Raw genomic sequence first — 113,560 nt, 5'->3', positions numbered from 1 at the left:
TTAGGTATATGAATATCAAGTAGTTCAAAGCTGTGCCTAGGTGATAGATAATCGCTAGGTATAGCCTGATTTAATATTGACTCCGTCATTGTCCCAGTTCATTGGGTCGCAGGACACACCTAGCAGCTTCTTCCTCTACAAATAAACCTAAAGGTTTCAAATTGAGTAGGGTGTCCAGTGCGGATTGGGGTGTGTTCCTAAACGCGCCTGTAATTAGTAGCGATGCAACTCTTTGGACTTTATCAATGCTTTTACTGAATGTGGGTTTCCCTAAGGAGTGCCACCAAACAAGCCCCCCATAGGTTAGAATTGGTCGGACAACTGACTCATATAACCATTTGATTATGTAAGGCTTGAATCATCAGCTTTTTCCTATGCAGTTTTTGCAGGAATAAAGGCAATTAAGTCCTTCTTCGCTCGCTCCTGGATGTTCCTCTTCCAGCTTAGTTTCTGATCTAGGAGATATTTTGCTTCCGAAGAAAGCTTTAACATAACACCATCAAGTATTGTTAGCGAAAAGACTGGGATTTTCCGCTACCTTGTGAAGAGTACGAGCTCAGTTTTTGATGGGTTCAAGCCAAGTCCATTGCGGCGTGCCCATCTGGAGAGTTTAACTAGAGCTCCCTCCATAAGATCTGAAACAGTTTGCGGGAATTTTCTAGCAATCAGCAACGACGATTAGAATTTCATTTATTACCAAAAGCCAGGGTAGAGGTGACAGAATCCCTCCTTGCTCGCCTAGCAACCATTGATATTTGCTGATCTATACTTTCGAGTCAGTTGCAAACGTTTTACTGTGTTCGTCCTATTTACACTATGCAAAAATTTTCCGGTTGCAATCTGGAGTGTGGAGGGAAATCGCAAGTAGATATGATAATATTCAAAAGTAGAAACGGGGTGAGTTCTCAGAGTTTGGGGCGTCAAAATTTCTGGGAGAAAGTTGTATTATTAGTTCAGAGAGCGAAACTCCGAAGGGGGTTTGTGTTCCCTGAACAAAATTTTTATTTTACGGTCTTTTATAAAAATAATGGTTAAGGATATATAAAATTTACTGGCTGAGAATCAATATCCAGACGAAACGGAGTCTTGAAATTTTGCACGAGTGTCAGTCCTGGTGTGTAGGCATTTGATAAGGCTGTGTTTGTGGTAATTTGTACTAAAAATTCTGAAATTTGGAATTTGGCCACGTGAGAGTAGACGTACCAAAGATTTTTTGGAAATTCAAACATTAAGGCTATGTAAATTTCTAAAACCATTTGGAGTTATGTGAAAGGATAGAGCTAAAATCTGAAATTTGGTTTGAGAATCAAGGTTGGAAAGTAAGATGTATATATGAAGGTGGAAAATGTGTAATAAGTGTGTGAATGGTACCAAAGTTGGACAGGGTGAACGGATGAAGCAGGAATTTTGAAAATTTTTTTATTCGTGTCTCTAGTTGGTTTGTGATAAAAAGGGGTGGTTTTGGAAATGGGTACTACAGGTGCACGAAAAGTACTAACTAGTACTAAAGTTGGTACAAGTTGGTATTGATAGTTCATGTGTAGCCTGGGCAATACTGGGCATACTATAATTGTAGGAAAATTACTAAATAGTACTAAATTTGGTATTGGTTGAAAAAATACGGCTGGAATCCTGAAATTTGAAGCCGGAATGTTGTGAGAAAAAGCTGGGTTTGGAAATGCTTATTATTGTTCGAAAAACACTAAGTGGTACTAAATTGAGTATTGGGGAATGTATAGAGCTGGAATCCCGAAATTTGATATTGAGGTCTCTGTTGGTATCTGGTGTTGAGATATGAAGCTGGTTTTTGTACTATAATTGTAGAAAAAATACAATATTTAGTATTGGGTGAAGGAATAGAGTTGAAATCCTGAAATTGGATATTCAGGCCATTGTTGATATCTGAGGTTGAGCTATGGAGATTGTTTTGAAAATGCGTACTATAATTGTTCGAAAAGTACTAAGAGTACTAAATTTTGTACAATTTGGCATTGGGTGAACAGATAGTGCTTGAAATCTGACATTTGGTATTAGAGTCGCTGATCATATTTAGCCTTGACATAAGTAGGCGCGTAATTGTACAATAAGTAATAAATGGTACAATTTGGTATTAGGTAAAGGAATAGAGGTGAAATCCTTACATTTGATATACTATAATTTTTCGAAAAATACTAAGTGGTACTAAATTTGGTATTGGGTGAAGTGATAGAGGTACAATTCTAAGTTTTGATATGAATGTCACCCTTGGTATCTGGAATAGATATGTGGAGGTTGTTTTGGAAATGCGTACTATTATTGATCGAAAAGTACAAAATTGAAATAAATGCTACTAAATTTAGTATTGAGTGAAGGGATAGGCTGAACCGGGAAATTTTATATTGCGATAGCTTTTGGTGTATAGGATTAAGATATGAAATGGTTTTGCAAATGAGTACTAAAATTATACGAAAAGTACTAAATTTAATATTCAGTGGATGTATACGGTTGAAATCCCGAAATGAATTGAGGTCTCTCTTGGTATCTCGTGTTGAGATGAAATCCCGAAATTTGATATTGAGGTCTAAGTGGTACTAAATTTGGTATTGGGTGAAGGGATAGAGCTGAACCGTGAAATTTTATGTGAAGTCACTGTTGGTGTCTGTAATTGAGGGAAATGAAAATCGTATTATTAACGTACCAAAAGTGCAAAATGTAAAAAAGAATACCCTCCACCATTTGGAACGATTTTGGAAATTTTCCAAGAAATAAGATCCGTTAAAAATTCTGTAAAAATTTTAAAATTGCTAAATATAGGGAGTTACCGTTATATTAGGGTCTATACGAAGACGTAAACCTGCATAGGAAATTTTTGCCATAGGCCATTGCAATGTTCAAATACGAAATTTTAAATAATTCCGGTGAATAATGTCGCTAAAATCATGAAAATACCGGGATGTACCGTTATATAAGGGCTATACGAAGACGTGGACCTGCACAGACAATTTTCTGTCTTAGCCTGTAGTATCCATTACGAACTTCAAATACAAAAATTGAAAGATTTCCGGTGAATAATGTCGCTTAAGTCATCAAAATACCGAATATCGGGAGGTACCTTCATATGACGAAGACGTGAACCTGCATAGGCAGTTTTCTGTCACAGGCTGTAGTACCCATTAGGAACTTTAAATACGAAATTTGAAACAATTCCTGCGAAGAATGTCGCTGAAATACGAAGATGTGAACCTGCACAGACAATTTTCTCTCTTAGGCTGTAGTAACCGTTATGAAATTCAAATACGAAATTTGAAAAAAATCCGGTGAAAATTTTTACTATAATATTCAGAATACAGAATATAGAGAGTTACCGTTATATGGTGGACCTATATAGCCCGAAAGTCCTGCAGAACAAATACACATATGAGTAAAATGCTATCGACCTACTTCAATTCAATTTCCACAGACGGACAAACGGTCGGACGGACATCGATACATCGACATAGCATTTTAGCTGATCATGAATATATATACTTTGGGTCTAAAATATTTATTTCTAGGTCTTACAAAGGGAATGACAAACTTAATATGTATATTATATATATGTGCTGTTGGCTGTTGGGATAAGCTGAAATTTGATATTGAGGTCACTGTTGGTTTCTAGCGTTTGCATATGGACAGAAATATTGGATGTGGATCCATTGTCTAACGAATTTTATTGACCTCCTGGTCAAACTTCAAAATAAAAAAAATATAATTGCTTTTAAATGAAAGCAAAAAATGTCGGAAATAGCACCACATTTTAGAATAAGTTTAGATTTGTTCGAATTGGTGATCTTTGGCACGAATTATGGCCTTCAAACTGCATATGAAACCGACACACGCTGCCCGAATATTGCTCTGCGGTATTTTGGACCATTCCCGGTGAAGCGTCGAAGGTGTTCGACACTTTGGTATTCTTTATTGCCAACATTGCTTTCCAAAATATTCCACAATAGTCCAACGGATTGGTATCCGGAGATTTTGGTGGCCATTGTGCGCTGGAAATGAAGCGAGGAACCTAATTTTGTAACCATTCTTGGGTGGCACGTGGTGAGTGCGATAAATCTGAGTCTGTTGGAATGTCCAAGGTCTGCGGCCAAAATGTTTACGTGCCCAAAGCTTTAATACACCCTCCACAATATTTTCGCGATGATATTCGGCAGTTTTTCTGATGCCACGGTCTATTAATACGAGCGGAGAGCGGCTGTTGGCTGTTATGGCGGCCCACATCATCACTATGGCCGGCGCTTGAGTTCTGTTGGCCAACCGAAGGTGCACCTCTTTGGCAAGTAAGCACGTTCATTTTGTTTGTTTACAAATTGCTGGACAATGAATGTTTTCTCATCGGTGAAAACCAAAGTTCGTTAAGTTCGTTAATGGGCCATGTAGGTCCAAGTTTTCATATAGCCCCCATATAACGGTACCTCCCGATATTCGGTATTTTGAGGATTTTAGCGACATTATTAACCGGAAATGTTTCAAGTTTGGTATTTAAAGTTCGTAGTGGATACTACAGCCCATGACAGAAACTTGTCTATGCAGGTCCAGGTCTTCGCACAGTTCCGTTATAACGGTACCTCCCTATATACGACATTTTGATGATTTTAGCTACATTATTTACCGTTTAATATGGTAATGACTTATGACAAACAATGCCTATGTAGGTCCACGTCGTATAGACCCCAATATAACGGCTATATTCGGCATTTTTAAAAATTTAACAAATGGTGGAGGGTATTCAAAGTAAGGCCGACCGAATTTTCTGTTTTTTAACTTGTTTTTTCTGTTGCGGTGTAAGTTCTTGCACTTTTTGGAATTTCAATGGCTCTACCCCGAGCTCATTTTTCAATATTTGCCGAATGGAATATTGCGATATATTCAGCTCACGAGCCATTTTTCCCACTGCGACGCGGGTTTCGATCAAGTCGCTTCTTTACTTTTCGAAGCATTTCTGGTCCTTGCCTCTGGTTACGCTACCAGTATCACGGTAACGAGCGAAGGTAAGAGATACAAAAGATTTATTCACATTTAAATGCTGGAGTGCTCTAACGATAGCCACTTGTGGTTTTCCAGCCAAATATCACTTTTGAATTCCATCACGAATAACTTTTTTTCTGGAAAATTCTCACTAAAATGCTTTTGTAGGCTTGTAAATAATATAATGAGCTGTCACTGGAATAATTTTAACAGCTGTCGGACGAGTGGCTTAGAAGTGACAGGAGTCCAAATTTGGTTGCCGTTTTTTCATCTCACCCTCTATTTGCATAGTATCTACAGAACTTTGTAAAGTGATATCTCATTATGGGCGCCATCATATTCATGCGAGATAGGTTATTAATTTATTAACTTCTGTATTCCGATACTCTAACTAGTTAACGACAGAATTTGGTGAGAATAGAGATGAGGAGAAGAGTTAAAAAAGAAAAGAAACATTTTAGAGAACCCAATCATTGGCCTCTGTTCATGCGAATATTGCTGAATTGGAGCGTGGGATTTCACCGGCTAATTTCAGAGACCGTGTAATGGAGAGCCAAAACAAGAAGCCAATATATGTATGTATATTTGATCTCGTAGCTCGCACAAATTGATGTAGGAGATCCCAATGAAAGAAATAAATCACATGGAGCACAAGAAAAATAAAAATAATAAAGTGATAGGATACTTAAAGTTGGAGAGTATCTTTATTATTTTGGATGCCTTAAAATTTATTACTCACTGAACAGGTGTGGTATCTTCCAAAGTTAGCAAAAGACAAGACAGATAAAAAAGGAAATTGTCTCTTCAACATGGCCGGTACACTCGCTGTCACTGATTACTTTAGTAGAAGTATCTTGCCGTTATTACACTAGAATAGCCTTGGCATTTTATAAAGATATTGCTTAAAAAAAGAATGGGGAAATGTAGAGATGTATATTTGGCGTAAACAGTCTATTAGATGTACATTTGGCGTAAACAGTCTATTTAAAATTAGATCCCTCATATATTCTTAGAAAAAAAAAACGAAATATGTTATAAATATGTGTTTTATTGTTTAAAGTCAAAAACGGTACATCAAATAAGCTGTAAGCATACAAACATACATGTACATTTATATGTCTGGAATATATGATTGATTGATTGAAAAGGTTTAACTTATAAACTATAAACAAAAAATTTGTGTAATTATTTATAAACTAAAAGGAAAGAAAATAAAGAGTTCAATACAGGTGTCCATAGTATTTACAATTAAGAGAAGTTGAGGCCAATTATAATAGGAAAAAAAGAACAAAAAATATTCAATTTTAATTACTGTACAACATTTGATTATAATTAAATTTAACAAAGGATATAGGCTTAAGAAAAAAAATGTATTATTGTTGTGATTATTTCGTGTTTTATTTTTAACAAAATATATATTAATTGTTGTTTAATCAAAATTATTATGCGCTTTCTTACTTTAATAAACTTAATTAACGCCACTATAGCACCAAGCGGATAAATATCATATATTTCCTTTTTTTAGTTTTTGTCATTCATTTAAACTATGTTTATGCGTTTTAGATTTATATTTTTCCATCTATATTTGTGTATTTATAAATATGTTCATATTTTGTTTTTATAATTTTATTTATTTCCTTTTTTTCATAAAGATTAAATAATTGCTTTAAAATATAAGGTATTGTGAACAACTTGAAAGTTTTTTGTTTTTAAATATTTATATATATACTAATTATTATGAAAATATTTAACAATTAATAATAAGCACTTAATTTATATTTATAAAAAAAACATACATAGATTTAAAAACAAATTTACAAATTAACATGATTTCAATTATAGGGGGTTAGAGCGTAGGCAAACCATACATGTACTGTACACACAAATGTGTAATGGTTTGAGTGTTGGGTGTCTGACAATGTTGCCACTTGGCAAAATTTCCCAAAAGCCAAAATCGTCCAATTTCAAAATTTTTATAAAAACCCACATTAAAAAGTCTGTCGGGGCCGACTATATGACACCACCACTATGCGTATTTTGTAGAGTTCCCGTAACAAAGAAGTTTATATTGGGTATTTATGAATTATATTAACAAATATTTATTGGAGCAATATATATATATACCGGACCGAGTTTCAAAAAATTGAACGATTCGGTTAAGTATGAAAAAATCTATCCAAATTGGGCTGATATTGCATATATGGTGAAGAATAACTGTAAAATCTATATATAGCTATATATATGAACAGATCTCGATAAAATTTGGCAGAGGTATTTTCAACCTGTAAAGATATATTTGGCAGCTATAGCTATATCTGAACCGACCTTGATAAAATTTAAGCTCTTATTTCTGAGCTGTATTTGATATACCTGCTTCTATGCTGAATTCCGTCGGAAATGCTAAAATGCCGGTCATTTGGACTGAAATTAACCATTTGGTGTACAATTAACCCGAAATCAATTGAACATATACATGGGAGCTATATCTAAATTTGACCCAATTCTCACCAATTTCAAAAAAATTTCATCTAAATCGGATAATAAATGTGACCTGTATTTTGTTCACAAAAAATACATGGACAGACGGCCGGCCGGACTGACATGCATAAATCGACTCAGAAAGTGATTCTATGAAGATCCTAAAAAGAAAGTATGGGTCTATCTCGCTTTCTTCTTCTTGTAACATGCACAAAGACATAATGACCTTATCGCTATGTGGTGTAGGGTATAATGAATATGTTTGAATACGAACGATTCGAGTAAAGTTTTTTTTATAAAAAGAGGCTGTTGATGGACTTTAAAAAACCGCCCAAAACAGAGAGCCAAATGGCAAGCCTGCCTCACAAATTAATTCCAGATTTCTAAATTGTCCCAACGTTGAATTTATGAATTCTATTTGAAATGAATGGAATTATTTCTCCCTATTTGGGCGCCATTGTTTATATACCTCTACCCCCCAAACACATATGTACGTTACTATGTCTGCACTGATTGAAAAAGGATTTGAATTGAAATACATGCATGCATACATACATACATTACATTGAACTGACAGATTGGAATATTAGTTACGTTTCGATGAATTAATTAAATATTTACAACAATGTGTCAACAAATGTTTTTCCGTCGACGATGACGAATTGTTGTGATGACTGCTGTGATGGGGCGGAGCACCCAACTCACGGGTATAGATATCCAAACCGTATTGTCCTTCCTCGGGGAAGCTAAAATGAAATGGAAGAAATTAAGAAAATTTAAAATCAAATGATTTTTTCTGCCAGGTTTGTCTATTATTTGGCCTCTCCTTCAGACTTACTTTATAATAAACGTCACAATATCATCCAATATACTGTGCGTAACATATTTGGAGAGTTTCTTTTCTTCGATGCCGTTTTTGTGCAGCGTTGCCATGAAATCTGTTAGCGGCCGAGACATACGGAATTGCAAATCTAAACTGCGGCCGGCAAATATAAGAGGATCCTGAAAAAATATTTTTTTGATTGGAAATAAAAAAATGGAATCTGAATATGTTAAAAAGTTTGGTTATACCTGATGCGTAATGGGTATCAGACCAAAGAGACGTGTTGCTTTTGTTGGACCCCATTCACCGCTGGCACAATCCGGCAATGGGACCATAACTGTTTGTAATTCTTCACAACAAATCTGAAAATATAAAGTTGTGTTTACCAATTAAAAAATATACATAGATTTTTTCTCTAAAGAAAAAGTAATTTCTTTCGAATTGAGCGTATTTTTCTATAGAAAAATATCTCTCAAGATTACCCTAATTCGCTGCAATGTTTAAGGAAATGGTAGACAAAAGCTGGTAGTTATGAAAACACATTATACTTAAACCAAAAGAATTAAAGCATACTTTCAGGCGTCATTGATTAAAAATCATTTAAACCCTTTGAAATCATGAGTATGGTGATAATTCGATTTGACTTACCTTAAATTTGCACACCGATTTGAATTTCATTGGTTCACCGGTTAAATATTCCTGCGGCGTTACTGCATTGGCAAATATATCCAACAGAAATGCACCCGAACAGGGAGCATGCACCCGGAATGCCACAATATTACCAATCACCGATTGCATAACGAAACGTTTCAACGATACACCATCGTACGAATCCTCATCACTGTCGTAGAATTTCAAATTGTAATGGAATATCAGGCAACTTTGCATGTCCGTGGGCATGGCAATACGAACAGTGGCGGCACCTGGTGATATATTGCAAGTGATACATTTCTATATTAAAAGGATTTTGTAATTCATCCGACATGAGAAAAGATTTTTTCCTCAGAACTGAGGACAGATTTTTCTCTATAAAAAAATCTTCATATCTGAGGACTGATTTTTTCTATAGAAAAAAAATCCTCAGACCTGAGAACAGATTTTTTTTTCTATAGAAAAAAATCCTCAAACCTGAGGACAGATTTTTTTTCTATAAAAAAAATTCTCAGACCTGAGGACAATTTTTTTTTCTATAAAAAAATTCTCAGACCTGAGGACAGATTTTTTTCTATAAAAAAAATTCTCAGACCTGAGGACAGATTTTTTTTTCTATAAAAAAAATTCTCAGACCTGAGCACAATTTTTTTTCTATAAAAAAATCCTCAGACTTGAGGACAATTTTTTTTCTATAAAAAAATCCTCAGACTTGAGGACCGATTTTTTTCTATAGAAGAAAAAATCCTCAGACCTGAGGACAGATTTTTTTCTATAGAAAACCTCCCGGTGAGGACAGATTTTTTTCTATAGAAAAAAATCCTCAGACATAAGGACAGATTTTTTTTCTTTAGAAAAAATTCGTCAGGTCTGAGGACAGATTTTTTTCTATAGAAAAAAATTCCTCAGTTCTTAGGACAGATTTTTTTCTATAGAAAAAAATTCCTCAGTTCTGAGGACAGATTTTTTTCTATAGAAAAAAATTCCTCAGTTCTGAGGACAGATTTTTTCTATAGAAAAAAAAATCCTCAGACCTGAGAACAGATTTTTTTTTCTATAGAAAAAAATCCTCAAACCTGAGGACAGATTTTTTTTCTATAAAAAAAATTCTCAGACCTGAGGACAATTTTTTTTTCTATAAAAAAATTCTCAGACCTGAGGACAGATTTTTTTTTTCTATAAAAAAAAATTATCAGACCTGAGGACAGATTTTTTTTCTATAAAAAAAATTCTCAGACCTGAGCACAATTTTTTTTCTATAAAAAAATCCTCAGACTTGAGGACAATTTTTTTTCTATAAAAAAATCCTCAGACTTGAGGACCGATTTTTTTCTATAGAAGAAAAAATCTTCAGTTCTGAGGACAGATTTTTTTCTATAGAAAAAATCTTCAGTTCTGAGGACAGATTTTTTTCTATAGAAAAAATCTTCAGTTCTGAGGACAGATTTTTTTCTATAGAAAAAAAATCTTCAGTTCTGAGGACAGATTTTTTTCTATAGAAAAAATTCCTCAGTTCTGAGGACAGATTTTTTTCTATAGAAAAAAATTCCTCAGTTCTGAGGACAGATTTTTTCTATAGAAAAAAATTCCTCAGTTCTGAGGACAGATTTTTTTCTATAGAAAAAAATTCCTCATTTCTGAGGACAGATTTTTTTCTATAGAAAAAAATTCCTCAGTTCTGAGGACAGATTTTTTTCTATAGAAAAAAAATCCTCAGTTCTGAGGACAGATTTTTTTCTATAGAAAAAAATTCCTCAGTTCTGAGGACAGATTTTTTTCTATAGAAAAAAATTCCTCAGTTCTGAGGACAGATTCCTCAGTTCTGAGGACAGATTTTTTTCTATAGAAAAAAATTCCTCAGTTCTGAGGACAGATTCCTCAGTTCTGAGGACAGATTTTTTTCTATAGAAAAAAATTCCTCAGTTCTGAGGACAGATTTTTTTCTATAGAAAAAAATTCCTCAGTTCTGAGGACAGATTTTTTTCTATAGAAAAAAATTCCTCAGTTCTGAGGACAGATTTTTTTCTATAGAAAAAAATTCCTCAGTTCTGAGGACAGATTTTTTTCTATAAAAAAAATTCCTTAGGTCTGAGAACAGATTCCTATAGAATACAAAACCTCAGACCTGAAGACAGTTTTTTTTTGCCATAGAAAAAAGTCCATAGAAAAAAGTAAAAAATCCTCAAGTGTTATTTTCAATAATGAACAAACTTTTTCTATAGAAAACATTTTGTTCTGTAGAAAAAATATATCCCACGAACTCTCTTTTTTCTCTCACCAGTATCGTCCGTAAAGACCACTGCTCCATAACCCTCATCGGCAAAATGCAAGCCATAGCGGAAGAATAATGAACGCACAAATGGTAGATTCTCAAATTCTCGCAGAGTAATGGGACGCTTGAGCAGCTGCCATTCTTCTTGCAGGGGGAAGAATTCATAAATGAATTCTCTGGGATCGGTCAGGAAGTAATGGTCATCATATTCATATCTAGAAAATAAAAATACAATCAATGAAATAAATCTCAAAAAAAATCCTCCCACCCTCTCACCTCAAACTATCGTTTTTACCCCTTCCCGTCTTGGGTACCTCCTTGGCATTGACCAAATGTCTAGCACCCCAATTACATTGTACAAAACGCCATGCGCCAGCAACGAAGACAGCATTCCACGAATTGCGGAAACGAGAATCTTGAAACTTCACTCCTGGCTGGTAGCCGGCACTTTTCGAGTAACCCTTAATGACAACGCAATGAAGACCGGCATAACTGCAGAGACGCTTGAAGAGCACATGATAACTCTCAGTGCCAAATTTGATACCCCGCAGCAGCCCCATGGGTGAGTCTCCGCGCAAGTCATCATCAAAGTGCATATTATTCAAATTCTTGACGGTAATCCAACGGAATATTGTTCGGGCCTTTTCGATATCGGTTGTGCAACGACCCACCAACTGCCTCACTAGATCCGTAAATGTTTTCTGATCCTCCTGGGCCACCGATATGGCTATGCGATCCACGTCTTCAAACTCAATGGGGTCGGTGTAGATTTGGAATTTACTAACTGTGGGCGGTGCAGGCAATGGTGGCAAATTGGGATATTCTATGGGTGTGGTACCCTCACTGAACTCATCGTCCAGGAAAATGCTCTCGTTCATCATGTACTCGGAACGACGGGCACTGATCAACTCCAACATTTCACTGGACTGACGATCGACTAGAGCTGCCGTCTCATAACGTTCGTGTTCGAGCATTTTTCGTGTTATGCTCTCCTTCTTTTTGCTGCGTCTCAGGGTCATGTTCTTTTCCAAGTCCTCCTTTTGTTGTTCGAGGCGTTTGGTGAGAATGTTCTGCTCCTCACGATTGCGCCGCGATGTGGTCAATTCTTTTTCAAATTTGTGCGTCAGCCGCTGCAGTTCACGTTCCCATTCGGTTTGGAATTCGGATTGAATTTTACGATCTTCCTCTTCACGTTTACGTGCAAATTTGCGATACAGGTCATCTTCCTCCTGGCGATGTTTCATTTCGAGGCGAGCTTGTTCTTCGCGGCCCTGAAAGGGGAAGTAGAGGGGGAATTAATGGATGTTTTCCTGGAAGTCTTATAAGAATCAAATGGATTTGTTTGAAATGTCATAAGAAGTGAGAATTAATATCTAAGGTCCTGAGAATATACGTTTCCTAAATAATAGAATAATAGGAGAATATTTATAAGGCACTGAGGTGGGATATTTTTTCTATAGAATAAACGTACCTCAGTGACTGAGGACGAATGTTACTTTTGAAAATCCTCAAAGAATCACTTGCTGATTCGATTTATGCATGTCAGTCCGTCTGTCCATGAATTCTTGTGAACAAAAAGCTGGTCTTATCCGATTGAGATGAAATTTTCTAAACAATATTTGTTTGGCCCAAGGACGAACCCTATTGAAATTGGTGAGAATCGGTTCAAATTTAGATATAGCTCCCGATTTCGGGTTAATTGTGCACCAAATGGTCAATATCAGTGCAAATGACCTGAAAAGGAAATACATCAAATTTGGAGAAAATCGGTTCAGATATAGCTATAGCTCCCATATACACGTTTCATCGGATTTGGGGTTTTAAGTGCCTCACATGCGTAATATGCACTACAGCTCGATTCAGATTTGGATATAGCTCCCATATATATCTTTATTCGAATTCAGATTTTTTGTGCACCAAATGACCAATATCAGCCCAAATGGAGTGAATTGTGGCACTTCCTAACGAATTCATCCTAAAAATAAGTACTTCAAATTTGGTGAAAATCAGTTAAGATATAGCTATAGCTGCAATATATATGTTTCATCCGATTTGGTTTTAGAGTCTCTCACATGCGTAATATGCACTCTACAACAATGATATTTGATGACGGACCTCAGATGCTACTCGAAAATACCTCTGCCAAAATTCATCGAGATCGGGTTAGATTTTTATATAGCTTCAATATACATCTTCATCCGATTTTACGCTTATTGTCCACCATACATGTATCCAAATTGGATAGATTTTTTCATAATCTACCGAATTTTTCCTATTGGTGAAACTCGGTCCGGTATATCTATTGCTCCAATAAATATTTTTTAATATAATTCTTATCGAAGTCATACCATGCAATATTATTTAGTACTAGAGGTACAAAAGTCTCCGTCAAAATTGTTGAAAGTCGATTCAGAGTTGGATATAGTTCCAAAATTGTGACTAGTCTATAGCCATGATACTCATTCAAATAAGGTTCATAGTTGATATGATCTACTTCACATAAATTTAAACTTTTTTTGATATGGGAGTTCTGCTAAATACGCATAGTGGGGTAGGGTATCAGATAGTCGGCCTCGCCAAACTTTTGACTTTTTCTTACTGGTTTTATATTAGTTTTTCAAAGTACATTATTGTTAATTTATGCCAACAGAATTACATTACATACATTCAATCCAATTCTATTGCACTTTATACGCCCAGCTCTCTCAATCTCGCCCTAATTGATGAGGTGTGCATTTGATGGAGTTTGTGTTGAAGTTTGGTTTTCGAAATAAATCAGTCAAGTGCAGTCCAGTGAAACAGCAATGATTATTGTAATTAAACTGGCCATCAACAAAGCATAACGTAAATAATAATAATAACAATCAACCACAACAACAACAACAGCAGCAGCAACGGCAACAACATCAAAGTCTAAAACTGCAACATTCAACGGCAATAACAACATTTGAAGTGCAGCACATTTCTATGAAATGCGTCTGAGAGAGAGGCCTCGGTCGTTCATTTATTGAACAAACAAAAAACACACACATCAACATCAGATTTGAATTGGTAAAATGCATTTGGTTAGTTGGGAGGAAATATTGGATTGCTATTAAATTCAACATTGTTCGAAGAGTAGGTGCATTGGAGTTTGAGTTGTTTTTTTTTTTTTATAAAGAATTAAAGTTCGATTTATTGTCAATGAGTTGGAACGCGTTAGAAAATGTGTGTCCGCTTGGGGGTCGTCATCAATCACTTTCGATTTTAAGACCGACAATCGTAGAGTTATTAATCATACTTGACGGGAGAAATTATGTGCATAAGTTATTCGACATTTCGAGGGAATTCAAAGGACGAAATATGACACTTTTGAAGTGAAATGTGCAATTAAATTAAATTAAATTAATTAAATTAAATTAAATTACAAAAAATTTTGTATGAAGGTCCAAGTCTTTGTATAGCTCCATATAACGTTAGATCCCGATATTCGGTATTTTGATGATTCTAGCAACATTATTCACCGGAATCGTTTCAAATTTCGTACTGGAAGATCCAAATGGGTACTACAACCTATGACAAAAATTTTGTATGCAGGTTCAGATCTTCGTATAGCCACCGTATAACTGTACCTCCCGATATTCGGTATTTTCATGATTTTAGCGACATTATTTGCCGGATTTATTTAAAATTTCGTATTTGAAGTTCGTAATGGGTGCTACAGCCTATGACAAAAAATTTTCGTATGGTCCCCATGTAGCGGTTTTCAATTAATTTTTTTTTTTTTGAAAATTTTCAAGTTTCTTTAAAATGGCCCGGCCGAACTTAACTACTTTTTTACTTGTTTAGTACTCAAAATGCACAATTTATTCAGTTCGACAATTTTTTTAATCAAAAATTAATACATCTTACAAAATTTTAAAACTTTCTTTTATTATTTAAATTTTTTTTTCGGAAAGAAAGTGTTTACCTTTTAACCCAAGAAGTCTTAAAAATCTTTTATTTTTAAGTTCACCGAGGATAATATTAGTATTTTGCAATGGTTTGTAAAATGGTCCAACATCCAAATTATTCTCAGCGTCTCTATCCCTTTAATACTTTTCGGTTAATTACTTTTCGTAAATTCCAAAAACACCTCTAGATCTCAATCCCAGGAACCTAACAACAGGAACCTCAACAGCAAATTTCAAGATTTCAGCTCTTTTCCTTCCCCCAACGCCCAATGTAGTACCACTTAGTATTTTTTGGAACAACTGTAGTACGCATTTGCCAGATCTCAACACGAGATATCAACAGAGACCTCAATATAAAATTTCGGGATTGAAGCCATATACATCCACTAAATATCACATTTAGTAATATTTAATAATTTTCGTATAATTTTAGGACTCATTTGCAAAACCTTTCCATATCTCAATTCTAGACTTCAATAGTTATCGCAATATAAAATGCCAATACCAAAGTTAGTAGCATCTATTTCAATTTTGTACTTTTCGAACAATTATAGTACGCTTTTTCAAAACCACCTCGATATTTCAATTCCAGAATTGTACCTTCCATTTAGTACTTATTTTCGTACAATTGTATTACACACTTACAAAACCACCTCCATATCTCAATTCTAGATACCAATTCAGCCTTTAAATCAAATTTGAGGATTCCAGCTCTATTTCTTCACGCAATACCAAATTTAGTACCATTTAGAACTTTTCGAACAAATATAGTACGCATTTCCAAATTCACCTTCAAATCTCAACTTTAAATACCAACAGTCATCTAAATATCAAATTTCAGAAATTTATCTCCATCCCATCACCTAGTACTAAATATAGTACCATTAAGGTCTCAATAAGGTCTTGAAGACGCTGAGGCAAAACATACATATTGTAATAATATATATTTGAAATAATAAATAATAAATAAAAAAAAAAGTACTTTCCGTACAATTATTTTATACATTTCCGAAATCATCTCCATATGTCCAGGCTTCACATAATCACTGACCCTGAAACCAAATTTCGCATTTGAAGTACTATCTGTTCACCCAATACCAATTTGTATAAAATATGTAGTACTTTTCGAGCACTTGTAGGACACATTACCACAACCACCTCTTTCTCACAAATCTACAACCAACAGGGATCCCACTACAAACATTTCGAAATTCCAGCTCCATCCGTTTAGCCTTAACAAAACTATTATAAATTAGGTAATATTTTGTATATTTTACACATTTGGTATACATTTCCAATCGGAAATATATCAGTCTTACTTTCTTACTTTTATGCTCATACAAAATTTCAAGATGATAACTCTATCCGTTCACATAATACCAAATGGTACCATTTTAAAACTTTTTCTAGCCTTATGCTACGAATTGTAAAAAGCCCTTTGGTATCCATCAATGGAACTCAAAAGCCCTTTATCCTGCACTCCATCAATGGCTCTCAGTCCAAATTTCTGCTTATTCCATTTGTCAAAAACAAAGTATTCAAATTTCAGTCCATTTTAGAATATTTCGTACCCATTTAGTTCAAAATATCACACACCTACGTACCAAGACTGACCCTGGTGCAAAATTTCTAGATTCTAGCTTCAGTCGTTTCTTGTAAGCATCCTACAAAGGCCAAATAATGGGAAATAGTATTGCATTTTATGAGGTTTAAATTTTGACCATTTGTGTGAAAGGTACCAGAGGGAATGTTCTGATATATATCCAATTTTCTGTTATATCGAGTTATGATATGCACGGACAGGTGATCAGCTAGATTCTATGTTTCCTAAAAGTGGCATTGTGTACAAAACCGACGAAAATAAAAATATACATCAAAATTATATACATATTCTTTCAATTGAAGGTCATGTAGAGCAATTGGCATGATTAAATAAATTACCTTATTCGTGTTTTCATCAAATAATAATATATAGCTAATCTTTGATCAGCATTTTGTTTGGACATTTTTGTCATGTTTTATGTTGTATCTCTTCAATCGTGTTAATTAACAAATAAATGACACTTTGTAAAGGTCCGTTGGTTTTGAGTTTTTGTTTTCAATTATTAAAATATTTTTTTATTGAAAGAAATAACATTTGTATGTCGATTTATAAATGTGTGTTTGACCAGTGGGTTAATATTGGTATACAGGGTGAGATAACAAAACTGCAACCAACTTCAGACTGCTATCATTTCAAAGTCACTCGTCTGACAGCTGTTAAAATTATTCCAGTGACAGCGAACAAATGCATTTTTGTGAGAATTTTCCAGAAAAATTAATATTCGAGATGGAATTCAAGCGTGATAGTGTGATTTCTTTTTATTTGGCTGGAAAACCACAAGTGGCTATCGTTAGACCACTCCAGCATTTAAATGTGAATAAATTTTTTGTGTCTCGTATCATCGCTCGTTACCGTGATCCTGGTAGCGTAGCCCGACGTCAAGGAAGTGGACGGAAAAAACAAAAATAGTCCGAAAATTAAAGAAGCGACTTGATCGCAACCCGCGTCGCAGTGGCCGAAAAATGGCTAGTGAGCTGAACATATCGCAATATTCCATTCAGCAAATATTGAAAAATGAGCTCGGGGTAAGCCATTGGAATTCCGAAAAGTGCAACAACTTACCCCGCAACAGAAAGAAAATAGACTCAAAAGAGCTAAACAGTTGCTTCGCTTGTCAGAAAGTGGAGAACTTCCGAATTTGGGTTTCTCCGATGAGAAAACATTCGTTGTCCAGCAGTTTGTAAACTAAGAAAATGATCGTGTTTACTTGCCAAAGATGTCAGCTGAAAATGTTTACCTTTGGTTGGCCACCAGAACTCAAGCGCCAACCATGGCGATGGTGTGGGCCACCATAACAGCCGATGGTCACTCTCCGCTCGTATTAATCGACGGTGGCAACAGAATAAATGCCGAATATTATCACATTTTGGGCGCAGACCCTGGACATCTCTCTCATCATCCTCTCTTCATTTCCAGCGCACAATGGTCACCAAAATCTCCGGATAAAAATGCCACAGTGCCAAAATACCGCAGATCAACATTCGGGCAGCGTATGACAGTTTCATTGGCCGTTTAAAGGCCATAATTCGTGCCAAAGGTGACGAATTCGAACAAATCTAATCTTATTATATGACCCTATTTGGTGTTGGAATTTGCTGCAGTTTTTTTATCTCACCCTGTACACACCACTATTGGTATTAAGAAGATAATTAAGAATATCATCCCAATTATGAACCTTATTTGAATGCATATCATGGCTTTAGAGTAGTCCCAATTTGGGAACTATATCCAACTCTGAACCGATTTTTAACATATTTGACGGAGGCTTATGTGCCTCTAGTACCGAATAACATTGCTGTGTAGTGCATGATATGACTACGTTAAGAATTATATTAAAAAGCATTTATTGGAGCAATAGATATACCGGCCCAAGTTCCACCAAATGGAAAAATTCGGTGTGGTATGAAAAAATCTATCCAATTTGGACTGATATGACATGTATGGTGGACAGTAACCATAAAATCGGATGATGATGTATATCGAAGGTATATAAAAATCTGAACCGATCTCGATCACATTTGGCAGAGGAATTTTCGAGCTGTATTTGATGTCCGATATAAAATATCCTTGCAGTGGGGTGAATATTACGCATGTGAAGGACTTAAATCGGATGAAACATATATATGAGAGCTATAGCTATATCTGAAACGATTTTCACCAATTTGATATACTTGCTTCTAGACTTAATTCTGTCGAATGTGCCAGTGATAAAGTTGTGGTTTTGGAGGTATGCACTGCAAGTGCACGAAAAGTACTAAGTAGTACAATAGTTTGTAGAATTTTGTTATTGGGTGAACAGATTTGTACATTTTTCATGAGTAGTATAGCCATATGACGGTTATTTCGGAAATGGGTACTATAGTTGTTGTTGTAAAAGAACTAAGTGGTACTAAAATGAGTATTGCGTGAAGGGATGGACCTGGAATCGCGAAATTTTATATTGATGTCTCCATACCTCTATGGAGATGGCTTTGGAAATGTATATTAGAATTATACGAAATCTACTAAAATTAATATCGGAGCTGAAATCCTGAAATTTGATGTTGAGTTCACAGTACTTAATGTAACTAAAGGTGAAAAATTCCATTGGGAGGAACTTTGGTGAGTATATTTTATCCTCAAAAGGAAATGTTTGGAATAGATTTCTTTACGGTGTTATAACATTATGCATATTTCGATTGTCATTCTATATATATCTTGAATTGACATGGCCACAGTCAAATCGACTGACGATTATTCTTGCAGAACATTTCGTTCCTATAACTCAATTCCCTTAATGGCCTTTTCGTCCTTGTTTCTTGTACCGTATCAAAAGTGACACAAAACGAAATATTTTTTTCATTGAAATATTTAACTTCAAAGGCTTTATCCTCAAAGATAATAAATCGATATGCTGCCTCTTTATTGCCGTTTTTATACCCTAAGTTTGGTTGGGCCAAAAATTATGTAACACCTCGAAATATTGGTTTCCCACATAGGAAAGTATATATGGATCTTCATGTCTCGCCGAGCTAAGTCGATCTAGCTATGTATGTCGTTCCGTCCGTCTGTCTATGTTAATTTGTAATCACTTTACAAGTCGCAATTATGGCCCGATTCTCACGAAATTGAAAATGTAGGTGGGGTTAGGTTCAGAATAGAAGCCTATTGGTTTTGGAGATGATAGCACAATATTTAGGGATTGAAATTGGCCAAACACAGAAAAATTTTCTGATTGTACAGTTGCTCTACAGGTTGCAATAATAGACCAATCGACGCGGAATTCAGCATGGGGCTAGTGTATTGGACAGGTCAGAACCCTACCATTTTGTTCAGTCATCGGACAATATTTACAGGGTAAAATAGACCACAACTTTTATGTAAAATATAAAAAGGGAGATGTTGGTTAGACCGCTTATAACTGGACGGATTTTGACAATTCTCAGAAATTCGGAATGGTCTCTTGCCAGAAAAGGACAAAATGTAAGAAAATCGAGTGAAAATATGCCAACAAAAAAGTGAATATTTTTTTTTCATATTTTTTATCGCATGCGATTTTTTCATATTTGACTTACAATATTGAATTTTTCGTTCGGCAATATGTTTTTACATTACACACTATATTTTGGGAGTATTATATACAAGTATCAATTATCGGGATGCATGGGATAGAGTTAGGGTCAGAATTAAAGACTATTGTTTTTCAAGTTGTTCAAATGGTTCAAAACTTAAAACTTCCTTGATCTTGCAGTGGCTCTACAGGTCAGAATAGCGCGGAAGTGTAGTATCTTGGAACACTTTAGAATTAAATTTGGCGGGTTTGTTTTGGATACGACATAGAGTGTAAATGTAAGAAAATATCCCGGTAAAACCCAAAGCTAACATTTGTGCAGGGCAGTTGGCATTATTTCAAATAATCGACTAAAATGTGTTTGGACCTAAGGGGGTTTGCTAGTGTATTATAGTGTTGTAGGGTATCACATGGTCGGCCCCGCAGGGCTATAGTCTTTGCTTACTTGTTCATAGCTGATTTTCGTATAAACTACTATGCATTTTGTAGAAAGCTTGGTTACATATAAACTATATGCTGTAAGTCAAGTCGTTATGCTGAACAGATAAATATAATTTCTTCGCCCTGAAGTCCTTCGGGATCTTTCATAAGAAATACAATTTATCTAACCAATATTTTTATATAAGACTATATGAAAATCCTAATATGTCCTAAGTTGACCCAAAACTATTCATTCTTTACTTAAAATACTGGCGTATACGTTGTGCAGATAACCATACGCCCTGATGTATCATATAAATTCTGAATTCCTGAAACTTTAAGTAAGTGTTGACATGTTTTGTTCGGGATACCGTAGTATTTTGTTGCTGCAAAACAGTTAGGCTTTATATTTATTACAACTCTTTGCAATGTATTAAACTTTGCCTCACTGTCTCGTTGCTGATTTCACTCCCAATCAGTTGATGAAATTCTAAAAAAGTTTTCATCATATAAATTTTTGTCCTCATTGACCTACATTTTTAGTATTTAGATATATACAAATATTAGGACTACAACTGTTGAAGTTTTACGGCTCTTGAATTTCAATGGCCTCTGACACAGAGCTACAAATTTATATACATTGTCATATATTGTAGTTAAACACACATTTTCATGCAAATATGGATGACAGTGCATTTTTGTCGCTATGCAAATTATTTAGTTTTATGCACCATCACTATGACTGGCCCGAAAAAATTTAATTTTCAATGCAAGCACAAAACTTAAAATAAATAATAGAAGAGCCAATGTACCGTAATAATAGCAATGCAGCTGTTGAAAATTCTCTCAACACATATTTGATACATTCAGAGTGAAAAAGTGAAAAATGAGTTAGAAAATATCGGCCTTCAGTTCATGAAAATTTTTATAGTGTATGAATATGAATGTCCTTATTTGTATATATGAATATCCTTAAACAAATGTTCATGAAAAATCCAGGACATCTTAGCATGAAGTATTTGAAAAAGAATAAGTAAAAAAGCAGCTACGTTAGACCGGGCCGAGCTTTTAATGGCCTTCACCATTTTAAAGGATCTAGAAAAATGTCAAAAAAAAAAAAAAAAAAAATAGTCGAAAAATACCACTTAAATGAAAATTCTTATATGGGGCTATACGAAGACGTGGTCCTGCATAAGAAAATTTTTGTCATAGATTCCGAACTTCGGGCCGAGCTTTTAATGGCCTTCACCATTTTAAAGGATCTAGAAAAATGTCAAAAAAAAAAAAAAATAGTCGAAAAATACCACTTAAATGAAAATTCTTATATGGAGCTATACGAAGACGTGGTCCTGCATAAGAAATTCTTCGTCGATTCAGAAATTCAAATACGAAAATTGAGACAATTCCGGTGAATAATGTTGCTAATATCATCAAAATACCGAATAAACGGAGGTACCGTTATATGTTGGCTGTACGAAAACGTGGACCTGCATAGACAATTCTCCCTCATATGTTGTAGTACTCGTTACGAGCTTCAAACTATAAATAGGACATTTGAAACAATTCCGATCAAAAGTGTCGCTAAAATCATCAAAATGAAGAAATTTCGGGGGGTACCGTTATATGGGGTCGTATAGGCCATGAACCTATATAGACAATTCTCTTCCAGGGGGTAAAATACTCAGAAGGAACTCCTTGTGTGGATTTTCAGACAACTCCATTGGAAAATTTCGCTACAATCATTAAAAATACCGAATATCGGGTGTAGCGTTATGTGGGAGATATACGATATCGTGGACCTATATAGACAATTCTCCTCCAGGGGACAAAGTTCTCAGAAGGAACACCTTATGTGGGTTTTCAGACAATTCTATTGAAAAGTGTGGCTACAATTATCAAAATACCGAATATCGGGGGTACAGTTATATAGGCCTTCACGATATCGTCGACTTATACAGACAATTCTCTTCCAGGGGATAAAGTACTCAAAAGGAACTCCTTGTGTGGATTACATTAAAAATGTGGCTTCAATCATCAAAATAAGGAATATCGGGAGGTAACGTTATATGGAAGATATGCGATATCGTAGACAAAAATAACCAATTTCCGAACTTGACCTGCCTGCACAAAAGACTGATCTGTGCAAAAGCAAAAGACAGGTGGACGGCCAGGCCTAAATCTTAAATTTTACGCTGATCAAGAATTTATATACTTTGTTAGGTCTAAGCTTATTATTTCGCTGAGTTACAAACGGAATGACGAACTTAATATGTCCTTGAAAATTTTTAAAGTTTTTGATATAGAAGTCCTAAAATATTTCTCTATATAAAAAAATAGTTTCTGAAAAAATACATACATAAAAAAATCTTTAAAATCCAAAAATTTTTATATTTTATTTTTAAAACACATTTGTGGGAGTAACAATGACCAAATCACTCACAGCTTATGGTGGAGGATAAATGTTTGAAGTGCTCGTATGAAGTAGCTACCGATGAATATTTTTTATTTTCGGGCTAATGAAAAACAACGGATTGATGGTTGAGTGGAATAATGGACCTGTTGACAAAGGAGGCAGACCCAACAAAACACCAAACACACGACCGGCTGATGGTGGCTGGTTGGCTTGTTGGATGGACAAACGTTCACGTTTCAACGAAATATTGTCGGTTGATGGATGGAGGCATTACGACGGCTTTGGTTGTTACTTTCACCTGGATGCATAATTTAGCAACGCAGCATCGATGGCTGGTGTTATGCAGCACATACTGACACACACAACTTGGTTGTTGCAACTTGCCTGCTTGTTGCATTCAATGTATGCAAGTGTTGGAAATTCCATATCGAAACAAGTGAATTGTTTCAATAGATTTTGCCCCATACTCTGGCAGACAAACAGACAGACAGACAGACTAGTCTGTTCCTCCGTTTGCCTGGCTGTGAGGCATGTTTCGCCTCAGACTCCGTTGTGTTGTAATAAAACAAAGGCTGCCATTGTGACTGATGGGGTCAGAGCAAAAGAAACAGAAAATTAAACTTCAAAACAAAAAATAGGGAACAAAAACAACTGTAAATATGGATGTTAAGAGAGCGACCAGTCTGTCTGTCAGTCACTCATTTTGTTGTTCATGCATGAAGGAGTTTATGGAGGATATAGGAATTTTGCATGTTTTTTCCTCATTTGGCGATTGTTTTGTTGTATTTGTAAATTAACCACAAAGGTCAGTTGTTGATTAGAGATAAAGAGTAATGAAATGGAATGACGGATTTTGTTTGAAGTAAGGGAATTGACCCCAGTTTACTGGGGGGCGTCGATTTTTTCCTAGACGGAAAAAAGGGGCCCCAGTGTACTGGGGGCCGTCGATTTTTTCCTAGACGGAAAAAAAGGAGCCCCAGTGTACTGGTGGCCGTCGATTTTTTCCTAGACGGAAAAAAAGGAGCCCCAGTGTACTGGGGGCCGTCGATTTTTTCCTAGACGGAAAAAAAGAAGCCCCAGTGTACTGGGGGCCGTCGATTTTTTCCTAGACGGAAAAAAAGAAGCCCCAGTGTACTGGGGGCCGTCGATTTTTTCCTAGATGGAAAAAAAGGGGCCCCAGTGTACTGGGGGCCGTCGATTTTTTCCTGAACGGAAAAAATGTGGCCCAGTGTACTGGGGGCCGTCGATTTTTTCTTGAACGTAAAAAATGTAGCCCAGTGTACTGGGGTCCGTCGATTTTTTCCTAGACGGAATAAAATGGCCCCAGAGTTGCCAATTTTTTCCTGCACGGAAAATTTGCATCTAAAAATATTTTCATTCCTTTCCCTATCACTCTTTCCCAGATTATAAAAATACTTTAAGTGAGATTGCAAAAAAAAATCGCATGGACCAATTGCCATATTTCCTGCTCTCTTAGTTTTGGACAATAGCTGTTGTTATTTTGCTTTGCCTGTTTATGGTTATCAACACTTGGTCTGATAGTTGTAATTCTGCTTTTTTTGTTATCGTTTCCTATTTATGGTTATCTTTGATTTTGTTAGTTGTCATGTGATTAAATGGGTTTCGATGTGCAACTTCCAGATAGAGTTTAAGTAGGATATGCCAATATTGTTTGAAGAAATTAACTGTAGAATGAACTTTCCAACCTTCGATTTGATATATTCAAATAAATTTTGTCTGCAACGATTTTTTTATGGCTAATACTCATACATGTTGGTAGGTGAGGAGCCAAATAGGATATTTAACTTGTTTCCATTTATGGCCACTGGCTAATAAAACAATGGTCAGTTGTAGTAGTAAATACTGTCGGAGCAACAACACGTTGCTCTTGGCAGGTTTATCCGCCCGACCATTAAATAAAATTACGTGTTAAATTTCTTTTAATCGTTTTCTTTTTGGTGAGGAAGCAGGTGAGGATTTTCAGCTGGTTTTCCGAGCAACTTTAGTAAGTCGATGGCGATTTTCTTAAAATCCAACCATTGGCGTAGGAAGATATACTGAACTGAACATTCAATAATTAAATACAGATACTATGATAAGATTTTTGGCTTCCATGTGTGGAAAACCACAAAAAAATTCCAAATAATTTTGACTAGCTACGCCAGTGCCAAAATACACTTTTTGCAAAAAAAAAAAAAAAAAAATAGGTTTCCCAAAATTACTTTCGTTTTCATGTGTATGTAAATCAAGGTATATTACCATTGGTAAACTACCGGTTATTTGATAAATGGATTAGCTAAGCCGAATGTTTCCCATTGCATGTGATGCAGGGAATATATGATCTTTACTATGCTGCTGTGGTCAGCAGGTGCTCTATATATGTGTTGAGTATGAGTGTTCACATTTTGTTTTTACTTTTTTGGGGAAAAGAAAGTAAAAGTTTGGATTATAATATTTATCTTAATCGAAATTGTTGTCACATAAATTGAGAGATTGGAAACAATAATGTATAGCGACTTTGAGGATTAATGAATCATAAAGATATAGGAAGGTATATTAAATGCTTGTATCGTATAAAGAGGTCTTATATGCAGTATACCACATTTTCTTGTAATATTAGAGGAAATTCCCCAAACTATTTTATTTTACCCCCACCTTGAAGGGGGAGGAGGGTATATTAACTTTGTCATTCCGGTTGTAACATCCCTAAATAACCGTCGTAGACCCATAAAGTATATATATTCATGATCAGCATAAAATTCTTAGTCGATTTAACGATGTCTGTCTTTCTGACTGTCTATCAGTCCGTCTGTCTGTTGAAATCACGACACAGCCCGCATTATTTGATGTAGAGCTTCAAAATTGGGCACAACAATTTGTATTGTGTATGGCATGGTTGGTATTGAAAATGAGATATATAGGTCCAGGTTTTGGCCCCCATATAACGGTAGCACCCGATATTCGGTATTTTGATGATTTTTGCCACAGTTTCTACGGATTTGTTTAAAAATATAATGATACCTCCCGATATTTGTTTTTTGGGGGTTTTTTGCTACATTTTTCAGGAATTTGTCAAAAATTGTTATTTGTAGTTTGAAATAGGTTCTAGCTTCCGTGTCGGAACATGGTATATATTTTTTAGTCTATAAGAAAAAAAAAAAAAAAAAAAAACAAGTAAAAAAAAGCTGTAAGTTCGGCCGGGCCGAACTTCGAATAACCTTCACCATTAAATACAAATTTGGTAATTTTCAAAAAAATAAAATCAGTTAAAAATCTTGTTAAAATCTTAAAAATACCGAATGTAGCTGTATATTAGGGTCTTTACGACGACGTGGACCTGCATAGGCAACATTTGTCATAAGCTATTACAATATTTAAGTGCGAAACTTGAAAAAAAAAATCTGTTTGTAATGAGCTAAAATCATCAAAATACCGGATATAGTCAGGTACTATGGGGGTTATAAAACGTGGACCTGCACAGACAATTTTCTGGCATAGGCTGTAGTATCCATTACGAACTTCATATACAAAATTTGAAATAACTCCGGTAGATAATGTCACTAAAATCATCAAAACACGGAATATGGAGGGTACCGTCATATGGGGGCTTTATGAAGACTTGTACTTGCACAGACAATTTTCTGGCATAGGCTGTAGTATCCATCACGAACTTCAAATACAAAATTTGAAATAACTCCGGTAGATAATATCGCTAAAATCATCAAAATACCGAATATGGGGGGTACCGTTATATCGGGGCTATACGAAGACGTGCACCTGCACAGACAATTTTCTGTCATAGGCCGTAGTATTCATTACGAACTTCAAGTACCAAAGTTGAAATAGTTCGGGTAAATAATGTATCTAAAATCATCAAAATACCCAATATCAGAGGATCCGTTATATGGAAGCTATACGAAAACGTGGATCCGCACAGAAAATTTTCTGTTTTAGGCTGTAGTATCCATTACAAACTTTAAATACCAAATTTGAAACAATTCCGGCAAATAATGTCGCTTAAATCATTAAAACACGGAATATCGGGGGGTACCGTTATGTGGGGTCTATACGAAGACGTGGACCTACATGACCCATTTTCTGTCTTATGCTGTAGTATTCATTACAAACTTTAAATACCAAATTTGAAACAATTCCGGTAAATAATGTCGCCAAAATCATTAAAATACTGAATATCGGGGGGTACCGTTTTATGGGGGCTATAGGAAAAGTGGACCTACATGGCCCATTTTCAATACCAAAAGTCCTGCAGACATAATACACATTTGAGTAAATTTTTATCAACTTACTTCATTTCGTTCGGAAGCTAGAGTGATTTCCACAGACGGATAGACGTACGGACATTGCCAAATCGATATAGAATTTTATGCTGATCAAGAATATATATACTTTGTTCGGTCTAAAATGTATATTTCGAGGTGTTACAAACGGAATGACAAACTTAATGTACCCTCCATACTATATTTTAATTTTGATAATCTTTTCTTACTGATTCTTGTTCAGTCGTCTTGAAAATTCTTCCGTAACATTGTTAGGTTTCCTAACATGCAATTAGCCATTAAATGTTACAATGTTATGAACACTGAACAATGGTCAGTATATATTACATGTGTAATCATTTGAAAATATGTGTGCATAAAGTTGTGTGTCTGTTATGGTTCTTTGTAGCCATTTTTACTTTTTGCTGGTCAACAAAAAAGACGCTTTAAGTTTTCTTTATTTTTGTTAATAAGACACTTTTGGCTAAATACGTTTTCAGCCATGCCTGCCGTAACGCTGCTAACTGCCCAAGTGGCTAACTGCCTAACAGGCAAAGGCAATGATGTTGATGATTCTTCATTTTAGTTGTAAATCTATCGGATGTTCTGCACTAATTATTTTGTTAATTTATAACATTAACACAATGTTACAACAAATGTTTTGTTTAGAAAACCAAAAGATTTTATTATTTGTGTGTTCTATGGTAAACATAAAGACTGCATTCGATGTCGAAGAATTGAAAATAGAATACGAAAAAGTTATGGCAAGGCCTTGAAGCAGTTTATAAAGAAAATATATAATTTGGTTGAAAAAATGAAAACCCTAGTTGAAAAATAAAAAATCGTTCGCAAAGCGCTCATTTTATCTGTGTTCCACTGTTCAACTCAAAAGTAACATTACTTATGTTGCATCAAATAATTAATGGAAAACTTTTTTCCCAGAAATAGATTGCCTGCCTTCCATCCACACAGAGTGCGTGAGAGACCCGTTATTCATACACATCTCTCGCAGAGGGGCAAAATAGTTGGATGAAGGTTTCCCATCCATCATTATTTGAGGTCTGGATTTTCACAGGTATTTATCTGAAGATTGCGTTAATTTATAACAAGTCTGGGTTCGGTGCTGCTTGTTTCTTGTTAGCACAATTTTTAAGTTTTTGTGGATGGATGGTAATTATCATAGATTTTGTCTTGTATTTTAATTTAAAAAGCAAAAAAAAAAAATAATATTTTAAAAACATAAAACTAAATTAAAAATATTAAAAGAATAAAATTATCACTCCACTTAACGTTTGTCGCTTAAGTCTTTTGTTTGACAGAAAACAAAAACCCAGGTGTTTTATCTGACAAGAGATACAAATAATATTTATGTCATAGCATTTGTATATTTAATGTTGGCTATATTTTTATTTAAATTCCAAAACATGCCTACTCCTAAATTCACTGGAAATAAATGTGCCCATATTTTGTCCCGCACACACACCAACATATCTAAGATTTGAATTTCCTTTGGGTTAGTTATAGCAAATATTTTTACGCATGTGCTACGGTCTTTAAGTTACGTATTGCATTTAAAAAAAGTTGTGCAAATTTATTACAATCATATGCCGTTACGGATTTGGAATTTTCAGCATTTGTGTCCATAAAATCGGTCTTGAAGAAATAACTGGAAAAATTATATGTAAAAGGGAATTATATAGAAAATTAGATTTTTTGCTATAAAAAATCACCAGTAACTGGCGGACGAGATTTTTTCTATAAAAAAATACCAGTAAATGGGGGATTGTATTTGTCTCCAATAACTGGGAATCGATTTATTTCTATGGGAAAAAATATTTAATTACTGGGGATAGATTTTTTCTATGGGAAAAAAATCCCCAAAAATAGGAGATCAATTTTTTTTATAGAAAAAAAAAACTCCAGTAACAGGAGTTCGAGATTTTTCCCATAGAAAAAAATCCCCCATAACTGGGTTTCGAGATGTTTCCTATAGAAAAAAATCTCCAATAACTTGGGATCGATTTTATTATGAAAATTAAAATCGCCAATAACTGAGGATCAAGATGTTTTTCTATGGAATTTGGGGATTTTTTTCCCAAAGGTAAGAAGATCGACCACCTTTTATTAGGATTATTTTTCTCGATCCTCAGTTATTATCCCAAGTTATGGGAAATTTTTCCATAGAAAAAAAATCTCGGTTCCAAGTTATGGGGAATTTTTTCCATGGAAAAAATGCTCGATCCCCAGTTATTGGGGATTTTTTCCCATAGAAAAGATCTCGATCCCAGTTATTGGGGATTTTTTTTCCATAGAAATAAATCTCGACCCACAGTTATTGAGGTTTTTTTCCACAAAAAAAAAAAAGAAAAAAAATGTCGACCCCTGTTACTGGTTTTTTTTGTTCAATAGAAAAAAAAAATCCCCCATATCTAGGGATACAGAAAAATAATCCAAATAACATGTGATCGATTTTTTCCCTATAGAAAAGAATCTCCCATAACTGGGCATCGATTTTTTTCCTATAGGGAAAACGCCCAATAACTAGAGATCGGAAAAATCCCCAATAACTGAAGATCGATTTTTTCCCTATAGGGAAAAATTCCCAATAACTGAGGATCGAATCACCAATAAATGAGGATTGATTCTTTCCCTATAGGAAAAAACCCCAATAACTGAGGATCGATTTTTCTCTTTAGGAAAATATTCTCAATAACTGCGGATCGATTTTCTCCCTTTAGGAAAAATTCCCCAATAACTGGGGATCGATGTGGTTTTTATAGAACCATTTACTATAGGGAAAACGCCCAATAACTAGAGATCGGAAAAATCCCCAATAACTGAAGATCGATTTTTTTCCTATAGGGAAAAATTCCCAATAACTGAGGATCGAATCACCAATAACTGAGGATTGATTCTTTTCCTATAGGAAAAAAATCCCCAATAACCGAGGATCGATTTTTCTCTTTAGGAAAATATTCTCAATAACTGCGGATCGATTTTCTCCCTTTACGAAAAATTCCCCAATAACTGGGGATCGATGTGGTTTTTATAGAACCATTTACTATAGGGAAAACGCCCAATAACTAGAGATCGGAAAAATCCTCAATAACTGAAGATCGATTTTTTCCCTATAGGGAAAAATTCCAAATAACTGAGGATTGATTCTTTCCCCATAGGAAAAAAAATCCCCAATAACTGATGATCGATTTTTCCCTTTAGGAAAAATATTCTCAATAACTACGGACAGATTTTCTCCCTTCAGGAAAAATTCCCCAATAACTGGGGATCGATGTGGTTTTTATAGAACCATTTACTGGTGGGTTTTTTTTTTTCAAAAATAAAATGTTTCTGTAAATTGGAGTTTTCTTCCAGATCTTTATGTTTCTCATTGTGAGGTGTGTAGGGTACTGTGTTATCCAGACACATTTGAAACTCATGTGCATTGGCTTGGAAATTTTGTAAACTGGATTCCATTAAATGCCCATTTATCTTCGTGTTTTGTAAACTTTAAAAGACAATTTGTTGGCCTAAATAAATGTTGCGATCGAATTGATACAACATGTGGTAATTTACACATGCTGCGGCATTTTGTGAAAATATTTACATGAAATTAAATATTTCAAAATTTAATTTGTTGAGAATAAAAAAAATATTCCTAAGCATGTTATTGTTGCTTGCAGGTTTTCCACCAGGAACCACGAATATACCCGTTTTTTCTTTTTTTTTCCACAAGTGAAAATATTCTTCTTTTTGCTTGTCAACTTTCGAAATAAAGAATATTTTCTCTTTTCTGCAATTCATTCATTCATTGATTTCATTTCACCCATAAAAAGTAAAACCTGGCAAAGAAAAGACTTAAGAACCAAACTTGTTTTTGTGCGTTTTTAAACCACATCGTCATCGGCTGCATTGAAGATGACAGCGGACATGAGATCACATTAATTCTTTACCCCCCCCCCCCCCCCCCCCTTCACAGCTTGAGCCTGCGGCTGGAAAGGGGGAAAAGCCGTTCACCTGAAAAACTGGAAAAATCAATTTCACTTACCAAATAGAAATCAATGGGTTTTTCTCTCGCCTTGTTGTAGGCTTTTTGGATTTCAGTCTGTTTGAGTGCGTGTGCAATGTGCAGAGCGCTGGCATCGAAGCGGCCGTATTTGTAATCGGATTCATTTTGTGATGGTGAGCTAACCTCACGACTGCCATAGCCATTTGGGGTGGATTGACGTGAACCGAAACCTCCTTTAATTGCATTAAAAAATGGAAGAAGAGAGGAGAGAAGAGAAAAAACAACATTGAGTCAGTGTTCATTACAACTGGAGACAATAATTAACGGTTAATGAAATGGCTTTGTTTTCTTTTCTGCTTCTCAACAAATTAACAATTAATTAGTAGCTTCATAGTTCATTCCCCCTGGGGACTTACCATCCACCTCGGTACGTGTTCCCCGAATTTGTTCGTTTACAAATTTATTGGTGCGTGGTGCATTCAAGGCTTGGCGTATGCCCACCGATGTGTTATCCAAATGACCTGGACCACTCTTTGGTACATGAGAACTGCAATAGACCTGCAATGAGGAAAAAGAAAGAGAGAGACAACAAAATCAGTAAACATAACGTAATGAATCGTAAAAGAAACCAGCAAGTCATAATAAAAAATTATTAAAAGAAAAAGTCAAACAAAAATAATTTTTAGTTATTTTTTATTTTTTGTAATTATTTTCCTGTCTTGCCATAAAAAATGCCTTCCTGTTGCAATGTGGTTAATATCAAATCACTTAAATATGTTTGTTGGTGGGCAAAACCAATAGTTTCGGAATGCAGAGTACTTAGACATAATAGATATTCTTGGTTTTATGGGAATATATGGAACGAAGTTGGAATTTGCAGAAAATATATAGTTTTCATATAAAACACCTTATTTCTTCTATAGCTTTCAGTCTACATTTTTTTCGCAGAAAAATGTACTTTAGTGAAATTAAATGTTGGCAATTTTTATAGCATCCACCATAGTATGGAGGGTATATTTAGTTTTTCATTTTGTTTGTAACACCTCGAAAAATACATTTTAGACCCCAGAAAGTATATATATTCTTGATCAGCATAAAATTCTATGTCCATTTATCGATGTACGTCCGTCTGTCCGCCTGTCCGTCTGAGAAAATCATTCTAGCTTCCGAACAAAATGAAGTAGGTTGATAAAATTTTACTCAAATGTGGTGGTCATGGTGGTCCACGTTTTTTATAGACCCCATACAATGGTACCTTTTTATTTTCGGTATTTTGGTGATGCAAGCGACATTATACATCGGAAATGTTTCAAATTTGGTATTTGAAGTTCGTAAAGGATACTACAGCCTATGACAGAAAATTGTCTGTGCAGGTCCACGTCTTCGTATAGCCCCTGTATAACGGTACCTACCGATATTCGGTATTTTTATGATTTTAGCGACATTTTTCACCGTAATTGTTTCAAATTTGGTACTTTAATACTACAGTCTAAGCCAGAAAATTGTCTGTACAGGACCACGTCATCGCATAGCCCCCATATAACGGTACCTACCGATATTCGGCATATTGATGATTTTTGCTACATTATTCAGCGATTTTTTTCAAGTTTCGCATTTGAATATTATAAAGGCTTATGACAAAAGTTACCTATGCAGTTCCACATCGTAGTATAGACCCTAATATAACGGCTACATTCCGTATTTTTAAGATTTTAACAGAATTTTTTAAGGATTTTATTTATTTTTTTTTCGTTGAAAAATTCGCTACAAATGGTGGAGAGTATTCAAAGGTCTATAGAAAAAAATCGTCAAGACCTCAGTACACTGAGGCAATTTTTTTTCTAAGAACAAGGCCTGAGTACATTGATTTCTATATAAACAAGAGAAAAAGCAGTGACATCGAATCAAATTATCGAATATCAGAGAGCAAACACCGAACTCCAAATACCAAGTTTTTAAAAAAATCATCAAAATACTGTATGTAGTGGGAGGTCTGTAGTGGCTTTATGAAAGCGTAGATCATAGGAGGTAGTACCTGTTGCGAAACCCAAATATCGAATTTTTAAAACAATTTCGGTGAAAACTGTGCCACAAATCATCAAAACACCGTTATATGGGGCCTATACCAAAATGTGGGCCCATATAGCTCATGTTTAATACCAAAAGTCCTGAAGACCTAAAACATATCAGGGTAAAATCATCATCAACCTACTTCAGTTTGTTTGGAAGCTACGGACGAACATCGCTAAATCGATAACTTGTTCAGGAAACTTCAAAATATCTTAAATCGGAAGGTTCCGTTATATGGGCCTATACCAATTAGTGGACCTAAATCGTACATTTTTTGCAATGTGACAAGGGACCTTTCAAAAATCACAAATGTCAAGTTTCAGCTGATTTGGTTGGAAATTGTGGCAGAAACCTTTAAAATACCGAAAAATCTGGATGTTACATTATATATACTAAAACGTTGACCAATATAACCTATATTCAATACCAAACAGCCTTCATGCAATATGAACCTTTCTGCAAATTTTAAAGCTCTAGAATAAATAATGTGGACTCTATCTGATTTTTATTTAATGATTGGCAGGCAGTAATCACACAGACTGAATTTTAGCACAAAAATACTATGATAATGAATTTATCCCAATAAAAATTAATGCTAATATTTTATTTTGTTCAATATTCAGTCTGCATATATAATGCTATTAGGCCTTGTGGCCTGTCAGTACTGTCAACACTTATACGCTTCGGATTTTCCATACATTAAACTCTAACTCTAAAATCTCTTCAATATTCTTTCGTACTTTCGTATTCTTATAACCCATAAAATACGTTAAACTCTCTCTCTATGTTCTAAAATCATCCAATCAATCAAAATTCCATGCATCTCATGCCCGTACATAATGACACTAAGTACCCCTAATAGCGTAGCGATAATTATCTTCATTAATTGACTGTGTTAGTTTTTTTGTTGCTGGTCTTTTTATTTTTAACAATCTAGAAATAATAAACTGCATAATATGTAGGTGAATTGTTGTTGATTGATTAGCGAGCGACAGTAACAGTAACAGCAACAAAGCAGCAGCAAGTGCTTAGCAGCGAGGCAAGTCTAAAAACGTGAATCTATGCCGTTGTCCAGCCGTAGCTAAATAAGGCTGAGCCGTTGACTTTTGATTAGACCGGCTATAAAAAAGTGGCAACTACCACCACAACAATCATACGTATACATACACACTCACATTCCATAGAAGGTATTTGTAACTGAAAACTGGCGAGAATGTAATTACATTGTATTTGGGTCTGACTCTGGCAATAACGCCTAGGTTTTTCATTGAGAAAACGCAAATGCTAAGAGGTAAAACTACTTGCATCGAGTGGAGCGTATTTCATCAAGCAAACAAGCTGCCCATAAAACTTTTACGTAATAACTACCGCTACAGTGCTGTTGTATTCCGAAAAATAGACTGCGGGCGTTGCAATGATTGGCCAGCTATGCACTGATGAAAGATAAAGACTCTGATAAATAGTTTCTGCATTTTCCCTTACTATTTTTGAATTTTACGAAAATAAGTTTTTTTTTTTTTGTTTAGTGGAAATGCATTCCATTGCACCGTAAAAAAGCTGGATGTGATAATAATAAAGACAGAACATATCAGTCAGTTTTGCCGACAGCTGAATGTGTTGTCACGTGCAAAGTTTGGTCTAAACGGAGAACCCCATTCGGTTTATATGTAATTTCTGATTTTGCAAAAATATTCTAGAAGCCAGTAACCATACTATTAACTTTGTCATTCCGTTTGTAACTCCTCGAAATACTCATGTCAGACCCAACAAAGTATATATATTCTTGATCAGCGTATAATTCTAAGTCGACTTAGCGTCTGTCCGTCCGTCTGTTGCAATTACGCTATCTTTCGAACGAATCAAGATAGAAGGCTAAAATTTTGCACACATGTTTATTTTTTTCAGTAGGCAGTTTAAGTTCATAAATGGGCCATGTAGGTCCAAGTTTTCATATAGCCCCCATATATCGGTACATCCCGATATTCGGTATTTTGATGATTTTAGCGACATTATTCAACGGAATTGTTTCAAATTTGGTATTTGAAATTCGAAACGGATACTACAGCCTAAGACAGAAAATTGTCTGTTCAGGTCCACGTCTTAGGTCCAAGTTTTCATATAGCCCCCATATAACAGTGTCTCCCAATATTCGGTATTTTGATGATTTTAGCGTCATTATTCACCAGAATTGTTTTAAATTATGTATTTAGAGTTCGTAATGGGAACTTCAGTCTGTGACAGAAAATTGTCTATGTAGGACCAGGTCTTCGTAGTGGCCCCATATAACAGTACCTCCCTATATTCGGTATTTTAACGAGTTTAGATACAATACTCACCGAAATTGTTTGAGATGTCGTATTTGAAGATCGTAATGGATGCTATAGCCTGTGACAGAAAATTGTCTATGTTGGTCCAGGTCTTCGCACAGCTCCGATATAACGGTACCTCCCTATATACGATATTTCGATGATTTTAGCTACATTATTGACCGTTTAATTCAAGTTTCGAATTTGAATATGGCAATGGTTTATGACAAACAATGCAAATGTAGGTCCACGTCGTATACACTCCAATATAACTACTATCTTCGGTATTTTTAAAATTGTAACAGAATTTTTTAAGGATTGTATTTTTTGAGCATTTCCAAATTCGTTTCAAATGGTGGAGGGTATTCAAAGTTCGGCCCGGCCGAACTTATTGCTTTTTAACTTGTTCATATTCACACTATATAAGCAAAAGTCATTTTTATACCCTTATACCCATATGGCTAGAGCGGGTATATATCTTTTGATACGGTCAAAACGTGCCTCAGTGAAATGACGGATTAAGGACCCAGGTCTTTTTGTATCAAATCCGTTTCAGGACATTTGGTGTCGATTCAGCGAAGTTCGTCCGTCTGTCTGTCTGCCTGGCTGGGTGGTGCGCACGACAACTCTCGAAGGGAGTATCCGATTTGGTCCAAACTTCGTACATTGTAATATTATTATCAAATTTAGATCGAGTTCAGAGATAGGCAATAACGGCCCACTCCTTCTGATACCTCCCCCACGAAAGGTCGAACTTTGAAAAAAATATTTTACTGCACAGAAAGAGAAAGGCCAATCCGCTTTTACTCCAACTCTGCGAAAATGTGCGCAAATAGCTAATATCGGTGGCCATCATCGGCCAAAATTTTGAATAATGATAACTCTTTTACAATATTATGTATGAGTCCGATTGTCTTCAAATAACACACTTCACAATATTTATTAATCCAAGGTCTGGTGTGAAGATGTAATATATCGGTCCACTCCTGCTGGTACCTCCCACACCTAGGGTCAACATTTTGAATATCCATGAAGCGAAATTAACATCCGATTCCATTTAGATTTGGCACATTTCAATATTTCTATCAACACAAGATCTTTTATAGAGATGGTAGAAATCAGACCTTTTCTTCTGGCACTTCCCCCACTAAGGCTTAAAATTAAAAAAAAAAAAATAACGAAACGCTCATAAAACACGAACAAATCTTCCAAATTTCTGAACATTTCACACATACAAATATTTTTGCTACACAAGGTCTACTGTCAAGATGGGACATATCGGTCCACTACTTATGGTACCTCCCCCACAAAGGTCAAAGTTTTGAATAACCAAAACGATTATAAAATCCGAAATAATCATCCGGTTCTCTTCATATTTCACACATCCCATTATTTCTACTAACACTGCTGTGAAAATGGGATATATTGGTCCAGACCCACTGGTACCTCCTCCACAAAGGTTAAAGATTATGAATATCAATGAAGCTCATAAAACGCGAAATTAACATCCTATTTCATTCAGACTTGGCACATTTCAATATTTTTGTCAACACAAAATCTGTTATAAAGATGGTAGAGATCGGACCATTCCCAAAAAGGGTCATTCACATAGCCTTAATCATTAAGATCTGCGGTGATACATCACCTGTGGCTTCAGAAAAGGACCTCTGCTCAGATCTTCTAATGACATATCCATGTTAAAATAAGGCGTTAGATTGCTGTTTTGTGAGTAGTTAATGGCGCCCAAATGTACTTAATACTTCTTATTAAACCGAAAATCGACTTTGATCTCAAAATCGATTTCGAAAAGTTGAAAAATTGAATTTGACTTCAAGACAAAGTCGACTTATGTATGCTTCATCATTAATATCTGTGGTGATGTGGCTGAAGGTTGATATTTTCCACCATCAGTGGCGTCGGATCTTGTAACCGTGCCACTTCCAATTAAAGTCCCATATTGGTGATTGTTAATGCGTGTTTTTACCCTACACCACACAGCAGTAAGGGTATTATGTCTTTTTGTATTTGTTTGTAACACAGAGAAGGAAGCGAGATAGACCCATAGTTACTTTTGAGGAACTTCATAGAATCACTTCACTTAGTTGATTTATATTCCAAATTACCTGAATTTTGGCACATCTGACCAAATTCATCCTAGAAACAAGTACATAAAATTTGGTGGAAATCGGATCAGATATAGCCATAGCTCCCATATATATGTTTCATCCGATTTGGGGTTTTAAGTCCCTCGCATGCGTAATATGCACTCCACATCAATGATCTTTGGTACCAGATATCAGATACTGCTCATAAACAAGTGCCCTAAATATTGTCAAGATCGGTTCAGATTTGAATATAGTTCCCAAATATGTCCTTATCCGATTTCAGGTTTATTGCGCACCAAATGGCTAATATCAGCCCAAATACGGCACTTCCGACGGAATTCAGCCCAGAAGCAAGTATTTCAAATTTTGGTGAAAATCGGTTCAGATATATCTATAGCTCCCAGCAAATTGGATGACACATATATATCCAATTTGCTGTTTAAGTCCCTCACGTGCGTAGTATGCACTCCACAATAAAGATGTTTGACATCAGATCCAGCTCGAAAATACCTCTGCCAAATTTTATTTAAATCGGTTCAGATGTTTACATAGCTTCGATATACATCTTCATCCGATTTTGCGGTTATTGTTCACTATATATTTGGTGGATCAGCCCAAATTGGAAAGATTTTTTCATATTCAACCGAATTTTTCCATTTGGTGAAACTAGCTCCGGTATATCTATTTCTTCACTAAATATTTTTATACCCTCCACCTTGGACAGGAGGGTATATTAACTTTGTCATTCCGTTTGTAACATCCTTAAATATTTATCGTAGACCCCATAAAGTATATATATTCATAATCAGCATAAAATTCTAAGTCGATTTAACGATGTCCGTCTGTCTGTCTGTCTGTCCGTCTGTCTGTTGAAATCACGAAATCACATTATTTGACGTAGAGCGCCAAAACTTAGCAGAGCAAATTGTATTGTGTCTAGGATGGTTGGTATTGAAAATGAGATATATCGGTCCACGTTCTGGTGTAGTCCCCATATAACGGTACCTCCCGATATTCGGTATTTTGATGATTTATGCCACATTTTTTCACTGATTTGTTTGAAAATTGGTATTTGTAGGTCATAACGGGTCCCTGTGCGTGTGGCAAAACATGGCATGTATAGGTCCACGTTTTGGTATGGCCCCCACATAAAGGTACCTCCCGATATTCGGTATTTTGATTATTTTTGCCACATTTTTCACGGATTTGTCTAAAAATTGGTATTTGTTGGTCATAATGGCTTCCAGCTCCGGTGGCGAAACATTGCATGTATGGGTTCACGATTTGGTAAATCCCCCATATAACGGTACCTCCCTGTATTCGGTATTTTCATGGTTTTTGCCACATTTTTTCACTGATTTGTCTAAAAATTTGTATTTGTGGGTAATAATGGGTCCTAGTTAGTGTGGCGAAACATTGTATTATAGGTCCACGTTTTGGTATAGTCCCCATATAACGGTACCTACCAATATTCGGTATATTGGTGATTTTTGACACAATTTTTCACGAATTTCTCTGAAAATTGGTAGTTGTAAATAATAAAGGGTCCCAGTTCGTGTGGCGATTCATTGAAATTATAGGTCCACGTTTTGGTATAGCCCCCATATAACGGTACCTCCCGATATTCGGTAATTTGATGATTTTTGTCACTACTAAATACAATTTGTGGTGTAGAGTATCATATATTCTGCCCCGTCCGACTTTTGACCTGTCCTTACTGGTTTAATTGCATAACATGTAGCCCTCGAATATTGGAACTCAAATGTTTTTATTTGTAAATGATGGGAGCAGGAATATACGAAGGAGGGATTCCCAAGGCCCGAAGTAATTTTTCGTTATTTAGGCTCCCGAAAAGCTTTCCAAACGCATTCCTGATACGTTTCTTGTGGAGAGTATTTATAGTGCGGCTCGGCTTAATTATTTCTTTAAATGATGATATTAAATTGGACTAATTCTTGTACCCCTTTTTGAAATTAGTTGTATGGCTTAACCAGTCAGATAAAGGTTGGAGCCAATACAGATTAATCGACATAGAGTTCCAAAAAGGATATTTATACATATTAGGTGCGGGAATAAGGCTGGTATTATAAAGATTTTTTTTACTAAAGGCACACATTTTTCTTCCACAATATGCTTCGTGAAAATTTTATAAAAAAAAATAAAAATTAATTTAGTTTTCGACTCACCTCCTTGTCATCCTGTTTGTGTTGATTGTTGAAATAGGTTTTCAGTGTCAATTTGGTGCCGCAATGAACGCATTTGAAACAGCCCGAATGGAAGAAAGTGAAGTCCTTTAGAGGACCTACACGATCCACTTGATAAACGGTTTCGTTGCAACGCAGGCACGTTGATTCATAAAAATTTGGACGATACATATTCATTTGTGGCGAAGAGAAAGAGGGATGGCTCGAATATTCACAATAACAAAAAACACTTAATTTTCTTAATACAAACTAAACGAAATTGGTTGCACTTCTTTTTTTTCTCAACTCGGTTTTATGGATACAAATATTTCACTGGTTTGCTTCTCTTTTTTTCTCTAAGGCACTGAACGTTGGGGAAAACAATCAAATACATTTGAAAATAATGATAATTTCGATGATGTCGATGTGAATGGAGATGGGTTGTTTTGTTGGTGGAGTTGTTGAGATTGCGATTGCTGTTGTTGATGCTGCTGCCTATGTTGCATGCAAGCAAAGATAATGAACATATTTCTATGAAAAGTAATTATGATGTTAATTTGCTGTTTCTTCTGCAATTAAAATTAAAAACAAAAAAAAAAAAAACAAAACTGATAATATTTTCTTCTGGATAATTCTATAAAAATTTGATTTTCTTTCTTTTATAACACCCAATAATTTTGTATTCTTGGCATTAATTATTTTTTTGTTCGAAATGCAATCACGTTTGTTATTAAAGGTTTTCACTTGGCTTCTAATTGCCTGCTTCCTCGTCGTAGGTAGGCCTTTTCGCTTGTTTACGTTCCGTATTGAATTGAAATTTCGCTCAACAAAAAAATTTCTATTTGGCCCATAGACCAGAGCAGATTTTGCCGTTTTGTAGCGTTTCACTTGGTGGGTTTATTCACTTTATTTTCAAAATAATATGTTGTTGTAAATGTGCGTGTTTGGGATTTTCATTTGGCTCCTCATGAAGAGAAAAAACAACAACAAACAGCTCCAATAGTTTTGTTTTTTACGCAGGGCTAATTTGTTATTTGATTTTTACTGCATGATTTTGTTTTTTTTTTTGAGTTTTGTATAGGGGGCTCTCGCTCACACTCGTCTCACGTTCGTTCACGTTGAACATGCCAATTGCAATGCGAGTGCGTGAGTGAGTTTATTGCCAGCTGCTTGTTTTGAATCCAAAAAAATTTCGTGCTCCAAAATCTGTAATGAAATAAAAATAACAACTTCATTAGTATTGGCATGAAAAAAGCTAAGTTGTGGGTTTTAAGCCATATTTGCATGTCTCAAAACTCGAGCCATTTAAATGTTTAAATGCTAATTTAATATGAATTCATTTATTTTTTTTCGAATTCAACAATCCGATTAATTGTTCAAACGATTTATGTATTTTAAATGAAGACATGATTTGATTTCTTTTGAAGGGGAAATTTTTCTACTTTTCTTTAATAAAGTTTTTAAGTAATTTCTTGGAATTAAATTGAAAAATCATTCAATTTAACTCTAATGCGAATTGCAATTAGCTCATCATAAAAATACAGTGTTTTAGGTATCATAAAAATCGATATCCTATATCTTAAAAAATCAAGGTTTTAACATGTAAAAAAGCAGTAAGTTCGGCCGGGCCGAACTTTGCATACGCTCCACCATTTAGAACGAATTAGGAAATTTTCAAAAAATAATATCCATTAAAAATTCTGTTAAAATCTTAAAAATACCTAATATCGGAAGGTGACGATATATAGGGGAATTTACGATATTGTGGACCTTTATAAACAAATCTATTTGTGGGGGTGAAGTATTCACAAAGAACTCCTTGTGCAATATTTCAGACAATTACGTTGAAAAATGTGGCTAAAATCTTCAAAATACCGAATATCGGGGGTACTGTTATATGGGGGCGATACTATGTCGTGGACCTATATAGACAATTATCCTTCAGGGGGTAAAGTACTCACAAAGAACTCATTGTGTAGAATTTCAGATAATTCCATTGCATCATTTGGCTAAAACCTTTAATATACCGAATATCGAAGGGTACCGTTATATGGGGGGCTATACGATATCATCGAACTTGACATGCCTGCAGACAAAAGAGAGACCTGTGCAAAATTTTAGATTCCTATCTTAATTCGTTTTGGCTGTGATTGCAACAGACGGACGGACAGGGCTAAATTGTCTTAGAATTTTACGCCGATCAAGAATATATATACTTTGTAGGGTCTAAACTTATTATTTCGATGAGTTACAAACAGAATGATATATATGGTGGGGGGTATAAAAGGGATATGAAAAATAAATGGAACAAGTAAAAATGTCGACCAATAATTCAATTTGAAGTCTAAATATACGATATTTTTCACTTCTTACGTAACATTAGTTGGAAAATGTTGCTGAAATCCGTTGAATACTTTTGAGAGAAGGAAGAAATACAGAACCAACAAGTAAACAGACATTAAGTTCGGCCAGGCCGAGCTTCAAATACCCTCCACCATTGGGTCATGGAAACATTTTTATGCAAAAGTATCCGGATTCAAACGTGTTCCACTTTAAACTACAAACTCCAGTAAGATTGGTAGGAGAATGGTTGGAGCCGTTATATGGGTGTCATACTAAAACGGGAGCGTATATAGATCTATTGCGATTCTTAAATACCAAATTTTACATTATTTCGTGGTAAATGTGACTAGGAAAACTAGCACCAATATGGACAATGTTTTGACGCCGGTTGTAGAACCCCTTATGAAGTACAAATACCAAATTTCACACAAATGTATTAGAAAATTCGGCTTTAATCTTCAAAATACCGAAGGTTTGATGGAAGCGTTATATGTGCGCTGTAGTAAAATGTGGACCTATATATTCAAAGTTCTGCTGCCAGAGTTAGAACCCATTATGAACTACAAATACCAGCTTTTTGACAAATCCGTGGAAAAATGTGGCAAAAATCATTAAAATATCGAATCTCGGGAGACACCGTTATTTGGGCTATACAAAAAGGTGGACCTATACATACAATGTTTCGCCACCGGAGCTAGAACCCATTATGAACTAAAATACCAATTTTTAGACAAATCCGTGAAAAATGTGGCCAATGGTGAAAATCATGAAATTATAGAATATAGGTAGGTTCCGTTATATGGCGGCTATACCAAAACGAGGACCAATATATCTCATTTTCAATACAAACCATCCAATACACAATAAAAATTGAGTCGCTCTTTGTAGAAACAAGTAAAAAAGAAGCTAAGTTCCATCTTCCAACATTGGGAAGGAACTAGAAAATTTTCAAAAATAAAAAAATAAATAAAAACCTCTCAAATGAAAATGGTTATATGTGGGCTGTACAAAGAAGTGGACCTGCATAAATAATTTTCTTTCATATGTTGACGTACCTCTTACGAAATTTAAAATTTTTTCGATAAATACTGTCGTTAAAATCATCAAAATATTGAATATCGGGGGGTACACTTATATGGGGGGTATGCGATATCGTGGACCTATATAGACCAGGGGGGTAAAGTACTCAGATGGAACTCTTTCTGTGGGTATTCAGACAATTCCTTTGAAAATTTTGACTACAATCATCAAAACACCGAATATGGGGAGGTATCGATATATGGGTTCTATAAAAAGACCTAGACATGCATAGACAATTCTCTGTAATAGACTATAGTACCAACTTGGAACTTTAAATTCGAAAATTGAAGCCATTTAGGTAGATAATGTCGCTAAAATCATCAAAATACGGAAAATAGGCAGGTACCGTTATATGGGGGCAATACGAAAACCTATATACACAATGTTTCGCTACCGGATACATAGAACCCATTTTGACCTACAAATACCAATTTTAAGACAAACCCGTGAAAAATATCGAATATCGGGAGGTACCGTTATATGGCCGCAATATAAAAACGTGGATTGTTCTGCAAAATAAATTCAAATAATGTGGGTTGTATCGTGATTCCAACAGACAGACTGACAGACGGACATTGTTAAATCGACGTTGAACTTTATTCTGATCATGAATATACAGGGTGGGATGAAAAAACTTCAACCAACTTCAGACTGCGGTCATTCCTAAGCCACCCGATGAGAAGAGATTCGTTGTCCAGCAGTTTGTAAACAAACAAAATAATCGTGTTTACTTGCTAAAGAGGTCAGAGGTCAACAAAATTTAAAACAAATGTAAAAATTATGGTGTTTAACTTTGTTGCAAGTTTTTTTTATCTCACTCTGTATATACTTTATGGGTTCTACGACGAATATTTAGGGATGTTACAAACAAAGTAACATACCCTCCTTTCCAAGGTGGAGGGTATAAATATTTACGATCGGGGTTTTCGAAAAACCGGGACGAATTTTTTTTGAAATGTGTTATAATTGGCTCAGATGTAGATAGAACTCCCATACACAACTGCATCTGTTCTTCACGATTATTGCGTACAAAATATGTACACGTCATAGAGGTAAGCGTGCTATATTTGAAGAAAATCGGTTCAGATATAGTCATTATGCCCTTATATAGTATTCAGACGAATTCTGTAGTTGTAAGTCCCTCTTAGCATTAACATGCTCCCGGTATCATTTTCGGTTCAGATTTCATATAACTTCTATAGAATCCATAACAAAATCAGAATGCGTCATCAACATGATATATCTTAATCATAACAAACAATTTCCAAACTAGACATAGACAATTGTTTTTACGACTCGGACTCCTGCCGCTGGATACAATTTATAGAAATTTATAAGTTCGTATGCTAAGCATATAAAAATTCAAAATAGAAAAAAGAGTCACCTAACTATTCTACAATAATAAAAAATTCACAGCCATTGGTCACTTGTCTACACTTTATGCTTTGTTGTTTCATTTTTTACATCATCATACTTCCTTTGTTTGTTTCTTTTAATTATAACATAATTTTGTCTTGTTACATTTTCATGATAAGATCAAACTTATAATTAGCAATGATGTTGTGTTGAATGTTGTTGGATTTTTTTTTGGATTTTGTTATTTTGTCGCCAAGACATGACAGAAGGGAAATGATGTCACTTGGCCAGTCCGAATCGCTTTGGTATGCATAAATGCTGGTTGTGTTGGAGTTGGAAGTCCAACATATTTGTCGTTCCGTGGTGACATTGTCTATGTATGGTGATGTAAAAATGTTGCGAATAAGAATGTGGGTGTGGTAGAGCTGCGCTGTAAAACGGGCTAACCATAAACAAACTATGCTATGAGTTGGCGTTTTCTCTATCTCTCGCTCTCGGATTGTTGCAAATTATGTGAGAACAGCGGAGATAAGTATCGGATTTTACAATAAAATATATTAGTTTTTATGAAACAAAAGTTAGCATTTTATACCACCAGTTAGTGATATTTTATGGACAAGCAGTAAAGGCAATAGAAGTAAGGGTGTTGGCATGATTCTAGGCGACACCACTGACAGGACTTGTTGACCTTTATGGAAGAGATTTGCAAATGTGGTGATGCAAACAGAGTGTGCCAATACTGGATTCTTACTTAGACCCTTTGTCTTTTGCCACAGAATAAGTTTTTATCGACATGTATAAAATAACAGGGTAGTTGACTGACTGCCTGACCAATTAACGTCTGAAGCTAGAATCTTGAAATTTTCCAACTCTTAGTGGATTTTTGAGAAATCCTACTTTAGTGATACGAAAATTATTCAAAGAAAATTTAAAAATTTTATTACTGCATCGGTAAGACGCAGAACTTTGAAATTTTGTGTGTAGGCGGTACTTTTTATCAGGCGGAATATTTAGAACTTTTGGCTACGTAAAGTATTGAAATGGGTAGAACGGTTCAATCTTATTATTGATCGATAAAAGGGTTAAATTGGGATATTTAACAGGAATCACCCCTAGTGTAGAGGACTTTTTCGTATTTTGAGGGTACGAAAAGTACAACATAGTACAGCATAGTTGTTAATCGATCGATCCATCGATCGATGCATGGGGGTGACTCCTACTTTAAGAGTGCGGAAAATACTGAAAGGTACAAACTAGTACAATATTGTTATTGATCTACTTTGTACTAAATGTGTACGAAATGTACTAAATAGTACATTAGTGATTAAAAAGAGCATAAAAAATAAAAATTGGAATTTTGTACTTAAAGTGTACGAAATATTCTAAAAGACACCAACCGGCACTTCATTGTTACTCATCACTCGGTAAGAGTAAGAGCTTGGAAATTTTACATGAGTGCAGGAATAAGTTTAGAATCACGAAATTTAATATTAATATGTGTCTGCGGTTAAGATATGAAGGTGGTTTTGGAAATGCGTCCTATATTTATTCAAGAAATACTAAATGATACTATATGTGGTATTGGGAAGGGACAAGGCTGGAATCAGGAAATTTTTATTTAGGTCTCTGTTGGTGTCTGCGGTTAAGATATGAAGGTGGTTTTGAAATGCCTCCTATATTTGTACCAAAAATACAGAACAATACTAAATTTGGTATTGGGTGAAGAAATAAGGCTGGAATCCCAAAATATGTTATTTAAGTCTCTATTGGTGTCTGCGGTTGAGATATGAAGGTGGTGTTGGAAATGCGTCCTATATTTGTACAAAAAATACTAAGTGATACTTAATTTGCGTAGAAAAGAGAAACTGCATTTTCGGGAGTTTGTAGGAAAAAGTACAAAATGGTACAGCATTGTCATTGAGCGATCGAAAAGAGTTAAAGCTTTCAAATTTAGCATGAGGGTCATTCTTTGTGCAGAGGGTTGAAACATGAAGTGTATAAAATTGTAAAACATTGTTATTGATCGATCGGAAAAAGCTGAAAACTTTATTCTGAATGAGGGCCACAGCTATAGAGACAGAGATTTTGGAAAATATTTCTTCAGGTACGACTCTTTCTGAACGATTAAGAATATATAAAATCGTGAAGTTTAGAATGAGGGTCACTTTTTTACAGAGGAATGATATTCTGCAGTATTTGTGGAGCTTCGGTACGAAAAGTACTACATTATACAAACCTATACAACATATTTATTGAACGATCGGAAAGAGTTACAACTTTTACATTTAACATGAACGCCTCTTATGGGTTATGGGACAAGAACTTTGAAAATTTTTACTTCATTTAGAAAAGTACTAATTTGTACCTTTTAGTACTTTTTGTTTAGGTGGAATGCCTGTAGGTACAACTATTTTTTTATTGAATGATCAATAAGCAATAGAAGATTTATGTTTAGGATGAGGGTAATTTTTCGAACAGATTGGTGGGATACGACGAGATTTTGGAAGCTTGGAGCTTAGAGTACAATAGTAGTAAACGGTCCAAAACTATACAGCATTGATATTTATCAATTGATAAGAACAACAAGTTGGATACTGTGCATGTGGATCACTTATTCTGTAAAAGGAAGAGATATAGCGGGATTTCCAAATATTCGTCCTTAGTACAAAACTACAAAATGTTGGAACGATTGCAAAGAGCTATAACCCTAAAATATTACATAGATGAAAAAACGCATAATTTTTCATAATTCTCAATATAAGGGTACAGAAAGTACTAAATGTTATAAACAGGTACAACATTGTTATTGATTTCGATCAATAAGATCTGGATAATAGAAATTTACTATTATAGTTCGATTTTGTGCATGGCAGGATTTTTGAAGTTTTTTGCCTGATTGGTACGAAATGTACTAATATTGTACCAATATTGATATTCGTCGATTGATAAGAGTAAGAATTTTGAAATTTCGCAAGGGGACTATTCTTTTTGTAAACCGGAGACATCCGGCGGGATTTTAAAACTTTGTACCTTTAGGATAGTTTAAGGTACGTAATTTTTAATGGGCGATTGAAAGGAGCTTAAAATTCGGAACTTAAAATTTTGTATGGGTGTGATAGTAGGGCGACACCAAATGTTTGATAATTGTTGGTGTAAGGGTGTCAAAAGTGAAAAGAAGGTACTAAACGCTAAAAACAAGTACAAGATTGTTGAGCTTAGTCAGAATTTTGAAACTTTACAAGAGGTTCAGTCATAAGTAAATTGGTCATTATTTGTAAAGGCTATAAAATTGCCATTAATCGATCGATGAGGGCTGAATGAGCGTGGGGGTCAATCTTGAGTAATTTGGAAATTTGTATTTTTAGGGTGCGAAGATACTAAAAGGATCAAACTGATACGAAATTGTTATTGATCGATCAATAAAAATTAGAATTTTGACATTTTACGTGTTATTAATTGTTTTTATGGAAAAAGGAAAATCGCACTCAGAGGAAAGAAGGATTACTATAAGCTACTAAACAAATTAGAAAGTATCAGTCGGTTGGCCGACTGATGTAGTAGCCAATGTTTGTTTTTAAAAATAATTGTTGACTTTTCCTATGATTATTGGTGTAGGTTCCAAAGCAATGGACCAATATTGCCCATTTCGTATCTGACCTAAATAAATCTGATATTAATTTTGCGACGTGCCAGGCTTGGACTATATTGGTTTAAAATTTTGATCATTAGAAGGGGTTCGCAGATGATATATATCATCTTCACAACAGATCTTGTGCTAGCCAAAATTTTTGTATGTGTGAAATTTGGAGAGATTTGGATGCTTTTTTCGCTTCTTTCAGCATTTTGTTTATCAAAATATTGAACCCTATGTGGAGGAGGCAATGGTCCGATATTTACCATCTTTATAACAGATCTTGTGATGATGGAAATATTGATATGTACCAAGTCTGAATGGAATTGGATGTTAATTTCGCGATTTATAAGCTTCATGGACATTCAAAATTTTGACCCTTTGTGGAGGAGGTGCCAGAAGAAGTGGACCGATATATTCTATCTTCATATTAGACCATGAGTTAATAAAAATATTGTGATGTGTGTAATTTGAAGACAATCGGACTATTACATCACATTTTATTAGAGTTATAATTATTCAAAGATTTAACTCTTTGTGGGGGTAGTACTTGATGGAGTGGACCGATATTGTTCATTTTCGCACCTGACCTAGCTCTGATGCAAATATTAGGATTTGCAAAGTTGGAGTAAAATCGGATTAATCTTTTCTTTCTGTGCAGATTTTTTTTTTTGTTTTGAAAATGTTGACCTTTTATGGGGTAGGTACCAGAAAGAGTGGGCCGAAATTGCCCAGCTCTGAACTCGATCTAAGTTTGATAATAATATTACGATGTACCAAGTTTGGATCAAATCGGATACTGCCTTCGAGAGTTATCGTGTGCACCAGCCAGCAGACAGACAGACGAACGGACGGACGGACATCTTTAGATTGACTCCAAATGTGCTGAAACGGATTTGGTCCAAAGAAACCTTTTGTCTAAAACCGTTATTTCGATGAGGCACGTTTTGGCCATATCAAATGATATATACCCTTTGTTGCTATATGACAGAGGGTATAAAAATAGCACCTTTGATATTAATGGGAATTACTAATGACATTTATGGATTTAACTGGGAGGATTTTTTAAAACTTTCTTCTTAACTTTAAGAACTGTTGGTGTGTAGGGTTACGAGAAGGAGTTCAGCTTTTGATTTTCGTTAAGAAGGCGATCTTCTAAACTCGCGTTTTCACTTAACAGGGACTTTTCAACATTTTTTGTACATTTTGAAGGGAAATGTTAATGCATAGCTAGTTGACACCCGTAATGATTAGAAAAGATTTTCTAGGTACGCCGATGGCTGGAATGGACTTTATTTATTCCATCTTTGTATTTATATAAAGATCCTGTGCCACCAACGATACCGAATACACAAATAAATCTGGGTACGAAGCGGTGTGGAAGCAGAATCTACTTTTTCTCTAGCGCTAGGTTTTGTAAACTACCCATTTGCAATTTTCCGCAACGAAATAGTGAGCACTTGCTAGTAAAGCTCCCTTTAAAAAAATAGTAAACCAACAAACTCTCATGGCAATTGAAATTATGGGTTTACAACCGACAATACCTACAAAAATTACAAACCCCATCATTGAAGTCTGTGTCAATGCCTTTTGGTCTATTGTTGCATTTGCAGATGTGCGCCTGCGTGTCATGGACACTCAGAAATTGGAAGGGGGAGGGGCATTCTTGTCTAGTTGGGCCACAATGAATTGTGTACATCATTTGATTTCTTGGCCAAATGATGTTGGATTCACATTCATTGCATTGTTGTTGGCATCAAACAACTTTGGAATCATGCGAACAACAATAGCAAGAAAACATATCTGAATTATGACCTGCAATCTGTTTAACATAGTTCTTCTGTGCCTCACTCTCATAGAATTTCCTCTCTCCATCTTTCTCATAAAATTTAGGATCGTGGTAAAATTTTTGTTACTGAAAGACATAACTGTTTCTTGCGTTGTAGTTTTTTTGTTTCCTTTGGCCATGGAACCACATTTTATTGCCATGAAAATGGTGGGTTTGTTGTTGAGGTCACCGTTTAGCATGATGACGACAACGATGATGATGCTGACAATGATGCCAATTGCACTTGCCGTGGCTGTGCATGTGCGCAATCACTACAAGTTATTCATTCGACCGCAAAGATCACTTGAAGGCGATAACAACGATGACACTATTGCCATTGACCTATGACATGTTAATCGTTTATCTTTGCAGTAAAGAGACGTTTCATTATTTATTGAAATATACATTTCCATAAATACTTGAAATAAATAAAACGCAATAAGTACGACTGTCAATTACCCTGCAAAAGGCCACTAAGTGAATTATTAATATTGATATTTTGGATATTTTTGGATGCCCCAGGGGGAAAAAATAAATATTATTTGCAAATCTGGAATAGATTTTTAATAAGTCCCAAAGAAAACATTTTTGACATCAAATATGACAATGGACATGGATCTTTTAGGGGTGCTTTGAAGCCGCCTAGGAGAAGATTTTTTAAGCTTATAAGGAGAAACCCAAGGGGAACAATAAAAATTGAATTCCTACAGATTTCAAGAAGACACTAACGAGGATATTTTTGAGTTTGGTAGGAAAGCCCCGATAAGGACCATGATTGTAAGTATTTTAGAGGCATTTAAAAAGCCTCAAAGATGCCTGTGAGGATTATTATTAAGACTCAAAATATACCTTTTCTAGATGTTGGATACCTTAGAACAGAACATTACCCATCATCACCATAATTGAAGGATCTTTTATAAATTTTTAGATGGCCCATGAACAACATATTTTGAATATTTTTATGAAACCCCCTAAACTCCGAACAAGAATTTCTAAAATATAATTTTGCGGATAAATAAGGTTAATCTTTACGGAATTCTCATAGTGGAACTTCGGAGGTATTTCAAAATCCAATACGTGAATATTATTCAAATATCAATTCTTTCCGGAGAATTTCGATAAGTCCCATAGTGAACCTTTGGGAAGATTATTGAAATAAAGGGGGCTTTACGAAATTCGGTTGATTTTTGGAACCTTTAACCTATTTTCAGGAACTCTAGGAGTGCAGCGAATGCTTTAAAAACAAGTAAAAAAAACATTCAGTTCGGCCGGCCGAAATTTTATAAAATTTTTCATAAAAGTATCTGAACTCAAACCTGTTAAACCTTAAACTGCAAAAAAGAACTGCAACAATCAAAAGCCATAATTTTAACACTGTTTTTTTTTTTAATTTTGGAAAAGAATGTCGGAAATAGCATCAAATTTTAAAATAAGTTTTTGTTTGTTCGAATTGGTCAAGTTTGGCACAAATTATGGCCTTCAAAATTTTTGTGGTGGCCATTGTGCACTGGAAATGAAGCGAGGAACCTCATTTTGTAATCATTTTTGGATGGCGCGTGCTGAATGCGATGGTGCTGAGCCCTGTTGGGATGTCCAAGGGCTGCGGCCAAAATACACCCTCCAGAATATATTCGCTATAGTATTTGGCATTTATTCTGATCCACGGTTGATTATACGCGCGGAGAGCGACCATCGGCTGTTATGGCGGCCCACATCATCACCGGCGCTTGAGTTCTGGTGGCCAACCGAAGGTGCACATTTTCAGCTGACCTCTGTGGCAAGTAAACACGATCATTTTGTTTATTTAAAAAAGCTGCTGGACATTCGTTTTCTCATCGGAGAAAACCAAATTCGGCAGTTCACTACTTTCGCCCAAGCGAAGCAACTCTTTAGCTCTTTTGAGTCTATTTTCTTTCTGTTGCGGTGTAAGATCTTGAACTTTTTGGAATTTCAATGGCTTTACCCCGAGCTCATTTTTCAACATTTTCCGAATGGAATATTGCGATATGTTCAGCTCACGAGCCATTTTTTGGCCACTGCAACGGCGGTTTCGATCAAGTCGCTTCTTTACTTTTCGAACAATTTCTGCAGATGTTTCTGGTTTCTTCCATCCACTTCCTTGACGTCGGGCTCCGCTACCAGTATCACGGTAATGAGCTATGGTACGAGACACAAAAGATTTATTCACATTTAAATACTGGAGTGCTCTAACGATAGCCATTTGTGGTTTTCCAGCCAAATATAAAGAAATCACACTATCATCCCGAATAACTTTTTTTCTGGAAAATTCTCACCAAAATGCTTTTGTACGCTTGTAAGCAATAAAATGAGCCGTCACTAGAACAATTTTAACAGTTGTCGGACGAGTGGCTTATAAATGACAGCAGTCTGAAATTGGTTGCAGTTTTTTTATCTCACCCTATATACTTTTTGGAATCTCCAACGAATACTTCAGGGTGCTACAAACGGGATAACAAATTGCATCGGAATTTTTAGAGTGTTCCAATTAGATCAATAAATGACTAAATTCAACTATTCGAAAAGCCTAACAGTGCAGTCTTTAAATATGACCTTGTATAGAAATTTTTGGAGGATTCAAAATGGTTGCGAACGTCCCCCATTTACAGATTATTAGCAAAGTTCGGTTAATGCGTCTTTTAGCATTTTAGGCGGACAAAGATACGAACGAAAATACTTCCACGTAGGGTACGTTAATATAAATGTATTTCCTTTGAAAACTTCTAGAAATAAATTTCGTAATTTTTTTCGAATCGACAGCATTGTGTGGAAAATAAACCAAACACACAAGTGCAGGGTCTCAAAATTTTATTGCACATTGCAAATTATTTTTCGCCACATTTCAATTGTGGGACGTTACAGCTATTGTTAATGATTCGTTGTTTATTTTATTTTTGTTTTCATTTCGTTTTTTTTTTTCATTTTTCATGCTTTAAAAAATGCAGCTGTTTTTCTTGTGGCACTGCAAGTTTGTTTTCACAAAACCAAAACAATAAACATGGCTTAAAGCTAGCAAAAACAAGTTATAAACCACATAATGATGATGGTGGCTGGAATAATAATGATGTTGATGATGCCGATCATCAGCATCATAACCGTTTGAAATTCCCCCCAACAAACAACAGAAGCAACATGAATGTATGTAAACGGTTGCTTTAATAAATTTTCATGGATTAAAGAAGGCTGTTTTTTTTTTTGTTGGTTGCAAAGTTCATTGCATTTTCAGCCGTTTGTCCGCCTGTCCGTTCGCAAGGTTTTAGATTCATTCATGCGCATGATTTACTATAAAATATTGGTACTTTTTGTTGGGTTGTTTTTCTATTTTTAAACACAAACATTTATTGTGGTTGGTTTATTGATGTTATAACACTTTTACCTGGAAAATTATTGTTATTTCGGATACGAACTTCAATAACCACAACAATAACAAAACACTTGCCAAGGCTTGTCAATTTCTTTGACGGATTTCATATTTCCAAAATTTTGATTAATAGCCAGTCCAGAGTGCAGCATCGGTATGGCATATTGGCAGATAAATGGTTTATGGGCTCTCAAGTACTTGTTGTTGCTTGTATTTTTCACCTTGGAAAATTGAGAAAAAGAAAACAATTATAGTTTTCGCCAATGGACCTTGATTGATGTTATTGTCAATGACCAATCACATTGTGGTTAATGTTTTTGACTACTGTATGATATTTTTAATTTGCTGCTGTCGTTGTTGTTGGTAGCTGCAACTAGGAACTCATTTTGCTGTTAACTACTTGCGGTAATTGTTATTTGAATGTTTAATTGTTTCCTTGTCAGATATTCACTTTCGTTTTTCAACCATTGCCGATATCAATGATTCGTTTTCGTTTCTTAAGTCTTTTGTTTTATGGCAATCATTTTTTGTTTTGTTTGCTGCCAATGGTTTGGTTATACATCACCATTTTTGAGGTCTTAAAGAAAAACTGATTAATGTAGAGAAAGGAGGAAAAACCGAGACAGACAGACAGAGAATGACAGGTGGAAATTAGTGCAAAAAATAAAAATTGGAATGGGTGGGGTCTTTACTTCTATTTACAGAGGAGAATAATAATGGGTTTAAACCCTTGGTCTCTTTGGACCAAATCCGTTTCAGAACATTTGGGGTCGATCTACCGAAGTCCGTCCGTCTGTCTGTTTGGCTGGTGCGCACGATAACTCTCGAAGGGAGTATCCGATTTGATTCAAACTTGGTACATCGTAATATTTTTGTCAAACTTAGTTCGAGTTCGGAGATGAGCAATATCGGCCCACTCCTTCTGGTACCTCCCACACAAAATGTCAAAATTTTCAAAGAAAATAATTTATTGCACAGAAAGAGAAAGTATAATCCGATTTTGCTCGAACTTTGCGAATCCTCATATTTTTATCACTGCTAGGTCATGTGCGAAAATGGACAATATCGGTCCACCCCATCAGGGACCTCCCCCATAAAAGGACGAAATTTTGAATAATTAAAGCTCTTATAAAATGTGATGTAAGACTCCGATAGCCTTCAAATTCCACACATCCCAATAATTTTATTAGTCCAAGGTCTGGTGCAAAAACGGAATGTATCGGTCCACTCCTTCTGATACCTCCCCCACAAAAGGACGAAATTTAAAAAAAATATTTTTTTGCACAAAAAGTGAAACGATAATCAGATTTTGCTCGAACTTTGCAAATCCTCATATTTTTGTCAGTGCTAGGTCATGTGCGAAAATGGACAATATCGGTCCACTCCATCAAGTACCTCCCCCACAAAGGGTCAAACTTTTGAATAATTACACTTCTTATAAAATGTGATGTAAGAGTCCGATAGTCTTCAAATTTCACATATCCCAATATTTTTATTAACACAAGGTCTGGTGTTAAGAGGCAATACATCGGTCCACTTCTTTTGGTATCTCCCCCACAAAAGATCAAAATTTTCAAAAAAAATATATATAATATATTTTTTGCACAGAAAGAGAAACGATTAGCCGATTTCGCTCTAACTTTGTAAATCTTAATATTTGCGTCAGTGCTAGATCGGGTGCGAAAATGGACAGTATCGGTCCACTCCATCAAGTACCTCTCCCATAAAGGGTCAACATTTTGAATAATTATAACTCTTAAATAATGTGATGTAAGGATCCGAACGTCTTCAAATTTCACACATTTCAATATTTTTAGAAACCCAAGATCTGGTATTAACATGGGATGTATCGGACCACTCCTTCTGGTACCTCCCCCACAAAGTGTCGAAATTTTGAATACCCATGAAGCTCATAAAACACCAAATTAACATCAGATTCCATTTAGACTTGGCACATCTCAATATTTCTATCAACACAAGATCTGTTATAAAGGTGGTATAGATTGAACCATTTCTTCTCCCCCACACTCAAATAAAGCGAATATATATGAGTCGATATAATCCATACCAGGAACGTCGGAATATTTATATCCTATTTTTGGGTCCGATACGAAATTACAATATTGGCCCATTCCTTCGGAACCTGCTCCATAGGGGGTCAAACGTATGAAAAATTGTAACACTAGTCAAATTATATTTTAATAATCGAACACAGGCTGAGAGTATATATCTGTCGGCGATACCGACTGATACTTTTTAACTTGTTTTATTATTTTTATAGCTATTATTATTTTATTATTATTATTATTATTATTATTATTATTATTATTATTATTACTACTATTATTATTATTATTATTATTATTATTATTATTATTATTATTATTACTATTATTATTTTATACCCTCTGCCATATGGCTACAGAGGGTATATATCATTTGATACGGTCAAAACGTGCCTAGTCGAAATAACGGTTTTAGACACTAGGTCTCTTTGGACCAAATCCGTTTCAGGACATTTGGATTCGATCCAGTGATGTCTATCCGTTCGTCCGTCTGTCCGGCTGGCCGGCTGGTGCGCACGATAACTCTCGAAGGGAATATCCGATTTGGTCCAAACTTGGTACATCGTAATATTTTTTGTCAAACCTAGATTGAGTTCGGAGATGGGGAGTATCGGTCCAATACTTCTGGTACCTCACCAACAAAAGGTCGAAATTTTCAAAAAATTCATCTTTGCAAATCCCAATTTTTGCGTCGGTGCTGGGTCAGGTGCGAAAATGGACAATATAGGTCAAAGGGTCAACATTTTGAATAATTATAACTCTTACAAAATGTGATGTAAGAAGCCGATTGTCTTCAAATAATAATTTTATTATAATATCGGTCCACTCCTTCTGGTATCTCCCACACAAAAGGTCGACATTTTCAAAAAATATATTTTTTTACAGAAAGAGAAATGATAATCCGAATTTTGAATATCCATGGAGCTCATAAAACGCGGAATTAACATCCAATTCCATTCAGACTTAGCACACCTCAATATTTCCATCAATACAAGATCTGTTATAAAGATGGTAGCGATCGGACAATTTTTTCTTTCCCCCGCAAAGTGTTTTTGATTTGAGAAACCAAATGTTCAAAGTATCTGCTGTGAAGATGATATATAGTTGCAAACCCCTTCTGGTACCTCACCTACAAAGAGTCTCAATTTTCAATACTTTCAACTGTCAAAACTTACGAAACAAGTCAGCGATTCTTTACAATTTGCTATATCTAAATATTTCCCTCAACCAGAAACTTGGGATGAATATGGATTTTATAATGAAGTTACCAATATAGACCGAACCTAGCACGTCGCAATAATATATTGAATTTAATTAGGTCCGATATGAAATGAACAATATTGGCTCATTTCTTCAGAACTCACTCCACAAAGAGTCAAGAGTTTGAATAATCATAACAGAAGTCAAAATATATTCAAATAATTCAACATAAGCTGAGGGTATTCATCTGTCGGCGGAACTGACTGATACTTTTTAAGTTGTTTTTATTTGACTTTAAATATTTTTTCAAGAACCATCAAATATATTTTTATAAATATACTAGCAAGTGCCCGCAACTTCGTCAGCGAAAAGTCTACCATAACATTCTAGATTAGTTCTAACAGCTCGTGTTAGGCATTTTTAGTACTCAAAATGCACAATGTGTTTAATCTGGCAGCATTTTTTTTTCAGTTTTTAGGCCTGAATTTAATACCTTTTAGCACAGTTACGCTTAGTACACATTTAAAAAAATCACTTACTTTCATCAACATTACTTCTCAAACTTAATTTTTATACCAAATGTCAAGATTTTAGATGTATCCGTTCAAAAATATCAAAAGATATAAAAGAAGTGTTTTTTACTATTTTTAGTACACTTGTAAGGATTTTGTTTTTAATACTTTAAGGAGGATAAACAGGATCTTTTGTGGAAGGAAACTGCACCAAATATTTTTTTACCATATTCCTCAATGATAGTGGATTTTTTAAATTATTTTTTCAACGCTCGTAGATTTTTAAAAATGCAGAATCAAGAATTGAGGAGTTTTGATTTTTTTATTCAAGGATAGTGGATTTAAAAATATGGTGGATTTTTAAAAATAATTTGTCAAATATCGTAACTTTATAAAAATACTTTTCAAAGATTGCAGATTTTTTAAATAATTGTATCAATAATATTAAATTTCTAAAAACATGGTTTCAAGGATAATTTTGCAAGGATTGTGGATTTACAAAAATATTTTTATAATTTAGTGGATTTAAAAAAATGTTATCAAGAATCGAGAACTTTGAAAAATGTGGTATAAAAAGATCTGGGATTTTTAAAAAAATATTTTGTTAAAAGGATTGTGAAATTTTATTTTTTTAAACATCATGGATTTTTAAAAAATATTTTCAAGGATCGTTGATTTTTAAAAAAATATTTTTGAAGAATTTGGAAAAAAAATTTCAAGGATCGAGGATGTTAAAAATATTTTTAAGGATTGCGGATTAAAAATATGTGTCTTCTCTACAGACATTTCCTATTCTTTTTTGATTTGACTAAAGAATACCAATGTATCTTCCTAACAAAAGGTCACTTGTTGGTTTATCTACTTTGATGACCACACTTTTTTAGAAGACTCCATGAAGACATGGGAAAGTCATTCATAGAACATTTCTTATATGTCTTTCTATTTTTATCTACACCACCTAATTATTTAGAAATATTTTTAAAAGATTCTATGTTTAAAAAAAACAGTATCGAAACTTAAAAAAACTTATCAAACATCGAAGAGTTTAAAAACATTTTTTAAGAATATTTTTGTTGAAACATGGATTTTTAAGAATATTGTTTCTAGGGACCTTGGAATTTTCTCTAATGTTTTCTCAAGAATATTTTTAAAGGATTGGGGATTTTTAAAATATTTTTTAAAGAATGGATTTTTAAAAACATTTTTCGTCGATTTCAAAAGATTTTACTCAAAGGTTGTATTTTAAAACAAGTTCAAAATCAATAAGATCGGCCGAGCCGAACTTTGGATACCCCCCACCATTTGGAACGAATTTGGAAACTTAAAAAAATATAAAATCCTTTAAAAGCCGTTGTATTATATAAGCCATTAAAATATTCAAATACGAAAGTTGAAACAAAACGGTCAATAATGTAGCTAAAATCGTCGAAATACCGAATATAGGGAGTTACAGATATATGGGGCCTATACGAAGACCTGGACCTGCATAGACACATTCACTGTTACAGGCTGTAGTGCCTACTAGGAATCATAAAGATACCGAACATCGGGTGGTACCGTTATATGGGGCCTATACGATATCGTGTTCCGATATAGCCCATCTTCGAACTTGACCTGCCTGAACACAAAATACAGGTCTGCACAAAATGTTAGCTTCCTATCATTATTTGTTTTGACACTAGCGTGATTACAACAGATGTACATATGGACGCTCGGACAGGGATAACTCGTCGTAGAATTTTACGCTGATTAAGAATATATACTTTTTATGAATAAATTATTATTTCGATGAGTTACAAACGGTCTGACGAACTTAATATACCCTCCACACTATATATGCCGGAGGTTGTAAAAAACCGTTTCCAAGGATAGTGGTTTTTTAAGAATATTTTTTATGGAATTTTAAAATTATTTGTTTAAGATCGTGGAATGCATTGAAATTATAGTAGATTTTTGCGCCCATTTTTTAATAAAAATTATATATATATATATATATATATATATATATATATATATATATATATAATATATATATATATATATATATATATATATATATATATATATATATATATATATATATATATATATATATATATATATATATATATATATATATATATATATATATAAATTTTTTTAAGGGCCTGGATTTTAAAAACTATTTTTTCAAAGATTTTTGTTTTGCTAATATCGTGTATTTTTACATCAAAACATCAAAAACATTATTAAATATCCGATACCATTCAATGTAGCGAATTTTGTGTTTTTTTTTTGTCTTTTCGTTTATTCGACATTGCTTGCAAAACAAATGTCCTTGCAATCTGAAGTCTGCTTCCATGGCGGCTGCCGTCGCTTTTGCTATTGGCCACCATTGTACTGACGCCAATTGTGAATGATAGCGGCATTTGGTTTTCGAAAAAAAAAATAGAAAACAACAAGAGGTAGTTATAAATTTTTGTTTTACTATTATTTTTTTTTTTTGGAAAAGGCAACAGCCAAGCGGCGGCAGTTGTAAGCTAGAAAAGAAAAACGAATAAAAAACTTAATAATACTCTGTGAGCAGGTGGTGAGGTGTGATGTTTTGCTATGGATTTGGTGTTGGTGTTTGGGAGTTGTAAATAAAACACGATCGCTTAAAATTGTATGAAGGTTCGAACACTACTTTCAGATATGGAAACCAACTAATATGTTTCTATGTTACCTATTCAAAGAAGATCTTTGAGTTGCTATTATCTTGAGATTAGGAGAATTATAGTTAGACTCTGGAAGAAAGTGCTATGAGCATTGAGCGTTTAGAATAGAAAAAGTAAATTTTTAAAAACATTTTTCCAGGACTTTGATCTTGAATTTGTTAAAGATATTTTTGGAGATATTAACAGAGCCTTAATCGAGTAAAATTTATTATAGTTTTTAGGATCAGTAGATTGTTGATTGTGGAATTTTTAAGACTCGAAATTTATAAATATATTTCTCCTGGAATTTATTTGTTCAGATATATTTTTTAAAGATAGTAGATTATCAAGAATACTTTGAAAATGTCCTGATTCTATGTTTTTTTTAAAAAAATATTTTTTCATGATCGAAACTTAAAAAACTTGTCAAGCATCGAAGAGTTTTAAAAACGTTTTTAACTTTTATTTTTCTTGGACGATGGAATTTTAAGAATATTTTTCCAGGGACCTTGGAATTTTCTCTAATTTTTTTCTCAAGAATATTTTTAAAGGATTGAGGATTTTTAAAAAAAATTTTAGGATTGAATTTTTTAAAATATTTTTTTAAGTACTGTGAATATTTAGGAATATTTTTCGTCGATTTATCCTTTGAAATCGAATCTTCTCAAGGGTCGTATTTTTAAACAAGTAAAAAAGCAGTAAGTTCGGCCGAGTCGAACTTTAAATACCCTCCACCATTTGGATGAATTTGGAAATTAAAAAAATATATATAATATAATAAAATCCGTTGAAAATTCTATTAAAATCTTAAAAATATCGAATATTAACGGCTATAAAGGAGTCTATACAAAGACGTGGACCTGCATGGGCAACTTTGAACCAGCACAGACAATTTCGGGAATATTGTACCTAAAATTGTAAAAATACCGAATATAGGGAGGTACTGATATATGGGGCCTATACGAAAACCTGGACCTGCATAGCAATTGTCTGTCATAGACTGTAGTTCCCATTGCAAACTCTAAATACAAATAAATAAAATTGAAAAAAACCCCGGGGAATTGTGGTCAAAATATCGATTATCGGGGGTACCGTTGTATGTAGGCTATACAATATCGTGGACCTATAAAGACATTTCTCTTCCAGGGGGTAAAGTGCTCAGAAAGAATTTCTAGTATGGATTTTTAGGCAATTCCATGGAGATATACGATATCGTGGGCCTATATAAGTAAAAATAAGGAAATAATTTTGTGGATTTTGAGACAATTTCGTTGAAAAATTTGACTACAATCATAAAATATAAATATCGAATATCGGGGTACAATTATATGGGGGCTATACGATATCGTCTACCGATATGGTCAATCTTCGAACAAAAGACTGATTTTAGCTTTTTTATCTTTACTCGTTTTGACTCGAGCGTGATTATATATATATATATATATTATTTTTTAATGGAGTATATATATTTATATATATATATATATATATATATATATATATATATATATATATATATATATATATATATATATATATATATATATATATATATATATATATATATATATATATATATATATATATATATATATACATATACATATATATATATATATATATATATATATATATATATATATATATATATATATATTATTTTTTAATGGAGTATATATATTTATATATATATATATATATATATATATATATATATATATATATATATATATATATAAGATTTTAAGCAATTTTTTTTAAAGATTTTTTATTGATTCACAATCCAATAATTGCGGATAATATTTTTTCAAGAAGACAAAGACCAAAAATCTGGGATTTTTTTCTCTCTTTTGGATCTCTTGTACATTTTGAAAAACCTAAAATTTATTTTTTTCTGCATAAAAATAATTGAAAAATTGTCTTAAACATTTGATAATTTTCAAGATGTATGCAAAAATTATAAACCGAAACACAAATTGTGGTAAAAACAAAAATTTGCATTTAATGTTTATTCTTTTATTTTTTAATGGAGTGAAAACTTTTAAACTTTCAGCATTTACATTTACAAAAAGGCCTGGGAGACAGACCGACTGACAGGCAGGCAGGCAGGCAGGCAACACATCAAATGTCAACTGGGAGAAATGACCAAAACAAAACACCAAATCACCAGCAGCGAATAAATGAATGACTGATTGGTTGTCGAGTGTGAATTGATGTGTTGTGATGTGCGTGTGTGAGTGTTTAGTGTGTGTGTGTGAACATATATTTTGGCATACACAAATATGCAAATTCGAGCACACAAAAGACCCACTGTTAGAAATTTATGCGTACCCATAAAACAATATATTCATCTATCTATGCAACCGACATCCAAGGGGGAACCATACCAATTACTTGTCAAAGAAAGAAATTGTCAGACGACAGTAAGAAACGAAACGTTTAATTTCTTTATTTCTTTCACCCAACAGATGATTTCAATTCATGTGTTATTCGGCACCATAACCTCTTACAAAACAATTTTTGCTAAAATATATACCATTTTGATTATCACGGTATAGAAAACGAAAGTATTAACAGTCGTCACACCCTAACGTTAATGTTGGCACTTCAATGAATTTGGGGAGGAGTTGAATTTTCGTTTTCTTTTTTTTTGTTTTTGTTTTTGCTCATTATAATTAATTCATTTTGGCCAAATATCTTTGCTGCAAAATGACTTATAAAGTTACGCGGTACCATTCACCCAACAAAACGGAAGTCAGCCATGAATTTTAGATTGCATTTTTCAAAATCAAAGGAAATCGAAAATAAAAGTGAAACGAATTAAGTGTATGTGGTTGCCGAGCAAGCGATACTTCACACATTAAAATGAAAACATGAAAATTTAAATTTTGCGTTTATTCCAAATCCGCGGTTTTACAAATTTTAAGCCCTTAAAAAATCTAATTCTTCCACTATTATCGGTCTCCGAGCCCTTGATAAAAGTAAACAAGGATTCTTTGAATTTTATTGGTGCCACCATAAAAAATCTACTCATCAACACCTACTCTTCAAAACTCCCCTATTCTGCAGGTCCTTCAGAATGTATTCTTTACAATGGCATAGATGGAAATTTGAACTTTTAGAATGGTACCTTTTGAGATTAGATGAAAAGATAGGGCTGACAACTTGAAATTTGGTATGAGAATCAAGGTTGGAAAGTAGGGTTGATATACGAAAGTAAGTTTGTATGTACTAAGTGTGCGTACAACACCAAATGGTACGAAATTTTGAACAGTTTAAATCAAATGGATGAATGGATGGAGCTGGAATTTTGAAATATTGCTTTGGGTTTGTGATAAAAATGTGGTTTTGAAAACGTGTACTACAAGTGCACCATAAGTATTACGTCGTACTAATTTTGAAATAGTTTAGTTTGGGGTGAACGGATGTAGCTGGAATTTTGAAGTTTTGTATTGGGGTCTCTGTTTGTGATAGGTTTGTAATAAAGATCTGGTTTTGGAAAGGTATCCTACAAATACACGAAAAGTACTTCGGAAACGTGTACTATAATTGTACGAAAAGTACTATATGGTGCTATATATAGTATTGGCTGAAGGGATAGAGAAAAATTCTGAAATTTTATGGTTAGAAATGCGTCCCTGTATTTGTGCGAAGAGAACTAATGGTACTAAATTTGATATTGGGCTGGAAACTTCAAATTTAATATTAAGGTGTCTGTTTGTATATGGAATTGAGATATGGAGGTGCTTTCGGAAATGCGTACTATAATTGTACGAAAAGTTCTAAATAGTACTAAATTTAGTATTGGGTGAATGTATAGAGCTTGAATCCAGAAACTTAATGTTGGTATCTAGTGTTGAGATCTGGTGGTGGTTTTGCAAATTAATACCAACATTATACGAAAAGTACTAAATGGTGAGATGTAGATTGTTTTGGATATGCGTACTAAGTTTTACCAAATTTGGAATTGGTTAAGGGATAAAACTTTAATTCCGGCCTCTTTTGTTTTCTAGGGTCTACGAATGGAGACGTCGAATTTGTTTTGAGCGGAAAATTGGTTTGGTGGGTCCATTGGGCAACGGCTTTACTAATATCCTCCTTGGTAAATTTCAATAATTTTTGTACCCTCCACCATAGTATGGAGGTTAATATACCCTTTCATTGTTTCAAATTTGGTATTTGAAGTTCGTAAACTGCAGCCTGTGTCAGAAAATTGTCTGTGCAAGTCCAGGTTTTCGTATAGGCCCCATATATCATTACCTCTCTATATTCGGTATTTTGACGATTTTAAGTACAATACCCACCGAAATTGTTTGAGATGTCGTATTTGAAGTTCATAGTGGATGCTACAGCCTGTGACAGAAAATTGTTTATACAGGTCCAGGTCTTCGCGCAGCTCCGATATAACAGAACCTCCCTATATACGATATTTTAATGTTTTTAATATGGTAATATGGTAATGGCTCATTTGAATATGGTAATGGCTTATGACAAACAAAGCCTATGTGGCTCACGTCGTATAGACCCAAAAATAATTTTTAAAATTTTAGCAGTTTTTTAACGGATTTTATTTTTTGAAAATTGCAAAATTCGTTCCAAATGGTGGAGGGCATTGTTTTTTTGTTTTTGTTTTTTTTTTTTTATCAAACTGAACAAATTGTTCATTTTGAGTGCTAATAAGTACTAAAATGAACTATTGGAACGATTCGAAAATTTAAGATGGACTTTCGCTGATGAAGTAGCAGGCACTTGTTGTAGCCTTTATAAAGTAAATTTTATCCTTGAAACTACAATTTTTCTCAAATCCATAATTGTAATTCCATTGGTCCTTGAACAATACTCTTAAAAAAATTCCCGAATGTAAATATATTAGCTCTCAAAAAAAAAAAAAAAAAAAAAAAAAAAATGTTAAAAACTCCAAGTTTTAGGTCTTAACCATTTCATCAGCTCTTATGAACCTTTAAAACAGCTTCTTGGCCTTGTTGGTGCACAATTAATTTGAAATCGAATAAAGATATGTGCGGGAGCTATATCCAAATCTGAACCGATCTCGATAAAATTTGTGCTGTATTTGATATACTTCCCCGAGTATCGTTGTTACGGAGTACATATTACGGCTGTGAAGAACAAAATAACAAATCGGATGAACAATATATATGGGAGCTATAGCTATATCAGAACCGATTTCGATCAACTTTGGCATACTTATTTTCAGGCCTAATTTGATTGTATGTGCAAAATGCCATACTGTGTGTATTGATATTAGACAATAACAAGTTAAAAAGTTTCGGTCGGTTTTGCCGACAGATGTATACCCTCAGCCAATGTTCGATTATTTTAAAATCTTTTGACTTCTGGTTTGATTGATCAAATGTTTAAACCTTTATGCAGTTGGTTCCGAAGGAATTGGCCAATATTAGCCACTTCTTGTCGGACCTAAATAAATATGATATAAATATTGCGACGTGCTAAGTTTGGGCTGTGTTGTGTTAATTTAAATTTTGGGATGTACCAAGTCATGAATAGAATCGGATGTCAATTTCGCTTTTTATGAGCTTCATAGATTTTCAAAATTTTGAGCCTTTGTGGGGGAGGTACCAGAATGAGTGGACCGATATATTACATCTTCACAACGGATCTTTTGTTAGTGGAAATAATGGGATGTATTAAATATAAAGAGAACCTGATTTCGGGTTTTATAAATGTTTTGGTTATTCCAAACTGTGACCCCTTGTGGGGAGATACCAGAAGGAGTGGACCGATATCTTCCATCTTAACACCAGATTTAGGAAAATATTGGAATGTGTGAAACTTTAAGACAGTCGGATTCTAACACCACATTATAATTATTCAAAATGTTTACCCTTTGTGGGGGAGGTACTTGATAGAGTGGGCAAATAATATCCATTTTTATACCAGACCTAGAACTGACGAAAATATTAGGATTTGCAAAGTTGGAGCAAACCCGGATTATTGGTACTCTTTCTGTGCAGAAAATAATTTTTGTTTGTTTTTTTTTTGAAAAATCTTTGAAAAATTTGACCTTGTATGGGGGAGGTACCAGAAGGAGTGGACCGATATTATCCATCTTAACACCAGACCTTGGGTTAATAAAAATATTGGGGTGTGTGAAATTTGAAGATAATCGGACTCTTACATCACATTTTATGAGACTTGTAATTATTCAAAATTTTGACCATTTGTGGGGGAGGTACTTGATGGAGTGGACCGATGTTATCCATTTTCACACCTAACCTAGCACGGACGCAAATATTAGGATATGCAAAGTTGGAACAAAATCAGATAATCCCTTCTCTTTCTGTGCAAAAAATATTTTTTTGAAAATTTCGACCTTTTGTGGGGGAGGTACCAGAGGGAGTGGGCCGATATTTTCTATCTTAACACCAGACCTTGGGTTAATATAAATATTGAGATGTGTGAAATTTGAAGACAATCGGACTCTTACATCACATTTTATGAGAGTTGCAATTATTCAAAATTTTGACCATTTGTGAGGGAGGTACTTGATGGAGTGAACCGATATTGTCCATTTTCACACCTAACCTAGCACGGACGCAAATATTGGTATATGCAAAGTTGGAGCAAAATCGGATTATCCTTTCTCTTTCTGTGCAACAAATTATTTTCTTTGAAAATTTTGACATTTTGTGTGGGAGGTACCAGAAGGAGTGGACCGATATTGCCCATCTCCGAACTCGATCTAAGTTTGACAAAAATATTACGATGTACCAAGTTTGGATCAAATCGGATACTCCCTTCGAGAGTTATCGTGCGCACCAGCCAAACAGACAGACAGACAGACAGACAGACAGACAGACAGACGGACGGACGGACGGACGGACATCGGTAGATCGACTCCAAATGTTCTGAAACGGATTTGGTCCAAAGAGACCTAGGGTCTAAAACCGTTATTTCGACTAGGCACGTTTTGACCGTATCAAATGATATATACCCTCTGTAGCCATATGGCTGAGGGTATAAAAAGCCTATCGGACGAATATATATGTGGGAGCTATTTCCAAATTTGAACCGATCTCGATGAAATTTAGCAAAGGTATTTCTGACCTGTATTTGATATATTTTCCAAAATACCGTTGTTACATATTGCGACTTGGAAGATAAAAATAACAAATCGGAAGAACAATATATATATGGGAGCTATAGCTATATCTGAACCGATTTGGCGTACTTATTTTCAGGCTTAATTTGGTCCTATGTGCAAAATTCCATAATATTTGAGCTGATATTACAAGTTTGGCGCACAATAGAAGGCAAATCGGAGGAAGATATGTATGGGAGCTATATCTAAATTTTGACCGATTATCTCCAATTTCAATATGGTTCTTCCTTGGATCAAACAAATGATTTATACAAAATTTCATCTGGATCGGGCAATAAATGTGATCTGTATTTTGTTTACAAAAATATATGGACAGACAGAAATTCATCCTTAGACATGCATAAATTGCCTCAGAATGTGATGCACATCACCAAAAAGAATTATGGGTCTATCTTGTTTCCTTTTGCCTATTACAAACGAATACACAAAGACATAATACCATGACCACCTAGTGGTGTAGGGCATACAAATTCACTATTGTGGGTCCTTTAAGAAATTCACTTTAAACAAACCCCAAAAGTATGTCCTTTGAAACAAATATTAGTTTAAAAATCTACGTTTGGATCCCTAAAAAATCCACGAAAAAATATAGATTTATTTGTGGTTCTTAAAAAAAAGTAAAACAAGTTAAAAAGTATCAGTCAGTTTTGCCGACAGATGTATACCCTCAGCCAATGTACGATTACGTAAACATATTTTGACTTCTGTTATGATTATTCAAATGTTTAACCTTTTGTGGAGTACGTTCCGAAAGAATGGACCAATATTGGCCATTTCGTATCGGACCTAAATAAATATGATATAAATATTGCGACGTTTCAGGATTGGACTATTTTGGTAACTTCCGTCACTTTACATGACATATATGATAATTTTTAGAAAATCGTGGGCTACCAGATATAGTCGATTGAAGCATTCTATTTTTATGCTTCATCTAGTATCTAGTATCTAGTATCTAGTATCTAGTATAAAAATATTGGTATGGGCAATATTACAAGAAAATCGAACATTTATATCCAATTTATGAAGAAGTGGACCGATATATCCCATCTTCACAACAGATCTTTTGTTAGTGAAAATAATGGGATATGTGAAATATAAAGAGAACCTGACGCTTATTTCGGATTTTATAAATGTTTTGGTTATTCAAAAATTTGACCCTTAGGGGGGAGCTACCAGAAGAACTTGATGGAGTGTGGATGGATTATTCATTTTGCACCTGACCTAGAACTGACGCAAACATTAGGATTTGTAAAGTTGGAGCAAAATCGGATTATTGCTTCTCTTTCTTTGCAGGAAATATATAATTTTTTTGTGAAAATTTCGACCTTTTGTGGGGGATGTACCAGAAGGAGTGGACGAATGTATTCCATCTTGGCACTAGATTTGGGTTTATACAATTATTGCGATGTGTGAAAATTGAAGACAATCAAACGCTTCAATGAAATTTTATAAGAGTTGCAATTATTCAAAATTTTGATTTTTTTGTGGGAAAGGTACTTTATGGAGCGGACCGATGTTGTCCATTTTTGCACCTGACGTAGCACTGACGCAAATATTAGCATTTGCAAAGTTGTAGCAAAATCGGATTATCGTTTCTCTTCCAGTGCAGAAAATACATTTTTTGAAAATGTCGACATTTTGTGTGGGAGGTACCAGAGGGAGTGGACCAATACATTCCATTTTCACACCAGACCTTGGGTTAATAGAATTATTGAGATGTGTGAAATTTGAAGACAATCGGACTCTTATATAACATTTTATAAGCGTTGTAATTATTCAAAATTTTGACCCTTTGTGGGGGAGGTACCAGAAGGAGTGGACCGATATATTCCATTTTCACACCTAACCTTGGGCTAATAAAATTATTAAGATATGTGAAATTTGAAGACAATCGGACTCTTACATAACATTTTATAAGAGTTATAATTATTCAAAATTTTGACCCTTTGTGGGGGAGGTACCTGATGGAGTGGACCGATATTGTCAATTTTCGCACCTCACCTAGCAATGATGGAAATATTATGATTCGCAAAGTTGGAGCAAAATCGGATCATCCTTTCTCTTTCTGTGCAATAAATTATTTTCTTTGAAAATTTTGATATTTTGTATGGGAGGTACCAGAAGGAGTGGACCGATATTCTCCATCTCCGAACTCGATCTAAGTTTGACAATAATATTACGATGTACCAACTTTGGATCAAATCGGATACTCCCTTCGAGAGTTATCGTGCGCACCAGCCAGCCAGACAGACGGACGGACGGACGGACGGACATCGCTAGATCGACTCAAAATGCCCTGAAACGGATTTGGTCCAAAGAGACCTAGGGTCTAAAACCGTTATTTCGACTAGGCACGTTTTGGCCGTATCAAATGATATATACCCTCTGTAGCCATATGGCTGAGGGTATAACAAGTTAAAAAGTATCTGTCAGTTTTGCCGACAGATGTATACCCTCAGCCAATGTACGATTACTTAACAATATTTTGACTTCTGTTATGATTATTCAAATGTTTAACCTCTTGTGGAGTACGATCCTAAAGAATGGGCCAATATTGGCCATTTCGTATCGGACCTAAATAATTATGATATAAATATTGCGACGTGCCAGGATTGGACTATATTGGCAACTTCCATCACTTTACATGACATATATGATAATTTTTAGAAAATCTTAACATACGTGGGATACCAGATATAGTTGATTGAAGCATTCTATTTTCATGCTTCTCTAATACATATAAACTTATTGGTCAATATTACAAGAAAATCGAACATTTATATCCAATTTATGGAAAATCGTAAATTCCATATTCATCTAAGGTTTCTGGCAAAGAGAAATATATTTAGATATAGCAAGTTGTAAAGAATCGCTGACTTGTTTCGCAAATTGTGACAGATACAAGTATTGAAAATTGTGACCCTTTGTGAATGAGGTACCAGAAGGGGTTCACAGATATATATCATCAGCACAACAGATGATGGTTTATCAAAAATTTTGTGGAATTTATTTGTGGAATTTTAGGAGAGTTGGATGCTTATTTCGATTTCTCTGAGCCTTTGTAGAGGAGGTACCAGAAGGAGTGGACCGATATATCCCATCTTCACAACAGATATTTTGTTCGTGAAAATAATGGGATATGTGAAATATAAAGAGAACCTGACGCTTATTTCGGATTTTATAAACGTTTTGGTTATTCAAAAATTTGACATTTAGTGGTGGAGGTACCAGAAGGACTTGATGGAGTGTGGATGGAGTGGATGAATTATTCATTTTTGCACCTGATCTGGAACTGATGGAAATATTAGGATTTGCAAAGTTGGAGCAAAATCGGATCATCCTTTCTCTTTTTGTGCATACAAAAATATATATTTTTGTGAAAATTTCGACCTTTGGTGGGGGATGTACCAGATGAAGTGGACCGATGTATTCCATCTTGGCACCAGACCTTGGGTTTATACAATTATTGCGATGTGTGAAAATTGAAGACAATTGGACTCTTAAATCAAATTTTATAAGAGTTGCAATTATTCAACATTTTGACTTTTTGTGGGAAAGGTACTTGATGGAGGGGACTGATGTTGTCCATTTTCGCACCTGACGTAGCACTGACGCAAATATTAGCATTTGCCAAGTTAGAGCAAAATCGAATTATCGTTTCTCTTTCTGTGCAAAAAATATTTTTTGGAGAATTTTGACCTTTTATGGGGGAGGTACCAGAAGGAACGGACCGATATATTCCATCTTAACACCAGACCTTGGGTTGGTAAAAATATTGGGATATGTGAAATTTCAAGACAATCGGACTGTTATATCAAATTTTATAAGAGTTGTAATTATTCAAAATTTTGACCCTTTGTGGGGGAGGTACTTGATGGAGTAGCCCGATGTTGACAATTTTCGGACCTAACGTAGCACTGATGCAAATATTAAGATTTGCAAAGTTGGAGCAAAATCGGATTATCGTTTCTCTTCCTGTGCAGAAAATAAATTTTTTGAAAATGTCGACATTTTGTGTGGGAGGTACCAGAGGGAGTGAACCGATACATTCCATTTTCACACCATACCTTGGGTTAATAAAATTATTAAGGTGTGTGAAATTTGAAGACAATCGGACTCTTACATAACATTTTATAAGAGTTGTAATTATTCAAAATTTTGACCCTTTGTGGGGGAGGTGCCAGAGAGAGTGGACCGATACATTGCATTTTCACACCAGACCTTAGGTTAATAAAATTATTGAGATGTGTGAAATTTGAAGACAATTGGACTCTTACCTAACTTTTTATAAGAGTTGTAATTATTCAAAATTTTGACCCTTTGTGGGGGAGGTACCTGATGGAGTGGACCGATATTGTCAATTTTCGCACCTGACCTAGCACTGATGAAAATATTATGATTCGCAAAGTTAGAGCAAAATCGGATCATCCTTTCTCTTTCTGTGCAATAAATTATTTTCTTTGAAAATGTTGATATTTTGTGTGGGAGGTACCAGAAGGAGTGGACCGATATTGTCCATCTCCGAACTCGATCTAAGTTTGACAATAATATTACGATGTACCAACTTTGGATCAAATCGGATACTCCCTTCGAGAGTTATCGTGCGCACCAGCCAGCCAGACAGACAGACAGACAGACGGACGGACGGACGGACGGACATCGCTAGATCGACTCCAAATGTCCTGAAACGGATTTGGTCCAAAGAGACCTAGGGTCTAAAACCGTTATTTCGACTAGGCACGTTTTGGCCGTATCGAATGATATATACCCTCTGTAGCCATATGGCTGAGGGTATAAAAAACAGCAATTGTGTGTCCTTTAAAAAATGAAAAAAAAAAAATAATCTTTAAAAATATACAATCGTGGATTACTGTTTTGATCCCTTTTTTAAAATATTCAAGAAAATCTATGACTGTAGATCTGCTGGTCCCTAAAAATAAATTCTTAGGCTTCTGAAGAATTCAAAATTCCAACATAGATCGATTGCTTTCCCTAAAATTATCCCAAGACTATAGATCTGCTGTTCTTTTCAAAAAATCACAATAGTAGCTGCTAGAGAGACCTTCGAAATAAAGCTTAATTAAATTTACGACAGTAACTTTAATAATTTAAAGTTTTAATGCAAAGTCTTCTTTCAATTCCGATTGAAATCTAAATTAGTATTTCATCAACTTTAATTTTATCTCCATCTAAGGTAAACCCTTAACAACAAATTTAAAAATAGAATGTCATCACAATTTTTTTTAACTTTCCATTTTAATTAGCTGCTGAAATGAATGAATGTTTATGGGCTTTGAAAATTATGATGTCACACAAGAGATTAACAATTTATAAAAAAACAAAAAATATTTCACAGACGAATGGAAAGAGACTTGACCAAATATGGACTTTTGAAAAAAGCGACAATGAAATTTCTATCAAAGAAACAAACAAACCCAGCTGGTGAAGGTGACAAAATTGACAAAAAGATGTTTATGACATGAATGGCATTAACTATGAAAAATACGCAAATCCAGCCAAAATAAAATACATAATTAATTTGCTTTAACGGTATCCATAAACAGGTGTTTTGTCGTTTCGGACTAACCAAAGATGGTAGTTTTCTTTGCGAATAATGATGATGATGATGATAACTCTTGATACGCTTTTATTCGCTTTTTTGGTAGTGGCTCTTACTACATATCCGTTTTAGATATCTTACTACATATCCGCTTAACATTTTTCCGCTTATTTGGTAATTTCCTAGCATTTGGTTTTTTCTAAAAGACTTCACACTATCGCCTGTGATTTACATGTTTGTGTCTTAAGTGGGTTTGAATCGGTCCTTAGTGGAATATTCTTTTTTATTATCAGCAATCTGAAATTGGAAAATTATTCTGGAAAGAAGATTAATTATACCCTACAACACTATGTGTTGGGGGTATTATAAATTTGATTGGGCCAAAAATTATGTAACACCACGAAATATTGGTTTCCCACATAGGAAAGTATATATGGATCTTCCTATCTCGCCGAGCTGAGTCGATCTAGCTATGTATGTCCGTCCGTCCGTCGGTCCATGTTAATTTGTAATCACTCTACAGGTCGCAAATATGGCCAGATCTTCACGAAATTTGGAATGAAGTTGGGGCTAGGGTCAGAATAGAACCCTATTTCTTTGGAGATGATCGCATAATATTTAGGGCTTGAAATGGACCAAAAACTGAAAAAAATCCTGATTTTGCAGTTGCTCTACAGGTCGCAATTATAGACCAATCAAAGCGGAAGTTAGCATGGGGCTAGAGCTTAGGACTGGACAGAAGCCTTCCAATATTGATGGTCATCGGATAATATTTAGTGGGTGAAATAGGCCCAAACATTTGTGTTAAATAAAAGTCAAATTTTCCATTAAACCGCGAATATTTTTAATCCCGGCGAAATCACAAATAGACGAACAGGTCAATTCTGACCGTTACGTAGATGCCGATAGTAAATATATCGGATATATATAGCGAAATATATACAATGTGTATATACAAAGGAAGGGGATGTTAGTTAGAATGCTTATATCTCAAGAATGGCTGGACCGATTTGGACAAATTTTGTCAATTCAGAATGCCCTCTTGACATAAAGGAATAAAATCTAAAAAAATCGCATAAAAAGGTATCAATAATGATGTTAATATAGATTTTGCAGTAATTTGTGACATTTTTTTAAATTTTTCATTTTTTTTTATCGCATGCGATTTTTCAATTTGATTTATGATATTCAAGTATACATTTTGTAATATTTGTTCACTTTACAACACAGGTTGGGGATATTATATAAGTATTGCAAATATCGTCCGATCCTCACGAAAATGTTCACCAGGGTAGGATTGGGCTCAGAATGGCTAGGTCTATTGTTTTCAAAGATGTCCGCAATAAATTTAGGGGTTGAAATGGACCAACAACTAAAAATTTTCCTGATTTTGCAGCCGTTATAAAGGTCACAAATAGAAACCAAAGGACCCGAAATCTTAAGACAGCGGGTACAACGAACCACTAATTTTGTGTGAAAAAGTACCAGCATTACTTACAGGCGATATCCGAAATACACAAAAGGCGAATTTCTGATAGATGAGTCTAAATTTGGAGATACAGAGGAACTTTTTGCTTTTGGAGATGATTGCAAAATATTTAGGGGTTCAAATTAACTAAAAAAAAGAAATGTTTTTCCGATCACACGCCTGTGAAGAGAATTAAGGACACGGAAGAATTCTAGCATTTTGGATGACCATTGGATTATATTTATCTGTAAAATGGACTACTGAAATCCTAATTTCAAAAGCGAAAACTTCCAATATGGATTTGGACAAAAGGAGGCTTCTAATCTACTGTAGTGTTGTAGGGTATAACATAGTCGGCTTCGCACGACTATAGCCTTTTCTTACTTGTTTTAAAATTATGTTCCTTCCTTTTAGCAAAAACATATTCACATCTACATCAATATGTTGTGGACTCCCCAAACAAAATTGAAAGTTAAATTATCATCATCACTTCCATAAAACAATAGAACCGGTATCTCGCCATGAATAGGAAATGCATAAATTTATATTAAATCATTGTTATAAAAAAGAGTATCGTTTATAAATATACCGATACACATAGAAAATGAACAACAATAGCAAAACAAATGACACAAAACGTTATAGACGCGAAAGAAAGCCTAACAAATCAATAAACAAATCAAACAATCAATAATGTGGATCGAACCAAACCGCCATACAAAGCGATGTCGATCGAAACAACAAAATGAAAGTGAGTCCACTTGGAGTGAATTAAGAAAAAAAATGGATGAATGGTAGCAAAACACACAAATTGAATTGAATGTATTAGCCAAAGAGGGAAATAGAGAACAACAAATGTAATAAAGGAAATGAAGTGGAAAAAATAATGTGATTACAAAATTTTGAAAGGAGAAATAAAATGGCGAAAGAATTAAAGTAAAATGTACAATACATGAAGGAATACAAAAATGTGGATAATTTTTACTTAAAACAAGTAGGCAAAGGCTATAGTCGTGCGGGGCCGACCATGTGATACCCTACAACACTACAGTATGTTAGAAGTCCCTTTATGTCCAAATCTATTTTGGAAGATTTCGCTTTTGAAATTATGTCACGGAGCACTGACCAGATATTACTCTTAGCATTTTGAAAAGTAACATGCTACAATTCTTCCCTGTCCTTAACTCTCTTCCTAAGCGTGTCGTCGATTGGCTTCAATTGTGTGATCAGGAATTTTTTTTTTTTGTTTTTGGTCTATTTAAACACCCAAATATATTGTGGACATCTTTGAAAACAATAGGCCTAGCTCTTCTGAGCCTAAGCCTACCCTTGTGAAAATTTTCGTGAGGATCGTACGATAATTGCAATATGTATATAATATCCCCAACCTGTGTTGTAAGGTGAAAAAATATTACAAAATGTATACTTGAATATCATAAGTCAAATTGAAAAAATCGCATGCGATAAAAAATATGAAAAAAATAAAAAAAATGTCACAAAATACTGAAAAAAACTATATTAACATTATTATTGGCATCTTTTTTTGCGATTTTTTCAGATTTTATTCTTTTATGCCAAGAGGGCATACTGAATTGACAAAATTTGTCAAAATCGGTCCAGCCATTCTTGAGATATAAGCATTCTAGCTAACATCCCCTTCCTTTGTTTATATACATTGTATAAATTTCGCTATATATATCGGATATATTTACTATCGGCATCTACGTAACGGTCAGGATTGACCTGTTCGTCTATTTGTAATTTCGCCGGGATTAAAAAAAATCGCGGTTTAATGGAAAATTTGAGTTTTGTTTAACAAAAATGTTATGGTCTATTTCACCCACTAAATATTATCAGATGACCATCAAAATTGGAAGGCTTCTGCCCAGCCCTAAGCTCTAGCCCCATGCTAACTTCCGCTTCGATTGGCCCATAATTGCGACCTGTAGAGCAACTGCAAATCAGGAAATTTTTCAGTTTTTGGTCCATTACAACCACTAAATATTATGCGATCATCTCCAAAAGCAATAGGGTTCTATTCTGACCCTAGCCCAACTTCATTCTAAATTTCGTGAAGATCTGGCCATAATTGCGACCTGTAGAGTGATTACAAATTAACATGGACAGACGGACGGACATACATAGCTAGATCGACTTAGCTCGGCAAGATAGGAAGATCCATATATACTTTCCTATGTGGGAAACCAATATTTCGAGGTGTTACATAATTTTTGGCCCAATCAAATTTTTAATACCCCCAATACATAGTGTTGTAGGGTATAAAAATAGTCTCCAAAATCTTTCAATTTAATTTGATTTGAGCATATTAGTGAACTGTGATCTGAGTGGCTTGACATGTTCAAAACACAATTTCAAAAAAAAAAGAAAAAAAAAACAGCTAAGATCGGCCGGGCCGAACTTTTAATACCCTGCACCATTTGGAAAAAACTTGTAAAATTAAAAACAAAAATCCGAAAACTAACACTTAAATGGAAACCGTTATATGGTGACTATACGAAGACGTGGGCCTGATTACGAAATTTCATAGGTTGTAGTACCCATTATGAACATCAAATACGAAAATTGAAACAGTTCCAGTGAATAATATAGCTAAAATCATTAATATATCGAATATCGGGAGGTACCGATATATGGGGGATATACGATATACGAAAACGTGAACCTGCATACGAAATTTTTGTTATAGGCTGTAGTACTCATTACGAACTTCAAATACGAAATTTGTTCAAATTCTCATGAATAATGTCGAAAAATTCATGAAGAAGTGAAATAATTTTTTGAGAATCAACGCCCTGACGAAATGGCTGAAGCCAGAATCTTAAAATTTAGCGCGAGGGTCAGTCTTGGTGCGTAGGTGTGCGATGAGGCTTGGTTTTAGGATATTCCTACCAAAAGGGTACAAAAAGTGCTACATTGAACTAAAAATTGAATACTTTGTATTGGACAAATGGAATGAAAATTTGAAAATCTGAATGAGAGACACTGATGGAGTGCAGGATAGATCTACGAAAGAGTTGTTTTTGGAAACTCGAAGTTAAAGGTTACGTAAAGTTCTAAAAGGGTACTAAACTTCTAAAATGGTACCATTTGGAATTATGTGAACGGATATATCTAAATTAAACATAATTTGGGACAATTTGATTTAGGGCGAACGAATGAAGCTGGCATTTTGAAATTTTTTATTGGCTTTCCAGTTGGTGGTAGAATAGTACAAGTTCACGAAAAGTACTAAAAAGTACTATGTTTGGTACAATTTCGTAATAGGTGAACATATGGTGCTTGAAATCTGAAATTTGATATTATGGTCGCTGTTCATGTGTAGCGTGTAAATATGGAGGTGGATTCGAAAATGTACACTATAATTGTACGAAAATAACTGAATGGTACTATGTGTGGAATTGTGTGAAAAGATAGAACTGAAATCAATAAAACTTGATTTTGAGGTCACTATTGGTATATGGAATTGAGATATGGAGGTGCTTGTGTAAATGTGTGCCACAACTGTACGAAAAGCGCTAAATAGTACTTAATTTGGTATTAGTAAAGGGATGGGGCTGGAATCCTTCAAATTTAATTTGATTTCGAAGGAGCTGATTATGGAAATGCGTACTATAATTGTACTAAATGGTATTAAATTTGGCAATGCTGGAAATTAAAGAGTCAAAGTCCTTAAATTTTTTATTAGCGTCACTCTTGGTGTCTGAGGTTGAGATATGGAGATTGTTTTGAAAATGCTTGCTATAATTGTTCAAAACGAACAAAATTTCGTATTGGGTGAATGGATGAAACTGGTATCCCGAAATTTAACATTGAGGTCTCTATTGGTATCTAGTTTTGAAATCTGGTAGTCGTTTTGTAAATGCGTACTATAATTATTAAAAAAAAAAAACTAAATGGTACTATCTTAGGATCACTGTTGGTGTCTAGTATGGAGAGATGTAGATTGTTTTGGATATGCGTATCAAATATAACTAAATTCGGTATTGGGTGAGCGGATAGAACTGAAATTTTGAAATTTGATATTGAGGTCACTGTTAGTTTTTAGTATTTATATAAGGGGATGTTTAAATAGTTTTGGGTAGAAAAATTCGATGTGGGTCCATTGTGCAATGGTTTTATCAATATCCTTCGCGTTAAAGTTCGAAATAAAAGATGTTGAAGACTTTGTTGCATTAAAGGTATTATTCCTCCCAAGAAAAAATATATAATAACTTCAATGACTGAAAATTTATTACGATAAATGGATTTTTGATTAATTATACCCTACACCACAAGGTGGTCAGGGTCAGGTATTATATCTTTGTGCATTTGTTTGTAACAGGCAAAAGGAAACGAGATAGACCCATAGTTCTTTTTGAATCACATTCTGAGTCGATTTATGCATGTCCGTCAGTCCGTCTGTCCATGTATTTTTGTAAACAAAGTACAGTTCGCATTTATTATCCAATTAAGATGAAATTTTGCACAAGTTATTTGTTTGGCCCAAGGACGAACCCTTTAGATATATTTTAGATTTAGCTCCCATATATAGATATAGCTCCCATATACGAAACGTGTAATATCAGCCCGAATAGTATGGAATTTTGCACATACGACCGAATTGAGTCTAGAAGGTAGTGTGCCAAATTTGGTGAAGATCGGTTCAGATATAGCTATAGCTCCCTTATATATTGTTCATTCGATTTGTTATTTTTGTCCTCCGCAGCCGTAATATGCACTCTGTAACAACAATATTTGGGGAAATTTATCAAATACAGCTCAGAAATACACTTGCTAAAATTTATCGACATCGGTTCAGATTTGGATATATCTCCCATATATAACTTCGTTCAATTTACCTTTTATTGTACACCAAACGTCTAATATTTACCCAAATGGTATGAAATTTGGCACTTACGGCCGGATTGAGTTTAGAAGCTAGTATGTCAAATTTGGTGAAGATCGGTTCAGATATAGTTATAGCCCCCATATATACTGTTCATCCGATTTGTTATATTTGTTACTCACAGCCGTAATATAAACTCCGTAACAACGATATTCAGGGATTTATATCAAATACAGCTCAGAAATATCTTTACCAATTTTTATCGAGATCGGTTCGGATTTGGATATAGCTCCCATATATATCTTTATCCGATTTCAAATTAATTGTGCACCAAATGGGCAATACAAATCCGAATTTAGTACTTTGAACTTTAAATTATAATTATAATCATAACGTGTATGATAGAATTCTCCCGTAAAAACTTTTAATTGTTATGTGGAGCTCTACTAAATTTGCAAAGTGGTGTAGGGTATCATAAAGTCGTCCCCGCCCGACTTTAAGACTTTTTTTTACTGTTTTTTTTTTTTTTTTTTTTTTTTTTTTTGTCAAACTGAACAAATTACGCATTTGGAACGAATATAAAACTCTAATGTGCACTTTTCCCTGAAAAGGTAGTGGGACTTTCTAGTAAAATTTATAAAATGTTTGTTGCTAAGAATAAATGCGGCGTATTGAATATAGTCTAAGAAAATTATTTTTACAACAATCGAATTCTATTTTTTACACTTTTACTAAGTTGGACCCTATTGGCAATGCTGTGGGGTTAAAATACATTGTTCGTTGTGGGTAAAATTTCTTATAACCGATATTAGTTATATCTGAAGTCTATTGCATACATTTTTGCTCTAAGTCAATTTTACATAAACACCACGTAAAAAAGAAAAAGAAAATAAAATCCGCAAGTTCAATTTACCCATAGAGCATTGTACTGAATTGCATCAAAATAGCATGTCTTTTATACATTATGGCCGCCAGCAGTAGATCATTGATTCTTATCCAAATCGAATAAATCATGGCATGACTTGCATTCCATTACTTCCTTACCACACACAAAAAAATTAAATTTCATTGATTTCCTTTTCCCTTGAACCAACCAACCAACCAACATCAGAGTCTTAGCCAAATTTATTAAAGCATTTCAACAATTAATTAAAATTGTTTTTGCTGTCGGTAGTCATTAAAACTCCATAAATGGCAGACATTGTTCATCTAATGCTCTTTTTACTCTGTGGCAGTTAAAAATTGCGATGGTGGTGATGATGATGGTGGCGCTACAGCCCACACTTCTTAGTGTTGTTGGCCACAGTAAAACCAAACACCAAATATTTTTTTGGGTAAATTTCCCATTGAAAACTATTGCCGGTTATTGTTTGTCTGCCAGCCAGCGATGGTGTGAGGTTCACTCATTCATTAATTCTCCCATTCATTGACAAAATTTAATTTCCAAAACCAAAAAAAAAATGTCAGCCACCACCAACCAATTCTGCTAATGACGTTTGTCATCCGTCATGTAATGTGAGTGGCTTTGGCTGTCGTTTCGATTTTATTTTCCTTTTTTTGTGAAAAAAAAAAACGCTCCCACATGCGAACTTGGTTTTTTTTTGTTGTTGTTTGTATTTCCTTAAGTGAAGCTTCTTAGCAGACATAATCTGAAATCTATTAATGTCCAAACAATTAGCATAAAATATCAATTACAATTTCAAGAGATTTTTTAAGATTTATTTGTTTATTTTGTCTTTTGTTTGTTTGTATGGATGTTTATGGAGCTGTTATTGGTCACCTATGGATATTTTATTACAAATCTGTTTATTTTGTTGTCCAATTATCGAAAAATGTGGGTGTTCATTGGCAACTGTCGTTGAGAGTTTAGAGATTCACTGAAATGTTTGGACGACTGAATTTTTGGATATGACCATAGAAGAAAGTAAGCATTGATCAATGCCCTTTACTACGGCCAGAAACGATTTTTTGAGGTATCTGTTGTACTCCGACTGGGATGACCCCAAAAATCGTCTGCTGAATAAATCAATCGAGTGCGATATCAACATCTGACAGTAACGAATTGACAGAGTTGGCTAAAATTTTTAAATGAACCATACCGGTCCCATTCCCAGTGTAAAAGCACTTCCGATTTTCGATATTTCGAAGATTCTGGCCACTTTTTTACCGGTGTGGTCAAAAGTTTGGAATTAGCATACAATTTGTAAAAAGAAACTTACCTGTGGCAACTAATAGACAACGTTATAGTACAGTGTAAGATGAAAAAACTACAACCAATTTCAGTCTGCTGTCATATTCTAAGCCACTCGTCCGACAGCTCTTAAAATTATTCCACTGACAGCTCATTATATTGTTTACAAGCGTACAAAAATCATTTTGGTGACAATTTTCCAGAAAAAAAGTTATTGGTGATGGAATTCAAGGGTGATAGTGTGATTTCTTTATATTTGGCTTTGAAAACCTCAAGTGGCTACCGTTAGAGCACTCCAACACTAAACAAATCTTTTGTGTATCGTACCATCGCTCGTTACCGTGATACTGGTAGCCTAGCCCGACGTCAAGGAAGTGGACGGAAGAAAACAGCAACATCAGCAGAAATGGTTTGGAAAGTAAAGAAGCAACTTGATCGAAACACGCGTCGCAGTGGCCGAAAAATGGCTGGTGAGCTGAACATATCGCAACATTCCATTCGGCAAGAACTTACACCGCAACAGAAAGAAAATAGACTCTAAAGAGCTAAAGAGTTGCTTCGAAAGTGGTGAACTGCTGAATTTGGCATTCTCCGATGAGAAAACATTCGTTGTCCAGCAGTTTGTAACAAACAAAATGATCGTGTTTACTTGCCAAAGAAGTCAGCTGAAAATCTGCACATTCGGTTGGCCACTAGAACTCAAGCGCCGGCCTAGGTGATGGCGTGGGCCGCCATAACAGCCGATGGTCGCTCTCCGCTCGTATTAATCAACAATGGAATAAATCGAAAATCAGACTATATGCCGAATATTATCGAGTAAACATTCTGGAGGTGTACTAAAGCCTTGGGCACGCAAACATTTTGGACATTCCAACAGGACTCAGCACCACCGCCACCAAAGAATGGTTACAATATGAGGTACCTCGTTTCATTTCCAGTGCTCAATGGCCACCAAAATCTCTACCATTCCGTTGAACTGGAGTATTTTGAAAAGCAAGGTTGGCAAGAGCTTCGCCGGGAATGGGCCAAAAATACCGCAGAGCAACATTCGGGCAGCATGTGACGGTTTCATTGGCCGTTTGATGGCCATAATTCGTGCCAAAGTTGACCAATTCGAACATTCTAAAATTTGATGCTATTTCCGACATTTTTTGCTTTCATTCAATAAAATTAAAAAATAAATAAATAAATAAATAAATAAAATAAATAGCGTTTGACTTTGTTATAGTTTTTTTTATCTCATATTTACCAATATTAAGAATTTGTAAATTTCATTCAATGTTTTTTTGAGCCGTGTAGCCGTATGTTTTTTTATACAAACCCCTTTTCTTAAACTAAACTTTTTAATATTATTAAATAATAGTGATATTAAATAATAGTAATTTGAATACACACATATTTTAATTACAAAATCAAGCACAATTATTTGCATTAACTGCGATGACGATCTTTAACTTTTGCCCAGGCTACAGTATTAGCAACAACAACAAAAAAAGCAAATGATTTAAATATTCAAAGCATCAAATACTCTCATTTTCATTTATTAAAAAAGCAAAAAACCGCTCCGTGACCAACCAGAAATGGCACATTAAATAAAAAAATAATGATAATTGTGGTTAAAATGCCAGGCCACAACCACCAGACATGGGAGAAACACCAGAAATACCCCGGAATGGCCGACATGAATGACTGGGAGAAATGGCAGAAATTAAATTAAATATGCAAACTTTCGATTTTGTTTCGCCACAATTTTCTTCGTTTGGTTGATATCATAAAAATTTCTGGTATTTTGTTATAATTTGTTATAGTTGGTGTTTTTTCGTATCACACATGAATGTACGCATAATTTTGATGGTGATTTGAATAATGACATAACCGTTTGTGTTTAACAAGGAGGGCGGGTTGAAAAATATAGTAAAGAAAGAATAAAAAACGGCCATAGAGGGCGCGTTTTCAAAAAAAAAAAAAATTATTTATTGTTTTCTTATTGGTATCTAGTGTCTTTTCTTCACTGTTAAAAATTCCAGAGAAAATTGTTCTCCCAAATAATCTTTAGGAAAGGTTATACTTTTAAGAAACAAATTAGGTATAAGAATAAACACAATATTGTTATGCTGTCCGGGCATTTTGGCCAACAATATATCAAGTAGGAAATATGGAAGACATTACAATGTTTATAACCTGCTTACCTTAATATTCCGTTTCTAAGAGATCTGAAACAAAATTAAAAGTAGATGTATATTAATAATTATTTTTGTATATTTCCAATGAGTCAATCCTCTTAAAAACAAGTTGAGCGTTTTGTTTTTCAAAATCTGGAACCCTATGTGGGGGAGGTACCAAAAGAAATGTTCTGATCTCTACCATCTTTATAACAGATCTTGTGTTGATGGACAAATTGATATGTATCAAGTCTGAATGGAATCGGATGTTCATTTCGCGTTTTTTGGAGGTACCAGAAGAAATGGTCCGATCAACAATAATATTTATTAAAAATCTGCAATGGCCCTTGAAAGAAACATTTCTCTCTGGTTCCTTAAAAATAGTATTGAAATCCACGAGAACTGATCTATGAGTCTTTAAAAAATATTATTAATAAACCAAAATATTGACCTGTAGGTCCTTTAAAAAAAAATCGCCATAGAATTTTATTCTGATCAAGAATATATGTATAATAAAATGTATATTTTGAGGTGTTACAACCCTCCATACTATGGTGGAAGGCATAAAAATTGGCATGTTTATTATGTGGGTCCTTAATAAAATATTGAACTGGGTAAGTCCGGAATTTTTGGTTTCCGAGATCTCAAAAAAAATCCGAGATCTCAAAAAAAAAAAAAAATCTTTAAAAGCCCTATAAAGAATTAAGTCTGTAGATCTTTTAGAGAAAAAGCGTAATAAAAAAGTAATTTCATAACAAAAGACTTAGGACACAAGCTTGGCCATTGATAATTAACACAACAAGGGGGCTTGTATCTTAAATGTTTTGACTTATCTTAAATGAGGTCGTTAATTTTTATACCCTCTACCATACTATCTAGGGTATATTAACTTTGTCATTCCGTTTGTAACTCCTCGAAACACTCATGTCAGACCCAACAAAGTATATATATTCGTGATCAGCGTAAAATTCTAAATTCTAAGTCGATTTAGCGATGTCCGTCTGTCTGTCTGTTGTAATCACGCTATCTTTCGAATGAATTGAGATAGATGGCTAAAATTTTGCACACATGTTTATTTTTCCAGTAGGCAGGTTAAGTTCGTAAATGGGCCATGTAGGTCCACGTTTTCATATAGCTCCCATATAACGGTAACCCCCCTATATTCCGTATTTTGATGATTTTAGCGACGTTATTCACCGGAATTGTTTCAAATTTGGTATTTGAAGTTCCAAATGGATACTACACCCTAAGATAGAAAATTGTCTGTGCAAGTCTATGTCTTCGTATAGCTCCCATATAACGGTACCTTCCGATATTCGGTATTTTGATGATTTTAGCGACATTATTCACGGGAATTGTTTCAAATCTGGTATTTGAAGTTCCAAATGGATACTACACCCTAAGAAAGAAAATTGTCTTTGCAGGTCCACGTCTTCGTATAGCCCCAATATAACGGTACCTCCCTATATTCGGTATTTTGATGATTTTAGCGACGTTATTCACCGGAATTGTTTCAAATTTGGTATTTGAAGTTCCAAATGGATACTACATCCTAAGACTGAAAATTGTCTGTGCAGGTCCACGTCTTCGTATAGCCCCCATATAACGGCACCTCGCTATGTTCGGTATTTTGATAATTTTGGCGACATTATTAACCGGAATTGTTTGTGCGGGTCCAGTTTCGAATTTGAATATGGTAATGGCTTATGACAAACAATGCATATGTATGTCCACGTCGTATAGACCCCAATGTGACGGCTATATTCGGTATTTTTAAAATTTTAACAGAATTTTTTAAGGATTTTATTTTTTGAAAATTTCCAAATTCGTTGCAAATGGTGGAGGGTATTAAAAGTTCGGCCCGGCCGAACTTACTGCTTTTTAACTTGTTTTTTTTAATTCACGATTATTGATTTTGGGTCCTCGAAAAAATATTCTTTAAAAATCCATGACTATTGTCCTGTCGGTTTTTGAAGAAATATTTTTTAAGAATCCACGAACAATGATCTGTGGGTCCGAGGAATTTGTGGTCCTTGAGAAAATATTTACCAAACATATACGATTATTAATCCAGTGGTCCTGAAAAAATGTTTAAGATAGTCTTTTGTCTGCATGCATGTCAAGTTCGAAGATGGGATATATCGGTCCACGATATTGTATAGCCCCCAGATAACGGTAATTAAATGATGTTAGTCACATTTTTCAGTGGTACTGCCTAAAAACCCACACAACGAGTTTGTTCTGATTACTTTACCACCTGAAAAAGATTTGTTTATATAGGACACGTACCATCGTGAACCCACAAGGGTACGGATGACTTAACGACATTTTCAATTGTTTCAAATTCCGTATTTAAAGTTCCTAATGGGTACTACATCATATGACAGTTATTGCTCATACAGGTTTACGTCTTCATAAAGCCCCCATATAGCGGTACCGCCCGAGATTCGGTATTTTGATGATTTTCACACATATTTCAATGGAATTGTCTGAAAAACCACACAAAGAATTACTTCTGACTATGAAATAAAATTGTTTATATAGGACACAATATCCTACCATCGGTGACCCACAGCGGTACCCCTACTACGACAGTTTCTTTAACGTCATTTTTACTGGAATTGTTCAAAATTTCGTATTTAAAGTTCCTAATGGCTACTTTATTCTATGACAGTTATTGATCATACAGGTTCACGTATTCGTATGGCCCCGTCATATAACTGTATTTGATAATTACAGGGGCATACACCGGAATTGTCTCAAATTTAAGTTCGTAATGGGTACTACAGCCTACGACAAAAATTACTTATGCAGGACCACGTCTTCGTTAGGCCCGTATAAACGGATTTCCTTTGAGCGGTATTTTCGACAGATTTTGTAGGCCCGTCCGAACTTAGCTGCTTTTTGCGTCTTAAATTAATAAAATAATTAAAATAATAATAAAAATTTTATTTTATAACAAAAGACTTAGAACACAAACTTGGCAATTGATTAATAACCCAACTAGGGGGTTTGTGTCTTAATTCTTTTTGCTTATCTTTAATGGCACACAACACCTGGAAATAGTTTGAAGAGATTATAACAAAAACTTGCATGACACAGTGACACGTTTAGCGTTATTTCAAAGCTTTGCATCAAAACAATGACAAATTTTGATTTTAATTAAGATTTTTTGTTATATCTCTTCAACAGGTAGCCATCCAAATGGAGAGGTTAGGGAGATGTCAAAAGAGTACAAAAAATCCGAAACGTTAAAAGTTTCTCATGGAATTTGCTTAGAAGCGAAACAAAAAAAAAGGCCACAGTCACAAAAAGTATCAAAACTTTAACAACAACCTAGCATTGTTTGTTTATTCTGCTATTGTAACAGAAAAACAGACAGACATCCATACAAGACGATTCCAATGAGGTTTGTTTTATTTATTTTGTTTTGTCTGAGTGTTTTTTTTCTCCTCTATGCCAGAAGAGAAATAACCCCAAAAGCCCAACTCTCAAACAAGTTCTTCGTAGATAGCCAAAATAAAACCGACACATTCGAACAGCAAAGAGAAAACAATGAAAGCCAGTCTTGGAACACACAAAAACAAGATACAACATTTTTGCACACAACAACAGCAAGAGATACATATGTAAAAAATAAAGAAAAACAAAAGCAGACATAGATGAAGAATGGGGAAGTAACAAAATATCATCACACAAAAGGAAAGATATTTGAAACTTCAAAAATAGAAAAAAAACGAACGAACAAAAACAAAATAGTATATAACCGCACCGAACCAAACCACCCAAAAAGTATGCGGTTGTTATGCCATCACACAAACACACATACGGCAAGATATGGGCTATGAATCTCATAGCGACATAGTTTGTAAGGAATGACATTGTACTGGAAATGTTACTCTGCGATTTTGGGCTACAGAGGTAAGAGCTAGGTGGTGGTAAAGTTAAAAAGAGGTATCTGTTTTTTGGGGGGAATATTCTAATGTTAAACGAGAAAACAGAAAAACTTGATTTTTTTTGGTATTTATAAACAAATATTTGGTTAAGTGAGAGCTGGTATTTTTCGGCATGGCCAAGAAATATGAAAGAGGTAAGATCCATGCATAGACACAAGGTGTTAATAAAAAACGTGTTTATTTCATTTGATTTGTCATTGTCATGGGATAGAAAACCTGAATGAATTTTGGGGAGGAAATCGTGTTAATTATTTTGGTTTGCATATGCGATAAGAGGTATCATCTCAAGGGCTATATAGGAAAATATGAAAACTATTTTGCAAAAGTTTTAAGATGTTGTTACGAAAATAATAACATGACTGTAGATCTGGTAGAAAAAATAACCTTAAAAATCGAAAATAAAAAATAACCTAAAAACAAACATACTTTGAAGAATTATTATTGAACAAGTAAAAAAGCTGTACGTTTGGGCGGACCGAACCTCCACCATTTGGAACAAATTTGGCAATTCTCAAAAACAATAAAATCCCTTAAAAATTTTGTTAAAATCTTAAAAATACCAAATGTAGCTGTCATGTTAGGGTCTAAACGACGACGTGAACCTGCATAGGCAACTTTTGTCATAAACCATTACAATATTCAAATGTGAAACTTAAAAAGAAAATCATTAAAATACCGAATATCTGGAGGCGCCGTTATATTGGAGCTATACAAAGACGTGGACCTGTACAGATAATCTCCTATCATAGACTGTAGCATCTATTACGAATATCAAATACCAAATTTGAAAGAATTGCGGTGAATAATGTCGCTAACATCAACAAAGTACCGAATAGCAAGAGGTACCGTTATGGGGGGACTATACGAAAACGTGGACCTGAACAAAAAATCTCTTGTCATAGGCTGCTGCATCCATTTCGAACTTCAAATACTAAATTTGAAACAATTCCGATGAATATTGTCGCTAAAATCATCAAAATACCGAATATCGGGAGGCACCGTTATATGGGGGCTATACCAAAACATGACCCATTTTCAATACCAAAAGTCCTGCAGACATAATATACATTTGAGTAAAATGTTATCAAACTACTTCAGTTCGTTCGTTCCACAGACGGACGAACATCGCTAAATCGACATAGAATTTTATGCTGATGAAGAATATATTTACTTTGTGGAGTCTAAAATGTTTATTTCGAGGTGTTACAAACGGAATGACAAACTTTGTATACCCTCCATACTATGGTGGAGGATATAAAGATGAATATAATTCTTGTACACATTGGGATTATATTCTCGCATATAGCGCTATTACTATTAAAACTAACTAAAAATCCTGGAGGGTAGTTCTGCTTTTCCTTTGGAAAAATAAACTTTAAAAAGTTTTTGAGTAACAACTCTCTTCAAACTTGCAATTGTCGGAGATTTCTTCTTGAAAAAAAAATTTAAAAAGGCAAACAATTTCGGAAATAGCATCTAATTTTAGAATAACTTTAGATTTCTTCGAATTGGTCATCTTTGGCACGAATTATGGCCTTTAAACGGCCAATGAAACCATCACACGCTGCCCGAATGTTGCTCTGCGGTATTTTGGCCGATTCCGGCAAAGCGCTTGCTTGAGGTGATCGACACTTTGGTATTTTTTAGTGCCACAAAAACAAACATACCTTTCTTTCTAAAATACTCCAGACACAATAGTCCATCGGATTGGTCTCCAGAGATTTTGGTGGCCATTGTGCGCTGAAAGTGAAGCGTGAAACCTCACTTTGTAACAATTCTTGGTGGCGCGTTCTGAGTTCGATGGTGCTGAGTCCTGTTGGAATGTCCTAGGTCTGCGGCCAACATGTTTGCCCAAGGGCTTAACACACCCTCTACAATATTTTCGCGATAATATTCGGCATTCATTCTAATGCCACGGTCGGTTAATATGAGCGGAGAGCGACCATCGGCTATTATGGCGGCCCACACCAACACCATGGACGGCGCTTGAGTTCTGGTGGCCAACCGAAGGTGCACATTTCCAGCTGACCTCTTTGGCAAGTAAACACGATCATTTTGTTTGTTGACACACTGCTGGACAACAAATGTTTTCTCATCGGAGAAAACCAAATTCGGCAATTCACCACTTTCGGTCAAGCGAAGAAACTCTTTAGCTCTTTTTAGTATATTTTCTTTCTGTTGCGGTGTAAGTTATTATTTTTTTTACGGGATTTTTGAGAAATTGCTGAGAAATATCAAAATCAGATCAGAAAGAAACTAACATCATTTTCATTATACAGATTTTTTTTGCTATATATCCGACATCTTGAACGTCAGCATCAATGTAACGGTCAGAAGTGATCTATTTGTGTATTTGTGATTTCTTTCGCGCTTTTAATAGAAAATTTGGGATATTTTAAACAAAAGTTATGGTCCATTTCACTATCCAATATTTGATCATCCAAATTTGTAGTCTTCTGTCCTGTCTTAAACTTTTACACCATCCAAAATTGCATCGTTCGGTCTATAAGTGTGAACTGCAAAGCAACTGCAAAATCAGTCAAAAAATATTTTGCGATTATCTCTTATATGTTTTATAATGTCACGATTATAGACCTGTATATCCTTAAAACAATATCCCCTAAAAATTAATGATTGGTTGAAAAAATATTCCTTCAAGTCCACGATTATTGGTCTGTGGATCATTGCAAAATTATTCTTCAAAATTCAGGGCTATTTTTCTACGAGTCCTTAAAAAATATTCTTTGAAAATCCACAATTATTGGCCAGTGGATCCTTGTAAAATTATTCTTTAAAAATCAATGATTATCGGACCATTGATCCCTGAAAAAATATTCTTTATAACCTCAAGATTAATATTTTGTGGATATTCTTCAAAAGTCCAGAGATTTTGGTTTGTAAGTCCTTAAAAAAATTTTGTCCGTAATTTTTTTTTAAATCCTCGATAATTGGACTTTTAATCCTTTTTCAAAATACAACCATTATTGGGCTCTGAATCCTTTAAAAATGTTCTTCAAATTTTGGAAAGGTCATGATTATTGGTAAGTGAGTCTCTCAAAAACTATTTGTTAAAAATCCCTGATTATTGATCTGTGGATCTTCTGAAAATATCCGTAAAATCCATTTATTTGCGGTTACTTGAATAAATTGTCTTAAAAATTCGGCGATTGTTGGTTTGTGAATCCTTAAAAAGTTTTCTTGAAAAGTCAATTAGTATTGGTCTGTGGATCTGATGGTTTATTGGTCTCTAAATCCTTGAAAAACAAATTTTCTTTAAAGGACCAGATTATTGGTCCGCGGTACTTTGAAAATTTTTTCGTTAAAAGACCATTATTGAAGGTCTGTGGGTCCTTAAGTCAAATTCATAAAAAATGCATGGTTATTGTATTGGAGATTCCTAAAAAATATTATTTAAAAGTCCACGTCTATGTTACCAAAGAGGTGAATTTCTTTAATATCCCCGTCTTCATGTTGTTCTCAATTTCTAAAAAAAAAACAACCTGTACAGTTGAATTTTGTCATACTCCACTTCAAAATCACATTCCCAGTATCTCGAAACACTATGGTCTACAATATCAATCACATAAATTTCATTTTTATAAAAATCGATGGAGATAAATCGAGGGAGTGGCTGGTTAATCGAAAAAGAGCTTTTTGGCAACGATGCTGATGGTGGTGATTATGATGACGAATTGATTAATTTGCTGTGGCTTTTGTGAGAAGAGGTCAACTTGAAAAACTTTACTTTTACTCTTACTCTCACTTTTGGCGCGGCATGTGTGTGTGCCGGTTTGGCATTTGTGTTTCTGCAAAACAAAAGACTTAAGACACAAACCTGTATGAAAAGAATTTATTAACTGTTCGATGATTGTGTTGATTGTGTTGATAATGTGGCATACGTTGTTAATTTTATGTCGGTCTTTCCAATTGGGGTTTCTTATGATGTTTTACTTTTATTTGAATGGTTCCAATAGAAAAGGGGACAAACAAAGAGAGAAATAATTTTCGGTATCTACGAATGGGGGCTAACGAGAATTGGGAACTATTTTTTCTTTAAATTAAAACGAGTGAAAAAGTATCAGTCGGTTTTGTCGACAGATGTAAATGAAAAATTTTGGAAAATGTTAAAATTTGATGATTATTAAATACAGTCGACTAATTTACTAAATACAGTCGACCGATGTATTCCATTTTTATACTTCATCTAATACAGGATGAGATGAAAAAACTGCAACCAATTTCAGACTGTGTGTCATTTCTAAGCCACTCGTTCGACAGCTGTTAAAATTATTCCAGTGACAGCTCATTATATTGTTTACAAGCGTACAAAAGCATTTTGGTGAGAATTTTCCGTGATGGAAAACCCACAAGTGGCTATCGTTAGAGCACTCCAGCATTTAAATGTGAATAAATTTTTTTGTCCCGTACCATCGCTCGTTACCGTGAAACTGGTAGCATAGCCCTACGTCAACATCAGCAGAAATGGTTCGAAAAGTGAAGAAGCGACTTGATCGAAACCCGCGTCGCAGTGGCCGAAAAATGGCTCGTGAACTGAACATATCGCAACATTCTATTCAGCAAATATTGAAAAATGAGCTCGGGGTAAAGCCATTAAAATGGCAAAAAGTACAGGAACTTACACCGCAACAGAATGAAAATAGACTCAAAAGACCCGCTTGGCCGAATTTGTCAAATTTGATTTTCTCCGATGAGAAAACAATCGTTGTCCAGCAGTAAACAAACAAAATAATCGTGTTTACTTGCCAAAAAAGTCAGCTGAAAATGTGCACCTTCGGTTGGGCACCAGAACTCAAGCGCCGGCCATAGTGATGGTGTGGGCCGCCATAACAGCCGATGGTCGCTCTCCGCTCGTATTAATCGACCGTGGCATCTGAATAAATGCCGAATATTATCGCGAAAATATTCTGGAGGGTGTATTAAAGCCTAGCGCAGGCAACCATTTTGGCCGGAGACCTTTTATATTCCAACAGGACTCAGCACCATCGCACTCAGCACACGCCACCCAAGAATGGTTACAAAATGAGGTTCCTCGCTTCATTTCCAGTGCACAATGGCCAACAAAATCTCCGGATACTAATACGTTGGACTATTGTGTCTGGAGTATTTTGGAAATCAAGGTTGGCACTAAAAACGCCAAAGTGTCGATCACCTCAAGCAAACGCTTTGCCAGGAATAGACCAAAATACCGCAGAGAAACATTTGGACAGCGTTTGACGGTTTCATTGACCATTTGAAGGCCATAATTCGTGCAATAGATGACCAATTCTAGCAAATCTAAACATATTCTAAAATTTGATTCTATTTCCGATATTCTTTGCTTTCATTCAATAAAATTAAGAAAAAACAAGTACAGGTTTACCCATATTCGACGGACCTTTGGGCCCTTTGGGCTCATTCCAATCGACGAGGCTCGTCCGCAGGCAACATTCTTTGCGTCAATTGAATTTTGTACGGGAACAAATGCAAATCAATGCGAATAATCCGTTGTAAAGTGGACCGAGCCATGCCCAACTGCTGAGAACGGCGTTTTTGGGATGTTCTTGGGGACCTCTCAACACTGGCTCGTACGGCAGCGATATTCTCGGCCGATCACCTTGGTCGACTTTTATATGGCCTCTTCGGATTAGAAAGAGCCTTACCAGTCGAAAATTTTTCGTATAAACGCTTAATGGTGTTCTTAGAAGGCGCACTTCTCACATTTTTTAATGTTTTAAAAGCACGTTGAGTTTTCACAATTGACTTCTTGTAAATTTCAACTATTTCAGAGCGCTCCCGTGGCGTTTATTGGTTCATGGTAAAAATCTGCTTGGACTGACGCTTCAAACGCGGTATGTCATTAAGCGATGTGACATCTCTGTCAAAAGTTATGGCGTTGCCAGATGGGTCCGTCGAATATGGGCAACCCTGTAAAAGAACTGTAAGTTCGGCCGGGCCGAACTGTGAATACCCTCCACCATTTGGAACGAATTTGGCAATTCTCAAAAACAATAAAATCCGTTAAAAATGCTGTTAAAATCTTAAAAATACCGAATGTAGCTATTATATTAGGGTCTATACGACGACACGAACCTTCGTATGTAACATTTGTCATAAGCCATTTCAATATTCAAATGCGAAACTTAAAAAAATCGGTTATAATATCAATATCAAAATACCGAATATCTGAAGGGACCGTTATATGGCGGCTATACGCAGATGTGGACCTGCACTGACAATTTTCTGTCGTAGGCTGTAGTATCCATAACGAACTTCAAATATCAAAATTGAAACAATTCTGGTGAAAAATGTCCCTAAAATCATTAAAATACCGAATATTGGGAGATACCGTCATATGGGGGCTCTACGAAGACGTGAACCTGCACAGACAATTTTCTGTCTTAGGCTGTAGTATCATTTATGAACTTCAAATGTCAAATTTGAAACAATTCCGTTGAATAAATTCGCTAAAATCATCAAAGTACTGAATATCGGGTGGTAACGTTATAGAGGGGTTATACCAAATCGTGGATCTACATAGCCCATTTTCAACACCAAAAGTCCTGCAGACATAACATACATTTGAGCAAAATTTTATCAATCTACTTCAATTCGTTCGGAAGCTAGAGTGATTTCCACAGACGGACGGACATCGCCAAATCGACATAGAATTTTATGCTGATCAAGAATATATATACTTTGTGGGGTCCTTGTATATACCCTCTTTACCCATATGGCTGAGGGTATAAATATCAAAGTAGATGCACCAAATGTCAATGTTCACAAAAGGAAAAGTTTTTGGAGATGTTTAGCGTCCTATAATTTTAACAATTTTGTCGTGTTAACAAGTTTTATCGAAATCAAAAATATAACAGTGCTGGCATTTTTGTTTTGGAATATTATAATAATATTTTGTTGTTGCAAAATAATAAGGCTTAATCCTATAATTTTAGTTTTTATGAAAAAAAAAGTATTTTTATATATGAAGAAAGATGTTAATGTTTACCAGGGCTGTAAGCTTAGCTACTTTGCAACAACGGAAAAAAATATATATTACCACATTATAAATTCTGACGAATATTTCTATTTTTTTTTTAATTTTTTAACCAATTCTCAATATTTTTCCCCTAGAACTCTCCTAGAAAGAAAATATTATCCAAAATATTTTTCTCATCTCATTTAGGTTATTTGCTTCATGTGCACCGAAAATGATTTTGTAATAACTGCCCTAATGAGGTTTGTTACTGCCACCATTTTTGCCACTCGAATTTCATGACTTGAACACATATCACGTTTTACGTTTTAAGCCATCGGTATGGGATTTAGTTTACGTTTAAATTACAGTAATTTGGCTAATTAACACTCATAAAAAATAGTTAACTCATATTGTCAACAATAGAACAAATATCCACACCGAAATGACATCAACAATTGTTTGCATTCAATAAAGATTTTGAGAGTGTGATTTCAACTCCCATACCGTGAACTATTCACGACAACAGCAACAACAACAAAACAAAAATTGCAAAACGAAAAAAAAAACAACTTGTTAATTATTTGTCATAAAACAAGTTTTTTGTTTTGTTGTTTTTTTTTTCGCAGCATAAAATCTTTGCTAAATGTTTCATTAAAATTTCAAAACTATTAGCATTTTGTAATAGTGTGTGAGTGTGTGTGTGTGTTGGAGTCTAGAACAAACAATCGTTTAATGCAGCTATGAGAAATATTGCACAGACAGGCGAAAAGTATTGGGGCGATCATTTAATGGGTTAAGGTAATTCAGTTCATTTGCAAGGCAAAAATGCAATGTTGTTGGGAAATTTTGTCGATTATTAATGAAAATTTATTTAAAATTTTGCTGTGATGGCGTGGAATATGCAATGGTTGGAGCATATCTGCGTGGCAGAGAGGAGTTTGCAAATAAATCAAAGGTTGTAAATCTGTGGGAAATGTTGGTTCTTGGAAAAAATGTAAAAAATCCACGATTGTATATTTCGATGATGATCAGTGGGTTCTTGAAAACATATTCTTTAAAAATCCACGTTTGCAGATCTGTTAGTATGGTAAACAGTATTGCTTAAAATCCCCTTATTGTCTATCGTCTATGAACAATAATTTTTTAAACGTGTTTGGACAATAGATCCTGTAAAAAAACAATATTTGAAAATCCACGAATATTGATGTGAGGGTCTTTGATTTTATCTCCAAGAATATTGGCCTGTATGTTCTTTCAAAACCTTCTTAAAAAAATCCAAGACTTTTTTCAGTAGATCCTGATACAAATATTCTTGGAAAATCAATGAATATTGAGCTCTAGACGCTTGAAAGAGTCATCTTTGGGCTATAGACCCTTAAGAAAATATTCTTAAAAGTCCAAAATTACACAGTGTAAAAAAACAGGGGGAATTCCTCACATTATGGAAATAGAGCTAAACAAATTAAAAAGTATCAGTCGGTTCTGCCGACAGACGTATACCCTCAGCCAATGTTCGATTTTTTAAATATATTTTAACTTCTGTTATGATTATTCAAACTCTTGTCCCTCTATGGAGTGGAGTTTGAAGGAATGGGCCAATATTAAAAATATTGAAAAAATATTGAAAATTGTGACCCTTTGTGGGTGACGTACAAGAAGGGGTTCGCAGCTATATGTCATCTTCACAGCAGATCTTGTGTTAGCAAAAATGTTTGTATGTGTGAAATTTAAAGAGAGTGGAAGGCTTATTTGGCTTGATTTGAGCGTTTGGTTTCTCGAAATCTTGAACCCTGTGGGGGAGGTACCTGAAGAAATGGTCCGATCTCTACCGCCTTAATAACAGATTCTGTGTTGATATAAATACAGGGTTGCCCATATTCGACGGACCCGTGACTCTTTGGGCCCATTCCAATCGACGAGGCTTGTCCGCAGACAACATTCTTTGTGTCAATTGAATTTTGTACGGAAACAAATGCAAATCAATGCGAATAATCCGTTTTAAAGTGGACCGAGCCATGCCCAACTGCTGAGAACGGCGTTTTTTTGGAATGTTCTTGGGGACCTCTCAACACTGGCTCGTACGGCAGCGATATTCTCGGCCGATCGCCTTGGTCGACTTTTATATGGTCTCTTCGGATTAGAAAGAGCCTTACCAGTCGAAAATTTTTCGTATAAACGCTTAATGGTGTTCTTAGAAGGCGCACTTCTCACATTTTTTAATGTTTTAAAAGCACGTTGAGTTTTCATAATTGACTTCTTGTAAATTTCAACTATTTCAGAGCGCTCCCGTGGCGTTTATTGGTTCATGGTAAAAATCTGCTTGGACTGACGCTTCAAACGCGGTATGTCATTAAGCGATGTGACATCTCTGTCAAAAGTTATGGCGTTGCCAGATGGGTCCGTCGAATATGGGCAACCCTGTATTCAGATGTGCCAAGTCTGAATGAAATCGGTGTTTAATTTCGCGTTTTATGAGCTCCATGGATATCCAAAATGTTGACCCTTTGTGGGGAGGGTACCAGAAGGAGTGGACCGATATATTCTATTTTAACAGCAGACCTTGGTTTAGTAAAATTAATGGGATGTGTGAAATTTGAATACTATCGGACTCCTACATCACATTTTATAAGAGTTTTGACCCTTTGTAGGGGAGGTACTTGATAGAGTTGATCGATATTGTTCATTTTCGCACTGACGCAAATATTCGGAATTGCAAAGTTGAAGTAAAATCGGATTATCTTTTCTCTTTCTGTGCAGAACATATATTTTTTGAAAATTTCTACTTTTTGTGGGGGAGGTACCAAAAGGAGTGGACCGATATTGCCCATCTCCGAACTCGATCTAAGTTTGACAAAAATATTATGATGTACCAAGTTTGGACCAAATCGGATACTCCCTTCGAGAGTTATCGAGCGCACCAGCCAAACAGACGGACAGAGGGACGGACATCGCTAGATCGACTCCAAATGTCCTGAAACGGATTTGGTCCAAAGAGACCTGGGATCTAAGATCGTTAATTCGACTAGGCAAGTTTTGACCCTATCAAATGATATATACCCTCTCTAGCTCTATGACTGAGGGTATAAAAAGAGACGTATATCGGCGTTTTGAATGTTTTCATCGAAAAGTAACCAAAATAGTGGGGCAAGTTCATCCATTTCAAACTTTTGGAAATTTTCGGATTAAGGATCCTTGGAATCCGTGCATTTGATGTATATTATGCGGAATCGTAGTCAAAATATTCTACAAAATTATTTGCCAAACAATTCTAGAAGACGTCAAGAGTCTAAATTTTACCTAAAGGCCATATATAAAAAACACATTTTAGTTTTAACTAGTACTTTTTATGATTTTGTGCAAAAACCTCCAATAAAGCATAATTTTAGCAAGATAACATCAAAGACAATTCTTCATCAAATTTTACTATAAATTACCAAACAAACGAAATCTCTATTTCCACTGTATGAAAAAAATATGTTTGCATCAATTTCCCCCTGAAAGTAACATAAAATTTCGTTTTAGACGAAAGTTGTCAAAAAAAAGACATATTCCACACAACATTTCACTATAAATCTCAGAATGAACTATATATCTAGGTACAATAGTTCTTTTGAATACTGCTTTCAAAATTTATATACTAAAAGTGAAAATTATGTCTTTGTTTTTTTTACTGTTAATCTAACACGTATCCGATCCGAGTCAAAATCTCCCTTTATTCTACATTATTTTGGGGAAGTGTCAAAGTAAGAATTATTCTAGATCAATTTTCAGTGAGAATCTCCGAACAAAGAAAATTTGTATATTTAATATGTACCACAAAGAAAAGGCATACATTTTTGTTAATAAAAAATGTTCTTTATTTCTCAAAAATTTGGCAGTTTTTATACCCTACACCACAAGGTGGTCAGGGTATTATGTCTTTGTGCATTTATTTGTAACAGGCAGAAGGAAACGAGATAGACCCATAGTTTATTTTGATGATCTGCATAGAATCACATTCTGAGTCGATTTATGCATGTCCGTCCGTCCGTCTGTCCATGTATTTTTGTAAACAAAGTACAGGTCGCATTTATTTTATAGATGAAATTTAGCAAAGATCTTTTGTTTGGCGCAAGGACGAACTCTATTAAAATTGGAGATAATCGGTCAAAATTTAGATATAGCTCCCATATATCTTCGTCCGATTTGCCTTTTATTGTGCACCAAACGTGTAATATCAGCCCGAATTGTATGGAATTTTGCATATACACCCAAATTGGGCCTGAAAATATGTATGCCAAATTTGATCGAAATCGATTCAGATATAGCTATAGCTCCCACATATATTGTTCATCCGATTTGTTATTTTTGTCCACCGCCGCCGTAATATGCACTATGCAACAACAATATTTGGGGAAATATATCAAATACAGCTCAGAAATATCTTTGTCAAATTTTATCGAGATCGGTTCAGATTTGGATATAGCTCCCATATATATCTTTATCCGATTTCAAATTAATTGTGCACCAAATGGGCAATACAATTCCGAATTTAAAAGATACAAATGCTTCGGCATATTTAGTCCTTTGAACTTTAAATTATAATTATAATCATAACGTGTATGATTGAATTCTCCCATAAAAACTTTTAATTGTTATGTGGAACTCTACTTAATTAGCAAAGTGGTGTAGGGTATCATAAAATCGGCCCCGCCCGACTTTAAGACTTTCTTTACTGATTCTTAATTCACTGCAATTTTTTTATAATTTGACTATACAATAGTGGTTCTGGAAAATGCCAAATGGAATTGATAGTACTCGTTTTGGGATCAAAACCTCAATGGAGTTTTGAGTTCTTTGGACAAATTTTGTTAAGGCCCTTAAATAATTTTGACACAATACAAAGGAACCCCATATAGTATGAGATATATTTCTCTATATTTAGGATAGGGCTTTGAAATTTGGTAGAGATGGTTGGAGTACATCCTAAATAATTGGTAAAGAATATAAATCATATCGGTCCACTTTTTGCAATAGTCTCCTTTTAAGAATAACTCCGTTTTTTGCAATATTGCCAAAGACAGTATATACCCAAAATGCACGGATTCGGAGGAATTTTAACTCGAAAATTTCCAAAATTGTGGAAATAAAAACCTGCTCCCTCACTAGAAAAATAAAATTATTCACAAAAAAATACAAAGGAACTGAAAACTATTCTTAAATAAACAGGCATATTCACTTTCAACAACTTCCAGACTTCGTTTAAAAAAGAAAAAAAAAGAAATTTCATTGAGAACCAGAAGCATAATTTCACTTATTCTTTTAGTTGTATTTTAAATAAAAGTGACCAAAAACCACTTCAAACCACTTCACAGCCACAAAAAGTTGTTACAAATCCGGTTAGATTAAAACAACAAACGACTTGTTTGTCCGGCTCAATTTCTATTAAAAACAAAAATCTAACACAAACTAAAAACGACGTAAAGCAAAAGAACATTATTATGGCCATCCGAATCAATAGCCACAAATTAAATAAAAACAACTAAGTTTTGTTTTTGTTTGTTAATAACTGGATTAAACAAATCTTAAGCTTTGGCGGTTTGTGAAATCACCACATTGGTTATCGGTGGCACAACTGCCAACCAACGGTTCGTGTGCCACTTTTTGGAAGAGACATAAATGTCTTCATTTTATTGCATTGATCTTTTGATTTGTATGCCGGTTTGGATCTTGCGATGATGGCGATGATCTGTGCAAAAGCGTTACTTATGTCAATTTGATTAAAAAATCAAAAGTTGCAAAAATTTTTGAAAAAAAGAAAATTAAAAAAGTCAGAATGTTTGTTTAGCACTTAAACTCTTGGATATATCTTAGAGAGCTATGGGCAGACAGATATGACTAGACACGGATTTTGCATATTTTGGCCGTATCAAATGATATGTACCCTCAGCAGCCATAAGGGTGAAGCTTTTGGAAACTCTTTTTTCACTGAAGGTTAAAGTTTAGCAAAATATCAAATAGCGCATAAGTACCAACAAATAAAAGAAAAACAAGTTAAAAAGTATCAGTCGGGCTTACCCACAGATGTATACCTCCAAACAATGTCTGTTTGTTTTTATATATATTGACTTACGTTATGGCTATTCAAACTTTTGACCCTTTATGGGGGAGGTTCCGAAAGGTTTGTCCAATATTGTTCATTTCATATCTGACCTAAGTCTATTACAAGGTGCCAGATTTGGCCTATACCGACAACTTCCTGTTCTTTATATGAGATGTGTGATAATTTTTGCAAAATGTTCAAATATGCACGATGTACCCGATGCAGTGGACCTACGTATTTCATTGATACCCTCCACCATTAGGGAAGAATCTGGCAATTTTCAAAAAAAAAAAAAAAAATAAATAAATAAAATAAATAAAATCCGTTCAAAATTCTATTAAAATCTTTAAAATACCGAATGTAGCCATTATTTCTTTACGACGACGTGGAGCTATATATAGGCAACTTTCATCATAAGCCATTACAATATCCAAATGCGAAACATAAAAAAATCGGTGAATAATGTCGCTAAAATCATCAATATACCGAATATCGGGAGGACCATTATATTGGGGCTATACGAAGACGTGGACCTGCACAGAAAATTTTCTGTCATAGGCTGTAGTACCCATTACGAACTTCAAATACCAAATTTAAAACATTTCCGGTGAATAATATCAATTAAATCACCAAAATACCGAAAATAGGGAGGTACCATTATATGGGGCTATACCAAAAGTCCTGCAGACAGAATATACATTTGAGTAAAATTTTTTCAGCCTACTTCATTTCGTTCGGAAGCTAGAGTGATTTCCATCGACGGACGGACATCGCTAAATCGACATAGAATTTTAATCTAATCAGGAATATACATACTTCGTGGGGTCTAAAATGTATATTTCGAGGTTTTACAAACGGAATGACAAACTTACTGGAGGCTATAAAAATACTGGGATGTGAAAAATTTCAAGGAAATCGAACACTTATTTACAATTCTATAGGAATAATTGTTAGTCAAAAGGTTGTCCAGAAAAAGTGGACCGGAATATCTATCAGATCTACGATTAACAAAAATATGAAGATACTCGAAATTTGATTAAAATCGCTGACTTGTTTCGCATGACCCCTTGTGAGGGTGGTACCAGAAGGAGTGGGCCAATAAGTTCCATATCATATCAAATCATGCCTCTGGTTGAGAGACATATTTAGAAAAATCAAGTTTGAAAAGAGTCCCTGACTTGTTTCGCATGTTATGCGAGATTTAATTATTCAAAATTTTGACCCGTTGTGGGGAGGATACCAGAAGGAGTGAGCTGATATATCACACCTTCACAGCAGATCTTGTGTTATTGGAAGTAATAGGATGTGTTAAATTTGAAAACAACCTGATTCTTATCTCGTATTTTATACTCGTTTTGGTTATTCAAAATTTGGAGCCTTTGTTGGGGCGGTACCCAAGGTAAATTTCTATCTCTACCATCTTTATAACGACCTTGCGTTGATAGAAATATTGAGATCCGGCAAGTTTGAATTAATTTCGCCTTTTATGAGCTTCTTACATACAAAATTTTGACCGTTTGTGGGGAGGTACCAGAAGGACCGATATAGCCCATCTACACACCAGATCTTGGGTTAATAAAAATATAGTAGTGTGTGAAATTTGAAGACTATCGGACTCTTATCTGACATTTTATAAGAGATATTTATATTCCAAATGTTGACCCTTTGTGGGGTAGGTACTTGATGGAGTGGACCAATATTGTCCATTTTCTCACCTCATCGAACACTGACCTTTCTCTTTCTGTGCAGTAAAATATTTTTTTTTTGAAAATTTCGACAGTTTGTGAGGGAGGTACCAGAAAGAGTTGAAGATTGATAATAATATTACGATGTTCCAAGTTTGGACCAAAACAGATACTCTCTTCGAGAGTTATCGTGCGCACCAGATAGACAGACGGACGGACATCGCTAGATCGACTCCAAATGTTCTGAAACGGATTTGGTCCAAAGAGACCGAGTGTCTAAAACCGTTATTTCGATGAGACATGTTTAGTGGCTGAGGGTATAATGATCCGATATAGAGATTTGTTTAGTAATTCCAACATTACAAAATATAATTATTTCGGAAGCACAACTCGTCCAAGTACCCGCTACTATATTGATGTTTGATAAATATTAACTGAATCCTGATATCCAATCTATTTAGCATCAGCTAGGTGTGCATTGCACATGTTTGGTATAGCTTCAAATTGAATTCGGATCAAAATTTGTTTGTGTATTTTAAGAATTTTTCATTCACCATTCAAACCATATTAATTAATAACAACTAAAACCCCAGGTAAGTTCGGCCGAGTGAAGTTTTTAATATCCTCCACCATTTTAAAGGAACTTAAAAAAATGTCAAAAAAAAAACCGTCGAAAAGTACCGCTTGGGGCTATACGAAAACGTGGTCCTGCATTAGAAATATTTTTATAAGCTGTAGTACCCATTATGAATTTAAATACGAAATTTAAAATAATTCCGGTCTAAAATGTTGCTAAAATCATTAAAATACCGAATATCGTGAGGTACCGTTACATGGGGACTCTACGGGATACACGATATCGTGGTCCTATATACTCAACAGGAAAATAAAAAAATATGGCTCAAATTATAAAAATACCCAATAAAGGGGGATGTCTTTATATGGGGGCTAGACGATATCGTGAACCGATATAGCCCATCTTCGAACTTGACCTGTCTGCAGACAAAATACAGATCTATGCTAAATTTTAGCTTCCTATCTTAATTCGTTTTGCCTGTAGCGTGATTACAACAGACGGACAGACGATCAAGAATATATATACTTTGTTAGGTCTAAAATTATTATTTCTATGAGTTACAAGCGGAACGACGAATTTAATATACCCCCCATACAATGTATGATGGAGGGTATAAAGAATGAATTGTAATTTATGTTATTAATAACATACGTAATATGTATTGTTCGTCTAACCACAGTCGATTTTAAATTTAGTCAGAAATAAACTATATAAATAACGACCCAGTTGAAAACTTCCATGCCTACAATGTTTATGGAGAGACAATCCTTCATGTCTTCCAAACGTCAATCATGGGTTGTGAAACACACTAAAATCATTACTCACACTTGTGGGTATGCGTATGTGTGTGTATGAGTGATAACACCGACATGCACTTGTTTTCCACTACACAAAATAAAAAAAAAAAAAACATAAATTCGCTTTCGCACATTCACCTCTTACTTCTCTTATCATTTCTTAATTTTCTTCTTTTCAAATTTATCACCTACCCCATATTCCCAACATGATTAAAGAAAAAACACTCACACAAAATTTTATTTTATGACATACATGCAAACGTTCATACATACAAATTTCTTCACATATGACTTGTTTGATGTGAATGCTGCCGCTGCTGATGACGACGATGATGACGTTTATAATGCCTATTATCTTTTTATTGCCATTGTTGTTGGATCTCATCTCATACTTGTTATGGTGCTACTACTCCCCATATTTGTATAGTGCAAAAGAAAGTTAATCACAAACAGCAACAACAACGAACAAAAAAAAAAAAAAACAATCTCAACTGTCTTATATGCCGCATGCATGCGTGTTTTGCACAGCTTCGTTGCATCTCTTTTAAAATTTGACTTTATCTCTGAGAATTTCTCTGGCGATCATTATGGGTCTGTATTTGTATCATCTTCTCCTCTGTGTGGCAAGAGATGTTAACACATTTACAAATAAATGCATTTATTTTCTCGAGATTTTGTGAGAATGACATATTTTGCAGGGTTTCCGTTGAAGATTTTGGTAGTTTAGGGGATTTCTTTTATGTAACATAAACCCTATTTTATTGGGCAAATATTCCCAAATCCTATATTTATGATATGAATGGATTCTACATATAACAAGTAACAAGTTAAAAAGTATCAGTCGGTTTGCCGATAGATATAAACCCTCACCATTTCACCACTTATCTATATATACTAGCATGTATCCGATACTATGTCAGGGAAAAGTCCACCTTACAATTTTAGATTCGCAACAGTTTGTGTTAGGACTTTTAAATAAACAAAATGCACAATTTGTTCAGTTTGACAAGATTTTTTGTTATCATACACTGTACTAAATTTTCAGACTTTCAAGGTTTTGTGCATTATTCAAGTTTTTTTATTTTTCGGAAAGAATAGTAGAAAAATGTTTACCTTTTACATCAAAAAGTCTCCCCAATCTTTTATTATGAAGTCTACTGAGGAGGATATTAGTAAAACCATACAGTTTTTCTGTATCTCTTAATCCATAGTCACATTCAAAAACATTCTACTTCTCTCCATCCTTGTTCCATTCAAAATTAGTACCATTAAGTACTTTTCGTACAACTGTAGTCCACATTTGCAAAACCAACTCCACATCTCAATCCCAGATACTATTAGAGACCTTAATAGCAAATTTTGGGATTCCAGCTCTATTTTTTTTTCATGTAATACCCAATTTAGTACCACTTAGCACTTTCAAAGACATTTTAGGTCTTTGATACTTTTCGATCAATTATAGTACACATTCACGAAACCACCCTTATATCTTAACCACAGACACAAACAGTGACACAAATTTCAGAATTACAGATCTATCCCTTCACTCAATACCAAATTTAGTAACATTAAGTACTTTTCGTACAATTTTGGAACTCATTTGTAAGCCGTTCCATATCCTAAACCTAGACGCTAACAGTTTTCGCAATATAAAATTACACAGTTTTATCCGGTACCAAATTTAGTACCATTTAGTAGTTTTCGTACAAATATAGGACGCATTTCCAAACTACCGCCAAAAATATCAAATTTCAGAATTTTTATCTCTATCCCAATACTTTAGTCCACATTTCCGAAACCACCTCCACATATTTAGGATAAAGATGTGGTCTTGGAAATTTGTAGTGCAAGTGCACGAAATTAAGTACTTTTCGTGTCCTAGTCCTAAATTTGATACAATTCGGTATTGGGTGAAAAAATAGTGCTTAAAATCTCAAATTTAATAGTAAGGTCTCTGTTCATCACCTTAATATTAAATTTGAGATTTTAAGCACTATTTGTTCACCCAATACCGAATCGTATCAAATTTAGGACTATTCAGTACTTTTCGAGGACTTGCACTACAAATTTCCAAGACCATATCTTTATCACAAACCTACCACCAGCAGGGTCCCCAGAACAAAATTTCAAAATGTCAGCTTCATCCGTTCACTGAAGTTCATATTGTGCCAGATTTAGTATCATTAAGTACAGTTCAAACACTAAGTACACATATCCAAACAAGTTTTATATATCAATTTTATTTTCCAACCTTGATTATCAAACCAAATTTCAAGTTTTTAGTATTATTTGTTCAAATAATACCAAATGGTACAATTTTAGAAGTTTAGTACCATTTTAAAAATTTTCGTGACCCTAAAGTTCGAATTTCCAGAAAACTTTTGGTACATATGTCCTGCGCTAAGTCAGTGACCGAAATACTGCGAAAAAAAATTGCAAAGACATTGCATGACAAGAAAAAACTGCAACCAAATTCAGACTGCTGTCATTTCTGAGCCACTCGTCCGAAAGCTGTTAAAATTATTCCAGTGATAGTTCATTATATTGGTTACAAGCGTACAAGAGCATTTTGTTGAGAATTTTCCAGAAAAAAAGTTATTCGTAATGGAATTCAAGCGTGATAGTGAGATTTCTTTATATTTGGCTGTGGTTTTCGTTAGAGCACTCCAGCATTTAAATGTGAATAAATCTTTTGTGACTCGTACCATAGCTCGTTACCGTGATACTGGTAGGGTAGACCGACGGCAAGGAATTGGACAGCAAAATCCGCAGAAATTCGAAATAATTATTCTTCAAATATTTAATAACGAGCTCGATTCCAAAAAGTGCAAGAACTTACACCGCAACAGAAAGAAAATAGACTCAAAAGAGCTAAAGAGTTGTTTCACTTGGCCGAAAGTTGTTGGAAGAGAAAACATTCATTTTCCAGCAGTTTGTGAACAAACAAAATGTTCGTGTTTACTTGCCAGAGAGGTCAGCTGTAAATGTGCATCTTCGGTTGGCCACCAGAACTAATGCGCCGGCCATGGTGATGGTGTGGGCCGCCATAACAGCCGATGGTCGCTCTCCGCTGGCATTAATCGACCGTGGCATCCGAATAAATCCCGATTATTACCGCGAAAATATTCTGGAGTATGTATTTAAGCTTTGGGCAAGAATACATTTTGCTCGCAAACCTTGGACATTTCAACAGTACTCAAGTTTATGTGTAGGTCCCGTATTTGCCATAGTCTCTATAGGGTGGTACCTGCAAATCTATGGAATTTTTATGATTTCGGCATCATTTTCTGGCCAAATGACCTGAAACTTCTTTTTTTCTCCTTAGATATCTTCCAAAAATAAAGATAATTTTTTTATACTTTTTATGGGCTAGGAGTTTCCTGCAGATATAATACCTATTCAATTCGCCTAACAATGGCATGTTGTCTTTAAATAGTTGACATTCTGAATAGATTATACAGGGTTGCCCATATTCGAAGGACCTTTGGGCCCTTTGGGCCCATTCCAATCGACGAGGCTTGTCCGCAGGCAACATTCTTTGCGTCAATTGAATTTTGTACGGGAACAAATGCAAATCAATGCGAATAATCCGTTGTAATGTGGACCGAGCCATGAACAACTGCTGAGAACGGCGTTTTTGGGATGTTCTTGGGGACCTCTCAACACTGGCTCGTACGGCAGCGATATTTTCGGCCGATCGCCTTGGTCGACTTTTATATGGCCTCTTCGGATTAGAAAGAGCCTAACCAGTCGAAAATGTTTCGTATAAACGCTTAATGGTGTTCTTAGAAGGCGCACTTCTCACATTTTTTAATGTTTTAAAAGCACGTTGAGTTTTCACAATTGACTTCTTCTGTTGAATGTAAATTTCAACTATTTCAGAGCGCTCGCGTGGCGTGTAAAAATCTGCTTGGACTGACGCTTCAAACGCGGTATGTCATTAAGCGATGTGACATCTCTGTCAAAAGTTATGGCGTTGCCAGGTGGGTCCGTCGAATATGGGCAACCCTGTATATAGTATTCTTGCAAGTTTTCTATATTAAACCTTCATGCGTAAAACAGTTGTTCGAAAATATTGCACTTGCTTATATAAATTCTGTTTTTTTATAAATTTTAATTTTTCTCTTGCATATATAAATATACATGACTTATTTTTATGTTATCTTTTTCGCATCTCTACTTCCTTGCCTTTGGCACTGTTTCATATTCATCAAATGTGCATGAAGAAATATTTCATTGAAGTTATCGGTGATATTTCTATTCTCATAATTAATGCAGATTTCTGACCTCGGCAACACTGTTGAACAATTAGCTTATTAGGGTGACATGATTAATGGTTTTCTTTAAAATATAACAAATAACGTTAATAAACTCGATCAAGCTGAAATTTTTGATGTCTTATACCCTGAGATAAAAATTGCGTTCAGCAATTTCCCTTTCCCTTGTCTTATAAGAGATTAATGGTTATTGTTACTGGAATTAGTGCAACTTTATTGTCAACTTTGCATCTGACCTGTATTTTTACATGGAAAAATATATCCACCTCTGAATATGGAGATTATGATTTTTCAAACAGTTGGGAAAGTTCCGAAAGTGGACTGAGATTATAAACACCTGACTTAAACGTCATACAAATATTAAAATGTCATAAGTTTCAAAGAAATCGGATACCTTTTTTTTGAGGGAAGTACAAGAAGCAGTTGGACTAAATATTCCATCATTACGCCACTCCTAATGCTGGTAGAAACTTTAACATGTGCAAATATTGAAGAAAACGAAAATTTTTGCATTTTATGAGAGTTATGATCATTACCCATTTTTTATCTCTAAAATTAGTGTACGTTTAGTAATAGCCCCACAATTAACCTCACATGCCCTTAAAGGTGTTGCCACCATGGTGAAATATGGTATTTATGACCAACCTCCCTGATAGGAGTGGATCCTATCTAAACTTCTGCCTGGTTGAATATGCAACACACCTTGGATATAAACCACAGCAACGGCGATGCTCCTACAACGGGCCAACAACAACTGACAGCCTAGATCCGGGGGTCTAGGGGCACCGGGCAACCACGGTACCAGAATAAAGCCTCCGGTTAGGCTTCGTAGCATCTCAACTACCAATTGCACTCCAATAAGCCCGGGACTGGTCAACCGTCATAAAAAATCATCAGCAACAGACTACATAGTACAAAAAATTAGCAGGACTACCCTCACGGGCAGCCTACACAAGAAGAAAACACTAATACACGTCCAAAATCCCAAAAACCAACAGGATACACAGCCCACGGACCTTGCTGAAATCCCATCATGCCCCTCCACACGTAATACCTATATTTGCTAAAATGCTAATAATATTCTTATAGCGGGATTTCGTCAGTATATGCACCACGACCTCAGTCAGCCAGTACTTAAGCCGAAGCGACTGGTTCAGGGCAAATGTAGGGTCACAATCCTGCACAAAAGCAAATCCGCTAACATGTTCTATGAACCAACGCAGTTGATTCTATGAACCAACGCATGTGCACCATAATCCGCAAAACATGCTTGAGCATTTCCAACACAATTGATAGCTTCTCTTTAATATGACCGAAGTTCCCCTTGAAATTGTACTTGCCTATCGTATGCCACGTTCACCAGCTCGTCTAAGCGAAGGTCGATTATGAGCCAGTCTGCCGTTCAGCATCATCAGCCATGTCTTGTCATTCGCAACCTCAACGCCTGTTCACCTGGGGTCTACAGTTGGTCATCAGCATAAGCCCAAACGTTGAAGGACGCCGAAAGCTTGCGCGACAGAGGATCCATCATGAGGTTCCAAATATATTGTGCTAAGTCAGGTTCGATAAATGGACAATATCGACCCACTTCATCAAGTATTTCCCCCCACAAAGGTCAATAATAATTACTATAACTCTTATAAAATGTGGAATAAGAAACCGATTGTCCTCAAAGCTTACACATCCCAATATTTTTATTAATACAAGATCTGTTGTGAAGATGGGATGTATCGGCCCAATCCTTCTGGTACCTCCCCCACAAGGGATCAAAATTTTCAATCGCAATGAAGCTTATAAAACGTGAAATGAGCATACGATCTCTTTCAAATTCGACACATACTAATATTTCTGTCAGCACAAGATCTGTTAGGAAGATGGTTGATGTCGTCCCACTCCTTCTGGCACCTCCCCCACAAAGGGTCAACATTTTGAATAACCAAAACGATCATAAAATGTGAATTTAGTACCCTCTTCACATATCACATATCTCAATATTCCTACTAACACCAGATCTGGTGTGAATATGGAAAAAGGCCAATATTTTGAATTATTATATCTCGAAAATGCGAAACAAGTCATCGATTCTTTTCAAACTTGTAAATGAAATGTACTTCCGTACAGGAAGTAATCAATATATACCAAATCTGGCACCTTGTCATATATATGTCAGACCTAGGTCATATACATGATTGACAATATTGGCCAACTCTTTAAGTTCGGTTGGGTTGCAGTAAGTTCGGCCGAGCCGAACTTTGCATACCTTCCAACATTTGCAACGAATTTGGAAATAAAAAAAAATAATAACAATAAAATAAAAAAGAGAATCCGTTAAAACTCCGTTAAAATGTTATAGGAAGTTGCGGTTGTTTTGGGGTCTATACGAAGACGTGGACCTGCATAGGCAATTTTTTTGTCACAGGCTGTATTACCAATTACGAAGTGCACATACAATATTTGAAACGATTCCGGAGAATAATGCAGCTAAAAACATCAAAAACAGAATATAGGGAGGTGTCGTTACATAGGGGCTATACGAAAACCTGAACCTGCATAGACAAGTTTTTGTCATAGACTGTAGTACCCATTAGGGAACTTTAAATATGAAATTTGAAACAATTCCGGTGAATAATGTCGCTTATATCATCAAAATACCAAATATGGAGAGGTTCTGTTATAAGGGGGCTGTACGAAGGCCTGGACCTGAATATGCAATTTCCTGTCATAGACTGTAGTATTTATTTCGAATTTCAAATACGAAATTTTAAACAATTCCAGTGTCCCTAAAATCATCAAAATACAGGTAGGCAGGAGGCACAGTTATATGGGGGCAATATGAAGACCTGGACCTGTATAGTAAATTTTCCGTCATAGGCATAGGTTCCCATTAGGAACTTCAAATTCGAAACTTGAAACAATTACGGTGAATAATTTCACTAAAATTTTTAAAATACTGGATATGAGGAGGTGCAGTTTTATGGGGCTATAACTAAACGTGAACCTATATAACCTATATAGCGTGAACCCTATACCAAAAGTTCTGCAGACGAAACACACATATGAGTAAAATTTTGTCAACCTACTTCAGTATGTGTGAAAGCTAGAGTGATTTCCACAGACGGACGGACTGACACACAGGACGGATAATCATCGTTAAATCGACACAGAATTTTATGCTGATCAAGAATATATATACTTTGAGGGCTCTAAAATGTATATTTCGAAGTGTTAATATACCCTCCATAGAATGGTGGAGGGTATAAAAAAAAAGGATTCCAACGAATCTTAATCCGAAAGAAAGTTGCTCCCTCTATTTAGATTTCTTTGCTATGTAAACTTTTTAAACAGCAATACGCGTGACGTCATTTTTGGCTCTACTTTTATAATCTATAAAGTTTTTCCGTGATTATTTCATGTATTAAACCAAAAATATACCTTAACGCCCCTCGATCGCGGCAGGAAACATTAAAAACAACACTCTACCATTAATCAACAATTTTTTTTTCACATTTTCACACAAGAAATCAGACATCCTGCTCTCTCCCACATTTAATCACTTATTTTCGATGATTAGCTGACATAATATTTACCTTTTTGATATCTGGCATTCAAACGCAATACTTTTCGAATTCTTTTGTTGTTATTCTTGCAGTCTGCATCGAAATTCTTGTTATTATCCGAATTATTCTCTTTTGGATGGTGATTGAAGTTTTATTTTTTATTTATGACAATTTCAAGTTTGTTGTTGTTGTTTGGCGTGCCGTGTTTTGTTTTTATTTCTTTTTGTTGTCAATTTCAAAATTCTTCGATTATTCTCTAGAAAATTTATGTTTTTTGATTTGCACTTTTTTCTGTTTTATTTTATTTATTTTTTCATTCTTTTCGGGAAACAAATTTTCTTTCTTTCTTTCTTTCTTTGTAACTGGCCACGATTTATTCTTGATGATGGATATTCTTTGCTTCTCGTTTGTTTGTTGTTGTTTATGTAGTTTACTTCTCTTGAGTATGTGTGTATGTTTGGCTTTCAAAATATGTATAATAGAATTTATGTATTGTTGTTGTAACTGCTGTTTTTTGCTATTTCCACCACCACTACGCTCCAACTGAACACTACCACACCTCACACTTTTGTTGTTGTTGTTTGTATTTTAGACGGTTTAACTGCTGCTGGGATAAACGAACACCGTAAGACCAACCGAATTGCCAACAACAAGTGATCGAGTCAGACAAACTGACAGGCAAATAGACGGAACGGATGATACCACACCACACGAAAATTTCATATAAGAAAAAAAAAAAAAATACACACTAAAGGAAAAACACCAACAACAACAACCCAACAACAGCAACAATTCACGGGGAAAATGCAAATAGTTTTCTTTTCTTTGTTGTATGGTTGTTGCTGCCACTACAATTGTATTTGGGGGGTTTTTCACTTCTCCACTTTTGTGCTACTGTTAGACACCTTCAAGTAATTGGAGTTTTTTCTTATTTGTTGTTGTTGTTTTTAGACCCACTCACGTTAGATGCTCTTCTTCTACGGCGATTTTCTTTGTGACTTTTCAACGTTTAGCTAAGTTTATCCGCTTCGATGTACTCTCAATGGCAACGTTCCACTCGTAACTGTTGTTTCCTAAGCTAACAGCGTTTGATAATGGCTGAGACCCGGTCTGGTTCCATAGCCACAAAGCTGATGCCTTTCATTTAGTGCTCTCAGGTTCTCTCACATGTATTCAAAATCACTCACTCTCTTCCTCTCTATTTTACAGATAATTAATTCCACTTGCAAACAAAGCCTCTGACTTACATTCCCAAACACGGAGTCCGAACTTAATTGTTGTTGCAGCCATAACCGTGGCTTGTAGTTGTAAAGTGTAAAGTGAGATCATCTAACCAGCCGGGCAGGCAGGCAAGCAGGCAGTCAGTCAAGCAACAAGCCACCTCACAAATGAACTTCCTCACACCACACGCTCTCTTGGGCATACCCATATGGGTATCGATGGATGTATGGATGGATGTGAGTATGGCCGCCCAACAACGCCACCACCATTAGCCACATGAGTTCCCAGCCCCATTCACTTGTTTGCTGTTTCACTTGTTGTTGTTGTTCTTTTTGTTGCTGATACTCATTTTTGGTTATGTCCGCTTCCATTGCCGTTGTTGAAGTTCTATTCGCTGGGATTGTGCACTTGCTTTGCATTTGTGTGTGTGGGAGAGTATCTCTGTTTTGGTCTGGCTGCTGTTAAGTCCAGCTTATACACTGCTGTTATGTCAAGTGTTGCCAACCACAATTATTTACACTTTCCCGACTCCACAGTACAGTAAGACTGAACAGTACAGTAAGAGTATTTGTTAACATTGGAGTCTGAGCATTTTCTGTGTACAAGAGAGGGAGATGTAGACTCCATATTAAGATGGTGTTGTATTTCCAATTGGAATTTTAGCTATTTGGATTTGTTTAAAAAAATATGTCAATATTCTCTTTGCAAATAGTTAACAGAATTGCCAATGGAGGTCTTTTTTCGTTGGTGTTCCTATTCTAACGTTTGTTTTCTAAGTCTTTTGATTTCTGACAAAGGAATTTAGAGACAATCGTGACCAAAGAACAAGCCACAAATTATCAGATTCGCGTTCAAAATACATTATTGTGATTAAATTTCGAAATGAAAAAATTTAGTTCGATGTCAAAATATA

At 34.9% G+C, this 113,560-nt stretch overlaps 1 protein-coding gene across 7 annotated transcripts; it reads right to left on the bottom strand.

Moving 5' to 3' along the window:
* Nucleotides 1–8,000: 8,000 nt before the first annotated feature.
* On the bottom strand, nt 8,001–112,506 carry LOC131801636 (hillarin). 7 transcript variants are annotated; one of them, XM_059120498.1, is made up of 13 exons: nt 111,457–112,504; nt 97,886–97,945; nt 83,550–83,573; nt 40,804–41,287; nt 40,085–40,650; nt 31,834–31,975; nt 31,457–31,650; nt 11,493–12,487; nt 11,223–11,431; nt 8,942–9,216; nt 8,542–8,655; nt 8,309–8,472; nt 8,001–8,216 (listed from the first exon to the last, which is right to left on the bottom strand). In XM_059120498.1, exons 5-13 carry the CDS (start codon nt 40,277–40,279, stop codon nt 8,057–8,059), a joined length of 2,448 nt encoding a protein of 815 aa, XP_058976481.1. In that variant the 5' UTR covers nt 40,280–40,650; nt 40,804–41,287; nt 83,550–83,573; nt 97,886–97,945; nt 111,457–112,504; the 3' UTR covers nt 8,001–8,056. The 7 variants fall into 7 exon arrangements, with proteins under 7 accessions (XP_058976481.1, XP_058976482.1, XP_058976483.1 ...); XM_059120499.1 differs by lacking the exon at nt 97,886–97,945 and having other exon boundaries at nt 111,457–112,097; nt 112,388–112,498; XM_059120500.1 differs by lacking the exon at nt 97,886–97,945 and having other exon boundaries at nt 111,457–112,030; nt 112,388–112,495.
* Nucleotides 112,507–113,560: the final 1,054 nt, after the last annotated feature.

The sequence above is a fragment of the Musca domestica genome, unplaced genomic scaffold (genome assembly GCF_030504385.1).
Source record: "Musca domestica strain aabys unplaced genomic scaffold, Musca_domestica.polishedcontigs.V.1.1 17, whole genome shotgun sequence".
NCBI lineage: Eukaryota > Metazoa > Arthropoda > Insecta > Diptera > Muscidae > Musca > Musca domestica.
This window is presented reverse-complemented; position numbering and strand designations above follow the sequence as displayed.

Excerpts from the sequence above, each read along its gene's own strand:
- LOC131801636 (XM_059120501.1), bottom strand. The coding sequence starts at position 40,279 with ATGAATATGTATCGTCCAAATTTTTATGAATCAACGTGCCTGCGTTGC. Across the intron at positions 31,976-40,084 it reads ACAAACAGGATGACAAGGAG|GTCTATTGCAGTTCTCATGT; the intron begins GTGAGTCGAAAA and ends TCCTCATTGCAG. Across the intron at positions 8,473-8,541 it reads TGATACCCATTACGCATCAG|GATCCTCTTATATTTGCCGG; the intron begins GTATAACCAAAC and ends ATATTTTTTCAG.